Source organism: Chanodichthys erythropterus, chromosome 11 (assembly GCF_024489055.1).
Source record: "Chanodichthys erythropterus isolate Z2021 chromosome 11, ASM2448905v1, whole genome shotgun sequence".
Classification (NCBI taxonomy): domain Eukaryota; kingdom Metazoa; phylum Chordata; class Actinopteri; order Cypriniformes; family Xenocyprididae; genus Chanodichthys; species Chanodichthys erythropterus.
In genome coordinates, this window is record NC_090231.1 from 14,381,129 (window position 1) to 14,503,024 (window position 121,896).

Sequence of the window (121,896 nt, forward strand, 5' to 3'; positions counted from 1 at the left end):
AATAAAGTGTTACCCAACACTTTTTAAAAATGTCATGTTGAGGCAACCTAAAACACAAAAGATTTTAATAACATACATAAAGTTTCAGTTAAAAAACATGGTACCATGCCAAGGCTCACAAAGCCATGAGCCATGAGATTTAAACACCCTTGGGAAGGAGAGAAGGCTAACTAATGATTAATCTAGCAAATGCTCCTCCAAATAATTAGCCAAAGTGCTCTTTTAATGTCTTTCAGGAAACCTTTTAGGAAAGTCTCTTACATTTGAATCCCCATTTGAACCTCTTTTTGCTACACTATATTTAAAGTTTCCCAACCCAATAGCAAAATCTATTGTGATGTGATTTTTTTTTTTTTTTTTTTTTTTACCCCACTCTCTGAGTGGGCAGCATGCTCTCAAAATAGCTTTTGGCAGGAACAGATGAATCGACTCTGCAACTTGTGCTTAAAGATTAATAAGTGTTTTATTTGTGTGCAAAGGTTTCTGGAAACTTCACTTGCACCACTGATAAAACTTATGTAAATGATGCCTTGCTTTTGTTTTTTTAAATATGTTTTATTGATTTTCACTTTTTTCTTTTACACAAATGCAAAAAAAAAGATAATATAGCAATATAACAACAATTAGACAAAAAATGGGACAAAAAACGTTCAGCTCATAAAAGGGGAAAAAAAACAAAAAACATATTAGATTCCAATGTTTATGTTTATATATACAAGTCAGGAAAGAAAAGTGATAATAATGTACAAACATTAAATAATACAACTAAAAAAATCATCCAGGACACCCATAAGCCTTCCTTACATCAATCCTCTCATCAAGATGGATGCAATGTCACCATCAACATATGCCAGAAAAGATTCCCAAATTTTATGAAATACACCGCTCTATATCATGTAATATAGGTGACTTGCTTTTGAAAATAGCAAGAGAATAATAAAAAAAATCTTTAACAAGAACTACAACAAATGGATTGTTGGGACTATGACACACTTCTTCTGGATCTTGTGAAGTCACAATGTCACTCATTTAAATAATCCCCGCCCATGGAAAAAAAAGGGGGTGAGGCCTGGTTGAGCTGCGCTAGAGAAGATGAAGAAGACCTGCTTTAGTAGCATGTTGTTGCCATGTCGAAGAGATGCTGTTTTTCCCACCCCGGTTCCAAACCCTGTTGTTTGGCCTTCCTAAGGTGGACAAACTTAGAAAACAGTGGATAAAATTTATTTTTAACACTGTTCCTGAACATAATAACCCCAGACTTTATCTGTGTGCTGCACATTTTCGAAGGACAGCTTCCAGAACCTAAGAGAATACAATGCCGGGCTTGCCGGCTATGCACAAAAGCTTCTCCTGAAAGACAGAGCAGTTCCCACTTTGTTGGGACAATCAGTTGTTTATAGATCACATTAACATGTTTATGGTTTTATTATTAGCTCCAATTATGTTTTATTTTGTTGCTATGATGTAAACAAAGGGCAAAGTTGTTTGGCTCTTCTAGCTAACGTTACAGTGTTGATGTAGTGTTTAGCTAAGGGGCTATAGCTTTTGTAAGATCATAAAGAGAACAAATTTTCTGAAGAGACTTGATCGCTTTTCATGATGAACAGATTAAATTTAGACGTTTACTCACATTTAAACACTGATCAATGAACATAAGCAGAAGCTCAACTTAACCTGAATGACATATAAGAACAAACATCTAACATCTCCAGAAGCTCAAACATGCAGTGTGTTTGGACTCAACCTCTCGATTTTATGTGGATTCGTTTTCCGATCTCTTTATGAACTTTTTGAAGTGTCAAAGTGGTCGCTGCAAAGGCAGTCAATGGAGGAACAGACATCTCTCAGATTTCATCAAAAAGATCTTCATTTGTGTTCCGAAGATGAACAAAACACTTATGAGATTAGAACGACATTTAGATTTAAATGTTATGTAACCAGTATGTGTATATATATATATATATATATATATGTATATATATATGTATGTATATATATATATATGTATGTATATATATATATATATATATATATATATATATATATATATATATATATATATATATATATATATATATATATATATATATATATCCAACACATTTTATAGATCCAACACATTTTTTTCATTTAACATATATATATATATATAATATACATACGTTAAATGAAAAAAATGTGTTGGATCAGTAACAATAAATCATATCTTCCAATACAATTTCTTTGTTTTCTATGGTCAAACTGGGTTCACTATATATTTTTTGCCCAGCAAAAAGCCTTTATTGATGCAAACCAGTTCTGTTTTCACTCCGGTTCCTTTGTTCTCTGGATGAAAGGAGCTCCCCAACGACTTAAGCAAAGGTTGACTGTGCCATGGCCAGTGGCTCCCTGCAGTGGGCAAAACCATTCAGCCTGTAGGGGAGTTGATTTGAATGCAAAATGTTTGCTTCTAAACAATCTGACTACACTAAAGGTGCATAACATCAGATATAAGCTCTTATACAGTTTAGATAATGGAGTCATAACTGCTCAAGTTTATGTTTTAAGCTTTGACAGCCAATAAACACCTTAGTAAAATCTTTCTGAAGCACCAAAATGCCATTCAACAAGTTGACTTTTTTCTTAACTTCCTGTTATGTCGAAACCCTCCTGAAAATTTTGGCAATGACTTTTATGTGTGGAAATATGAATATATTTTGTTATATGATAAATTACTCAAATTGAAAACATTCTTTTATTTCCTATTCTCCCACGCTGTGTCTTCTGACCAATATTTTAAATTAACAATTAGGATTACATTTTAGAACAGTGCTTCTCAAACCTGTCCTGGAGAATCCCAGCACTGCACATTTTGTATGTCTCCCTTATCTGGGACACCCAGTTCAGGTCTTACAGTCTCTGCTGAAGAGTTGAATCAGGTGTGTTAGAGGAGGGAGACATACAAAATGTGCAGTGCTAGGGCTCCTCTAAGACAGGTTTAATAAGCATTATTCGTCATTTTCATTTCAAAATTTTTCTTCGTCCAAAAGTTTCTTGTCCACACTGAAACATCAGAAAATGCTTAAATCATCTTCCTGTGCATGTGTAAAAAACATAATAAAAGCTCACTGAGATTATACTGAGAGAAAAATAAAGTTCGCATGCTTTTCTTCTGGCACAAAATATCTCACCATGTACTGGTGCGTTCAGGTCACACACAGTCACCATTTCTTAGTCTAAAACACAATAGCCCTCATGTTTTTCTGCAGGAATGCAATTGAGGATACATTTTAAGTAATCTTTGCAGAAATGTAATATGAATTTTGTACAAAATAACATTTATCTTAAGCAGCATTGTGAAAGCGAATAGCACACACCGGTATAAACATGGATATCTATTGGTGTCACATGACTAAATATGTCATCATTTTCACCAAATACCTTCAGTCCACACTACAGTGTGAGCATCTTCAAAAATGTCAGTTTTTGCAGGACAAAAATGTGTCTCAGTGTGGAAGGCCAAAACAGAGAAAAAGATGCGTTTTCAAATGTATCTGTATTACTGTAGATGTAGCCTCTCTCAAACATACACACACACACACACACACACACGATCACTCTTGCAAACTCTAACCACAAACATGCTCTGTGCAAATCACTATTTTGATCCTGTGGGGATTAGTGCACATCTCATGACCATCCATCTGGTGGCAAACAGGAAGCAGTTCGACCAAGACTGAGCCTTGACAGCCTGGATGAAACTGCCATCCAGCAGCGACTTCAGGGTTTTTTGGGATAGAGCCTCAAACAAGAATACGCTGATCACATCAAAGGGCACTGGAATCTGCTCAAGTCTACCATCCTTACTACCTGCAAAACCATTCTTAGGTACAAGTCCAGAAAACCCCAGGACTGGATTGATGCGAATGACAGAAGAACTCATCTCCAAAAAAAGGAAAGCCTTTTGTGCCTGGCAAAATGATGAAACCGGCAAGGTCAAAAGGGTGGCTTACTCAAGAGCGAAGGCAGATTTCGAGAGATGGGTGAATGAGTTAAAGGACTCTTGGTGGACAGAAAAGGCTCTGGAAATCCAGAGACTGGCAGACTTTGGTAACACCAGGCTTTTCAGTGCTTCCAAGCCATCTATGGTCCAATATTCTATTCTATTCTATTGTCACAGAACTTACATTGCCCTATTGTTGGTTTGATTCATTCTATGGTTCTCATTTGTAAGTCAATTTGGATAAAAGTGTCTGCTAAATGATTAAATGTTAATGTAAAAACACTCTTTTGCACTTTTGAGATTATTTGTATTATGGCATTGTTCAACCTTATTTATAGGTGATTTGTCACTCATTGTTATAATCATACATTACACCTAATATTCTCACATGGAACTGATGTTGCTGGCATTGAAATTTTGCAGCAGCAGGCTGCAAAACTGACTCCTTGTTACAAATATGGCAGAACTATCACTTCTACTAAAGACTGCTTTACGAATTATCTTCATGATCACTTTAATCTCCTCAATGTTGCAAGAACTCAATGTTGCAAGAAACTATTGACTTTCTTTTCCAACACTTTAGACAGAGTTGCTCCTCTGCGCTTAAAGAAGATTAAGAAAAATAGACCAACGCCGTGATACAATGAGCACAATTTGGCCCTCAAGAGAGCAGTCCGAAAAATGGAGTGCAGCTGGAAGAAAACAAAACTTGCTTATTTTTCAACATTCTTAGAATAAAAACACAACTCCAGGTATTTATTTAATACAGTGGCTAAATTAATGACAAATAAACCTCAACTTCAGACATTTCCATACAGCACAGCAGTAATGACTTTATGAACTTCTTTACAAGATTGATAATATTAGAGAGAAAATATGCAACTGTGACAACAGTAACAGAAAATATGCAACAGTATCACGTCAGACAGTGCATTGTAATGTCCCTGAGGAAAAATTCCATTCATACTTCACTATAAGAGAGGAAGGATTGTCTTAACTCGTTTAATCATCAAAATCAACAACATGTATGTTAGACCCTATACCAATTCACAAAATTAAGGGAATGCATAGCTGATATAAAAAATTGGATGATGGTAATTTCCTTCAACTTAATTCTGAAAAAACAGAGGTTTTAATTATTAGAGCGAGCTGATCTCTGTTAAGTCTTCGTCATTAGTTAGGAACCTGGGTTTGCTTAGTGAATCAATCCTAATCAAACACACCTGAACAAGCTAATCAAGGACTTCTGGACAAACAGATGAGTTTGACCCTCAAGATCAATTTCCTGCAGAGTTTAGCTCCAATCTTGATCAGAGTTGCCGAGCTCTGTTTTAGACCAACTTTCGACAAGTGTGTGTGTGTGAGAGAGAGAATGCTCTTTTATCAATTTGCCCCATATTCTGTTTTTTGTATTTTTTCCCCAACAATATATCGCTTTAATGACTACAGATACTTTCCATACACTTTTGAACTTATTGCATAACTGTCTCATCCTCAGTAGTTGTGTGGGACTGTCTGGATAGGAAAGTGCTGTTTACTTTAAGCAATGTGGGATGTGTGACTGCGTTGAAGATAAGGCATCTTCACCAACCCCCCATACACACACTGTTCATCAGAAACAACAATATGTCCTGATCTTTTAAAGTAAATCATTTTAAAATAAGCATTTCAATAACTGCAATAGCTATCTCCTTTAATTAAATTGTTACAATGCTGACCTTATTGCATCACATCCAAGTCAACATTTCAGTGTCCACTTTTCAATACTAAGTTATTTTAATCCCCTGCCATATCAACAACAGACAATACCTCACAAGACTTAATGTTTCCATGACAACATGACTCACAGTAACTCTGAGCGTACCTGTGTGAGCTGGGAAAGCCTCATAACATTTATTTCACACTGTGTCTGTTGCCAAACAGCTCTCCATTTAGTATCTTTACTGTTTCAGTTTTCAATAACACCACCTGCATTGTGTCCTAATGCACGAATGGAAACAAAAGTGACTTTGTAGGGTTTTAAACACTTCTTGTAATACAGATTCTATCATTTCTGCCTAGAGATGAGTCTAAAATGCCTAAAGGCAGGGTAGGCAATGTTTTTCATAAACACTTTTAATTATCCTGATTAAAACTCTCTCCACATCCTGATAGTAATCAATAATAGAAGTGCTCTCTCTCTCTCTCTCTCTCTCTCTCTCTCTCTCTCTCTATATATATATATATATATACAGCGGGTACGGAAAGTATTCAGACCCCCTTAAATTTTTCACTCTTTGTTATATTGCAGCCATTTGCTAAAATCATTTAAGATAATTTTTTTCCTCATTAATGTACACACAGCACCCCATATTGACAGAAAAAAAAAAAAACAGAATTGTTAACATTTTTGCAGATTTATTAAAAAAGAAAAACTGAAATATCACATGGTCATAAGTATTCAGACCCTTTGCTCAGTATTTAGTAGAAACACCCTTTTGATCTAATACAGCCATGAGTCTTTTTTGGGAAAGATGCAACAAGTTTTTCACACCTGGATTTGGGGATCCTCTGCCATTCCTCCTTGCAGATCCTCTCCAGTTCTGTCAGATTGGATGGTAAACGTTGGTGGACAGCCATTTTTAGGTCTCTCTAGAGATGCTCAATTGGGTTTAAGTCAGGGCTCTGGCTGGGCCATTCAAGAACAGTCACGGAGTTGTTGTGAAGCCACTCCTTCGTTATTTTAGCTGTGCTTAGGGTCATTGTCTTGTTGGAAGGTAAACCTTCAGCCCAGTCTGAGGTCCTGAGCACTCTGGAGAAGGTTTTCGTCCAGGATATCCCTGTACTTGGCCGCATTCATCTTTCCCTCGATTGCAACCAGTCGTCCTGTCCCTGCAGCTGAAAAACACCCCCACAGCATGATGCTGCCACCACCATGCTTCACTGTTGGGACTGTATTGGACAGGTGATGAGCAGTGCCTGGTTTTCTCCACACATACCGCTTAGAATTAAGGCCAAAAAGTTCTATCTTGGTCTCATCAGACCAGAGAATCTTATTTCTCACCATCTTGGCAAACTCTATGCGGGCTTTCATGTGTCTTGCACTGAGGAGAGGCTTCCGTCATACAAACAGCAGCCACCTTTTACAGTTCCTCCTGAAGTTCTACTCATAGCGGTTCATGTCCTCAGACTCGGATTTATGTTTCTGTGGCAAAACTATCAACGCCGAAATGAATCTGCATCAGTCAGGTAGTACAAGTCAGTGCTCTTTAAGTTATTTGCATTCATTGTTATTGTAATGTTATGTGCTTTGAGGCATGAGGTAATTTCACGAGTTCACACTTCCATATTATTAGATAGAGTAAAGGTTATGTGTATTTGGCTTGCTGTTTGGGGTGGAATATTCCACCGGTCTCTCGTGAGGCTTTGCAGAATCTGCTCTGCCCTGCCTGTGCACGTTCATGTGTTTTAGAGGAGGAGTGGCTTTGGAGAGTGCTCTGAAAGGAGGGTGGGATCTTATGATTTCGAAGCTAGCTTCCTATTGCTTGCCTCTCTGAAATTGCCTACCCTACCTTTAATTATGGACTATCATGAAATGAGTGGCAGGGATTTGTAAATGTTGAGATGTAAGGTGAATCTAATACATCATATCATACACACATTCACTGCAGGGTCTGTTGGCATGTCACCCGTGGCTGTAGGTCATTTCAGAGAGAAAGATGTCAGTGATGAATTATCTCAGAGATGCAATGTTTTACTCATACTTACATCACACTGCAACCTTACATAGTTACTGGAGAATCTTTCTCAGTTGAATACTTAACTCATAATCTCCTACTACGTAATTCTTCAGAAGTGTTGTGTGTGTGTGTGTGTGTGTGTGTGTGTGTGTGTGTGTGTGTGTGTGTGTGTGTGTGTGTGTGTGTGTGTGTGTGTGTGTGTGTGTGTGTGTGTGTGTGTGTGTGTGTGTGTGTGTGTGTGTGTGTGTGTGTGTGTGTGTGTGTGTGTGTGTGTGATGAGACACTCTACCCGCACTCCAAGAAAGTTAGCTCACCAGTGTGGAAGTTTTTTGGATTCTGCAAAAATTACTCGCTTTTGAAGGAGCTTTCAAATTGGAACAGACTTTGCCATGGCGCTGTGATGGATTTGGCTTTTTAATGCAGCCTTAGAAGGATGCAGCCTCTGAATTGGGACGCAGCTATAGAGTGCAGCAGTTCCGGAAGTATAAACCCCATTAATTATCTCCATAGGGAAATTGATTCTTAATGATAACTTATAAACTTTTATAGATAGCCCTAGGTTTAACCATCTCATATTAATTAAAACACAAAACTAGTTGTATGATTTAAGTAATGGGTGATCAGGGCCTACACATTTCATAAACCATTTAAGAAAGAAGGATGCTAAAGTAAATAAGCAATATGATTTTTCACATGCACATAAACACATAAATGAATACACAAATAAATATGAGAAAATGAAATAAATAAATAACATAAAACAAAGCAATGTAGGGAATAGCCCTGTATATAAATTCTGCATCTGTGGTGCACAGTTTAGTAATGTGAGAGTTAAAGTGTGTGGGAGTTTTATCTGATGATATATAGTCTAATAATATCCAAACAATGTCTTAAGCTGAAGCTGTCTGTATTCAAACAAATAATCTGTTCACTTGCAGTGAATCCACTCCAAATGCTTATAGTTCATGATTGCCAGATTCCTTTGAATCAGGAGCAGCCTTAGGAAATCCAATAGCCATGAGTTTACATCAAACAGTGCTTTAAATCCAGACTTAATTCGAACAATGCTGCTGTGAACTCACAAATAAAGTGTCCTTTAAATAAACGGTATTAAACTCTTAGTATCAAACCAAACCTATGCCATTCCTCAGAATACAAAAAAACTCAATAACATCACATCAAAAACATTAGCAATGTACAAATTTTAATAATAGAAAAGAAAACAACATTTTTATGCTGTTAACTCAAATGTTCAAGTTTATTTTTTATCGTGATTTTATAGTAGCCTTTCTTTTCAAAAAAGTGACTTGGATATATCTACATATACTTTTTCATTACATAGTAATTCAGAAGCTTTATTCACAATAACAAGGCTTACAATAGTAACTGAAATGTTCCCTTTCTGTCGGTCTTTTTCGAAGTTCTGTTGAAATACCGACACTATACTAAACGTCACAACTTGTACTGTATCACGAGATATGGCCAGGGTAATGGAACACCACAGAGACCTCATCCTACCCGAAGAGGGAGGTTAATATGTGTATAATACATCCTATGGACTCGCCAGTAGGGGGTACTACATAGGGAAGAGTCCCTGTTCACAGCAAATGGTGATGCAGCTAGCTCCATCCAGAGAAAGACACTGGGTTTACCGAAAGGGAAACTGAACAGTGGAATAATACATCATATGGAGTCACCATTAGGGTGACCACTACATATGAAGCACTAACCAGATTACAAGGGCTCACCTGAAAAGGGGCATACCATGAGTAATGGGCCAGGTGAGTTCCTCCACCAAACTCATCTACTGCAAGAGTGCTACATGATGGAGAAGGCTGGCCAAGGGTTCACAATTCAAGGTAAATTCCATTTGGACCTAAAAAGCACACATTATCACCTCAGGGAGGGGAAAGGCGCTAATGCAAGCACTACACCCAACCAGTTGGTCAGATTTTTGCCAGTTGCTACCTAAGACGAAACTGTTGCCATGCTGGGATTATAAAATCTTGCAAGGGTGTTGGGTGTAGCCCAGCCCACAACTCTACATATGTCCACTAATTAAGCACCATTCGCCAGAGCTGACCCACCCCTAGTGGAGTGAGCTCTCATAATGAGAGCTGTTCAGATCATCTGAAGCTCTGTGTCCGGTCCAGATACATGCGCAGAAATCGCACTGGACACAGCAGGGACAGGGCTGGGTCTCCCTCATCAGGGGGGATTGCTTGCAAGTTCACCACTTGGTCCCTGAAGGGAGTTGTGGGAACTTTGGGCACATATCCAGGCTGGGGGCTCAGGACAACGTGAGAGGAGGTCTGTCTTCAAAGAGATAGCACTAAACTCAACTGACTGTAAGGGCTCAAATGGATCTTTCTGTAGGGGATGTAGGACCAGTGAAAGATCCCAAGAGGGGACGAAGTGAGGTCTTGGAGGATTTAACCTCTGTGCACCTCTCAGGAACCTAACTATCAGGCTGTGATTTCCCAAGGACCTGCCCCCCACCATGTCATGGTTAGCCGCTATACCGGCCACCTACACTTTCAGGGTCTCTACCTTGTGGTTCTCCACCTCGGGAAGCACACCATGTAGTAAAGAGGCACCACTTCAATTCATAGAGCCTGAGTTATCCTGTCTATCACCTCTGGTGATAGGCCTCTGAATTCCTCCTTGTCCTGTCCAGGGACCAGACATGGAGGTTCCAGACATCTAGTCACAGATGCCAGATTGTGCCTTGGTCCTTCCTCAGGGGAATCCACTAGGGAAGAGCCGACGTCATCAGCTTGATCTCTGAGAACCAAGTCTGGTTGTGCCAGTAGGGTGCAACCAGTAGGACTTCTTCTTCTTCCTCCCTGACTTTGCACAGAGTCTGTGTAATCAGGCTTACAGGGGGAAACGCATACTTGCACAGGCCCTGGGACCAGCTGTGGGTTAGTGCGTCCGTGCTGAAGGGAGCTACTGTCAGGGAATACCACAGTGGACAATGGGAGGATTCCCGGGAGGCAAAAAGGTCTACCTGTGCTACCCTGAATCGACTCTATATCAGCATAACCACCTGTGGCTGGAGGTCACCCAGAATGTGGATCACAGTGACTTCCGCTGCAGCAGAACCCGGAAGCACTGCAGCGTATGTAAACAGTGTAGGAGACTGACATTGAAGAGAAGAAATTTTTGAATAAAGTTGTTATTTTTGTTCACAGACAGTTTTCTCGTTGCTTCATAAAATTAAGGTTGAACCACTGTCACATGGACTATTTTAACAATGTCTTTTCTCGGCCTTGAAAGTGGTAATTAAATTGCTGTCTATGGAGGGGTCAGAGACCTCGAATTTGATCAAAATATCTTAATTTGTGTTAAGATACGAAGGTCTTATGGGTTTTTGAATGACATGAGGGTGAATAGCTTATGACAGAATTTTCATTTTTGGGTGAACTATCCCTTTAACAAAGCAGTAAATGTGTAAAAGCAGTAAATGTATATAGATTTCCACACAAAATAATAAGAAAATTATATTTTGGCCCCGTCAACACGGAGACGCATTTTTGTGAAAACGCACAAATTTTGTATCGGATAGGCATTTCGTCCACACGGATCCGGCGTTTTCGAAAGGTGAAACCGCTATTTTTGAAACCGGGTTCCAGAGTGGATAAATCTGAAAACGCCGTCTTTGCGTTTTCGTGTGGACGGCCTATCCGTATATTTTTTGAAACTATGATGTCATCACCCCACGTGTCAACCCTAATCAGACGGCGCTAACAGCACAAAACAGCAACAACAACAACAATAGCAGACTCTAGATGCTTGTGTTCATGCTGCAGACGATACTGAGCCAAAATAAAGCGTTATTTCTAAGCTTTACTATAGTCTGTATACAGCACGCAAGGTTTATGCGCATGCTTCATAAGTCTTGTTCGCTGCTTTAAGTCCATCTCTGTGTTAGAATTACAGCGCCACATAATGGTCTGGCATGTATACTACATAATTTTGAGTCATTTCAGTGGTTTCGTGTGGACACAGATATTTTTTGAGACAAGGAAAAAAAAAAGATCGGTTTAGGGTAAGCTCCAGCTTTGTGTGGACGTAGCTTTAGGTTGCTGTTAGATTAAAATCTCAAATCATAGGTAGAATATTTGTAGTCTCAGTCATCAGTTTAGAAACAGGTGCCTCCAAGCAGACACAGATACAAAGCATTCTCAGATGTATTCAGGAAGAAGGGTCATATTTATAGATATAGGTCAAACAACAATATCCAGGATGGCTTGAGCATCCAATCATACAACTTAAGAATCAAACCTTATAATAACAAATAAGAAATGTATGTGCGTAAATGTGTGTGGGTCTTCAACTTTTGATTGCACGTCAGAGTGTCAGTGTGTCCAAGGACCACTACTTCTTGTTTTGTCTAGGTAGGTACATGATGTGCACAACGGAAAAAATCCCAAGACACAAAGAAAGTCAAAAAGTGAAGCCCAAGACATAAGAAATTGCCTTTTATTAGATATCAAATTTAAAAAAGAAAAATAACTTTCATCAAGTAAATTATAAGTAGGCTATTTATACCGTTATGCAAAAAATATAGAAGATTGGTAGGTAGATTGACATTTCAGAACTTCGTGAATAGACAGCGACTCTTGAGAATCACTTAAAGCCCGTACACGTGTTCATGTTAAGTGAATTTTTGGGAAACAGAGAAGCTCTTAACACCTCAGGCGAATGCTGCAACGCGACTTCTGTTCGTCTGTGCGCTCTAACAAACAAACAAACAAACAAACAAACAAACAAACAAATAAAACGCTGTTGAAACGTATAATTGTATGTACAATTAATAGGCCTAGATACATTTGAGAAGGCCCTGCCAAAAGTCAGTTTGTACCTGGCGGGGAGATACTTTTGATTGGAGCATGATTGGTTTCCAGAAAACGTTTCGACATGTCTTTTGTTAAACGCAACCACAAGATTTAAAGCTTTTTTCCCCATGATGTGTACAAAACGGCCTCACACCGTCGCTGCCCTTGTGCTCATAAGCCAATATTTAAAGTTTTTTTTCTTTCAGTATTTGTACAAAACGGCCTCCCACCGTCGCGGCCAGTGTGCGCATGAGCCAAGCGTGAGAGTCCCTGAGCTTCACCAACACAAGCGTTAAAACGCACAGGACTGAACGCCTCTATCAAGATGGACAGTGAATGGCTTTTATTCCTCCATAAAAGTGCAATATGTGGACATTCGAAATGTTTTGTTCTTCTTCCTCTTCTTTTTTCTTGAAGAGGGAAATGTGCAGGTGCCTACGGTTCAGCACTCTGGACAGCGCGCGCGAGTTGAGCCTAATGTGACTTGTTAGGCTACTGTAATTATTTTATCTCAGAGGAAGAATCATGCAGCTGATAAAATTCAACACAAACTGGGGTAAATACACGGCAAGGGGACTTCTGAAGTGAGAAATGGACTTTGCGGAAATTCTATTTGCTTTGTTCATCGTTGTGGTTGCGATTGTTTCTTTGTTGTCGAACTTACTGGTGTTGCTATGTTTCATCCACAGCAGCGAAATACGCCGACAGGTGCCAGGGGTGTTCACCATGAACTTGTCGTTTTGCAACATACTGATTTCTGTCCTGAACATGCCGTCCACTTTCATGGGGATTGTAAAGCACCAGCAACCTTTTGGGGACTGCCTGTGTGCCACGCTCAGTTTTCTGGAAACCTTTCTGACAGCAAATAGCATGCTGAGCATGGCAGCCCTCAGTATAGACCGCTGGATCGCTGTGGTTTTCCCGCTGAGTTACTCTTGCAAAATGCGCTACCAGGACGCGTTGGTTATGGTGTGTTATTCGTGGCTTCACTCCTTCACTTTCTCTCTCATCCCGGTGTTTTTCTCATGGTTTGACTACAGTCCCATTTACGCATCCTGCACGTTGCATTTGAGCGAGGAGAGCGCGCGGATTAAGTTTACTGTGTTCACCATTGTCTTTCATGCCACCAGTTTCATGCTCTCGCTCCTGATTTTGTGCGTTACATACTTAAAGGTGTTAAAAGTTGCACGCTTTCACTGCAAGAGGATTGATATTATAACCATGCAGACCCTCTTCTTACTGGTAGATATTCATCCGAGGTATTTATGATCATTTATTCTTAGTAAGCATCATAGGGGATGTTTGGCAAGGTTTCCCACTGAATCGTGTGTCATTAATATTGTGTACAACTCTTTTGTAGTGTTAAGCAGCGCTGTCTTTCAGAACAAAAGAGGAGAAAACAACGCGCTACTAAGAAGATCAGCATTTTCATTGGCTCTTTCATCATCTGTTTCGCCCCTTATGTTATTACAAGGTATGTTGGTTAAAAGCTTAACATTTTACAAACCACTAGGTACAAACACTATCACTATGTAATAATCTGGGAGGGACTATCATACAGTATGATAGAGAGATCCGAAGATACTGAGGCTGATGATGAGGGACGCAACGAAGCGGTTCCAAGCGTTTACTGTGCATTATGAATTTAATTGTTTGGTTGTAGAAACGTTTTGCAATTGAAAAGTACAAAAGTGCCTCGAAATGGCGTCGTTTAATTGAGTCGTGAGATGACGCTAACAAGACAAGAAAAAAAAAAATGTTTCTAAGAATAGCTCTTGTGCGCCAGAGGTGACAGAACACAGTCTTTTCGTCTCGCGGGTGATTTGCTCAGGATCTTGTAAGAAAGCTCACCTGATCTGAAAACTATTTTTTTCTTTTCCTTATTTACTTCTCACTGATCCTATACTGCTATGTATGTAATACCTTCTATCCTTACTTCCATTCCCCTTAAATAAAATGGTCACATATTGTCATATCGTTGTTAACCACAGATCAGACGGCCAGCAGAACTGATTTTTAATTTTGTTTTCACCTTTAGACAGAGTAAAAACGAATTGATTACAACATTAAAAGCATTTTTATTATTGATTATTTTATATCGTTTAATATTTGTATATATAAGGGGTCTATTTATATTTCATATTTTCAAAGTTACAATTAATGTAACGTTAATCTATTATGCATTACGTTTATGGAACAGTGTTTTGCGATTTAAAAAACAAAAACAAAATTGTCCATTTCTAAGCTACACATTTCACACTTGAGAATGAATAGTTATTTATCCAAACACATTAACATGTTAGGCTACATTTAAGGACTGAGTAATTGTGCTGTTTATCAGTAGATTCTTTGAAAAATCCCTGTGGAAAAAGTCCCCCTGTGGTGAAAATCAAGTTTTTAATGTTGTTTATATATATCTATGTGGTGTTTTTAATATGCTTTAAGACAAACCATGTGCAAATTCATAGGTCAACACCATTGCTGAGTATTTTCTATTTAAATCTGCAGTGAAAGAAAGTTTTGAAATCGCTGGTGTTTCTGACGTCACAAACTACCTTGTGGTAACCAATCACGTCAACGTGCCAGCGTGATTTAGCATATCATTAACTGACCGCTCTGAAACAGGAGAGTCTCTAAAGGATATATTTTTCTGTTGATATTAAAAAAAATAGTGTAGATTTGTCAATATAGCAGGTGTGTGATGTAGATAACGATGTTATGATGAACTGTATGCCTTCCTCTTCTGAATTGTTCAAAGCGTTTCTAAGGATACTGATTGTTATAAGGCAGTTGTCTGATTTGCGAAAGGGAACAAGGTTTGTGTAACATTAGCAACACATTATTAGCTGTTTGATAATGTAGTCAAGCAAAAATCTAATCATATTAATTACCGTTATGTGTCTGGCTTTGTAAAAAGCGATACAATTGTGCAGCGTTTACCTCAGTAAGTTGACCGAGTGGATCTCTGAGCTCGTGCGAGTGGAGGCGGGGCTAATCAGCATATTCATATATCCGCGTAATAAATGAGGCAGGGGTGTAGTTACATTCAAGCTATAAAGATTTTTTTTTTTCACAGGAAAAAAAAAACTTTTAAATGTGTAATTTTAGTGATCAAAGATGAATTTTAAGGGATAAAATTGTTGACTACAGGGGCACTTTAAGTTAAATAATTTTTGCATGTGTTTAGCACACAAAGTCAGTCATGATAAATTAATATGGAGTTGTGTATTTGTGTGGTTCTCGTGTGGATGCTGTCAACTATGTTAATGGATTTGTGTCTTGTTTCCAAGGTTGACTGAACTGCTTCCCTTTGTGGATGTCAACCGACATTGGGGTATTGTCAGCAAGTGTTTAACATACAGCAAGGCAGCTTCAGATCCTTTCGCCTATTCCCTCCTGCGGCAGCAGTACAAGAAGGTCTTGATAACAGTGGCCAATCGCCTGTTGAAGCGTGATTTAAACCCTTCCTCTGGACACAGCAGCTCTATGGACACAGAGAATGACTACAGTCTTCAGAGAATCAGCTAATGGCACTTGCACAATCAGGAAAAGCCAAAAGCCTTGATAAAGGTGTATGTGTGTGTGTGTGTGTGTGTGTGTGTGTGTGTGTGTGAAAGAATAGGACTGCGTGGTCACAGTTGGCGGCTTTTGCAATTCAGCGGTCTGTTTCAAAGAAACAGTTGGAGCCCCAAAAAAGACATACAAAAGTATTGTATGCAATGTGACTGCAATAACTTTTGAATTATCTCTGTTATATTTAACAATGTTGACGCATATTTCATTTTTAATAGTCTATTTATAAATGCATTCTATCTACCACTATCCTCTATTCAAAAACAAAATCAACATTCAATCTCCGTCACTCTCTCAGCAAGCACCTTGGACAGTGTAATTAAAAGTCCTTGAGAGCAAAGAAATTAAATCTAGAGAACATGGATTAGATAAGTGATTTAATAGGAGTTAGTAATACAATATGTATACAAATAATCCACATCAAAGGAAAATATTTTACACTTAGATTACGTTTAGAACTTGGCTGCAAGTTTATCCTTATTATTCAGCGATCTCATAATGTTGTGTTGAATTGACATCTGGGCAAGTCTGATCTGTCTTGCAGCATGGTGGACCCTTTATCAGCAAAAAGGTGCAAGATATAAATATATACATATATGTAAAAAAAAAAAAAAAAAAAAAATGATATATGGGGGAAAAAATGAAATGAAACTAAAACTGCCAATAGGTTGCAGCAAATCATTGTCTTGATATCATTGAATCATTCAGTCAAATGAATTGTTCAAAACGGCTTATTCATTCAGGGACAGAGCATGTGACTTTGTGAGTGAGTAATTCTTTAAGGTGATGATACACATGGCAACCTTTAGAGCGATGTTGCTTGGCCACTTTCCCATTGAGAATGAGCAACAAATTTCTAGCTGGATACTTTAGATCAAAATTTGTTGCCCATTCTCAATGGGAAAGTGGCCAAGCAACATCGCTCGAAAACATTGCCCGGTAACATTGCTCAAAAAGTTGCCACATGTATCATCACCTTTAGATCAATTTGTTCAAAAACATGGAGTGATTCAGTAATGAAACATCACTGTGTTGCTCGGAGATGAGCAATGGCAATGTGGATTTGTTTGGAGCTATTTTTTGTTAGCGAAATGTTCTAAGTCTAAAATTAAAGTGATCTAATATTGATTTATTGAACTGTTGTATGAAATCAATAGGCTATATCTATCACATTTGCAATTGTGCTGATATTCCAGAAAACAGCACTCTATCCTGTTATAAATATTAAAAACAAGAACTCATACAGGGACATTTTTGCCCTATATGTCTTGGATTTTGGGGGCATTTTTATTCATTGTGGCGGTATTTTTGCCCTAAGCCAACGTTAATATCACACCACATCTTGTTAACTTTCTTGTTAAAAGACTTTTCACTCAAAAGCTGGTCACTGGACAGTGATGCATTTTGTTATATATTAGTAAATGACAGAACAGCCAAAGCTAAAAATCTCTATTATTGATTTTGGAGCTTTTATAGCTTTTAACATAAGTGAATGTATTAGATTCCTGTAACAGCTGTTAGTGCTCGTACATTGTTCTATTTGGTGGGATGTTGCGAGTTGTTTTTAAAAAGTGACTTTGTTAAACTCTTGATGTAGCTACTTTGCACAGTACAATAAAATTATAGTGTATTTATTTATTTATTTACAATGAGTTAAGCAGTTTACAGAGTACCAGAATTTAAACTAATGAAGTGCTTTATACAGCTGTATTCGTGCGAGATTTGTTAACATTTGTTCAATTAATTGTTTTGTGAATATGGTGCAATAAAAATGTCTATATGAATAATGAAATGAGTAAACCTCTAAATGGAAACATGTACAATATTTTACCAAATTAATAGGAAAATTGATTGATTCGATTTACTGTATTTAATCAATGCTGTGCATTTATATTATTATATTTATGTTCATATATTATATTATTTACATTGCTTTTTTCTACAAGTGCAATTTTAAAGATGGAACTAGTTACTGACTTTTTTTAGGACCTATGAACCTCCAACATGTACCTACATGTATTAGTAAGCTTAAATGTATTAACTAACATTAACTAACAATGAACAATACATTTGTTACAATATTTGTTAAAATCTTTGTTAACATTATAAGAAAAATACACCTGTTCATTGTTTGTTCATGTTAATTCACAGTGCATTAACTAACATTAAACTTTTGATTTTAGTACTGTATTAGTAAATGCTGAAATATAACAAAGATTATTAAATGCTGTATAAGTATTGTTCATTATTAGTCCATGTTAACTAATGTTAACAAATGAAACCTTATTGTAAAGTGTTACCAAAATAATCAATAATTAAAGGTCATTCAAAAATAAAGATGTTCGGGGGGTTGCATATTTCAAAATTAGGGATAATTACTTTTAATGTAATTCTGTACATATTTGAAAACATGAGAAGAGGGTATAGTCCAATTTTTTGTCCAAGTTGAGTGAAAAGCAAATACATTGTCAATATATAAACCCCCTATGGATATAATTCCTTTTTCTTTCCATGATAAAAAGGTTTTGTCTGTCTGTGAGGGAGAAATACATGATTGCAGGCTATTGGAGTAAGAGTGTGCGTTTGTGCACTTGTGTTAAAGATCTTTCTAATGGAGGAATCCTGAATATCCTGCTCAATGGCAAACCATGCAGGAGTGGAGGCAATCAACTCCCCAGGATATGCACTCTGTATTTTATGTTTATACACATATTTCTGTGATCACTCTAAAAAATGCTGGGTTAAATATGGACAAACTCAGGGATTGGGTTGTTTTCACTTCCAATTTTGGATTTATTTTTTTAGCCAGCAATATAGTAATATAGTAAACAGCATGTTTTTACTCACCCCCAAATAGGGGAAAATTTGTGGGGTATTTTAAGCTGAAACTTGACAAGACCAGACACTTATATTTACATCTTGTGAAAGAGCGCATAATAGGTGCACTTTAACCCAACCTGCTGGGTTTGTCCATATTTAACCCAGCATGGGTTGTTTTTAACCCAGGATTTTTTAGTGTTTGGGTAGGTTTCGGGGTAGAGTTAGTGTAAGGGGATAGAATATACAGTTTGTACAGAATATAAACCATTAAACAACATATGCAAACATGTATATGCATGTACATGTGTGTGTATTCAACAACATTTGTTTACCATTGTTCCAGACTCAGTTTAGGAGGGGAAAGTAAGAGAACGAACTCATTACTTAAAGGGATAGTTCATCCAAAAATGAAAATTCTGTCATCATTTACTCACCCTCAAGTTGTTTCAAACCTGTATGAATTTATTTTTTTCTGCTCAACACAAATGAAGATATTTTGAATAATATGGGTAATAAAAGAGTTGATGAGCCCCAGTGACTTCCATTTTTTCCAATCTATGGAAGTCAAAGGGCACCAGCAACTGTTTGGTTTCCGACATTCTTCAAAATATCTTCTGTGTTCAGCAGAAGAAAGAAATTCATAAAGGTTTGGAACAACTTGAGGGTGAGTAAATGATGACAGCATTTTCCTTTTTGGGTGAACTAAATTCTATTTTAAGATGAGCTCTTGATATAAGAAATGAAATTTAAATCTTCCTGCAGTCTACAAGGTATCACCTCAGATAGCTGGCTATATGATGGATTGCACAATGAAAAATTTATATATTAATCAGAGAGAGGAAAAAATAATACAGCAGTAGAACTTTAAGAGAAGTTACTAGGCTATGATAAACTATAATGATAAACTAAATTTACAGAAAGCATTAAGACATGTCTATACATTGTTTACACTTATTTGGCATTAAGATTAAGTCATATATCCCAGTTTAAGTCATAATTAAGTCATATATTTTTTAATAAAGTCATATATCACAGGCTCAACACATTAACCCACAATTAAATAATCAGGCACACCAGCATGCAATTAGAATTTTAAAACATATAGTGTACATAACTGCAGAGAGGATATTTTTGAAAATAAATAAATAAAACCATGTAAGGGGTGTAATGTGCACACATATATGCTCGATATTGGGTACGCACAGCTACTGGAGAGAGGCGGCAGCACATCAGGTAAGTGAACAATCCACACAGACTCTTGTATTCTGATTAAAATAAGATTTATAGGTCACACTTTAGATTAGGGTCCAATTCTCACTATTAACTAACTAATAACTGTGACTTTTGCGTCAATAAATTCCTAATTACTGCTTATTACAGTCTTTTCAGATGCTAACAAGTATCAGTCAATATGAAGCAACATTTTCTAAACTCTTCAAACATTGAGCAAAACAGCAGTCAATGACGACCAAACTGTGAATATTTTTTCATTGCTTTCACACAACATGCATTCAATGACCATTTTTTCTAAAATCCATGAATACTTTTGTCATTCATATTTCACCATCTGCAAAACACTATATATTTGCAGCACATTTTTCTAATGCTAACACGCTGCTTTCAAAACTGATAAAAGCACATTCAAATCAGAATGATGGCAACTCCCTATTTCTGCAAGCATTGTGTTGAAATATAAAATCTTAGCAGAATATTTACAATGAAATTAAATAATAATTATTCCAAACACAACTGCAATTTCAGCTGATAGCTGACCCAGGCATCCTATTTTAGTTTATTTCCTTAATGCATCGTATTTCCTTCTGGAGCATTAGTGAATGTTTGTAGCTTTTTGTGTTTGAGTCCCTCAATTGTCCTCATTGTGAAAAGATGGATCTCAAAATCATACAGTCATTGTTGGAAAGGGTTCAAATATACAGATGTTGGAAAATCAAAGAATTTGCAGGACCTGGAGGATTTTTTTGAAGAACGTTGGGCAGTTTAACTGCTCAGGACAAGCAAGGGACTCATGAACCACCCACACCCACAGAGCCATGGATCATCCAGATAACGACACAAGAGTAGGGTAAACCTTTGAGCGGAGTCATTTTTATAAATTGAGCTGTTTTTTGGCTTGTGGACTATATGTAAACATCTTTTATGAAAATATCTTATTCAAGACAGTACTACTGTAAATAAAAAAATAATATGCATTTTGTATGATTCCTCTTATTTTGTTAAAATAATTAACATTTTGAAGATTCTGCAAGGGATTCACAAACTTTTAAGCAGTACAGTATATGAAGAGTTCCGTTGAAAAAAAAAAAAAAAAAATTAAGTGCCACCTGAAATTTTCTTCTAAAATTATCATTTTTCAGTAAACATCTTTTATGTAAAATATCTTATTCAGTATCAGTATGATCTGTGCATTGTCTTAATAAAGCTTTTTAATGTTTTTTGAAACACTAAGACCTTTTCACTACTTTCAAATAGCAAAAATGCAATTGAATGTGAAGTTTCAGACAATTTTCCAAAAATAATTTATCTTAAAGGTGCCCTCGAATGAAAAATTGAATTTATCTTGGCATAGTTATAAATAACAGGAGTTCAGTACATGGAAATGACATACAGTGAGTCTCAAATTCCATTGTTTCCTCCTTCTTATATAAATCTCATTTGTTTAAATGACCTCCGAAGAACAGGCGAATCTCAACATTACACCAACTGTTACGTAACAGTCGGGGTGTACGCCCCCAATATTTGCATATGCCAGCCCATGTTCCCAACATTATGAAAGGCATTAGACAAGGGCAGAACGTCTGGAGCAGCACAGCCGAATCATCAGACTAGGTAAGCAAGCAAGAATAGTGAAAAATGGCAGATGGAGCAATAATAACTGACATGATCCATGATAACATATTTTTTGTGATATTTGTAAATTGTCTTTCTAAATGTTTCGTTAGCATGTTGCTAATGTACTGTTAAATGTGGTTAAAGTTACCATTGTTTCTAACTGTATTCACGGAGACAAGAGCCGTCATTATTTTCATTATTAAACACTTGCAGTCTGTATAATTCATGAACACAACTTCATTCTTTATAAATCTCTCCAACAGTGTAACATTAGCCGTTAGCCACGGAGCACAGCCTCAAATTCATTCAGAATCAATGTAAACAATATAACAGTATACAATACACACATAATCCGACGCATGCATGACGAACACTTTGTAAAGATCCATTTGAGGGTTTAAGGCAAGCGCGAGCTCTGTGGGCGGGGAGCGTCAGCATTTAAAGGGGCCGCACAGCATAAATCGGCTCATATTTAATGATGCCCCAAAATAGGCAGTTAAAAAAATTAATAAAAAAAAAATCTATGGGGTATTTTGAGCTGAAACTTCACAGACACATTCAGGGGACACCTTAGACTTATATTACATCTTGTAAAAAAACATTCGATAGCACCTTTAATAGGACAATCAGTTATAAATGATGAAATCCTTAAAAAAGGGTCAAAGGTCAGATGGAGAAAACTAATTTTGTAAAATGTAGCTTTAAATATATGTAAAATATATATATATATATATATATATATTTTTATCTAGCTGGGATTTGATAATTAGCTCTATTATAGACTGTTTACTTATCTTTAATATTGTTTGAAATTTATATTTTATATTACATTTATGTTGAATTTTTCATTTGCATTGTTCTTGAATTCCATGTAAAAAGTCTGGTGATTCAAGCTTCACTGTGTCCGTAGAGGGTTTAGAGTTTATGCAATTTAGAAGAACAGACAATTTTGTAATTTCATGAGGCTTAAAATAAATATATAATTGAATAGCATCTGCATAACAATAACAAACCCTTAAATGTACTTAATTGCCCAAGAGGCAGCAAATATAGTGCAAAAAGCCATGGGTCCCAAAACAGAACCCTGGGGAACACCATAGGACAGAGATGCTGTTGGTGAGGCATAATTTTGAACTCTGGCTGAAAAAGACCTGTCTGATAAGTAGGAAGAGAACCACTTTAAGGCTGTTCCAGAGATGCCAAGGGCCTCATTTATGAAACGCAGAAACCATCCTAAATTTGATCTTACGATCATTTTGCCGATTTACCTGTGATTCATAGAATGAATGTACACACAGAAAACAAGCGTACGCCTCTCTTTCAGATGTTAAATCTATAAACTGCAAATGATCTTGCGCGCAGCTGAATGGTTTCAGTTCTCCGCACTTTAAATGATACCTAATTAATGTAATTTACATATAAAATATAACCAAATCCTTGGTGAGCTGCAAGAATAGCTTAGATTTCCAAAAACCTGCAGTAATCTGAAAGTGAAATGACATTTCCTCTCTCAAGATCCATTACTAAAAACATATTTAAATCAGTTCATGTGAGTACAGTGGTTCAATATTAATATTATAAAGCGAAGAGAATATTTTTGGTGCGCCAAAAATACATAATAACAACTTACATAATGATGGCCGATTTCAAAACACTGCTTCAGGAAGCTTCGGAGCATTATGAATCAACGTATCGAATCATGATTCAGATCGCGTGTAAAACTGCTGAAATCACGTGACTTTGGCGCTCCGAACAGATGGTTCGACACACTGATTCATAACACTCCGAATCTTCCTGAAGCAGTGTTTTGATCACTAAATATGTCGTTTTGGTTTTTTTGCCGCACCAAAAATATTCTCGTCCCTTTATAATATTAATATTGAACCACTGTACTCACATGAACTGATTTAAATATATTTTTAGTACCTTTATGGATCTTGAGAGAGAAATGCCATTGCTCCTCACGGAGCTGTCGAATTTCAACTAAAATATCTCTGTGTTCCGAAGATTAATGAAGGTCTTATGGGTGTGGAATGGCATAAGAGTGAGTAAATAATGACAGAATTTTCATTTTTGGGTGAACTAACCCTTTAACTACAGTTATTAAGCATGTTTCCAGTTTCTCTGAACTTCTTTATTACTACATGGTGAAGGTGACCTGAAGAAAAAGATTAATAATTCCTGTGTTTGTTTTATCTTAATCATATTTTTCATCAAAGAAATCGATTTTATATTTTTGTATGTTATGAAAAATCTAGTGTTTTCATGAACTGTTTTTCAAAGCTATACTGTTGACTTTTGTTGACCTTTTGATCTTTCTGCAGACATGAGAATGGGTTTCTAAAAGTTTCTACTGGCATATATAAATAATAAAGTGTTAAAGTACATGATATTTTTGAGCCACGTACAGAGAAAACGTGTACATGGCCAAGGCAAAAGGCCAAGATTATCTTCTTATAGAAAATTAATTTTACAAGTACACTATGTTTCTGTAAATTGAGGAGCTGAACCTTTAATTTTCCATCATGTGATGTATAGTGCAATATGAAAAATTATATTTTGTATCTCAGGGACGCAGAGATGATATCTAATTTTTGCATAAGTGGCTTTTGCGGTCCACAGGTCCCAGTGTGATTGAAAGGGGAACTTGCTTACGGCCCATGGTTTTTATAATATATAAGGATGACAATTTCTCTGTTTAGTAAGTCTCTATCTTGACTCAACTTTTGCTCTTTTAACTTTCCGGACTCAAAGAGAGCTCTTGAAACTTTATTTTTCTTTAGGCAATAATCTTTTACTCAGACTTTACTCATATTTTACTTAGATTTTATTCAGATTTTTGACATATTTCAGATATATTAGAAGTTGATTTCTGTTTATTTTCATATTAATTTTCGAAATTAAATTTGAATTCTGATTCATTCCTATCAATGCCTATTGTTTATTATTTGATCATTTATTACTAAGCAATAAAAATCGATTTAATCTTCTGACCTGGATCTCCTAATTGCATCATTAACTTAGCACTTTGAATCAATAATGGTTTATTGAAACCTGCAGACTGACAAACATTACTAATACTAGGCATACTAAAAACTTCCAGGGGAGGTGTGTTGGGGCAAGTTGAAGCTAAACTCTGCAGGACAGCAGCCCTCCAGGACCAAGTTTGGACACTCCTGTTCTAATGTTATTGGAATTCTCTAGGGTTGTTCACCTGGAGATGCAAGGTGTTTGAAAGGAAGGAGAATGAATAATGTTATCTTGTATATCGTTTATCTTGGCCCCAAAATGGAAAATATACTGTTGCACTCATCAGCTGAAAAGATTTGAACAGCAGGTAATGGAAGAGAGACGTTACTAATGGTGTTAAAGAGAATTTTGGGATTGTATCTATTAGATGTGACTCCAACTTTGCATGTGTTTGGGGATCTGAAGAAAGCTGAGCCTAATTTGCCTAGTAATGTCTGTCAGTCGGCAGGTTTCAATAAACCATTATTGATTCAAAGTGCCAAGGTAATGAAGGTCTTCAGGTCAGAAGATAAAATCTATGCAGTCTAACAAATCAAAAGAAACTGGCAGCAATGCTGGTACAGCAAACCATAAAAGCATCAGCATATTAATTTTTAACATACATATACATATATATATATAAAAAAAAAAGATTTATTTTATAAAAAATATTTTTTCTGAATTATTATAAAAATGCTTCAGAAATTCCTTCTACACGTGCAGATAGATGCATCAGGGTTTAAAAAAAAAAAAAAAAAAGTTTATTTCAGATCTAATATACAATCACAAAAACACAACTTTAAACTTTTATTTATACAAACATATCCTTGCTGGTTTTACAAAAAATTACTGAAGTAAATATAAGTAGTAAAGCTTTGCATGTGTGAATAAACATGCAAAAACTGGTGACAATGGAATAAGGCAGTAAGGGTGTGCATCTACAGATGAAGGGAAACCCATTTAGACAACATTTATAAAAAAAAAAATAAAAAATAAAAAAAATAATCAATATTGGGCATGTAAAAAAAAATTATAAAATTGGCACCTAAATAAAAAAGCAACAATACAAAAAACAGGTTACACAGTACACACCCACCTTCAGAAAACTGATTTGTGCATAGAAAAATGTAACAACATTTTAAGGTCACTTATTCTGAATCTTTTAAGATTTTTTTGCCACTCTTCGGCTGCAGACTGGACTGATCATATTTTGAGGCACATCTAGAAGAGAGATTAAAGTAAGTCAAAAATAAAACTATTTGGCACGTTTTTAAAAAAAGGAGGAAATATTAACTACTGTTACATCAAGGAACAAAAAACAGACACCAACAAAATGGAAAATTCAGGAGTCGTACCGTTTTTGCCTGTACTTTTCTTGGTCAGCAACTGGCACCATGTGCATAAGCTCCAAACTAGCGTTTATAGTCTTCAACATTTCGAAACGCTTTCGTCCATGCACCTAGAAAGCAAGGAGAAACCTCAAGAAATTATTACCATTAAATGTCTCTTTATAAAAGTTAATTTTAAATATTTCCATGTTACACACGTGCAGAGTGTAGATCTCCTCATCGTCATTCTTGATCCTCTTGCTAAAATCAAGATCAGCCACAGGGACTGGCTCTTTTAATTGATCAGAAGTCTGACGCTCTGGAATTAGGTTCAGGTAATAAAGGTTTAAGAGAAAAGTTAGAAATAATGTCAAAAAAAGTTTAATGCACATATTACTGGGATGTGTTGGATATCTCCATTTTTCTCAATTGCTAAAAAGTCCTCAGGCCGGACCCAGCACAACGATGTGATGGTGAGGCAGAATTAATATCACTGACCTTGATTTTGCAGCTTTGCCATTTTTTTTTTTATTTTTTTTTTTTATTAAATATTATAGTGCACTATAATATGCTTTTGATTTAGTTTTATTTAAACTTTTGCAATTGGACTACTGCATTTTTCAATCCAATACTCTACAATATTATACTTTCAGGACACAATACATTCACCCAAATTGGCTCACCCTGTTAAAGGATTAGTTCACTTTCAAATGAAAATCACCCCAAGATTTACTTACCCTCAAGCCATCCTAGGTATATATATTATATATTATATAAATAATCATTTTTAACTGTTTTAAATGCACTTTATATCAATTTTTATGCATCCTCTTTTTATCATTTCATTCAATTTTTATTCAGTTGTTTTATTTTGTTAGAGCTGTCTGTGTGGAGGAAATGGAGAAAGGAGAGTGGCAGAGCTTCACTCAGACGTGAGCGAAGAGTACCGCAGAACTGGCAGGTGGGCAGGGAGGTACATTAATTATACTTGCTTTATGGTATTTATGATCATATAGTTTTGATAGTATAAGTCGCCGCTGGGAGCCGCTAACGGCAGGCAGCGCATTGAACACACTCCAATACAGGGACACGAAAAGTGCTGTAGGACACAAAAGTGACATCTGTGTAGAGATACGCCTACAGGGAGTGTAAAGCACTGGATAAGGTCAGATTCAGTGACATCGTGAACCGGACTCTGCCTGAATCACCAATTTCTGATGTGGAAGAGTCAATTAGGGCTCATATATTTGTTTCCTGTTCATTCCACTTTTATTCTTATGTATTTGTTTCCTATTCATGGAAAGCACTTTGAATTACCACTGTGTATGAAATGTGCTACATAAATAAACTTGCCTTGCCTATAATGCCTATATATATATATAGGCATTATATAATACGTGGCGTGCGGTCCATATAAGCTGCGAATGCTCTGCATACCCAAGCCATTCGTGGACTCGGCAACTAATTTTAACATTATAAATTACTATTAAATCCCTTGTTTGAGGTGTATCATAAAGCCTACATGATTGGTAACGCGTATGTAACTGTCTGTAATTTATTTATTTGCCAAACGACGGTAATTTTCACGCTTTTGTTATGGAACGTCATCATTGTCGCGCGTTCTCATTGGTTTGCTGGTCTATTGCAAATTACATGGGCAGGATAAGCTATGAGCGGACCGCTCGCCCAAGAGGAAAAAATAGCTACTGCCAGATCTCGATCACCGAAAATCACATTGTATTTGATACAAAACTAACTAGACTTAGCCAAATGGGGGGGGGGGGGGGGGGAATCATAACTAAAACTATTTTCATAGTATTTCATTTTCTCCATAGAGATTTTTTTATGAAAACTTAGAAATAGTTTAAGGATGTTCATCGATATAGTTTTTGTGTTTGCATAATTTCAACTTTTTTTTTAAAGAACTGATTTTTTTAAAGCCTACTGATATTTTTATTTATTATAGCCTACTATTATAATTATATTTTTATTTATAATAGGCAACCAATTGTTTTACTTATTTTTAATAATTAATTTAAAAGGTACTTTAGGCATACATTTAAATTGACGCCATGGTGTTTTTTTATTTGTCGTGTCTGATTTAGATCTGTGTCCTAAACTGATATGTTGAAGTATGTCGTTTCTGTGACAGTAGCAGCACCTAACGGATTACAAAAATACAGCATATTTTGCAAACACAGCTTTCACATGGTGCGCCTCCGTCGACTCAAACGTCACAAAAGCTCTTACAGATGCTTGTGAAGGCACGTCCCCACAGGTAAATATGGGCTACTCTCAATAAAAGTTCCAACATATTAGAAATACTTTTCACTGTGTTTCTATTTGTCATGCAAATGAGTAAACTAACAATGTCTAGAGAGAACGGGAGCGTCTCGCATATAAGCTATAAACCCATTCAATGTAACTCTATTGGCCACATTTATTTACATGACGCACCACACAGTATACCCGGTTAAAAAAAGTCACCGCTCGCCACTGATATATTATATTACTTTCTTCTTTCTGATGAACACAACCAGAGTTAAAAATAAATATCCTGACTTTCTTGAGCATCATACTTTTTGGTCCCATTCACTGCCATTATAAAAGCCTGGACGTGTCAGGACATTTATTAAAAAAAAAAAAAAAAACTCTGTGCATCAGAAAGAAGAAAGTCATATACACCTAGGGTGGCTTGAGGGTGAGTAAATCTTGGGGTAGATTTCCAACTTAAAGTTAAATAATCCTATAACAGGGCCTCTGTTAACAAATTTGATGGTTTGTATAAGGTACCAAAATGAGCAAAATTATGATATACCATTTTAAATAAAATATATACCAATATTTTCCCAGTACAGGTATAACACGCAACCCTGATTTACTGATGCGTGTATCATCTGAAAGCTTTGCTTGATTTTGTTTAAGGGCAATTGTCTCATTTTGCCAGAATCAGTGGTTTTGTGTTTGAAGTTGTGGAGAAAATGGTTTCAAGAAATGTCTTAGCAATTGTGAAAAGCTAAGTTTGGGCAGTTATCCATCTTATTTTCATTATATTTTAATATCTCATACTTCTCTTTGACCCAGTAACCACGTCCCCTTTAGTCTTTTTCAGGTTGTCTTCCTCCGTTTTGCGGTCACGGCCTGGACATGCACACACTCGAACTTCAAAACATTGGCGACCAAGAACCTGTCCTCTGTAAACATAGAACACCAAACATTCAACGTTGATCTGCAGTGCTGCCAGGACAGACAAAAGAATAGAAAAGAGGAGATAGGGACTCACTCAAATGTCTCCAGGGTTAGTATGGTGAGAATTGGCCTCCTATTCATCCCACCCATACAGCTGCTATTGCACATGAAGTTCAGTAATATGGTGGTTGCCACTGAACCCAGCTAGAGGGACAAAGCCAAAATACAAACAATGAGGAATTATGTTTTCCATGGAGTAGTAATTCAGCAACCACACACTGTAAACCCGAACAGTACTACTAACTTATAAAGATTGAGAACACTGCAATTAAATTCTGTTACATAGTTAATGCAACTTAAAACAATTACATTTGTGTGGCTCAACATTTGAGTAAATGCTTGAGAAAACACTTTTCACACAGCGCGGTAAAGTGTGGCATTTCCCCAGTGCTTTTGAATGCGCATTTCGAATGATATTTCAGTATGACTGCTCAGTGTAGTTTCAACGTCAAAGCAGGGCAGTGTGTTAACATTAGCTGATATTTTTTTTCAGTAACCGCAGTCCTAGGTTTTGAGCGTTGCTCTTGTTAAGTGCACTGTTGAGGGCTGCGTTTCCCAAAAGCACCGTGAGCTAAGTCGGTCGTTGAGACTATTGGCGACAAATGCTTCTATGATCAACTTAGACTTACGATGCTTTTGGGGAAACGCGACTCTGCTAAAATGTGATTTTATTTGGTCTACGTATTATTTCTACATGCAAAAATTAGCCGCTAACACAAACTTCATCCAAGATTAGCTCAAGGCTAATACACATACATGAATATAGTAATATATTGGAAATTAAGTTTACAAAAGAAATCTACAAACTTGTAGTAAAGTTACAAACATTCTTTAATTGCAGGCTGAACTGGATGCTGAATACTAAAGAGTGAGCCTTGACACTTCTAGGTAACTTCTGTTTTAAAATGCAAGTTGTGTGATATCTCCTCAAGATAACAGATTTCACCTTTTTTTTGTAAAGGGTGTTTGGCTTAGTCTTAGCACGTTCACTTTGTAGACACTGGATCGGTACTTCCGCCTACATCACGCATGACCTTTCCAACTTGATTACGTCATGCATGGCGCATCACAGAGCAGTGCAAGACGAGCATTTGTGGTTAAAGTATATACTTTTTTTTTTTTTTTTTTTTTTAGAAAATTAGATCATTTTGTTAGATAAGACCCTTATTCCTCATCTGGTATCGTTTAAAGCTGCACTGAAACTGACATTTGGACCTTCAACCCATTGAACCCCAGTGAAGTCCACTATATGGAGAAAAATCCTGGAATGCTTTCCTCAAAAACCTTCATTTCTTTTCAACTGAAGAAAGACAAACATCTTGGATGACATGGGGATGAGTAAATTATCAGGAAATTTTCATTCATAAGTGAACTAATCCTTTAAACTTACAGTTTTACCCTCTATGCTTATTCCAGGAAGAGATGGCTGATCCAGACAACAGAGCACTTAAACATTAAATAAAAATAAAAAAATTTTTTTAGTTTGACAATTATTTATAATTATTGTTTACTTAAAAAAAAAAAAAATATGAGTTGATTTACTTAAAAGTTGAGGTAATCCGTGTCTACAAAAATTGAGTACTCTGAACTAATTGGGTTTTACAGTGCATGTCTCCCTTTATTTTAAGTTCCCTCTCATGAGAGAGGTTTCAGTTCTTACTTTAACTGGGGACTCCTGAGCTTCTAGGCATCTACTAAAAGGTTTCATCAACATATGCATATTAAAATTAAAACTGTCCTGCCAGGAAATTTTTTATTAGTCTGTAAAATGCAAATTAGCTTTTTTTTACTTAAAATATTTTAGTTACAAGTGTGAGGAGTTATACAAGAGACATGAAAGTTTTACTGGTACGATGCCATGGGCTTCAGTAAAATATCCAGTGACCAATCAGAATAGTTCAAAGCCACGTAACTGTAAAAGTGCCTTGACACAATCTCTTACATCACTGTCCTATATATTAAAGTAGAGTTGCACAGTTCAGGGAAAAAAAAAAAAAAGCAAATTTTTTTTTTGTTTCAAATAGATTACAATTCTCCCATAATTACGAACAGACAACTTAACATTTTGTCAGAATCTCTAGTAAATTACATGTTTTTGTTAATTGCTGCAGTCCATTTAAAACTGTTTAATTTGAATGAATTAAAAAAAAAAAAAAAAATCAGTTTGAATGAAATATCAAAATAACTCAGACTTCACTTGTTTCATTACTTGAATGTTTTAAAGGCATACTTTTTTTTTGTCACTTTTCACCACCTAGTGGCGTAACGATATAATTGATACAATCATTTTTTGAAGCACCAAGTTACACTCAACAGGTGATTTTATATACATTTATATAAATGCTTGATTCATTAATGGAAGAATTTAAGCTGTGTGCTGAATTCTGATGTACCTGTGGGGACTCGTAAGGCAGCGTCACACTATGCCTCTTGGTGTTTGGATCTTCGTGGTACTGGATTTTTTGACTGCCCTCCACACGGATGAGATGACTACGGTGAGAAACACCTGAGAAGAGCAGCGGGCAATAAATATAGACAAAATGAATACTGACTGGCATTGCTGACATCTAACATCAACTTATATTATACAGTATAATATGGATTTGTTCTTACAAATTCATAAGACTTCTCATTTAAATTGCATAATTTTTAAATTCCTTTTTAAGCAAAGTAACAAGCATTAATGGGTGACAGGTACGCAGGGTAGATTCCTAAACTTTTAAAGTTGGTCCACCCTTATCTTCAGTATTTAGTTTAATCCCGGTACAGTAAAGCAAACATCAGCTCTTACATCATCTTTTCACATTATTTTAGTGTACCTTATTTGCAATACAGGACACACACATACCCATGCAACATTCAACATATTGTTAGATTAGGTCTCGTCTTACATAATTTTGTAATTTATTTTTACATCTTTTGGCTCTTCCTTAAAACTATTTTTAAGCCATTTGAGAAGCTTGATAAAACTACAAACATGTAAGTTTTAAAAGTTATGGTTATACTTCCCAAATAGCGTGACACATACTTTTAAACATTAATGATGCTGCTCTCTTGCCAACCTAAATTCCATTGCAGGTATACATGCATTTTCAAAATCTCACAAATTCAGCTGTATTTAAAACACACAAACCTTCGTTGTTCTCAGCGACACTCTGGTGGTGTGGACAGCGGATTACCACCTCAGAAACATGCTCCGATTTCTTATAAATTGCTGTGGCTCGCAGCATGGCACCCTGAGGTGGTTCTCTGCCCACAAGCACATCCACAGGACATGTTTTTGCAAGCTGACAGTACAGCTTATTCAGTATTTGAGAATACTGTGGGACAGACAGACAGAGGGTTACAGCACCTTGCAGATATTTTTCTTACACAAACGCATTGCTTCAGAAGGCCTTTATTAACCCCCCTGGAGCCATGTGGAGTATGTTTATGATGGATGGATGCACTTTCTTGAGCTTCATACTACATTGGTCCTGTGCACTGCCATTATAAAGCTTTGATACATAAGGATGTTTATTAATATAACTCTGTGTTCAACAGAAAGAAGAAAGTCATATACACCTAGGATGGTTTGAGGTGAGTAAATCTTGGGGTAATTTTCATTTTAAAGTGAACTAATCCTTTAAACTTTGCAATTAATTTGAGATTCATGTGTTTCGAACTGTGGTGCCTGACCTGACCGGATCAAAGCTGCAATCCCTATACTTTACACTGCATATCCTGTGATGTGAATATCGCGGATGTGCACATCTGCGATATCGATGCTAAAACGATATGCATTGTGCAGCCCTACTGGCTGATATCCAGAGGATATCTGTCTGGGACAACAAGAAAAGAGCTCAAGAACAAAGCACAAGGTAAGAGAAAGAAAGCTCCTAATAGAACATATACGTTTATTTTGTATTTTTTATATATTATATATATATATATATATATATATATATATATTATATATATATATATAGGGTGTGACGATATCTCGTGTCACGAGATCTCACGAGACTAAAATGTGACAAGATTTCTCATAGAGGCGAAAAGTAGTCTCGTGATGTTGCCATGACAGAGTGTTAGGATGATTAAGAAAGAATATGCCACCGCTACGTTTACATTACACCTCTCCTGTCGCTTTGCTTTGTATTTAAATAAAAAACATTTAATTCAGTTGGATAACGTTCGCCGCCGCTCCATATTTACAGAGTACACCAATCGTGAAAGTGAAAGTAAACGCGATTGAATACCCCGCATTTTGAAAGCGGCTCCCTGATGAATACAGATATATCTCAATATGAAAGCTATTTTAGGCTGGGCAGTGCAGTTGTAACCATCTCTTAGCTTTGTATCAAAGAAAAATTTGGTCTTACTTGCACTTTGAATATTGAGAGTGTGCGATTATGGTTGCACTTACTGTAAAGTGTTACCATAAAAATAAAGCACAAACAATAAGCACAAACAATAGGTTTCATTTGTTAACATTAGTTAATGCACTGTGAACTATCATGAACTAACAATGAATGAATATTTTTATTAACTAACATAAACAAAGATTAATAAATACTGTAGCACATATATTGCTCATTGTTAGTTGATGTTGGTTAATACATTAATGTTAAAAAATGAGACCTTATTGTAAAGTGTTATATTTATTTATACTGTTTTTATTTCTATGATCAGTTTGTGGAAAGGAGTTCATTTGGGAAGTCAAAAGTTGTAGAAGCTCATAAATCATGTACAGTAAGGTCTGAAGAGACTGAAATCATACAGAAGAGAAGTCAGCTGAGTTAGTGGCAAAACCTTTTACAGTACTTGAGTATTGTTGTCTTTTACTGCATATGATAATTCACACTCAGAAAGTAGAACTGAATGACATATATTACAAGATGATACACCTGCAGAATATTTTTTCTAATCATGTATTTCGCCATTGAGGATTTCTTAAAAATAGTGTGTAAAAATCTTGTTTCATGAACTCATAGGAACTTTCATATGAACTCATACCAGTCTCATCACACCCCTAATATTAATATTAATTATATATATATAAAAAAAATCTTTCGCTCATCACTCACTGTGGATGTTGCCGACTTTGTAGTGCTGGACTGATTAAAGCGTAACTGGAAATCATATTCCCCAGGATAGTCAGAGATGGAGGGCACTATAGTTGCAGGAGGTGGAAGGTTGTCCACAACTGGCGCCACATCAGGAGCAGGAACAGCAGTGTCAGTGGTCCCCGGGAGATCCAGGTCAAAGCCATCTGTGAAAGGTCCATCGGGCAATGCCTGCGGTAGTGAAGAGTCTGAATTGATGCTTCATTCGGTTCTTGAATTTAGAATTAGAAGCAATAAAATAAATGCAGCAGTTAAGTTTCAGTCAAAACAACTGTTGGACCTTTGGTAGCAGAAATCTGGCAAGTCATTTTTTAAAAAAAAAAAAAACATCCACTTTGAAGAGTAAATCAAAAAAGATAAAAGCACCAGCTTACAGCAGAAAGCCAAGCATCACTGTTTGTACGAGGCAGCTCCTTGATCAGCTCACCAACTCCTCTATGGAAGTGAAGAAATAACGTAAAACAGTTGTTTTATGAATGGGGATGCACTTGTAAGTTAATCATCTATAAAAAGAAAAGATTAAAGGACATACATTAAATGTAAAACTTAACATGGATGACTGAATACACATGCATGATGCATTTTTGTCACTAATGCATATTGTGCTGCTGTACATCTCATTTTATTGTTAGACTTGTAGGATTCATTTTTCTAGTGAAACAGACTTACAACTCCATCCAAATCTGCTCAAACTTGCCCTGGCTCATGGGCAGCTCAAACTGCTCGCCATCACTCATGACCTGTTTACACCAATCACATATTAGGAGAAAGTAAGTGTGCATAAATATTGTAAACAACAGATTGGAAACTAGAACCCTTACACATATCTACTGGAAACTGCCTCTCTGCACCAGAAACCAGTGATCAAGAACACAAAATTATTATATTCTTTTTTAAAATCTAAAACATGTCATCCAAACAATGTCAAAACATTGTGATGGTGTCATTACAGGTCCTGTTACTGATGGTTTAAACACACACACACACACACACACACACACACACACACACACACACACACACACAAGACTACTAAACTACCAATACCAAAAACTCTGTAACTTGACACCAAAACAAAGAAAGTTGGCACACTTGACTTCACTGTGGGATCGAAGACATCTCATGGAAAATACTGATAAACTAATAAGAGGCGTAAACGTATTGACGTCCACACAAAAGAAAATAAATAATTCACTTCTGCGTGTTTAAACACAAAAGTATCATGTCTTCACATCGACCACAAATCTGAACGAGGAAATCGAATAATAATGTCACAAACGCTGTTGAGATAACCCGTGAAAGAAAAGAAGAAAACATCAACCATATTTCGTCACTAGTTACCGTAGAGGAAATTCGCTGCAGCACGCGAAGATTTTCAAACGCGCGTGTTAATCAATCAGCTAATCAATACCTCGCCTCCCAGTGAACTTCCTTTTCCAAATCTCTACCTACTTACTCAAGTGTCAATGATATGGGGGAAAACACGTGCTGTTTTAGATAAATGCTATCTTCAAGTTTACAGTCTCTTCCTTTATTCATCAGTGAAAGAGCAGCGCAGTCACGTGGGAGCGGTCATGTGACCAACCAGAGGCGCGTATCATCAAATGGCATTATTTGAATTTGCAAGAAAATATGAAAGCTTTAAAATATAAAAAAGTAATTGCGAATTTAATTTTTTTTTCTCGAATTGCAAGAAATAAACTCACAATTGCTAGTTATAAAGTCAGAATTGTGTAATATTAGCGTGCTTTAGGGAGTTATAAAGTCAAAATTACGGGATATATAAATTAAACTTGCAATTGTGAGTTATAGTAAAAAAAAAAAGAAAAAAAAAAGTGATTTATAGTCAAAAACAATTGTGAGTTATAGTAAGAATCGCGAGATTAGTCTCGATTGCCTTTTGTTTTATTATTAAAGTGCGTTCACGCGGCCTCGTAATTCCTGTAGTTACAAGATTCTAGCTTGTAAAAAGCTTTCACGTCCTCGTAGAGCTCTTAGATCAAACAAGAAGAAGTAGAGCTCGTAATTAAACTGGGAGTTTTCTGAAAGCTCCCAGATGTACCACCTGACTGCTGTAGATTCATGGGCGTTAAAATGGTGCCATAGAAACGCATAATTCCCAGTCCAAAGACTTAACAGCTCCAAATACAACATCACGTGTTGTCATCTCAAGATTCCGGTAAATACGAAGTGGCGTGAACGCAGCATTATTCTGTGGCGGAAACAAGCTTTCACATCAAAACACAGCCAGCTGTACCAGCCACTGTGTCTGTGGACCATCAAGTGTTTTAATATGCAAATCCGTAGATCTAGAGCAATGATGAAAATGCCATTGTAATGCATTAAATAGTTACTTTAATGATAAATCAGGTGACGGCTCGCCACTGTTAGAAATGGAGGCAAGAAAAGAGATGTTTAATTGGGGAGAACTAGAAGGGGATGAACCCCCTCAAATCACTGAGGGTTCTGAAGAAGTGAGGTTACTCTAGTCAATAGCAGATGTTATGTGTAAGCAACAGCTCCACCGTAACAAGAATAGCAATGTACAGTGAGATTATTTACAAATAATTGAAATGTGTAGTATCCTGTAGTAACCACTAGGTGTCGTTTTTGTATTCCAAGTACCTGGGAAGGTAGGTAGGCTAGTTGAAGAATATGTCCCATGTGGGGGGAGGCTGTAACTGCTGCAAACAGAAAGTAAAGTGTCAACTTTTCAAGCATAAAATACAACTCTCCATGGCCTGTTTCCCAATGCCAAACCTGTCTGGCACATCTACAGTTAGTTTTAGAAGTGTTTTCTAGTCTCTCTAGGTTAGAGAGTCAGACTGTTACCCCAAAGTTTGCGGGATTGGTTCTCAATAATGATCGAGGTTCCCTTGAGCAAGGCACCTAACCCCCAGTCTCTCTCCGAGCAGCTGCCTACTGCTCTGGGAGTGTGTGTCCACAACTCAATGTGTGTCCACTAACTTGGATGGGTTAAATGCAAAGGACAAATTCTGAGTATGGGTTGCCATACCATACTTTCACATTCACATTTGAAGAACTGTGGTTTGGACATCAAAAACAAAGCAGGCAGCACTATTTTTCTGTTTCTGAACAGTAGGCTATTTAATTGTTTTAAACAGCCATTTGAAATGCCATTTGATCAGTCACACTACATCCAGTTATGCATGTTAGATTTGAACTTTTACTATTACTTTTAATATGTTACATGTTTACTATTTTTACATTTTTATTATGGAATTTATAATGAATTGAGTACTGTTTACATATTACATAGCCTACATATAATACACTGTATTTTGAGAATGGATACATTTGTTTATTATGTGTGTATGGTATTAATTTTAATTTCTTAAAAAGGTCTTAAAAAGTCTTAGATTAGAATTTTTTTTTTTATTAAAAGGTGGCAGAAAATTACCAGGACATTATCTAGTAATTTTACGTACATTTCTGTTAACCCTAAAACACTAGGTAATGAAGTTCAAAATTCAAAATACAGGTAAAAGACCTGTATCAAGTAAATTCTGAAAATTCCGTCAAATTAATACAGTATTATACCCTATTTTTACTGATTTTTTGTTTTGTTTGTTTTTAATGTGTACTGCACACATCCAGAGAACCTAATACTCATTGAATATGTACCATTGTGCATGGAGAATATATGGAAATATCAAATCAAAAACATCATGTGGTCTACTTTTTGCACTGGATCTGCATTAGCAGACCCTCTGTCTGTCTTTAAGGGATCTGGTTTCTCTGGGTTGAGTGAGAAAGGCACACATGACTCTGACTGGGGCCCTTCAGCTGACAGATATCAGATTCAACCACTCTTTCTTCGGGCAGGAGTATCAGAGGATCAAGGAAAGAGGGTGTTCGATGGAAACAAGACAAATAAGAGAGAGAACATGCAGGCACGAGGCATGTTAAACTATCAGGGGAGTGTGGTGGGTGGTAATAAGGGATCTTAAATTAAGTGAACGACATCAGACATTTTTCCATTACGTCGCTCAGAGATTCGGTGTCAGACTCTAACCCCCAGCCTCACAAATCTCGGCTTAAATAAAAAAGTCTGCACACCTCAAGATATAAGTGGTATAGTCCACAACTGAGGAGCACCTGTTGCCTGGGGAGGATTCTTTTCGTGTGACATGGGAAGTTTGTGGGGAGGGGCATATAGGCAGAGTTTGTGACCCCTTAGGCATGTGTTCCAAAATAGTAATGGGTTTATGAGCTAAGAAAAGCTGAACAATAGAGACTAGGTCAGCCCAATTAACCATTCTTGGCCAGTAATGTTGGTTTTTAAACCATCAAGGTGGGCATCTCGATATAATGATGTGGTGGAAGCCGAACTAAAGAAGTGAATCTTTAAAAATTCTCAAACCATATGCTCAGATAATACTTTAATTATTATCCAACAGATAAAAACGAGAATATCCATCAGATTATGAATGATTAAACCTTATAGTAATTATGTTATGTACAAAATGTAGTGTTTCCACCTTCTTTCTTTCTCTAAAACTTCATGTAGAACATGCTACTGTACCCCTTGCTCAGTTATGCAATGACACATAAGGTCAAGACAATTTGTATGGTGACAAACCTTGTTGGACTGAAGCTAATGGAAACCGTCTAGTCAGTGTAGCTACTCACATAGATCTAAACCCCTCCCCTCCTGCCTAAACTTCTAAAAACATGCGGGTGGAGAGTTTGTGAGCATGTGTCCCCGTGCCCTCTTCTTCAAACCTCACAGAGGAAATTATAGACGCACAAGCCTTGATCCATATTCCGGACTCTTTGTTTGTTTAGTTCTCGTCTTTGTGTGAGTGTGTGTGTACGTTTAAAAGGACAAATTAAATTCACATATCAGTGCTTTGGAATAAGACTGCTTGGAGAGGACTGTGAGACAGGACCAAAACTTTGAGTCTCACACACTCAGAGTCATGCCGGCTGGGTTTCAGCAGTTAGGAGGGGAGGTAATGAAAATGTCGATTATGTATAGTATATATAAGATAATGTGAACTGCAATACAGTGTGATGATGATAACTGTCTAATTTGGATCTTTAAAATATAAACATTTTAAACAATTTTAGATTGCGTGTTAAATAATTGTATGTTTATATTTAAAGTGAATGTTATGCTGTTATTAGTTGATTTAAATAGCTAAAATAATAAATTATGAGAATTTGTCCATGTACTGATTTAATATTACACTCACTCTCAAACATGCAGCCTCCGATGGTTATGGTAACATTGTCACTGGGTATTTGGATCCAGTGAGAGTGTGAGATTGCAATAAAGTCAACATTGCAGTTAGATGAAGTATGTAATGGTCACATGTTTCAAGGTCAAATCTTTGCTTTAAAATGACTCAGAGTTACTAAGTAAAAGCATTTCAGTCACACAGTGACTAAGTGAATACTGTATCTTAGTGCTTGTTGAGTGTCGTGCTTTGTGGTGTGCTGACAGTAATCACAACATGCAGATGCCACTATTGCCTATTGCCAAACTCAACAATATTATGCCAGCATATCTGAGGAACTCATTTTAATGTTTTGTTAAAAAAAATGCTGCTGTCCAAGTGTTCAGACATACCGTCTCTCTTGACATTGTTTTTGTGTATCGTTACAAAACACAACATAGCCAAATCTCAACACAGCTTGGTCATGCCAGGGAACAAACACACAACACAAGTTAGTGGAAAAATTTTAATTTTATATCATAGTTTCATTTAAACCTTTTCATTTTTTTACCATATACCATATAACATAAATATGAGCAAAATATGGTTTTAATTTAATTTAGATTGTATTATTCATATATGGTTAGATTTAAAAAAAAAAAAAAAAAAAAAAAACTTATATAAATATAGCTGCAAGCAGCAATTAAGGGGGCAAGCACAAAACAGGTATAATGATGAGTTATCAGAATGCAGTGATTAAAGAGTTTTGTTTTTGTTTTAGATGATTTTAGTCAAAACAGCAGAAAATCGTAAATACAATCAATAGTAATATGGTTTAATTGCTTATCACTTTTGACCAATCGATGGTGCTGTTACCAAATTGATGTCATGTGGTCACTGAGAGGTGAAAACGGTCTAGGAGGAGTTTAAAAAAGGAGGTTTTCAAAGAAATTCAAAATAACGGACAGCAATTTTAACTGATATGGCATAATTGTGCTCGGTATCACTCAAGGAAACTATTAAGACCAGTTTCATTAAAATTCATCGAAATCTATTTTGTAATTCCATTATAAAGTTAACTTTTTTTATTGAATTTTTAATTATTTAATTATATTTCATTATAAATTTTAACTATTTCAGCTTTTTGAGTATCTTCAGGGCATGGTTCTGATGACACATACTGAGTTTTGTACCAATATTGTCTTCATAAAATACAGTGTTTTACGTCAAAATGGTCAACGCCCAACATGGCCGATATGGGACAAAATTGGGTACCATTTGACTCGATATGTCATACCGAATCTAATGAGACCTGATGTGAATCTATAGTTTTGTGGTTTTGGGGCAAACCGTTCAGAAGTTATAAGCAAAAATAATGAATGATGAAAAAAAAAAATCATATCTCCGGACCAGTAGGTGGCAGTGTGCCAAAACGCTGCAAGTTGCCTTGGGTCATGTCATGTGATGACATGTACCAAAATTTGTCTCAGTATGCTAAAGCATTGCATTTTGATGTGCCTTTTGTTGAATTTTGTTTGCATGTTATTCTAGAAAAGGTTTATCAAAAAGCTTTTGATAACTTTTGCGAGCACGGTCTGCAGATCATCTGAGCCAACTTCACTGAAAATCAGACGAATTGTCTAGAACGAGTTTGAAAAATGCTAAGAAAGAAAGGCAGACTTTTTTGTGATGGAAAATAACATCATAATGTCAAATCGCCTTGAGCCAATGAATTTGTGCAAATAATTTTGTTTCTAGGCTTTATGGTTCAAAAGTTATTAGCATAAACATGAATACAAATTTGGTGGCAGTTGGTGGCACTATAGGGATTGAGCTTTGCTTAAAGTTCAGACTGTCCTCTATCTGTGTGCCAAATTTAATAACATTCTCACAAGCAGTACAATGGGATGCCATAGACAAAAGAGCATGCACCTTTGGTGCTTGGCCCCTAATAATACATTTTAATGCCAGTACGTGTTACACAGTGAACACAGCATTTGTTTTGAGAGATGTGTTGTACACTCCTATGGGTAGTGTCAGCAGATAAATAGAGAGGAGTCGGCTCTGTTCCCATGCTGCTGTCAGTCAGTGAAAAGACAGGTGTGTGGCCCATGCTGCTAATGCCAGATGAACCACAAAGACATGGGAACAGACTGAACCATTACACCTCAAACACGTGACAGACAGAACAGATCAAATCAGTATAGGGCTTCATTTTAAAGCACCAATCCTTAATTAAATATGAAGATACTAATGTAATCAGATAGATTTCTTGCTTTCAATCTCTCTAATGTTGAACGTATTTTTGTGAAGACATTCTGTGACATAATGGTTTTTATTATACAGATTGAGGCAATCATGTCCTCAGCCATCCAGTCAATAAGAGTCGCCATTGATATATCTCAGTTATTTATTTTAAATCAATCAACCTTTTTTTTTTAAAAATGTATTTATATTTAATCCCAATATATAAATATAGAATTACAATATTTAACAATATAGAAAACAGGTGAAGATGACAGTATTACTGTAGTAACTTCCTTTGACGTTTATATTTTAAAAAAAATTGATTTTACTTTAAACACCAATGTGTTGAGATTACATGAAAATATTCCTGCTTCAACAGACTTATGATACTGTGATTATAAACATTGTGTGTTTTGGTGTCTTGCAGAGAATAACTGGAACCCTCGCACTGTCAGTGTTCACCGCTGTACTGGGTTCCTTACAGTTTGGCTATAACATTGGAGTCATCAACGCTCCACAGAAGGTAATACTGCTTTCATATGATACTTTGGACATAATATCACTGTATTGTTAAAACTTCACTTTGAAACAGCTGGATATAATGTTGTCCAAAGAATATAAAGTTTCATTATATTTAACTTTAAAGTGCATCATAAGCTGCTGAAGTGTGAAAACATTTGTTCTCCTCTTATGATGTAAAGCAAAATTCTAATTCTAATTCTAGAGTGTGTTTTGACAGAACATGTAAGAGGAAAAATTTAGATGTGACATTTACACAAATGGGACCAGAATAACATGCAGCTAATGCTTGTGTTATTGTTTGGGAATCTCTTTGTTCTAGTGCCAGGACTTTATCTCCTGAGTTTGAGTTTGAATTTTAATCTCTACCATGGATCTTCATATCACTTCTTAAAGTTATTCAGGGTATTTTTTTCCAAAAGCTGTTTCAAAAGGCCATAATACTTCTTGTACGCACATTACACACACAAGTTTTGGGTCAGTAAGATTAAATTGGTCAAAAGTGACAGTAAAGACATTTATAATGTTAAGGAGCACAACTATTTTCAACATTAAGAAATGTTTCTTGAGCACCTAATCAGCATATTAGAATGATTTCTTCTTCTTCTTCCTCCTCCATATTTTTCTTCCCAAAAAGTGTATGAGTGGCAGAGACTGTAAACTGTAGAGACGCTAAACTCGGCAGGATGGTCCCAATCATGCAGCCTACTTTTTCGAACTCCTCCTAGGCTGTTTGTTCGATCTTCACCAAAATAGGCACACAGCAGCTAGTGACAGTGCTGGCAAAAAGTTATCAAAAGAATTTTGATTCGTCTAAGCATTGCAGAGATACAAGTTAATTAATTGGTCAGGCAATGCCTATTTTTAAGTGTTGACCTATAGCTGCTGAACGCAGTGTCCAGGCTTAACAAAACCTGACTCATATAGACAACAGGACATTCTTCGGACACACACCAAGTTTTGTAAAATTCCACTAATAGGTGGCACAACAGCTAAAAAAACAGTATAACTCCATTATTAGTTATAATATAAAAAAAGGCTGCCAGCAGACAGTCAAATTTCAGCAGCTAATAACATTACATTTGAATGTCTACCATTATATAAAAATATATTTTTATATGTAAAATATATATATAAAAAATATATATGTTAATCACAGCAAAACTGTGATTAACTTCTCGCCAGAGAGTCAATGTGATTTTCTGCTGACGATTGAAGAATATGAAGTACATAAATGCATTTACACATCGAGAAGAAATTATCCTGCTCCACTTTGCTCACAGCTGATTGGTCCAATTTCAGTTTGAGATTTCCCAGTTTCAGTTTTCCCTGAAGCAAGTTAGCCATGGAGCGCAAGTTATGGCGATGAACACCGCTAAAAGCAGCGCCACTTTCATGGTGCCTAAAACCCATGGTTGGCACAAACTATACTGAAACATACCTGTCGAGCCACCTAAACTGCCTTCGTGGTATAGGCCGCAGATCAGGGGAACAGGAAATCCCATGACATAATAACAGGAAACATGACTATGAGAAACTTCAAAAGAAAAGACATGAAAAGATGAACATAATCAAAACCTTGAACAGACGTGACAATAGTAAATAAAATGTTTATGATAATCTAAAAAAAAAAATTCTGGCATTCTAATTTATGAATTTAGAATTTAAAATTTGAGCCTCTGCCCATTTTCTTTTCTGTTGTACTGTGGTGTTTGTTAAACCCAAAATTCCCTGCTCCTATTCTTTTTGCCTATAAATGACAAGAAGTCATATATAAGTAATTGTACATCTCCAGGAATAACTCACAAATTGCAGGGGCCATGCCTCTGAATCAGTCCAGTGTCTTGCTCCAGAATACAAAACTAGGCATGTGCATATCACTAATCACTTTCAAATGTAATAAGAAAGATATTTGTGTTATCAGGGAGAAAAGTGATGCACACACAAAACATAAAATCAACTAATGCTTTAACATCATAATTTGAATGTGATAACAGACTATGTTCACTCTTGAAGGAGAGCAAGGTTTTTGTCCTGAGAGTACCAATGTCTCATCATGTCATCCTCCTCTTGTCTTCTCTCTTTTCTGTATCCTTCTGACCTCAGATCATTGAGCAGGAGTATAACTCAACATGGACGGAAAGGTACTCAGAACCAATCCCTCTGCAAACACTGACATCTCTGTGGTCACTCTCTGTGGCCATCTTCTCTATTGGGGGCATGGTCTCGTCCTTCTCTGTGGGAATCATCTCAGAGTTTTTTGGCAGGTAAGACAATTTCCACTTATTTTTTTATTTTTGAAACTGAATATAACAATGTTTGCACTACAGATTAAAATCTACAAAAACACACTCATTACTTAAAGGTGCCCAAGAATGTTTTTTTTCCCAAGATGTAATATAAGTCTAAGGTTTCCCCTGAACGTGTCTGCTCAAAATACCCCAAAGATTTTTTTTAATTAATTTTTTTAACTGCCTATTTTGGGGCATCATTAAATATGCGCCGATTCAGGCTGCGGCCCCTTTAAATCCTCGCACTCCCCGCCCCCGAGCTCGCGACTATAAAACAAAGTTCACACAGCTAATATAACCCTCAAATGGATCTTTACAAAATGTTCGTCATGCATGCTGCATGCATGCTTCGGTTCATGCGAGTATAGTATTTATTTGGATGTTTACATTTGATTCTGAACGAGTTTGATAGTGCTCCGTGCCTAAAGCTAACATTACACACTGTTGGAGAGATTTATAAAGAATGAAGTTGTGTTTATGAATTATACAGACTGCAAGAGTTTAATAATGAAAATAGCGATGGCTCGTCTCCGTGAATACAGTAAGAAACGATGGTAACTTTAACCACATTTAACAGTACATTAGCAACATGCTAACGAAACATTTAGAAAGACAATTTACAAATATCACTAAAAATATCATGTTATCATGAATCATGTCAGTTATTATTGCCCCATCTGCCATTTTTCACTATTGTTCTTGCTTGCTTACCTAGTCTGATGATTCAGCTGTGCACAGATCCAGACGTTACTGGTTGCCCTTGTGTAATGCCTTGAACATGAGCTGGCATATGCAAATATTGGGGGCGTACATATTAATGAGCCCGACTGTTACGTAACAGTCTGTGTTATGTTGAGATTCGCCTGTTCTTCGGAGGTCTTTTAAACAAATGAGATTTACATAAGAAGGAGGAAACAATGGTGTTTGAGACTCACTGTATGTCATTTCCATGTACTGAACTCTTGTTATTCAACTATGCCAAGGTAAATTCAATTTTCAATTCTAGGGCACCTTTAAATATTGTGGGCATTACAGCATTACAGTAGATCCCCCTACCTCGAATAAAAATGTCACTAGGCCATTAGTCAATACATAAATATTTCAGTTTGTGCTAATGTATGAATTCAACTGACATATCTTCAGAAATTCCTTGATTTTCTAGCTGAAAAGTCAGAAGTCAAAGTCAAAGTTCTTTTTGGAGAATGACACTCACAATAGACATTTTTATAATTATTATTATTAGTGGAAGACACTGACTGAGTCTGCAACCTTCTGTTGACATGCAGTTTAAAACCATACGGACCGGGCCTTTGTAACTTACCAAACCCACGTTCAGCAAAGATTGGCTCTCTCGCACTGTTGTCCAGTCCATTTCCATTCACACAGCAAGGCGTTCCCGAACATCCGGTTGCGTCCTGAAAAACGGGTGTGAGATTGGTTATAGAATGCTGTTGTCACTGCTGTAAACTCTCATATTTATTAATATTTAAAAAAACTATTTGTGCAGCCAGTAGGCCCCTCCCCAGTGCATGCCCCTGGGCTTCAGCCCACAGAAGCCTGTACGTTAATGCACCCCTGTGTGTGGGCCAGTCAACCATCAGTGTTTTATCGACTGTTTGTAAAACCAACAAGCTGTCATGCATGCAGAAAAAAAAAACTGTGACTAAAAGAGTGTGAAAGAAAAGAAAGAGGGGGTAAAGAAACCAGAAATTGGATGAGCAGATGCAAAACATATCATCAGATAGAATAGTTTAAGAAAGGACTGGGCCAAGTTTATTGTTTAAGATTTTTTTTTTAATCCAAAGTGATTTAAAGTAATCTTATACTAAAGGGCAACCTTGCTGAAGGGCACAGGCATTCAGATCTCAAGTTACAGGTTACAACAGCTGTGTAATGATGACCTGCCCTTTTTCATGGTCAGAGAAGGCCATGGTATTTTCCTGTGTTATTGATTTTAGCTGGGGTGCATAACATTAAGATGGCACAACTGTTATAACCTGTACAATGTAATTGAGAATATAATGTCAGCAGAAGGTGTGTGATAAAAAAATGTGAATCAATATGTGGAGAAAAACTGGGATTTTTGTTCTGTTTTAGAATAAAACGTAGAAATGTCAAAATCTAAATGTCCTAATTGTATTACATTATTTGATGTTCTTTGTTTATTATGGTAGGAGGAAAGCAATGCTTATCAATAATGTCCTTGCATTTATTGGTGGAGGCCTGATGGGGATGTCCAAAATCAGCCGGTCATTTGAAATGATGATTTTAGGACGCTTTACCATTGGGGCATATTGTGGTAAGCTTTCACTGTTTTTCTTACACTTTGCTGACAGGTTATCTAAGGTATATGAGTATATGAGTTTCTTTTCTTTACAGTAAATGTTTAATCTTAAAAATTCAGGCAGCTGAAATTTTACAATTTTAATTGAATTACAATGAACTCACTCCATAATCTAAGATGGTGAGCACATTGTATTATTAAACTCAAGGGAGACTAGTAACACTGGATGGGTTCAGTCAAGCTCTTAATACATAACATTATAAATAAATTACAATAACATTTACATATACTGTTGCATTATGGCCATGTATTTATATCAGAGCTATAATCATACAGGGCCTCATTTATAAAATGTGTGTATGCACAGATTTGAACTTAAGCTAATATCCACGCTAAAATCCAGTCCTTGATGGGAAAAGTGCTTAGCGCCACATCTATGACAGGCTGAATTGGCATATAAAACTATGGTTTGACTATACAAAAATATATTATGGATTGTTACAATTGTATTCGGCTAGTCATAATTATATTTTGACTAGTCAGATTGATAATTAGAGATACTGTATATGCAATTATAACTGCACTAGTAAGAAATTCAATTAGAGATATCTCTAAACACAGTGTCTTAATAATTACAGTAAATAAAGCTCCGTATATGGCAAGCCGTTTTAGCATTAAATGCCCCGGCTCTACTAGTTGTAATGTATTTTTGACTAGTCAAAATTCCAATTCCAGATATCTATTCTGTTATTTTGACTTGTCATAATTTACATGAATAGTTCACCCAAAAATGAAAATTCTGTTATCAATTACAAAAAGTTCATAAAGAGATTATAAAACTAATCCATACGAATTGATTTTCTGAAGAGACTCAATTGCTTTATATGATGAACAGACTGAATTTAGGCTTTTATTCACAGATAAACATTGATCAGTGAACATAAACTGAAGCTCACCCAAACCTGCTTGACGAGCGAGAACAAACCTCTCAGGGAACGCACAAGAATGAACCCTAATTGGTTCTCGCACATCATGTGAACATGCTTGAGCTTCACTTTACCACGAATTATGTGAGTTTATGTGAATAAAAAATAAAGCGATCGTTTCTCTTCATTTCTCATTCATGTGGAATATTCATTAGTTTTACGATCTCTTTATGAACTTTTTGAAGCGTCAACATTTCAGTTGCATAGCTGTCTATGGAAGGAAAGAAAGCTCTCAGATTTCATCAAAAACATCTTCATTTGTGTTCCAAAGATGAAAGAAAGAATGAAAGTCTTAAGGGTTTGGAACAATATGAAGCTGAGTAATTAATGACAGAATTTTCATTTTTGGGTGAACTAACCCAAAAATTGATATCTACATTGTTATTTGGACTATAGCATAATATGCACTGAAGATATCTACAATACTATTTTGACTAGTCATATTCTCCCATTGACTTCCATTTGAAAATATTTTCTGATATCTACAAATGAGTTCTGACTAGTACAGATTGTAATTAATGATATCTATAACTGATCTTGTACCAGCCATAATTCCAATTAGAGATATCTCAAATTACACATTTACTAGTGATTATTAAATGAGAGATATCTCTAACAGAATTATCACTAGTAAAAATCTGACATGTAGTGGAAATTTGCTTTGGGTGACTTGAGTTCAAATCCCGGCACGTGGTCCTTTCAACTTTGCTTCCTGTCCTCTCTAAAACTGAATTAAGGCAAAAATGCAAAAAAAATATTGTTTTTTATTATTACTTAATAAGGGCAAAATCTCCAGTGTACCCTATTTTATTTATAATCTAAGCATTTATAAATAAATCATTCCAAATAAAAAAATCAAGAAGGGCTGTAGTAGCAGGAGATTCAGGGAGATACTGTAGATTTTTACAGGTAAAGGTCTGTGCTGGCCTGGTGTTGTTACTGTGTTGTGGATACATTGCACAGCACTTCAAGATAATGGGTTCATCTTACATTGCACTGAGATGGAAATGTTTGGCAGCAGTATCAGGGTGCAGCTGACACCAGACGAGCACATCACATGGTGTCAGTCAGGCACACGTACACACTGCTAAAATACACGCTCCAATAGTACATACTATATATATGATTTCTGAAGGAAGTGGAACATGTGATACTGAAGACTAGTAGTAAAGGCTGCTGAAAATGTAATTGTCACATGACTTAATTACAACATTACTGTTTATATTCAGAGGACACTTGTTTTTCTTTTTCTTCATAAGGTTTGGCATCGGGATTAGTGCCAATGTATGTGGGTGAGATTGCCCCTACAAGTCTAAGAGGAGCTCTGGGCACCCTGCACCAGCTGGCCATCGTCACAGGCATTCTTATCGCCCAGGTAGAGTAAACTGAAGTCAATTCATACTATTTTTTCTTTTTCTTTTTTTGGTCTCCAGTCATTTATTATTTCATTTTCCATATTATTTTTTATTTTTCACTCATTTTTCATTATCCATTTCATGATCTTCTTTTCAGATCTTAGGACTAGAGTCTCTGTTGGGCAGTGAGCAGCTGTGGCCGGTGCTGCTGGGTGTTACAGTACTCCCTACAGTCCTGCAGATGACGCTGTTGCCTTTCTGTCCAGAGAGCCCGCGCTTCCTCTATATCATCCGCTGCCAAGAGCACCATGCAAAGAGCGGTGAGGATTGCCTGGAAAATCCAGCCTCACCACTGTACCAGCGGATGAGTCTGGTCGGCCATTGAATCAATTCGATTTCTAGGGCGGAGCAAATCCGAGCAAACAGGAAGCGGAGTAAACCAATCAGAGAAGGGCGGCTTTGACGTTAGCAAAGCGACAAGAGAGTCAACAGTGAAAAGTAAATGATTAATGTGTTTTTGGTCATTTAAAACTGAATTCACGGCTGAATGGAACAAACTCTCGGGTCTCCCGTGCACAATCTTTGTTGATATTGAAGGGACTTTCACCGCACTAGAGTGACGCTGTTTGCGTCACTGAAATAAATGAATCTGATTGCACGCTACGGTTTGGAGTTGACTCAAATCGCGACGGAGGGCGGACTGACTGACTACAAGATATATCAGTCTGGCCTTGCTAGGCAACATCTATGCATGAAAAACCATGTGGGATAAGTTGATTAACATTTAAAAAAAAAAAAAAGCAGTATTGTTTCATGGGGACATAAATGTGCCAACTAGAAATGGCTCCTCACCGTTGCCTGACAAGGCCAGACTGATATATCTCCTACAAGATATATCAGTCTGGTCAGTTCGCCCTCCATCACGATTCGAGGCAACTCCAAACCGTACCATGCAATCAGATTCGTTTATTTCAGTGATCACTCTAGTGCGGCGAAAGTCCCTTCAATATCAACAAAGATTGCGCACGGGAGACCCGAGAGTTTGTTCAATTCAGCCGTGAATTCAGTTTTAAATGACCAAAAACACATTAATCATTTACTTTTCGTTGTTGACTCTCTTGTTGCTTTGCTAACGTCATATCCGCCCTTCTCTGATTGATTTACTCCGCTTCCTGTTTGCTCTGATTTGCTCCGCCCTAGAAATCGAATTGATTCAATGGCCGACCAGACTCATCCGCTGGTACAGTGGTGAGGCTGGATTTTCTAGGCAAGCATCGATGTACTCCAATTAGTAAATATGAATACCAAACACTTGCTGAGAATGTGAGCAGTGCCATACAAAGCATTTGAGATCAGGCCCGGTTCTAGGATTGCGTGACTGCGGGGGCATTTCGAAAACTTGGTGGGGCAGCATAATATGATTTATGATTCATAGGTTTATGATCCCCCTAACTACTAAACAGTTTTCTCCATTTTTCTGATTTTTCCGATTAATAACAGCTTCAAATTTAATATTAGCTAATCACAAAAGTACTTTCTGTAATTCTGAAATTGAAACATTGTTTTTTGCCTGTTTAGTTAGTACAACTGTTTAATTGGACTGTTTAGAGACTTTTGGTCTAAGATACGAATGGCTTAAAATTACAATTAATTTGATTACTTTATTTTCTAAATATTACATAACTTTTGGTATAATAATGGAAGATGTACACATTCAATGTCTACTGAACAATATTTTAATTTTGGGAAAATGTTATATTCATGGATTTACTCCAAATCTTTAAGAATGGTCAAATTTAAAAGTGGAAGAAGACAACTTGGTTCATTGAAGAAATTTAAACCATTAGAAGACCTGGTGGCATGATTCTTTCCTTTTTCGTGTTTTATTATATATTGTGGACTATACGTAAACATCTCATAATAATACATTTTTGTTGCAGTGCCAAAAATAAAATAAATTGATCTCACTTATTTATTTTTTAAATTATTGATATTTTGCAGATTCTGAAAGGTGTTATCACATCAAATAATAGGCTACTATTCAACAAATAGCGCAATATGTTGATAGAATATTTTAGAGCTGAACATAACTGAGCAAAACTATTTTATATTTTACTAGTATAGTTACATCTATTCAATTTTAGTTTTTAATTTATTCATTTTCAAGATTTTTCATGACTTGGAAATCACATTTTTAAAATTCCAAGCTACATTTCGAAGTGTTCCATGATCGTGTAGCAATGTATTAACGGTGTGTGCGCGTTTAAATATTGACTAGAGTGCATTTATAAAGGAGCTGCATGTCATCTGCTCAAGTGATTGTCAATGGCCGTCTTGAGAAGTGATCAGATAAGGTGTGTCTTTGAAAACTGCTTAGAAAATGAATGTGGATGAGGACATGAATGCTTTTTACAAGTTGAAATCTTGTAATTATGGCAATTCTAGCATGGTGTGAGCAGGGCCGGATTAACATAAGGGCTAGGTGGGGCTGAAGCCCCAGGGCCCGCGGGTAGAGGGGGCCCGTGATTGGCTGGAGGAAATGAGATTGACAAGTCATAGGTGGTTGATTTGTGTCTAATAAAATAACAAGAAAAAATTATTGGAAAATGTGCCTGACTGATAAATCATCGTCCAATCAAAATCACTTTACAATTCGTGCCATGACATCGGGAAACGCCTCTTTGCGTTACGCTATGGCATGTAGACTAGAAAATTGGCCTTTTTTGCTTTTTCAGCCTCGCTGGTGTTCAAAAAATGATTAAAAAAAGTGATAGTGGTGCGCAAAAACGGACAAATAAGCTTGAAAGCGAGAAAAGGGATGCTAATCTTATAGCAAAAATACCAAAACTAATTTCTTCGGTTCACATAAAACATCCGTACCAGTGGAAGACTCCGCGTGCAGCGGCAGCTTACAATTATCTTCACCCACCGACACCGTCGCCGATCATGCTTTACACGTTGAAGAAGGTGAGATAGCAGCTGCATCAAGTTATTATTCTTATAACGAGTTAAGCCCTATTCGGATGGATGGTAATTGTTTCTCATGAAAACGTAAGGTGTTTTCAACATTTGCAGGGACGAGTCGATTGATTTTATTGCCGTTTGAATTCAGAATGTCAGTGTTTTTCTCTCATCATCATCACCCGTGTAAAAATCCAGAATTAACATTCCTACAGTTTTTTTGACGAACACCAATGTCGTGTGACTTGTCTCCACTATCTGCCTTTGAAGCACATTCTATCAGTTGCAGTTCTGGTGCCTCCATCCGTACAACTCGACCTCGACACATTCACATCACACGTTAACACAGCGGTAGAGTTACTCACGGGACACTGCACTTATTCGCAATCACAAAAGTTCTTTATTTGCATGTGCTTTAAAGCCCTGCCAGTTAAACATGTAATTCGTGCGCTGCGCTTTTTCTGACCCCATACACCCGAAGCGTGCACACACACTTAAGCCTGTCAAACAGCACCTGACTACTGGACTTCATCTTTCGCGTCTGATTGCGCCACAATACTGTCAAATACACAAAAGGTTTACATAAACACAGTTGGTTATGTCTGAAGTGAGTTGAGAAAATGGGACGCATGCAGGTCTTAAAGTGACAGCGTCCTAATAGTTAGCATGCGGACCGTTGTCCTTAAAGGGATAGTTCACCCCAAAAATTAAAATCCTGTCATCACATACTCACTTTCAAGCTGTTTTAAACCTGAATGAGTTTCTTTCTTCTGTTGAACACAAAATAAAATATTTTGAAGAATGTGGGTAACCAAACAGTTGCTGGTCCCCATTAATTTCCATAGTAGGAAAAAAATATATATAATGTGGAAATCACTGGGGACCATCAACTGTTTGGTTACCCACCTTCTTCAAAATAGTTTATTTTGTGTTAATAAGAGGAAAGAATTATTGTGTCAGCAATATATGCAATACAATTTTAAAATATGTTAAATATTTTATATGTTAAATATATTTTAAAATATGTTAAATAGCATGGAATATTTAGTGTGCTTGTGCTTATATAAAATGATTTGATAAAATGAACTTTGTAAAAATATAAAAATAATGACAATAAAAAAAAAAAAAAAATCTTGTGGTACAAGACACTGTGGCATGGCAATCATATGAAAGGGGGCCCTTGGTGTTGCTATAGCCCCAGGGCCCAATGTGTTCTTAATCCGGGCCTGGGTGTGAGTGAGCACCTGAAGTGCTGAGCATGTCTGTGAGGGAGAACTGTAAAAGGATGCGTGGCGCGCCAGAAAAATACAACCGCACAATGTTTCTAGTAATTCGCGTAATTTAGTGTTTATATATTTTTTTACATTTTGAGTGCTATCACAAAAAAATTAGTATCCTGGGGATGTTGGAGGGGCACAAGAGAAATCTGGGGGGGCATTGCCCCTCCTAGCCCCCCCCTAGACCCGGCCCTGTTTGAGATGTCTGAACATTTGTTTACACTTTGTCATTACATATCATAAAATAAAAGAGGTTTTATCTGCTCAGTGAGCCTAACAACAGTCGTTCAACATAAGTCATAAATCAATACTGCTTAATCATTGGCAGATGATTATAATTTCTAATATAATAATTCATAACTGTATACAAGTTACAACTTTAACTAAATGTTTAAAAAATAATATGATATGTAAATACTGTTCAAAATCTATAAAGTGAATGTCATATTATGCTCCACAACAGATCACAAAAATTGTAATTAGAATGTTATATTAATATAATTTAATAATTCTTAATGGTAAACCAAGGCTCGAAATTGCGACCATTTTAGTCGCATATGCTCCCTAAATTTAATACGTGCGACCTCAAAATATATTTGGGAGCATGTGTGCTAATGCAAATAATCCCTGAAGTGTGACCTGTTTTCATTTCTCTACAAAACGTTTGCTAATTACTGTGTGCCTGCGGTTAGCTGATACAGTTACCGGTCCATCGTTCTATCACACAACCAATTAAACTTCATCTGTATGTTCTTAAGTTTAAAGCAGACTTTAGGCTGGTTAATATAGCTGTCAATCTCCCTTTCACTGCGCCCCGGAGCTACCTAGCATGCAAAATGTAAAGAGCTGAAGAGAGAAGATGAAAAGAACTGTTACAGCAGGGCTCCACATTAACACTAGAATGCTTAAAAAAAACTAGTGAATCACCAAAACGCGAGAATGACTCTGATTTTAATACATTTAGTGTAAGTAGCGTTTGAAATAATAATATATCCTAATGTATATGGAAACAAGGATGCGCAGCCTCTCGAGGAGAAATGGAAACAAATGAGTGCAGCACATACAAAGAAACTCAGTTAACATATAGCCTACTGCGGTAAAAATTCAAAATGTGGAGTTTTTATATTTATAACATATGATACAGTTAAGCAACATCACACGACCACAAGAGTGTTGTCTTCTACTATCACGATTGAAAATGTGACATTGATTTCATTCAACAGTTGAATAAACAAGTAGTTTAAATTAGATCACTTACATTTTAGACACAATATTGGCTTTTTTGTTCTGTTTCAGCAGCGAAAATAGTTCCAAACAAAGATCACAGCAGAACCACCACGCATTTCGCACTAACCGTATTTTCATTAGTAAATGATTCAGCTTTTTGAACGAATCGGTTGAGTCAAAGACTCAATTACCCTTTCATAAAGAACTGCATCATTCTTGAATGAATCAGCCGTTTGAATCATTTGAATTAATGACTCAAAGACTCACTCAATAAGACGGTCACCTGCCGCCACCTACTGGCGGTTTAGTTTCATGATTGAAAGTATCATTCTTTCCAACATTTATTATTTGTATATTCATTTTTTTTAAACAATCTATAACATTATTTAATGCAGTTTTAATTTTTCAGTGTAAATTATTTAATTTAATTGGTAACATCCCCATAGTGGTCATTTATTTATTGGTCAAATTTAGGAATTTAAAATGAAAGATGAAGCATACATTTAATAAGATACAAAAAAGCCCTTAATAAAGGTTAAAAAAAAAAGTCCTCGGTGTAAATATCACAAATATGCAGATTTAAATATGTCAAAGCTGATAGAAAACTGGTGAGAAAATTGCTTCAGAATAAATTATATTTACAAACACAAAAATCTTTTTTTTTTTTCTGGGCAAGTAAATGACAAGACTAAATTACATTAATGCCATATATATATATATATATATATATATATATATATATATATATATATATATATATATATATATATATATATATATATATATATATATATATATATTAGTTGTGGTGCTCCTAACTTTTTGAAGTGCTACCAAGTAAAAGTTAATTTCAAGCCTTGTAAACTAAATACACACTAACCATTGAGCTTATTTCCTCTCTTCTTCAGCTTTGCGGCGCCTGACTGGCCGTATGGAGGTCAGTGAAGACTTGGCTGAGATGAAGGAGGAAAAGAGGAGGATGGAGATGGAGAGGAAAGTGTCCATTGCTGAGCTCTTTCGCTCTCCTCTGTACCGGCAGCCCATTATCATCGCTATCCTGCTGCAGCTCTCTCAGCAGCTGTCAGGAGTTAATGCTGTGAGTGCTGCAGATGTGCTCAGTTAACTAGGAAAGAAAGATGAACTGAGATTAATGACTTAAAGTTTAAAAAGTTGAATGCAGCTCCTCTACAGGGATTGCTTCATTAACTGAATTAGCTTTCTAAAATGTTTTAATAAAGTTAGATTTACTAAATGTAACTGACCCTTCATAATATGGTGGCACAAAAAATAAAGTGTTGGACTAAACAATTAATGTATAAATATAATCATTTATCACCATTAAAGGGTTAGTTCACCCAAAAAGGAAAATTCTGTCATTCATTACACACCCTCATGTCTTTTCACACCCGTAAGACTTTCAGTCATCTTCGGAACACATATGAAGATCTTTTTAATGAAATCAGAGTTTTCTTAGAGCTTTCACAACTACCACTTTCAAGACCTATAAAGGTAGTAAAACATCATTAAAGTAATCCATGTGACTCCAGTGGTTTAACCTCAATTTTATTTGCTTTATTTACAAAATATTAATCTCCAATGCTCTCGTGAATGTGTGTTGGAGATTAATAACCAAAAAAGTGGTAAATTATGTTTGTTTTTCGCAAACAAAGCACTCACGTTGCTTCATAAAACTGATGTTAAACCACTGGAGTCACATGGATTATTTTAATGATGTCTTAACCACTTTTCTGGGGTCTGAAAGTGGTAGTTGTGTAGGCTGTCTATGGAGGGATAGAAAGCTCTCAGATTTCATTAAAAAGATCTTAATTTGTGTTCTGAGGATGAACGAAAGTCTTATGGGTTTGGAACAACATGAGGATGAGTAATGGATGACAGAATTTTCACTTTTGGGTGAACTAAACATTTAACCCCTTAAGCCCGAAGTGTCCCGCCGGCGAGACACCACCCCCCGCGAAAAAATTCATAATCAAATTACTAAGCAACCACTGACAGAAATAGCACAAAATAGGTATAATTTTAAAGCTTAGAAACTCAGCTTTTAATGCATCTGTTTTGTTCAACTCTTAATGAGTGCTGAGTTATCACTCTAAAACGGAGTGTACCGCCCAAGGGCGCCACCTAGCTATAAAACAATTAATAACCATATTTTTCAAAACTCCTGCCTAGATAATCACAAAATAGGTGTCATTTGAAAGCTTAGAGTCTGAACTTTACAAGGAATTTAGCCAATTTGAATAACTCCTAAGTACTGCTGAATTATATGATAAAAAATTATAATAAAAAATTCATAATTTAGTAAACAAAAAATATTATGTACTCCAATGTGTCAAAAGCATCATACAGCTCAGATAATCATGTCATTTGAAAGGTCTCACGGAGAAAAATACAACGAGTATAATTGTTTTGGGCTTTGACTAAACTTGTGCGAGTTTTTGTACGTGAAGCGCCTCAAGACCCATATGTAAATAATATACAGATGCTGTATTTATCTGATTATTATTTACAGCAGATTCTCACGATTAAAATGAATCCAACATCATCATCATAATCCAACAAGCCGTTCACGATATTTTGATCAGGCTATTAAGCACAGATGCTAACTAAAACTAAAATGTAGCTATCACTTGACATGTCAGCTTATAACTTCATGAAACATGCATATGTAGAAAACGGCACTTCATTACTTACACTGGATTCTCCCAAATGAAATAAGTCCAAGATCAAAATAACCCGATGTGTTTGTCAAGAGATACTCCACGCCAAAGAACCGTTTTAAAAATGCCCATCAGGGGGCGCCAATTGATAAACAAAAAAGACTACCTTGATTCCAAACGCTGTAACTTTTGATCACATCGAAACTATGATTCAGATACAGCTCACATATAGGGGAACATGACCAAAAAAGAACTGACCTTATTTCCTCTTCGAGCTATTGCATGTCAGATATGAAATATATGTAGAGATTTGAAGTTATGAGTCATTATTTTTGTGCATGTCACTCAGAAAACAAAAAAATTAAAAATGCTTACATTTGTTCCAAATGCTATAACTCTTGATTTCATTTGATCCAGATACAGCTCACATATAGAGGAACATCAACAAAAAAGAATGAACCTGCTACCATATTTCCTTCATGATATTCCATTTTAAATTAGAAAGATATGTAAATGTTCTTATTTTCACTTTTTACCTTTTTTTTTTTTTTGCATTTTCTCAGCATGAGAATATCCAAATTTATTTATTTATTTATTTTAAATTAAAAAGATTTCTTTCAAACGATACCAACCTTTTGACTCTCCCTGCTATAGTTTTGGAGTTACGAGTCTTTACTTTTTTGTGTCACTCAGAAAAAAAAAAGAAAAAAAAACTCTGAAAATACCCTCAGGGCTTAAGGGGTTGAAGGAAAAGAAGACTTTTAATACATGTTTTGTTTATGGCAGTAAAGATGTTTTTTAGAACAGTAAACTGAAATAAATTGAATTTGTGTGTGACATGTTTTTGAACCCATATTTTTCTCACAACTGCTTGCTCTCCACTGCTCAGATCTTCTATTATTCTACTGACATCTTTAAGAAGGCTGGGGTGGAGAGTCCAGTGTACGCCACCATAGGTGCTGGAGTTGTCAATTGTGCTTTCACTATAGTCTCGGTATGTAAACAAACAAACAAACAAACAGATCTCATGACTCTTTAAAGAGTAACTAACAAGATGTGCAATTTAGCCTTAGTTGGCACTTAACTGTGTACCAAAAATAAGACAGACTTTGTAGGCCAGATATTGTTTTTATTAAGTGTGAACAGAGCAGTCATGAGAACATAATAAAATTCAATAATAACATTTAAAAAAAATCTAAGTCCTTTTTGGCTAAAATGTAGCATTCCAATAAATGTTTTTTTATCTTAAAAATTAGATATAATTATTTTCGTATAATTAAATGGGGAGAAAAAAAATCAAACAATATAAACTACATTATTAGCATAAACCAAGCCAAAGTACATGTTTATTATGTGCTGCCTATTACTTACATCGCTCACTGTCTGTTGCTCTTTTGTCCAATCTGCAGCTCTTCCTGATCGAGCGGATGGGTCGCCGGACACTCCACATGCTTGGACTTGCTGGAATGTGTGTCTGTGCCATCATCATGACAATTGCCCTCACATTACTGGTCAGCCCAAAATACTTTGAAATGGATGTTTCACTAATTTGTATTAAAAATAGTTACTGAAAAAGTACTTGATAAAGTACTTAAAGTCAGAGGGCAGAAGCTTATTGTAAAATGCTCAAAACATACCTTTTGTGGTTTCACTTTATTTTGATGGCTCCTTTCTGGGGCCAACATTCTCTTGACTATAAGTAACATTGCACCTACATATCTACTAACTCTTATTAGAGTGTTAGTAGAGTATTAGTAGACTGGTATGGTTAGGGTTAGAATAAGTTTACATGTACTTGCAGATTTACTTGTAGTCAGCAGAATGTCTGTTGGGGGAGCATCACAATAAAGAGTTAGCAGATATTAACTAATACTCTAATGAGTTAGTTGACTTGTAGTTGCAAAGTTACTTATAGTCAACAGAATGTTCAAAAGGCACCATCACATTTGCTTTGCATTTTTTCCTGCTCAGTAAATGCTGTCAAAATTTTGATTACTTTGTGATGTCTGGTTCAACTCTTGTTTTGAAGCACTAAGAAGATATAACTGTAAAAAGCAAAGGTGATGGAACGGTTCCTTGTCGTTAACTATTTTTCTTTGTTCACTGACAGGAGACTGTGCCATCAATGAGCTACATTAGCATGATGGCCATTTTTGGTTTTGTGGCCTTCTTCGAGGTGGGGCCAGGACCTATCCCTTGGTTCTTTGTGGCTGAACTCTTCTCACAAGGTCCTAGACCAGCAGCCATGGCAGTAGCTGGGTGCTCCAACTGGACTGCCAACTTCATCATTGGCATGGGCTTCCAGTATGTTGCTGTAAGTGCAGAGGAAACATTATCTTATTCTAGTTGCAATATTTCACTAACCTACCTATGTCAAAAGTGTCTTAAATCCATCCAACTCAATCTCTCCTTACAACAGAACCTATGCGGTCCATACGTTTTCCTCATCTTTGCTGCTCTCCTCCTTTTCTTCCTTATCTTCACATTCTTCCGAGTTCCTGAGACAAGAGGCAAGACTTTTGACCAGATCTCAGCCACCTTCCATGGTCATCCACAAAACATGATGGACATGGACCTGGGCCTGGATCAAGGGAAACATAGTACAGAGCTGGACTACCTAGGATCTGATGGGACAGAGAACTGAAGCCTGAGAGCGAGAGAGATTGTGGATGGGGGCCAGAATCACCACAACTTACTGTTCTTTGTGGCTTGGAGAGGAAAATAGGGTGTATACCAAAAAGACAACATTACTACTCAGAAGAGACTATGTGGTCTTTGGAAATGAAGTATTGTAAAGAAAGGATGTTGGACTTTGGGAGAAAGTGCAATGTTGTTTGAAAAGGAGACGAGACTTGAGATTTGGAATTCTGCACTTTAGCTGCACAAAGGTTTCCATACACCACTAAAAGCCAGCTATGCTTTTGCATACAATTATAGTAGATCATAGACTGTTCTTTTAATTTTAGCATTCTTTAAAGATAATGGACCTTTTTCACATTTTCAGGGTCTTCATAGTTGGGTAAACTTCTATAGCGGTGAATGGAAGATGACCGCAAATAGAAGTTATTTATTTCTATCTGCTCCAATTGCATAAGCATCTGTGATAGTGTTTCCACAAGTTTCCAAAAGAGGGAAAAATATAAAGAGATTGATTACAGCAGTCAGAAGAGAATAAGATGTAAAATTAGCCGCTACTCCTCAGCTGTTGTATTGGAAAGACCCTCGAAGCAGCATTGATTCATCAAACTGCCAACCAAGGTAATATAACATGAAGTATAGCATTATAAAAGTGTATTCAATTTTTTAAAAAAATAAAAAATGAAAAACTTTACTAGATTTGCGATGCTGATAATTGTGGAAAGACATCATTAGTCTGTGAAAAGGGTCCATGAAACATTCTAATACTGATTGGTAACAAACTGTCATGCTTTCAAAGAATAAAATGCTTCCAAAGTTTTTGCACAAAGCTAAAATTTTACCAGTAGATTTTAAAGCTTATATCATGCACTATATATTTAACACACATTAGAGAAGCTAGTTATTTCAAACAAGAGCCTTCGATATTTTTACAAATCGGTTTCAAAGACAGAATCAAACGTTATAACATGCACATTTTGTAATTTCAGACATATATAACTTCATATGAATTATATAGAAAATAGTTTGCTTATATTTATATATAGATAGCTTATTCACTAGAAATTTATAGAAATGAGTCCCACTGAGAAATTAAAGATGTGTGCCGTTTGATGAGTGAAAAAAAGCGGACATGTATTCCTTATATGTGGACTTCTATTGTCACTATATGCCACATTCTGAGGTGTAACTAACTTATTTATATGATGGAATAAAACATTTTTTGTTCTCTGACAAACCAACTATACATTTACAAGCACAGGAAGTGTGACCAGCTTCAAGGTTTGGTGCAACAGAACATGTATAAATTGACACATTAAGTTTGTGTCTGTCAAGCATGACCTGCTCAAACAAACAAACAAACCCTGGTTCAGTCCAAAAGACACAAAGAAGAGTCAGAAGGCTTTGCAAATAATCTATTTACTTTTTATTTACTTGACTGGCATTGCACAAATCCCCACCAAAGTAAAGTACATACCAAAAGAAAAGGACAATTTTTACACCAATTTGCATTTTGATTGGATGCATATTTTCCCCTTTTATCTAGTTACAAGTAAGAGAAGAGCCTGTGCTGCACTCATCACACTGGATGGCATTTCCTCTCTTTGATGAACTTAAAGTAGCCGAACTGGTCACGTTTTCTCTACTGCTCATTGCCCATAGTACAGAACAAAACTATTAAGGGGAAATATTGTAAATATAATGGGCTTTTTTAGAGCAGGTTTTTTTTTTGTTATTTACTTTTAAATGGCCAAGTATGCATCAACCCAACCCTCCCTTCCCCACCAGCCCCTTCCTTTCCATCCATCCCTCTCTTTCTCACACCCAGACAGATGAAGGGTCCAGACCACAAGCAGTGGATCAGGTTAGGGACGGGACAAGGATGTAGAAGCGAGGGGCAAGTTGTTTGAATGTTTGACGAGACAGGCGAGGTCCTACCCCCCAAACTAACCCATCTGGGAACCTACGCAGTGACACAGGTAAAAGAGAGAACAAGAAAGGTAACTTAAAAAGGTCAGTGGGAGATGACAACAGTTATAGTAACATTCAGACTCAGACATATGCAGAACTTGCATATAAAAGAGTTCAAAACTCAAATTAAAAGGAATGTGAAGTTAATCTGTGTATACGGGTTCATAAGCCCAGAACACACCAAGCCGACGAACTAGTGGCGACGAAAGCAGACTGCAGGGTTGGCTCACATCGGCAGTGTCTGGGTCCAAAGTTGCCCTGACACACCAAACTGATGCTCAACACCCGACAGCCAAGTAGCACGTCCATTCTGCGCCTGCGTAAGAAATGCCTTTCCGTTCCAGCAGGTGGCAGCAGCTGAACAGCCAATCAGAATGATCAGATGGCCTGACTGACCGACAAGCTCTGACACCGATCCAACATGTCGAATCGGCCGAAAAAAAGCAGACAAGGACCAACTTCAGCCGCTTGTGCGGAACACACTGAGAAAACTTCGTCAGCCGGTGAAGAAAAACTGCCCTACGGCCGACCATCGGTTTGGTATGTTCTGGGCTTTAAGCGTTTACTGCAACATTTCATCTCTTCCTCATGAAACGAGTAGGTGAATTTATGTCTATGCCTTGTCTAGGCTCTGCCCCGGTACAGTTTGTTTCGAGCCATTCGTTAGTCTTGTTGTTTGATGGGAAAGAGTTGTAATAAACTAAAAATTCATACAACTGTAGCAGTGGATGACTTATTCTGTTGAGCGTAACTGAGGAACAACTGATGATATGATTTGATCTTTGGTTGACCAATCAGCGGAAAGAGGAATTTCATTCCTGCCCACATATAGAGAATGAATATTCAAACGATTTATTAATTTTCTACCCCTGAATGTAAAAACGAAAAATCAAGCTTAAATATTAAATTAGAAAAGGGTCCGTGTACTTTCGCCTCCATTCGTTTTTCTTTTTTTAAACCAGAAATGAAATATGGAAAATGCGGTTTCTTTTTTTATTTTATTTTAACACTAATGAATAGAATTAGCAGATACAGGCTATTTTTCTTTATGCAAGATTATTATTTTTATATAAATGATATACAACTTTCTTAATATGTAAAAATGCTAAATTTAATTTCCAGTGTTTTGTGACATACACACAGACGCTAAAGCGCTCTCTAGTGCCTTTTCCTCTGGCATCAATAGAATGACTCTCTTCAAGAGCCAGCACGTATAAATGAATCAAGGACATCTAAATTACTGTGACTTTTTTGTCTGGCTCTGTTAGGTGATTTATAGCGTTTTATATTGAGAAACTGATTGGGATTAGGAGTCACTTACTTAGCTATGCTATGCTGTTCAAGTTGAAAATATATTTGTTATGACAAAATTATACCCCAATATGTGATTTTCATGAAGACAAAATTCCCATGCCCTTTGCCTCAGTGGAGGTTTGACATGAAATATTTCTCAATTCTCATTGAAAACAATACGTTACGGCCACGTTGCTGGACATTAATGCTTTACGTGGCTTAATCCTACAACAACCAGGGAAAAACGATTTTCTTGCAAATTTTCTTATCAGCATCTAAGGCTAAGACAATGGCAACGTAAACAAAGTGGAAGGACAATATTTTTATGTTAAGCGTTTATAAATGTAATATACCGTCCATACCGGCATGATGAATACGATCCTCAACTGGATGAAACTGCAATAAATACTTTGAATGTTGCGATCCTATCGGACTTATGATAGCAACCTGAATCGTGACAAAGCACTGTTCACTGTTCACTGAGAACTGGCCCCCCGACTAAGCCTGGTTTCTTTTTCTCTCCATTTTAACACCTATTTGCCACTTGTTTGCCACCTGATGTCACCTGTTGGAGTTTGGGTTCCTTGCCGCTGTCGCCTTTGGCTTGCTTAGTTGGGGATGCTTGACATTTGATATTCAGTAGTGCTTTGATCTGCCTGCATTGACACTATTCTTTAAGAGCTGCTGTGCAGCCAAAATTATATACCAGTTATCAATGTAAAGCTACTCTGACACAATCTACATTGTAAAAAGCACTATATAAATAAAGGTGACTTGACTTATAATGGTTTTCTATAAGTGGAAAACACTGAACGTTGAAAGCGCGTGGTCTTCATATTCGGCCTGACCTGCTTGTCTGCATATCTTTATTGATCATTTAATATCAGTGTATTAATGCATTAAGCGTTTTCTACATACCCGTGTTTTATTTTCAAGGAGAAAGCTTAACGCGTTTTAATTGTGTTCATAGTGGGCTGCTTACAAGGTGTAGTGAATTTGCTCCTCCAATATCACCTACATTAAGCATTTTTCACGTTAACCACTTAGAATGTCCCGCTTCACTGTACGCGTTTGCCACCAGTATAGCGTTCTCTGGACCCCTCATGAGTGAGAACGGGGTGGAAATAAAGTTAATCATGTTTCAGAGACATGGCTCTCGAAAGTATGGGAGAAACAACAATTTTACAAAAGAAAACTTGTAAATTGACATTTCTTCGACTTTAATCTGTCCATTTTTAATTTTGCTTTATAAAGATGCAAAACATAAAAAAAAAAAATCTGAAAAGTAGTCAATATTTATTTTGTGCACATTAAATTTGTGCATTCAGTTTTAATTTAAATTTTGGTATTCACAATAGCATTTAAAAATAAAACAACGGTTCGTTTTTTGTTTTTCTTGAAGTGGTTAAAAAACAAAAAAGAATGGAAGCAAAAGTACACGGACCGAAAAGGAATGAAGCACGGATCGTCTTTGCCAATTAAAACCAATTAATTTTCTTCAACTTTTCTTCATGATTTAAGAAGCAAAATTGAAGGATTAGTTCACTTTCAAAAAATTTTCCTGATAATTTACTGTCATCCAAGATGTTCATGTCCTTCGTTCTTCAGTCAAAAAGAAATTATGGTTTTTGACGAAAACATTCCAGGATTATTCTCCTTATAGTGGACTTCAATGGACTTCACTGTTGAAGGTCCTACGCCTTCCCTATTCTACTTACGGAAAAAACAGAACTGGTGCTGCGTTCATTCCGTAAGTAGAATAGGGAAGGCGTAGGACATACAACGTAAGCTTTTTGAAGAATACAGAAGTGCAGTTTTGGCGGATGCATGTGCAAGGCGATCATGTTTATATAAAACATATACATTTATTTATTTATTTATTTTCCTTAAAATGACCAATAGTTTCTCTAGATCAGACCCTTATTCCTTGTCTGGTATCGTTTAAAGTCCTTTGAAGCTGCACTGAAACTGTAATTTTAACCTTCAACCGTTTGGAGGCCATTGAAGTCCATTATAAGGAGAATAATCCTGGAATGTTTTCCTCAAAAACCTTCATTTCTTTTCAACTAAAGAAAGAAAGGCATGAACATCTTGGATGACATGGGGGTGAGTAAATTATCAGGAAAAATTTTTTGAAAGTGAACTAATCCTTTAAGAATGAAGCTTTTCAGAATATGGAGTAGCTGCTGCTTAATTTCACAAGCTGACAACATATGCAATAATGCATTTTAACAGCAGTTGTAGTTTGTTTTTACCACCGGTTTAGCTCAGGAAGTCCCACCTCTTGCCAGGGTCACAGGGTTTCTTCCAGGTCACAGAAATCATTCTGAGGGCTTGGAAGCTGTAAGGGCAGGTGCCTACACAGGGAGAAACAGTTGTTAGTGCACATTTATGTCATTGCAAAACAAACAAACAAAAACAAAACAAAAACAAAAAAAAACCTCATTTTTAGGGGATTGTTTTGGGGATGTTTCAGAAGAGGATTTGACATTAGCAGGCTTGGAGGCCTGGGCTGGGGACTCGGGGGCTTTTTCAGGTTCGTCTCCATCCTAAACAATGACAGTTGCGAGAGAACTATTAGCCCAAGATGCACTGTTTTAAAGTCAAAACATTTATTGATTATCTGATCATTTGCATGTCCAGCAGTGTCCAGAGAAAATGGCCATTCCATAATTGCGGCCGTAAACATTAATGTCACTTTAAAGTCAGGCAGCAAGAACCAAGCTAATATTGTCAAGTTCAACTACTTCACTTCAGTAGTGGAAATCACTTACTTTAGAGGTACCGGATTCAGATTTCCTCTGTCTGCGCCGACTAAAAGGTCTGCGGGGTTTCCGGGGCTGCCCTTCTGTTTGCTCCGCATTGGTCTGGCCCTCTTTAGGGGCCGACTCTTGCTCTTCTACAGGGGCAGCTGTCTGTTGAGCCTCTCCAGGGGGTGCCCGGGGACGGAACGGCCTGGGCATCACAGAAGAGAGACTTTTGCATTTGCATAAAATACAATAAACGAGCACAGGCCATCTTGAATATTTAAGGCAATGCAATGGAAGACCTCTGGAATACCTCTGAATGTATAATGGAAATGCATAGTCAAGTCACATTTATATAAAGCACTTTACACAATACAGATTGTTTCAAAACAGCTTCACGGTAATAAACAAGGAAATGACGCAAATAATGATGCAAACTTCATCAAATGAGACATTCTGCTGCAAGTGAGTTCAGTGGGTAAAGCTCCTCAATAATGAAATGAGTTCAATTCTGCTATAAGCAGCTCTACAGAAGACAATGTCATTATTCAGCTGGAATCAGGTCAGTTTTGATTCAATTCAGTTACCAAAAAGCAAGGTTTTACCTATGGAACCCCTACACGGTGAGGGAAAAAAAAAAAAAAAAAAAAGGATGAGGAAAAATTAATAAGTCAAAGCTTTCACGTTCCCTCGCAAAACCTTTGCGTTCCTCAGATAAACATTTGCGAGAGAACGTAAAAGTATTGACAAATATTTTTTCTTTCATTTTTTTTTCCATTCACCATGTCCCTCTAGTGGCTCCATATTTACCAGAACACATTCAAACTTAATAAACAGGCTTTTTAAATTAAATAAAATTATATAAAGTCTACATATTACTCAAGACTTTTTCCAGCCTTAAATACACTTTTTAGGCAAAAATTTAGGGCATCTTAATAAATACTTTCCATTTTTCCTTTCAACTGAACACCACTATGTGAATTTAACTCAAGACAACACCGTTTCCAGTCTCAAATAAGGTCTGTATATACAAGTGATGGTATGAACCTTCGAAATCGTGGTCTGAACCTGCGAGGTGGCGGCCTCTGCTGGGCACCATCTACTTCCTCGTTTTTCTCTCCTGCTTCTCCCTAGAACAGAGGCAAGAAAACTGCAAAACTCACTGACCAGCTGTGTGCAGTTTTAAAACAAAATGAGCTAAAGTTTAAAGGCTTAATATCACATTCAATATTGAAAGTTCACATTGAACAATTTAACTCATGTAATCTCTGAAATGTCACAAAGGCCTACACAATTCACAAACAAGGTTTATAAAAAAAACAAAAAAAAAACACGGTAGACCTTCGGATAAAACGGCAACCAAATGACCTCACCTCGCCTTGTGGCAGAACAGGTCTCCTGCGTGGACGCTGGCGCCGAGGACGTGGCTGAGGGGCTCCTTTCTCTTCACCATCCTCTCCCTCAGTTGTGGGACCAGTTGGAGCACCCTCAGCTTTCTCCTCTCCTTCAGTAGGACGTGCATTACGGGGGTAAAAGCGTCTACGAAATCTGCGTTTATTGGGGGCGTATCGGCTGCCCTTGACAGGTATACCCCCTGGACCGGTCACATTCGCTGCCTCTGAGCCCTAAAGCAAATGCCCAGTTTTAGAGAGAAAATTAAGCTATAAAACTCACAATATTCCTCAACACTATTTTGATTCATCCAGAACCACTTACTTTAGCTGCTTCGACAACATCAAACTCCACAACCTCACCATCCCCCACACTTCTGAGGAACTTTCTTGGATTATTCTTTTTTATTGCAGTCTGTTCAAAGGGAAAAGGCATATCCTTAGCATAACATTTATTTTCCATCAGTGATGAGCGGGTTAAGTTGCAAGACAAACCATTTATGAAATTAATGAGCACTTGAAATCTAGGATTTCTGTATAGGCGATACATCTTGGTAGAATTTCTTTTTTGTAAATGTCATTTAATCTTACGAGGCAAGAACGTCATGTTTATATGCTGCATTTAAAGGGTTGGTTCACCCAAAAATGAAATTTCTGTCATTAAGTACTCACCCTCATGTTGTCCCAAACCCACAAGACCTTTGTTCATCTTCGGATCACAAATTAAGATATTTTTGATGAAATACAAAGTTAGGCAGCAACGTCATTGCACCATTTGAGGTCCAGAAAGGTAGTTTAAGACATTGTTAAAATAGTCCACGTGACTACAGTGGTTCAACCTTAATGTTGAAAGCGACGAGAATACTTAGTGCACAAAAACAAAAAAAATTAAAACTGCAAGCAGCGATTAAAGGGCACTCGCACCTGGGCTTACTGCCACCTGTTGGCCTTAGGAAAACAGTAATGAATAGTGGGCGACATGCATGTAAGGGAGTAAATACAGGAGAACTATGATTTCAAAGTGCCATCAAAGGGCCGGAATTATGTCATTTCAAAGTGCCCCACTTCCTGCTGCCAACAGGTGGCGCTTTGACTGTAACTGAATATTGCCATGTAGACTTCTTCAGGCCAGGACTGATAATAAAACGTGAAGTTTGGGGTAAATCAGACATTGTATGCCTGAGTTACAACAACTTCCCGTTTCATGGCGAAACATCAAATTTTGTTAGCCCGCCACGGACACGTCCTTCAGCGAAAACTCTAGATCGTCACAATGTAATGTCTCAAAGGCCTTTAGATTAGACTGACCAAATATGATGTTGATCTGATTAAAGCTCTAGGAGGAGTTCGTTAAAGTACAACATCTGGAAATGGCAAAAACTGCAAGACATTTGCAGAGAACAGAAATATCTCACTTCCTGTTGGGTTTACAGATTTTGCACCCACTGACTTTTTTGTAGGTACTGGGCTGTTAGACGTGTCTACCGAATTTCATACCTGTATGTGAAACGTAGCATGAAGGGCGCTTAATTGAAATTTCGAAGGTGGCGCTATCAAGCCATTTTGCCACACCTAATTCTGAAACCCATATCAGATGCAAATTTCCACCATTTCTGATGAGTGTGCAAAGTTTCATGAGTTTTCAAACATGTTTAGGCCCTCAAAAATGCGATTCATTTTGGAGAAGAATAATTGATCGAGCAATTACAATAGGGACCTCACACCATCGGTGCTCTAATAATGACTTTATTTAACAACGGCCAATAAAGAGTCGGCATTCGGACGTTAACACGGAAGCCTGCGCTTCATTCATTACATCAACTATATATGACAGTTAAATTGTTAAATAAAGTTGTTATTTTTGTTTTCTTTTTATGCACAGAAAGTATTCTCGTCGCTTCGTAACATTTAAGATTGAAACACTGTAGTCACGAGGACTATTTTAACAATGTCTTTACTGCCTTTCTGGACCTTAAGATGTGCCATGATGTTGCTGCCTATGTGTGGTTCAGAAACATATCTTAATAAAATATCTTAATTTGTGTTCCGAAGATGAACGAAGGTCTTACAAGTTTGGGACGACATGAGGGCGAGTACATAATGACAGAAATTTCATTTTTGGGTGAACTAACCCTTCAGCATCTGTTTAGAAGAGAGTAGTGGTATTACTTCACCAGAAAATTATTTAAAATAGTTTAAATTAAAAGGTTGCAATGTATTTATAAAGTAAACACATTACCTGATGAACAAATACATCTTCCTTAGTATCGTTTCTGTAGAACAAAAAAGGGAATTCAATTAAAAGAGAATTCAAATGCTTGCTTAGCGATATGATTATACACAGATGGGGTCCAGAAGTCTGAGATCACTTTAAAAATCTGGGGCCGTATTCACAAACCATTTTATCTTACCACTAAGAGTTCCCCTAAATAGCAGTAAAAGTTCTTAGCTAAGAGTTCTCTCATAAAACCTATTCACAAAGCTGCTGAGACCAACTTTTACTAAGGAATAGAGAGAAGTCTTAAGCTAAGAGTAAGGGCGGGGTTGACCTCGTTGCTATGGAGTAAACACAGTGATTGGCTGATGGGGAGGAGTCAGCGATTTAATCATAGAAATATTGTGGAATGCGGTGTCATGTTACCATATTAAAATAAAGGTTTTAAAATACAAATGTTGCCCTATTCAAATAAATATTTTTATTAAAAATGTTGCCCAAGTCAAAATAAAATGTTGCCATAAAGGTTTTAAAATGTAGGCTAAGTGTCACTAATTAAACTAGTATATACAGTTAATTGTCCGCCTCTTGGATGTCTTCATCTCAAGGGAATGCATCCCTCCGCCACCCCGCTCTTCACTCTAGGCTGAGGATACGGAGACAACTTTGGGTTTGGGCTAAATTCCAAGCTCGGAGCCCTCCATCCCATTAGATAAATATTGTCTTGTTAAATTTTTTTTGTTTTGTTTTTTTTCACCTCATCATAGATTCAAATCTATAAATCAAAATGTATTGTATTTATAAAGAAAAAGTTGAGCACCCAAGGCTCTATTGCCATTGCCTCATGGTGTACAGTGTCTTTGGGTGGATTAGGACGGTTTGTGATTTGTCTTAGTGACTTAGGAGTCACTCTTGACCACTCCTAACATTTCACAGATTTATGAGCTAGTTTTAGCACTAAAATGCTTCGTGAAATACTCTTAGAGCAAAAATTTAGGACTCTTAAAATTAGGACTGACACGCCCATTATTTTTAAGAGTTTCTCCTAAATCGGCAAGTTAGGAGCTACTTTTAGCCTTAAGAGGTTTTGTGAATACGGCCCCTGGGCTTTTATCATTTAAACCTGAAAATAACGTTTTAGAATTTAAAATAATTTTCTAATCAAATGTGTTACATTGTAGCCTAATGAAAATAGTCGTTTTGAATTAAACACACTCTTACTTGGTGGTCTCAAACGTTTGGACCCCTATTTGACACCCGTCAGACTGTGTATCGGTGCACAGGAGTCCTTTCAACATTATGAACCTACCTATTGATAAAGCCGTATCCATTGCGCACATTGAACCATTTCACAGTTCCTTGCACACCGGTTGCTGCAACAGATCATAAAAATAATGCATCACCATCCATTAAGAAGATATTTGGGAGTTGTTGGCGTGATCTGACAAGATTCGTTTGCTGAAGCAAAGCCCGGTGAACGGACTCATTTGAACACTGTGGGCCATGTGTGTGAATTATTAACTATAAACTTTGAAACCTTTCAACCACTTAGGTCGTTCAGACGCTGGTCACAGATGCATCCAAGACATAAAGAAAGACGAAAACACGCGTTTTTGCATAAGATGAGGTTCTCTAATTGGATATATGCGACTCAAGGGTAAACATAGTAAATTATGGCTAATAATGTAAAGCTTTTACCTAACGACATGCAACACACCTGCAGTTAAATCCCTCCCACATAAAGCACATGGTGACAGCGCGCAGAAATGTGGGTCATCAACGCACTTTCACTGTGTAAATAACCAAACGCTGCTTCAAATATGAACAACCTCAGATCATACCAGACATGCTACTTCAATTTTCTCTTTATGCTGTCGTTACAGAAACAGAATAAATCCAAACAAGATATCGCCCAGTGAAGAGTAACTCGAGAATAAATGGTAAAAACAAGTCCCACAGGGGAAGGTAACCATGTGGTAAAAAGCATTTATCGACAACTTCATCGATAGTAGGCTAAAGTCGTAAGTGTGAATTAAACCATTTCAGCCCGCCTCAAAAATAAAACCATTTTCTGAAAAACGATCCGGTCGACTCTAAAGCCAGTCAGTCGCGTCTCACTCCATAAACCTGTTCATTACTATCGTAATGTGCCTTAAATAAATGTATCATTGTCACTAAACCCCTACCGATAACTTTTCTCTCGGGCTGAGGTTGCTCAGACGCCTCTGTGTCGCTCATCTTCTCTCTCTGGATTTAACCCCCTCCCTCCGACTCGCCAAACTTTTACTCGAGCGGCCACCTCAAACTTTTTATCCCGATTCCCTGTCAGGAAGGATCTACACAGCCTGGATTTAATTGGTGTTCAACCGACCAATCCGCGAGTTTTATCTTCATTCTCGCGTGATTAATTGGGAGTCAGCGTATGTCTCGCGCGAAAACCAACTTGTTCTTCACACTTCATTACGACTTTTGAAAGAATTATTGACAACAAGATGCTAATGTTTTCCAAATGTTAATAGTCATAATCCAGCTTCAGTCAGTATAATCAGTCAGTCACACATCTATCTATCTATCTATCTATCTATCTATCTATCTATCTATCTATCTATCTATCTATCTATCTATCTATCTATCTATCTATCTATCTATCTATCTATCTATCTATCTATCTATCTATCTATCTATCTATCTATCTATTCAAAATTGCTTTATTGGCATGACTGTAAATAATACAATATACATAAAACAATAATAAAAACTGTATAATAGAAGAAAATACACTCTAAAAAAATGCTGGGTTAAAAACAACCCAAGTTGGGTTGAAAATGGACAAACCCAGCAATTGGGTTGTTTTAACCCAGTGGTTGGATTAAATGTTTGCCCAACATGCTGGGTAGTTTTATTTAACTCAACTGTTGTATAAAAATCACTGTATTGCTTGCTTAAAATGAACCCAAAATATGCTGGAAAATAAAATGTATTAATATGTTTAATAAATTAGCATTTATTAATAAGATAATGAATAATAAACAATAAACATTTATTAAATTGCTTATTAATAAATGTACACCTTTTGATTATTATAGTTGCCTCTAGTAATTATGTGTCTGATTTTTAATTTCTCACTTATTTTGGATTCATTTTAAGACAGCCATATAGTCATTTTTAATCAATAGTTGGGTTAAATAAAACTACCCAGCAGGTTGGGCAAACATTTAACCCAACCACTGGGTTAAAACAACCCAATTGCTGGGTTTGTCCATTTTCAACCCAACTTGGGTTGTTTTTAACCAAATATTTTTTAGAGTGTATCAAATATTATACCACTATCAAATATTATAACATAACTTAAACATAAATTATCTATCTATCTATCTGATATTTTTATATGCCTCTTTCAAAACATTAACATGTACTTTGTGATGGTGACATGAAATACATCAGACGAGTAGACCTGTTTCTCTGTGAAGATATCCAGCCTAGCTGTTGATAGAAAATCGGACAAATCAAAAATAAGTTGGCCTGGTGATTTGATGGGATATAATAGTTTAATATCGTTGGGCCTGGTTATGGCCCTGCTTTTTTTACCCAATATGCCTTGCACAAGCCCTTCTACACATAGGTCACCAGATTCAAGTTTCACTTGACTATTTTTATCTAAACGACTTGACAAGACTGTGGGTGCCATGCATTTGGTCATTTCTTCCCACACATTATAATTTTATTGGACAATCATTATTTTATTCACTATAGTTTCCTCTATTTTTTTTCTTTTTAAATATGTGAAACACTGGTTGCAACCATGATAAAAGGTATGAAAATGCAATGTTTTTTATACATTTTTAAGGTCTCCATATTGGATTTTTACAAAACTTCTCAGTACAGAACTTAATGTATTTCTCTCTGATGTATAATGAGATGCATGTTGCATTTGGTAGCTGAGTGTGCGTAATGCTATGAAGAATCCCACTGTGTCTATCTTTATGCCTTAAAGAAAATGATGTTTACATCATGAGCGAGAGAAATCCAGACAAAACACTGTAAAAAATCATTTTCAAGATTTATCACAACATTTTTTCTTTTGTCAAATCAACTTCAATAAATAATGTGGTTCAGATTGCCTTCATTGTATTAACTCACATTTTTAATATCAATGAACTCAAAATTTTAAGGAAACCAGGTAAATTACTTTTTTAAGTAAAATCAACAATTCTTTTTGCAGTGGTCACACGCAGACATTCAACATTTGACCTATGCAGTAAACAAAAGATATATGAATAGAAAATATTTTTAGATCTTTATTTTTTAAATTCGCACTATTGACTCTTCCAGTCAGAGACGAGGTGTACTCTGCACGCTCACCAATGTTGCCTTATCACAAAACAGAAATCAGACAATAATCTTTGACAGTATAAAAATAAGTATAAACAAATTAGTTTATACAATTAGAGTGTTGTTTGAAAAGTATAGGCAAGAATATTTGACTGCTCAGAGTCGTACTTTATTGTGATAGGTAAACCAATCAAGGGGTCAAGGTTTTGCTGGACAGTATGACCCCATTAAGCGCTACTGTAACTTCACAATCTGACTGCAAATCTGACATCTTTACAATAGCATTCAACTGCTGAACCTCAGAACCATGTCAGGGCAGTTTCAAGACAGCTGTATTAGGCCAGCTGTCTCAGACCGGAAGTTAGGGTAAAGATTATAGCCTCATTAAAAGGATATTTACCCAAAAATGAAAATTGTCATCATTTACTCACTACCATATCGTTCCAAACCTGTAAGACTTTTGTTCATCTTCAGAACACAAATGAAGACATTTTTAATGAATTTCTGTCCCTTCACTGACAGCTATGCAAAAAACACTTAAATCCATATGAATCAAACAGTTTAGTCCAAATTTTCTGAAGAGACACAATGAGTTTATATGATGAACAGATTGAATTTCAAACATAAACAGAAGCTCAAACAAACCTCTTCCGGAAGCTCAAACATTCTGCGTAACACACGAGAATGAACCTCATTGGTTCTCACACGTCAAGCAAACATGCTGTCATTCCGTTTACCACAACTGATGTGTGAGTTGATGAATGTTTATATGTGAATAAAATCCTAAATTCAATCTGTTCATCATATAAAGCAACCTTGTCTCTTCAGTTTTACAATCTCTTTATGAACTTTTCGAAAAGTCAAAGTGGTAGTTGCATAGCTGTCAATGGAGGAATTAAAAATATCTTAATTTGTGTTACGTAGATGAACGAAAGTCTTATGGGTTTGGAATGACATAAGGGTGAGTAATTAATGACAGAATTTTCATTTTTGGGTGAACTAACCCTTTAATGTTAGGTTTAGTGGATTAGGTATTTGCTAAGTGTAGTGAATGTTATGGGGTTATGAGTGGGGGCAGGTTAGGCAATTGTCTCATGCAGCCAAACCTTCAGACTGACAGGGGAAGGTCTAGACTCCATAACAGTTTTCATTGGTCAAGGACCACCCAAAAGGCCATCTGACTGACATGTAAAGAAACAAATCACAGTTAATTTTTTTTAGAGTCATGTTTAGGGGACTGGAAATGTAATGTCAATAACAGACTTCCATGTAAAACTCTTGGACGTATTTTAAAGAGTCTATGCCGCAAACTTGACATACAATCCAGCATTTAGTTGATCCTGATAATTGCCACAGTTGTAAACACGACTGTTTTCTTCTTCTATGAGGGGGCTTGGCATCACTGCAGGATTGATTACAGGTGGATTGTTAGAATTCCTGTAGAAAATCTTGTAGAATTTAACCACAGATGATGACTTCTAAACTCTTGAAGTGTTTCCAATTTTGTGTGCCATATGCATCAGACACTCAACCAAAGGTCTGTGGGTGTGGCGTCTGACTTTATTTTTTATTTTTTGCAAGAAATAATATATCAGTTATTTCATTATATCGAAGTAATTGTTTTGCCAGTGACTGATTTTTTTTTTTTAGGGGGGGGGGGGGGGTGTAAAGTGGACCCTATTTTTTTCTCTGTCTGCTGCCTTTGATGTCACAGCTCAGGATAGTCACTACTAGTGAAGATTCTGCCACCTTTCTTTAAACAATGACAGAAAAATAGGCTACAGAAAAATAAATAAATAAATAAAAATAAAAGAAAATGTGTTTTTGGTAGCTATCATTATATTAAAAGTATATATTAAATAGTTGTATGGCCCTATTTTGCTCTGTATGCTGAGTGGGGAGAAACAAGTAAACAAGAGCAAACGCCCTATGGTTATTCCAGAAAGCAAGGTTATCTTAACATCAAACATAACATTGATTAAACTAAATAACAGTCTGTGCTTGCAAAGATAACATGGCTGTATAATTTTGTTTTTTTATGTTTAGACATTTTGCTTCCACATTGCTTGAAAGGTAAGCTATATCATATATGTTTTTAATATATATTTTACTACATAAATACACTAGCATAGAAAATGTCCTGTGCTTTCGGGAATACCCCCTGTTGATCTGCTCCACTCAAGCCCTGACAGAGTCCTGCACCAATAGGAATGCTAATTGATGGATTTTTATAGGTAGCCTATTACCAGAGCATGGGTAGTAACGGATTACATGTAATCTGGATTACTTAATCAGATTTCAAAAATCAAATACTTGTAATTAGAGTAAACTACCTTTTAAAATACTCATAATCAGTCTACAGTTACTTTTTTATGGATTACATGATTACATATTATTCACAATGAATTAATTTTTCTAATTTTTCATTTTTTTTTACATTTATTCATAATAAACTTGCAGCTTATATACGTTTGTGATTCTTTGAGTTTTTCCAGCGGCGAGGGGGAGGGCTGTGCAATCGTGCACAGAAATCAGCAACAACAAGAATATTTGTTTTTGTAATGTTGCTGTTTTCTAAATTTACTTAATTTTAAGTAAATATGTTTTAAAATCATAAGATGTGATTTTATTTTATTCAGTGTTACTATCAGCAAAAACTAACAGATACATTAGTGTTAGTATTTTGAAGTGTCCGTACCATAGAAAGAATCTGTTGAGGCTCTTGTTGGTGAATAGAATATATTTTTTCTTTGCAGCTGTCAAAGATTATCCTACAATATATGTCACATCAAATAAGGGTCTAAATGTAATCCAAAAGTAGTCAGATTACGTTACCAAAAATCTAAGAGATTACATTACTGATTACAAATTTTGTCATGTAATTTGTAATCAGTGACTGATTACAATTCATAAGTAATCTACCCAGCTCTGCCTCTTACATATTTGGGATTGAAAAGGAAATAAATTATGGCGATAATTAATTACATGAACATGCTCGAATAGGCAGGGATATTTGAAAACTGCGATCAGTCATACCTGGGCACCAAGCACCCATAAGACAATAATAATAATTAAAAAATTAAAAAAAATTTAAATTAACAAACAAACAAACAAACCACGCAGACATGGCAACATGGGCGCTCCCACCCGCCCTAGAATTTAAAGAGCGAGGGTGAACGCGCAGGCGCAGTTAAGAGGAAACGGTTGAGGTTCATTTCATGGTATATGAGGTTGACTTCGTACGGATTGGGAGTGAGTGAGCAAGAGAGAGAGAACGAGGGAGGGAGAGAGAGAGGGGGTAAGAAAAAGAGAGTTTAGGATTCACGCTTTGGGTCAACCAACTAAACGTGTTACTCAAACTGAGAGGGGGAACGAAACGCTTGTAATGACAGCAGCGTCAGGATAGCTGAATTGCGTGAGTAAACACAAGAGGCATCGTGCAGCTGATAGCAACAAATCAGGCAGACAGATCCGAGAGAGAAGACAGGAATAAGGGATATCCAGTTGGGTTGCCCCGAAAGCGTGGACAAGGCTGTAAACCGGGTAAGTAGATGCTTAACCAATTCAAACAACGGGCGTGATCCCGCGTAGCAACAACCTCCTCCCTCGAGATAACCTTTCATCTGTTTCACGCTTTTTACAGTCACCTAAACAAAGCAAACAATTAGCTTAACCTACAGCATCTCTTGTAAATGGCTAAGCGTCCACAGGACATGTGCACTCATTCTTCTGCGCGAGTAATTTTGAATGACGACAACATGTCTGTCTTGGGCGTTGGATGCACGAACTAAACTGAATTTGACGAGACAAATCCGCGTCAAAGTTTCGCCGCAAAGACAAAGATGGAAAGAAAACTTGATCATAACTCAAAACACATGAGACCACAGCGCCTCGCATCGTAGATTAGCCCAAGCTTACATCATAGGAAACCTCGTGTTAGCCGCACAGGGTTTCGTTCTGCATTAAAGTTAGTCAGTGGGTCCGGTTCGCGAGCTGTCATGTGCAGTTAAACGGTGACATACGTGCACCTGCTTGGCCGTGATTAGCGCGGCTGCTCGGCGGGCCTTTGGTTCTGATCAGTGCGCAGTGGCGGATCCAGCAGGCCTCAGATAGCAGCCAGCTCACTGCGGCTGGAGGACACGCGTGTCCTTATGAAAGCGGCCCAACTTTCATTGTTCAAACACATACGGCTCTTATTCCCTGTTAAATGTGTCACAATGCAAGAGCGCGATTGCGGAGAGTTGCGTGGATTACGTCCGCTACATGTGCAACTGACTAGACTTATGAAGCGCAGTGATTATTCAAATTATGTTATCTGTTTGAAAGTCGAAATCGGATGTTTTAGCATTTTGTATGTTTGATGAAATGGTTTTATGTATCGATTGTGCATGCTAGTGAGATATGGGCAGTGTCTCTCGCAGCATGACTTGACGTTTGGGCCCTTCCCACGTGAATACTTACAGACCACCATTGCACTGTAGCTACAGTGAATAAGTTACGCAAATGTTGTGTTTTCTAGCTGTTTAATGACAATTGTTAGTGTTGTTCTATTATTTAGGGGTAATTACATATTTACAATAGTTGGGCATGTCATTAGTTCAGTTAACAGGTGCCATGTTCTTGTTGCCTTATATAGCTTGCTTCTGCAAACCCAGTGATCCATGAGACTACAGTTAATTGATTTAAAAGAGATTTTCATTTGTTGAAAGATGATTAAAATTAATAATTAACAAATAAAGATAATATATATATATATATATTATATATATATAAAAATATATATATATGTGTATATATATATATATACACACATACATATATATACACATATATATATATGTGTATATATATATTATGTGTGTATATATATTATGTGTGTGTATATATATATATATATATATATAATGTGTATATATATATGTATATATAATGTATATGCCTTTATAAAGCTTGGTTGTATTTGTTGCACTGATTTTAATGTACACTTTTTTTTTTTTTTTTTTTTTTGTATATAGCAATTGTCATTTATTCTATTTTTAAATTTAATCTGTACATGTCTACATCCCAGGTGCCCTGACTAAACATTGTTCAGTTGTTCATTTAAGTTTATATTAAAGGTGCAATATGTAATATTTTTGCAGTAAAATATCCAAAAACCACTAGGCCAGTGTTATATATTTTGTTCACTTGAGTACTTACAATATCCAAAATGTTTCTAACTATTCATAAATTGTGAGAAAATTGTAATTTTAACCAAGGCTCTGGGACGTGTGAGGAGTCTCCTGTCAATTGCGTCATACCCACGTTACCCTCGGTTTCTGGCTTTATTTTGTAGAAACCATGGAAACACCAAAGACGCTTTAAAATATTAAACGTTTTAATAGACAACATCTGTTTTGATATATTTATAGACAGATAACAAATTGTTGTTATATAGCTCAATACATTTTAAATGTCATTTTCTTGATTGTGAGTACCATGCTTTACCATGCCTCAGAGAAAAACACTATTTTGTAAAGTAGCTAACATAGCATAATCAGATGCAGCTTTATTTTTAGTAACAGTAATACATAATTTTCTCCATGTTACAATACGTTTTAAAATTAATTGCATGCCATTTATCAACACAAGCCATCCAGCATTTAATATGATATTCTAAAATCGATCTATCTTACTGCAGTGTGCAACAGTGTCTCACAGCAGCCACCGAGTGAACGCACCGAGTAACGTTATAACTTAATTTTCAACACACTCAAATGTATCTAATATGATAAACAGAGCTGTGTTACCTCATACTCATGACCGGAAAAGTGGAAGCGGCGCCGGCGACTGTGTCATAATAAAAGTTCCGCTACCCGTGTGTTGCGCAATCGCTCCAGCGGCCTCGTTCAGCTCCCACAACACTCAGTCCTGCTCTGCTTCATACTTCAGTAACGTTAATAATCACATTCATGAACATGATTTCTTTCCGAGTCCTATCCCTATTCTTTTGCACCGTCCTTTGAGGTGGAGACCACATGTCCCAAGATTACGCTCTAAAACTTGGCGTCATCAAGCTATACCTTTGTTTTGAATGGGCTTCTAGCGACCTCTAGCAGACAAAATTATTACATATTGTACCTTTAATTACTTAAAATATACACTGGGGAGAATACTAAACTATAATAAGCCTTTAATATAGGTTTAATATAACCTATTCCGCAATCAAGCTCATGCATAAAGCTTACTGAAAAGCACTGGCAAAAGTTATGATTATGAAAGTGTCTGGGGAAAAAAAAATAGCAAGAAACATTTTAATTATTTATTAATTAAGAAACTTGTGTTTTCCGAGTCCGTGTCGGCTGCAAAGATGATGTTGACAATGCTGCCTCACCATCTCCGCAGTATAGTGAACACGCCTATAGAGAGAAATTCACCTTTCATATGGATTATGCATAATTGAAGAGTATTTGTTTTTTGAATTGGTTCGTTTAAAAGTAAACATTTCAAGTTTTCTATAGCTATATAGACCCATTACAGTTTCAAATTATGTATTACTCTTATCTGTACGGCCAAAAATTGCAGAGTATTTCAAGTTGTTTCTGCTGCTGTCAGGAAAAAATGCAAGCGATTTAGCTTCCACACTCCACACAAACACTTGGATATCTGCCTAATACAGCACATTTATCTAGGTTAACGTTTGAGCATGCGGCCAACTAAAGTTATTAGTTGCATGTTTCTAACGATAAGCAAAATTTGAGGTCAAACGATGATGGACAAATGTTTGAATTTCCTGCCTGACATACTGTAATTACCACAAGGACCCGCCGTTAATGATCTGGCCGCCAAGGACTGTGTGACTTCGCCACATCCTGCGTATTTTTTTTTCTGTGGCTAATCGACTTAAAAAAATTAGGTCAACTAAGCTTCGTCTTGTCGAATAACATTTAGTCGGCTATTAGGGGGCAGCCCATACTGTGGTTTGAGGGACAGATATCCTCATACAAGTTTGTCACCGATATTTAAATTCTGTGCGAACTGCTGTTTGCAATTAATTTTACTTCCATAATTTAGCATATTTCAGAGTAAAACACAATGGAGCCAGACTGAGTTTGCTAAAAGAAAAAAAAAAGAAACACCTAAATAGCTATTTGCCTATTATCAAAGACTATAGAATAACACTTAAAGGGACTTTGCTATTATGGCCCCAAGTGATGTCAGCGGAAAAAGGGAAAGTTGTTTCGGGGGATGAACAAGTTGATGAAAGATTTTTTTTATATTGGTCCATTTGGGATTTAATTCAAGAATAGCAAGATATGTCTTGCCTTTTGTACCAAACCATCTTTCATTAGCGTTTTTCTCAGATGTAACAAATCATCATTCTTTAAGTTAACTTATGCGGTTTAATATTAACCAATGTAATTCTGGCTCATTAATCTTTAGAAAAGACATGGCGGATGCTGACCTGGACTTCACAACAGGCGATGCCGGTGCTTCTGTTACCTACCCCATGCAGTGCTCTGCTCTGCGCAAAAATGGTTTTGTGGTTCTAAAGGGTCGACCATGCAAGATTGTGGAGATGTCCACATCTAAGACCGGTAAACATGGACACGCCAAGGTGAGTGATGGCCTTGTGACAAAGCAGAAAAAATGTAGCTAGTTCACAACTGAGCTAGACTAATTTAAAGAATTTTCATTTACATACTTTAAATCCAATAACATTGATTTTTAATTGAAAAGTACATCACACACACACAACTTTTTTAGCAGTCATAGTGTTGATGGATTGTGTGGGGATGAGTATGTTTGTTTTGCAAAATAATGGAATTACAGAAGTCCCTTTATCTGAGTCTTTATGAATAATGAATAAGGTACAGCTGAAAGGGAGGCCATTCATTCACAAAATATGTGGGGTACTATGAAGCAGATGAAATGCAATTTGATGATTTTGAATGGAAAATGGTGAAGTAAACCCCACACTTTATTTTGTTCAAAGGTTCACATGGTGGGCATTGACATCTTCTCTGGCAAAAAGTATGAGGATATCTGTCCCTCGACCCACAACATGGATGTCCCTAACATCAAAAGAATGGACTACCAGGTATGTGACTAGCGACAGTAGACAGTTATAATGTAGAAGTAAATAATACAGTTTCACAGATGTCTGTTTTTCCACTTTTTAGCTTATTGGCATACAGGATGGCTACCTGTCTCTGCTCCAGGACAGCGGTGAGGTCAGAGAAGACCTGAAAATGCCAGAGGGAGACCTAGGCAAAGAGATAGAAAGCAAGTTCGATGCTGGTGAGGAAATCCTGGTAAGTGTTGTTAAAGCAGCCACCCTTCAAATGTCACTGAGCATATCTTCCTATTTGAATGTTAATAGTTTACCGTGGAACCTCTTCATGTTTCTTTCCAGATCACTGTCCTGTCTGCTATGAATGAGGAGGCTGCTGTAGCCATCAAAGCCATGGCTAAATAAAACACAGCAGGTATATGGAGCTCTCGCTGCTGTGTGCGCATGCTTACCAGCTAACTAGGCCTGGAGCGACTGTGCCTCTCCAGTGTGCTTGCAGCAATGCACTTATTTAAATGTTTGTTAACTTGAAACCGTAAAACAAAGTTTCTAATTATGTCAACCATCAAACCATTACATGGATGCACGAATAAGCAAATGTGCCTGAAACTTGCAACACTGAGAAAAAAAAAGAGGCTGTAAACTGAATTTAAGCGAAAGACTTCCATGATGTACATTAAGTTAGTTTCATATCTCTTCCAGACACTGAATGCGGGATAATTATTCTGTAGTAGTCAGGCTTAAAAATGGACTGATCTTGTAATTTATTTATTTTTTTTGTCCTTGTCCAAAAAATAGATGCAATCAGTGTCCAGAAATTTATCCAGGATGTTTAATAACATATTTAAAAAAGTTTGACAATATAAGCTTTCTTTACATATAACACTTTGCTGTTTGCATACTGGCAAATGCATTTTTAAATAACACTGAGATGTAGAAGAAATGAAGATGTAAAAGAAATGACTGAGATGTAAATAGAATTTTTATGTTTTTGGAATTTCATTTTGTGTTTTACACTACAAGCTATTAATATTGTCTGATGTATAACCAAACATGATATATTGTAAAATAGCATTTTAAGAAGCTTCATAAATGACCATTATGTGTTAATATCACCCATATCTGCTGTTGTGGGTGTGAGTGATAAAGTGATTATTGTGCACTTTGGCCTTCAAAATGAACTGACTGATATCCAAGCAAGTATTTCAGAGTCTGTTCAGTAATGGAGCGCATATTTACTATTGTAGACACTCCATCTACATTTAAATTGAACACTTGTTTTGGACCGTTGTAAACCTTTTACGATTTGACTTGTACATACTTGTGTGAATATGGACTTTATCTTTCATGTTTTTCTTCTTCATTGCTTATTTTACTTTTATCACTCTCTTTCCTCACTCACTCCTGCTTGTACTTCTCTCTTTCTTTCTCTCAGGGGTTGACAAGATTCACTGGACCTGGATAGGAGAGAATTAGACCTCAGCAATGCTATCCTCCCTCCTTTTTTCATTCTTTCTTTATTTCTCCCTCTCTCTCTTTCTGTACTTTATAGCCCATCTGTAGGTTAAAAACTAGGAAATAAATTTAATAATCAAAATGTTCCAAACTAAATTTTAATTCTTGTGAACCAAAAAGTACATAAACAAAATGGAATTCATGGACAGTGGGCTAAAGCACCATAACGATGTATGGCAGGGCTTGGGATTTTATTTATTTTTTGAGAAGGGCACCTCATAACTGCCTTTAGTATGAGTGTGTCCTTGTTGATTTTGACACTTTTTTTTTTTTTTTTTTTTAATGAAAACTGCCCCTAATATGTTCTTTGCTATCTTAAACCACAGTAGCAAATAGCTATAAGAGGTCTGTTACGTGGTTAATTTTATTTATGAGCGATTACAGTGCAGAGGGGAAGTGAAAAACATTCAAGCGCAGAATCTCCTGTTAGGGACATATACAAAGACAATGATTTGTGTAATAGGATGCAGTTTTGTATCACAGGACCAAGTGTTCTGTTTAACTTCCAGTAGCTTTAAGCTAAAGACCCTTAGGCAGGGAGTGACAGTATCACACAAGTTGGTGAACGGATGGATGCAGGAAGACTTCGGATCACTTTTAGCACCACCCCTCTCCAAAAATATAAAAATACGCTAAGAATGAGACCGATAACACGCTGGAAACCAGAAACACCATTTTATCTAGATTTCCCAAGTATTATTTTTGCGACTGTTTGAGTATGCTGTGAGGTGGAGGGAGGTGCCATAAGCCTTAGATCTCTTGTTGAAATAAACAAAAACTTCTGCCTGTAATGTACTCAGTCTTGGCCTATAATGCTTTCTGTTCACACTTGACAGACAAACAAGTACCACAATTCCTTAAAGTTTGAGGGTTGGATGAGAGACTTAAGAAAAAAAAAAAAAAAGTTATTTGTCCCCTTTAAAATCAATTCTGTCCTATGTAGGCCAGATTGACTGTCATGTACATTACACTTGACTACAGTACGAGTAATGTTAAGTTTTTGTTTTGCGAGATTGTGATTCAAAAATGAAATGGAAATAAACAGAAATTTGTATTCTAGCAAGACAACCCAGCCAATATTAAAAAAAAAGAGCACATATAAATCTTGTTTTTATTTCAATTTGTGATGTGTTTTGGCTCGTTGGTGATGTAAAATAACCACAGTGGCATAGCTGCTGCTGGCAAACTTCAAGAAAAAGGTATTAAAAGACCAAACCATTATTTGACAAAGTATTCTTCATGTAATGTAGAACATATCTTACAGATCAAACATCTATTAAACTGCATTACTAACACATCAGACGTACTATAAAGTTAAAATACACAGACAAATCTTGTTAAATTTCAGTAAAAAAAAAAAAAAAAAGTTCACAAGGGTATTGTGGGGAAAGCATAGCTTATTCAACTGTTTGCTCTTTATTTTCAGTCGATTTCTGGACATCAATCCTCTGATGTAAAGTACCTCCTTGCTCTTTTAACATCATAACTTAGCCAACATCAACAAATCTTTTCATAGATTCATCGAGTGTAAAACCATTCCTTATTGTTTAATATCAATGAAGATTTAATCCAACTATATTTACTGCATGGGACATTTATTACAATGTTAAAAAAACAAATTCAAATTGACTGGGTTTCAAAAGAGTTTTCTGTAACCTGGCACATTGTCGTGGTCATACTTTTAGTAGTTAATGTGGTTTTCCATGGTGGAAGAATCTCTGTCCAGCCTGAGCGTGAGGGACGAAGGCGTGACGTGATGCTTGCTGAGGTGAACTCTGGAATGGAGCCTGAAACATCATAAATTAAAATAAAGTCGATCTATTTTGTATAAAACTGCTGCTAAGAGACTGTCAATAAAATGAAAATGAAACATGTTTATCCTTACCACATTTACCAATTTTTTTTTTTAATTAACCAAGAGTCTTAATGAGGATACAAAAGAAGAGGTGTGGATTGAAGGTTCAAGTTATGGAATGGTAATGAAATGGTAAAAATAAAATCAATAGTTTAAAAGTAGCAACTAACAATGTACAGGTGCTCACATATTTGACTATGAGATGTATCAATTTCAATTACAACTGTGCCTTTTTCCCCCATGTGTTTTTACAGACATGTTATTTTGTCTTCTCAGTATATCTGTATATATCGAGTACACAGTTGCTCAAAAGCGTGTGGTGAATGGTCGAACAACTATTGATAAAACAACTGACAGATATTTAAAAATAATATTACATTATATTATAACCTAAAAATATCCATGATAATGACCTTTTTATCTAATGATGGGCATTCAGAGGGGTTCAGTGCAGGTTAGTGAGCTCACCTTGGCAGTAGGGATCTGGACAGCTATGGATGGAGTGGACATTAAACCAGCTGCACTCACATGTAAAGCCTGTGGATGCATGGGTCTAAGAGCAGCCTAATAATGACAACACACACAAAATAACGATTATTTATTATAAGCACATGCATATAAACAAATTTTCTCATGGAAGATGATGCTTGCAACTGAGTCTCAGTAAGTACTTACAGAGTCAGTAAAGCCAGACTGCTGATTAGCATGTTCAAGCTGTTTCTGAAGCGGGATACTAGCACTAGGGATGAATCCTGTGAAGATCAATGGAGGAATGAAGGACCAAAACAAAACAAACAAAAAAGTAAATAAATAAATATATATATATATATATATATATATATATATATATATATATATATATATATATAATAAATAAATATATATATATATATATATATATATATATAAATAATGTTTTCATTGACACATTAATGAAGGAACTTTATCTTGTAAAAACAGCACAATACTAGTCTGCATGGCATATCTCGCCAAAAGAGAGAATAACTGATGTAAAGTGAAGCACAAATGTTTTTAAGGAAGAGCACAATTAAAGGGTTAGTTCACCCAAAAATAAAAATTCTGTCATTCATTACTCATGTCGTTCCAAACCTGTAAGACTTTCGTACATCTTTGAAACACAAATGAAGTTTTTTTTTTTTTTTTTTTGATGAAATCTGAGACAGCTACACAACAAACTTTGACACTTCAAAAAGTTCATAAAGAGATTGTAAAACTAATCCATATGAATTGAGTGGTTTAGTTAAAAATTTTATGATGAGAAACGATCGCTGTATATGATAAACAGATTGAATTTAGGCTTTTATTCAAAGAAACATTCATCTCAAACATCAGTTGTTGTAAACAACGGAAGCTCAAACATGTTTGCATGACGTGCAAGAACCAGAGGTTCATTCTCATGTGTTTCACTGCACGTTTGAGCTTCCAGAAGAGGTTTGTTCTCGCGTGTCAAGCAGGTTTGGTTGAACTTCTGTTTATTTGTGAATAAAAGCCTAAATTCAATCTGTTCATCATATAAAGCAATTGAGTCTCTTCAGAAAATATGGACAAAACCACTCGATTAATATGGATTTGTTTTGAATGAAAGTCTTACAGGTTTGGAACGTAATTGGAACGAGTTCTGGAGTAATTAATGACAGAATTTTCATTTTTTGGGTGAACTAACTCTTTCAAGATCAGTGCAATGAATGTTATGGAAAAAAAAAAATCATGCTTCTTACCTGGCTGGGCGGTGAAATGGCTGTGGACAGCATAACCCTGCGGCTGGTGGGACAGGAATGGCATGCTTTGGAAAGGTGATGCACCTACACAGATAGAAAATGTTAAGGGAGGGCAACTCACCAAGTCCAATTCTCTATAAGTGCACAAATATTATCTAAATAAAATATAGCAAAGATAAGGTTTTATTGTTACTTCTGATCTGGGTGGTGCCTGCAAAGCTGATGGGCACAGAAGCAGCATGTCCGTAAGAGGTGTGATGCTGGGCCTGGGTGACTGCAAATGGCTCATGGACAGCAGGGCTACTTGAGAACTGCCCATGCTCCGAGGATCCAGGGAGGAAACCTGGCTGACTGGAGAATTGATGACTCTAGACAAGAAAAAACTTTATGGATAAGTGTGTGCCAGATATGACCTATAAAACTGGCCATTGCGGCAAAAATAAAAAGAGAGAGATTCAGTATTTTAAAGATGTTATTGTTATTGACAAATTTAATGGTTGCTGGAACACCTCACTAAATACAACACAAATCTTACCAAGACACAATTTTCAATATTTTTTTCCATAATCTGCACCAGAAAGTCTCTCTGCACAAAACATAACTTCACTTTTACAGTTTTTGGCATTACTGTTTTTAAAAATAACAAACAGCGTTACATGTTCTTCAGATTTATTTACTTACAGGCATCAGAGGTGTCTGAAACAACTGTTTACTGCGCTCCCCTAACAAAGCACTTGCTCTATTGTGACTCACTGGACTTCCTTAAACACACAAAAATAGCATTTTAAGCACAGGATAGCGATCTGATTAAGAGAACAAAATTGTGTTTTGTTGTACTAATGTCTACTAATATTTCCTTTAAAATAATCCAAAGTCAATATGGTTTTGCAGCCTTTCAATACGTCACCTTGTATGCTGAGTAGATGCTGTCCTGAGTGCAGAGGTAAGCTGGACTGATAACTGGCTGAGGGCAGTGTTGTAATATCACTGAAAATAAATGAACAAATTTATATACACTTGACTTGATAATTACACTAATTAATTTATCTAGAAAAAAGAAACTCAGCAAAAAAGAAACATTCTCTCACTTTCAACTGCTTTTATTCCTAGTAAATGAACATAAAAAGATGCAACAATTGAGACACTGAACAAGTTTCACAGACAAATGATGTGAAAATGACGAGTCCCTGAACAAAGGGGAGGGTCAATGTAAAAAGTACAAGTGCATGATTGAGATAAAAAGGAACACAATAGCTAAATAGTCAGACATTTTTATTTATTTATTTATTTTTTTTTTAAAGAGAAAAGTCACTTACCTTTGCTCCTTTCTGCGACGCTTTTCCTCCTCATGAAGGACTTTTTTAAGCTGTAAGAAGAGCTGATGTTTCTCCTCTTGCAACACCTGCAATTTTTCACCCATTTTTTGAACCTAACAAACAATAAATACCTCAATAAACATACTGTAATCAGCAGATCCATGGGGAACACATAACACTTCAGTGCTTCTGCAGGCTTGTTCGTTTAAAGGGCTTGAAATTAATATTTTCAGTATAATGTACCCACTGCCTCACAGTGAGGAGATAGTTGCTGCACACACCTGTTCTTTAGTCTCTTCCAAAGACATTCGTTCCTCAATTTCTTTAGTTCGTTTCCTTTCCTCCTCCTCTTTCATTTTCTGTTCCATCATCTTATCCACTTCTTCCTCCTCTACAGTATGAATATACAAACCATCTTTTAAAAACATAATTAATAATGAACTGAATCTGTTGCCATTAATGTAATGAGGATCAAACTTCTGGCGTGCTATTCAAAACACTGTGTTTTCTTTTATTTACTCTTTTGCTCAAGATTGGAAACACACGTGTACCTTGTCTTTTTCTCTCTCTCTCTTTCATGATATGTTTATGCAGGGCTCTGGCCATCGCATTGGACAGCTTTGGTCTCTCCAGTAGAGCGGGCATCGTGACAGACAGTGGAGGAGCCAGCTGAAGACACACACGTCTTATTATATATACGTTTGAGTTTTGTTTACGTGACATAATTGGCGCTTCATCGAAAACTATAACAAATAGCAAACGTGCCTCTCTATAGAATTAACTTACCTTCGTATTGCTGCACGTTTTCCTTTGTGTTCTTTAGAAATCTCTCAGCGCTTGAGAAAAAAAAAAAACACAATAATATTTACGAGCGACGTGATTCGTGTTAAACCGCTATATTGTTTTTACTATTCAGTTCCGGTTTAAAATGTCACATGACCCGCTTCTTTTCCGGTTCAGTGTTTGAACGCAGCACTGGTCGCGTTGAAAACGAAAAGCCTTGTCCATATCATCAAAATAATATCACAAACAAAGAAAAATCACAAAACATTATTTTCGACGTATTTTTTTTTTTTTTTTTTTACATTTTTGTAAACATGGTGAGTAAAGAATGGAAAGAACATTACAAAACGTAAACAAAAGGTCATTCCAGAGATAAGTTAGATGACAATGAATAGCAAATTTTGCAAGTTTTTACTGATTTTCTGTTGACAAGTCCTGATATATATTTTTCATACGATAAGGGAATTTTAATTGGTATATTTGCATTTGTGGATTGAAGAATTTACAAAATTCAGTCATTAAATATATTTCACATAGTAATTGAAAATAATATACCTATAGCCTACAACAAATAAAGTCTGTAAAATATTTTGAACAAAGACATGAACAGCTTTCCAAAGATTTTGAGCAATTGTGAAGACCAAAATACTCGAAGTTATTGCAGGGAAGGATTCACAAACGTTTTAAATCACTAATATATGTGAAGAGTTTTCTTTTACGGTCTACCGTGGTTTTGACTTCGTAAAATGTATAAATCAGTGTAATTAAAATAGTATAGAGATTTTAAAACATCCCAAACATAATACTAGGAGTACTCGTTTGGATAAGGATTTGTATGCGTTTTAGTAAGCCCTTTCCTGCATTACATGTTTAATGTGCATATTTGCTTAAAAACAATTGTAATTCACTGAAATTACAAAACAGATCGTTCAAGATGTATCCATTAAATTTATGCGGTCATAATTATGTGTCAGGATCAAAATAGAGCGTGTATGTGATGCTGCCCTCTACTGTTGCTTGCAACTTGAACACGATAAGCACATCTGGATAAACATACTAAATGCATTGACTTCTGGGATGCATTTAAGGATTTAAAATGGCTTTATTTATACAAATGTCCATTAATATTTTTTTGAAGTGTTAGTACAGAGGAATTTTACATTGTAAATGAACTTAACTGCTTTTTAAAAATCAGAGTTGATACATTGACTGGCACTTTGAGCTTTATTGAAATAAAATCCTGAAACTTCACAAGTTCAAAAGCCAAGTTGCAAATTAAAAAGTGTACACAAGACTAGCCAAACATCAAAAGAAAAAAAAAAAAAGCTTCTCTGAAGCCATGTTTGAAAAAAATACCCCAGAAATGAGTAAATGCAAAGACAGACAATATAAAGTTTTAAAATTCTAGTCTACAGGGCAAACAAAACTTGTGAACACTTTCATGTCCTGAGACAACATTGTTTACACAGTCTTCTGTTGTCCCTTCTTCCCAATAAGAGACTTATGAATGTGGGGTATAACACCTGCAAGGTGGGGGGAGAGAGGTGCAGAAAAAAGGGATTAGAACACAAATGACAAATTTGATAAATACAAATTTAAATACTTGAAAGATGAATAAGAACTTACCACCGCCAGCAATAGTCGCTTTAATGAGGGAGTCCAACTCCTCGTCGCCTCTGATAGCCAGCTGCAAGTGGCGTGGGGTGATTCTCTTCACCTTCAGATCTTTAGACGCGTTTCCCGCCAGCTCCAGTACCTTAATATGAAAACAGGCACGTTAAGTAACAGATTTGATAAGTCTCGGCTCAATGCGGTCGCTCTTAAATGGCGCTCACCTCGGCAGTCAAATACTCTAGAATAGCTGCGCTGTACACCGCTGCAGTGGCTCCGACGCGCCCGTGACTGGTGGTCCTGGACTTCAGGTGCCTGTGAATACGACCCACTGGAAACTGAAGATGAAGAAGAGTGACGAAGGAGTCAAGGAAGACACAATAACAGACGCAGCGTATGTGAAGTTACGTAAAATAAAATGGTTTACCGCCCAAACAATAGTTATAAGCAAGACATATTGTGTTTTATGAATTCACTTCAATCAAGGCCCTTTGTTCATTACGGCGGGTCTGACCTGCAGTCCAGCCCTTTGTGAGCGCGAAACAGCCTTCGCTTTCGCCTTCCCGGAGTCTTTTCCTGCTTTACCTCCAGCCTGAAAACAAACAGCACCATAGTCACTCATCGCGTTATAAGCATTAACTGAAGTGCTTGAACCCTTTGCATTGCGAACATGACCATATTTAAAAAAAATCGGTAGTTTTCTGATTCACTTGCTTCGCGCTCGTGTTTACACGACGCCAGTTAGCACTTGAGCTAAGCTAACTAGCCACATAATGTTATTCAACAAAGACCGGGAAAATAATTCCAAACGTGCTTTAAACCTGTTACGCGGCTTTGCAAAAAGACGTGTGGCATAAAATAAATACGACACAGAAGAAAAATACTTACCATTTTATAATTTGCAAATGACGGTTACTACAGCCGAGCGGCGCGATCACACAGTTCCTCCTCACCCAATTCAAACTGAGTTACGCGCCTTCTCTGTGTTAAATATAGCTCTTGTCTACATCCGGGACTTTGGGCTTGTGAACTAGCCAATCACCTCTCGTATTCTGTTGTTTGGCACACGCATTGACCAGTTACATTGCGGATTTTGCAACTCTCACACAAAAGGGGCAATGCTATTTAATGCTTTGTTTTGCCGGGTACTGTAGTTCTCATCACAACGCGAGCAGTTTCATACGTTTTATTTTATTTTTCTGTTAATTGTTGCAACAGAAGGTATGCACTGTAAGTTACTGCCAACAATATGCTAAAGATAAACATTGAAAAGGAAACTCAGAAAGATGGGAGTGGAAGAATTAAATCTAAAGAATGCAATTAGGCTACTTATGGAATAGTCTACTGACTCTACTCCATTGAAAGAAACAGAGCTGATTAAGAAAATTTAGCCTTAAATAGTTTTGGTACATTTTTTGTTTTATGTAAAATTTAGAGGATTTAAAAAAATACATATAGGCCTATGGGTAAAACTCTGGTCCACACTACGTCATATATTTGTGTCAAATTTCTGAGTATTTCTACTAATTTTCCTGTAAATTATGCAATGGGTTAGGGTTAGGTAAAATCTACTTATTTAAATAATAATAAAGCAACATGCAGCAACGTCAGTGTTTCTTCGGCACAATGGTAACCTCAAAAAACTGACGTTGCTGCATGTTGCTTTATTTAAAAGCAGTAATTGTGTAGTTGCAGATGTAGTGATATTTACATCAATTCATGTGTGTGTACTGTTGCTAGCTAATTATTAACTGCAATAAATTTACATTTTACAGAGAATGTTTCACATTAATGATCCTGGAAATATCTGTCAAACAATGGTTGTAGAACACTCAAGGAAAATTTGGATATTTTACCTTAATTTTACGGGTTTTGTTTGGCAGACGCTTCTGCCAGTCATTGACCATTACTTTAACAATCTTTTTCATTTTTCATCATGTACTATATAGTAGGGAAGTATGTGATTTCAGATGCAGTCATGGGCTGTGTCTGAAATCACCCCTATATCCTTAAATAGGACAGTATTTGAGGTTACAGCCATGTGGTGTCAGAACCATAGTGGATGTTATCAAATGCACTCAATCAATCCCATAATGCACTGTAATAACGAGTGTGCAACCACTGTGCACTCAAGAATACACATAATGCATTGTGATGGTCGTGCAGAATGAATTCTTGCGTCAGTACGGGACAGATACAAATTTGATACTTTGCATAATGGTGGTTCCTGTCAAGTTTAAAAAAGGACAAAAAAGCACCACACAGGTTTAGTGCATTATATTGCAGCATAACGTCAGTGTTTCTTCAGCACAATGGTAACCTCAAAAAACTCAGACAACAGAAACATTAAACACTAACAGATCTCTCTAGATCTCATTAAGAATTAACTGATGTTTAGATGTTGATGTTTATTGAAAATAATAAAGTTTCAATCACTGTTATGGAGGTAAACATTTGCTTTAGTTGGGCTCTTGACTCTTGACTTTTTAATCTTATTTTTTTTCTTGTTGCTGTAACTGTGTATTTCTAAAGCACAAAATTTCAAGAAGGAAAAACTGATCAGATGCTTTTGGTTACGTACTGATGATTCAATCATGATGTAGTAGCCAGATTTAATGATCTCTCGAGTCTAATCTCGGAGGACATTGTTTAGGTTTATTAACTTCACATAATTGAAGCTCTAGAAAACTACTGCATAAATCCTGCTTTAATATTTTGAAGGTTTTTGAGGAATTATGCATTTGGACAGTATCATACTGACACACACAGACATAAAGAATCAAAGTATGAACCTCAATAATGGTGACAACATTTTCAGATAAACAGCCCAACAACATGAACATCACAAAACAAGCTTTGTTAATCTTCGTAATTCAAATGAAGATATTTTTGTTGAAATCCGATGGCATAGCCAGCAATGACATTTCCTCTCTCAATATCCATTCATGTACTAAAAACATAGTTAAATCAGTTCATGTGAGTACAGTGGTTCAATATTAATATTATGAAGCGACAAGAATATGTTTGGTGTGCCAAAAAAACAAAATAACAACTTATTTAGTGATGGCCGATTTCAAAACACTGCTTCAGGAAGCTTCGGAGCATTATGAATCTTGTGTCGAATCATGATTCAGATCGCGTGTCAAACTGCCAACTGCTGAAATCACGTGACTTTGGCGCTCCGAACAGCTGATTCGATACGCTGATTCAGTGTGCTCTGAAGCTTCCTGAAGCAGTGTTTTGAAATCGGCCATCACTATAAAAGTCGTTATTTTGTTTTTTTGGTGCACCAAAAATATTGACTTGGCTCAGGAAGATCAACTGTGACTTGACTTGGCTCATGAAGATCAACTGTGACTTGACTTGGCTCAGGAAGATCAACTGTGATTTGACTTGGCTCATGAAGATCAGCGGTGACTTGACTTGGCTCATGAAGATCAACTGACTTGACTTGGCGTTGTTGTGGCTGCCATTTTGCGAGTGCTTTCTAGTGCGGCAGCCAGTACTTGAATAGATGAAGTGTTGCATTCCTCTGTGACACCCACAGTAAATGGAGAGCCAACAGTCAAAAATGCATATTCCAAAAAGCAATTGAGTGATGAACGCGGTCCCTCTTGTCTAAGTTTAATCTGAAGAGGTTGGTTAACACCATCACAAAAAAAGTCTATCAGCACACAGTCCGGTAGATCTGAACAGTACGCAATGTCCAAATAATCTTTAATATAATCCTCCAATGATTGTGTACCCTGCTTCAGGCATAACAACAATTGTGCAATGTTCCTACCAGGCCAGGGTTCTCCAGAAAAGCTGCTGGATCCTTGTTTAGGTGAGGTCTTCTGTAATGAGGCGGGAGTGGGACTCAGGGTAGGATCCATATGCAAGCTTTTATTAACAGATGCGTAGTACAGACAGGCAGGGGTCATACAGGAGCAAACAGGAATGGCCGGGAACAGGCAGAATCGTAGTGGTTGAACAGGCAGGGAATCAGGGCAGGCAGATATAATTCACAATCCAGTAACACAATAAACAGTCAAAGGGCAGGCAGCAGAGAATCGTGTGTGAGGATGTGACTAGCTTATATAGTCCAGGTAATGCGTGGCAGCTGGGTGTGGTGATTAGTGTTAGCTGATTGGTGGAGTGACTGAGTGCAGGTGATTGGCAGGGAGGATTAAGGAAAGTGTAGTCTGGGAATGACTGGAACCGTGACAGGATGAGAGGACTGGAGTACAAGACTTTTTTTTTCCTTTTTTTTTTGTACAATGACATTGTTACAAATAACTGAATAACTTTTCAGGCTGAGTTACAGGCCCCTGTGGCCAACTAGGAGTTGGCTGCTAGTGACTTTGAGGTGCGGATACAGGAGTTGGAAACTGTACTCAGAGTTTCCAAAACGAAACAGTCAGCTCTGTACTAAAATTTTGGATCTAGAGGCTTAGTCTCAGAGGCACAATGTTAAGATTGTGGGGATACAAGAGGGCGAGAAGGAGGGTAAACCTTTTGGGATGTAAGGCAAAACCTGCACAAAAAAGAATTAAGTTTATACTGTAGTTCCTGGCCAGGCTGCAAATTCATCAGCATGGAGCAGTGGTGCTGCTCAACGCTGCTGCCTGCCAGCTGTCTGATCTACGCTCGGAGCTTCGTGGAGATTATCCTAAATCCTTCTCTTTATTCCTATTCACATAATATAACTTTCTTATTTTTCACTAGATTACTTAACCTATTGCATAGTATTACTAAACGGAACGATTTATTACTAGCAATCCACCAGCGTAATCACCTAGTGTTAGCCATAGCCTGCTAGCTACCGTCTACTTTCTTTTTTTTCCTCTAAACCAACCTTCCTTGTCGATTCAATGGCGGATTTATCCGATGTATGTTATTCTGATCTGTCCTCGCCAGATCGGGAAGCTGTGGAGACGTTGCTGCCCGGCATTCATCGATCCACCGCGAGGTACAGCGTCCCGCACATCACCCTCGCCCCAGGCACCGGCAAGCGACCGAGACATCCAGCCAGCGAGTCCCGTGTGCGTTGCAGTTTTTCGGACGGCGTTCATCAAACACACAGTCAGTCATGTCCGACGATTATCATGTGTAGTAAATGCAACATGTACAGCTTAGCTCTTTCTGTCAGCAGTGAGACTTACACATGTGATAAATGCAGGGATATTGTCAGGCTGACAGAGAGAATCTCAGAATTAGAGACACGCTTCCAAACTTTAATTGAGGATAGTGAGAATGAAAGGGCCTTAGATACTGCTTTGGATGCGACTAGCCTAGTAAACACTACACATTCGGTTCCGGTTGTAGAAGCCACGCAGCAGGCTAACTGGGTGACTGTGAGGCGGCATAATGGCAAGAACAAACACCACTCTTCCGTTCCGATTAGAACATCAAACAGGTTCTCCCCACTCAGTGACGCACCCACTGAGAATCCTGTTGAAAGTGCCCTAGTAATTGGCGATTCTATTACACGGAACGTGAAAATAGAGACACCAGCCACCATAGTCACATGTTTGCCGGGGGCCAGAGCACCTGACATCAAAGCAAATTTAAAAGTGCTGGCTAATGCTAAACGTAAATATTCTAAAATCATTATCCACGTCGGCACAAATGATGTTCGACTTCGCCAGTCGGAGATCACTAAAATTAACATTAAAGAGGTGTGTGAACTCGCAAATTCAATGTCAGCAAAAGTAATTTGTTCTGGCCCTCTTCCTGTTCGTCGGAGTGATGAGATAGTTAGCAGGTTATCATCACTCAATGGCTGGCTGTCTAAGTGGTGTGCGCAGAATAATATAGGTTTCATAGACAATTGGAAAAGCTTTTGGGGCAGACCTGATCTGTTGAAAAGAGATGGTATTCATCCCTCCCGGGATGGTGCTGCTCTTCTCTCTAGAAATTTGGCAAATAGTCTTAGAGCTGAAACATGACAAACCAGGGCCCAGATCAGGACGCAGACAAACTGGCTAAACCGACCGTCTGCTAGCCGCCTCACGTCACAGAACTCAGATAATTCACAGCACATAGAAACACTTTCACCTAGATATTATCACATAGAGACTGTGTCTGTACCTCGAACTAGTAAATACAAAAAACTTCCAAAACCTTTTAAGGGTAAAAATTTAATTGATGTTCAAAAAATGAAAATCACAGATAAATCAGATAAACAAATGATAAAGCTTGGGTTACTGAATATTAGATCTATTTCTTCAAAAGCACTTATTGTAAATGAAATTATCACAGACAATAAACTAGACTTGCTGTGTTTGACAGAAACCTGGCTAAAACCAGACGATTACATTACTTTAAATGAATCTAGTCCTCAAGGTTATGATTATCGACACAATCCTAGACAGAAAGGCAAAGGGGGAGGTGTTGCTGTAATTTATAGTAATATATTCAGAATCATTCAAAAGAATTTCAAATATAATTCCTTTGAAGTGATGGTGCTTTATGTAACATTATGTAAGTTGACATTTGTGCTGGCTACTGTATACAGGCCACCAGGGCACCATACTGACTTTATCAAAGAATTTGCTGAGTTTCTATCAGAGTTAGTACTGGCTGCGGATAAAGTCCTTGTTGTTGGTGATTTTAATATCCATGTAGATAATAATAAAGACGCATTTGGATTGGCATTTGCAGATATTTTAAACTCTATTGGAGTTAGACAACACGTGTCAGGACCCACTCATTGTCGTAATCATACCCTAGATCTAATACTGTCGCATGGAATAGATATTGATGCTGTTGAAATTCTACAGCAGAGCGATGATATATCAGATCATTATTTAGTCTCGTGTATAATACAATTAGCCAAGGCTACAAAACCACCACCCAGCCATAAATATTGTAGAACAATCACGTCTACCACTAAAGATTGCTTTATAAATAATCTCCCCGAGCAGTTTCATCGCCTTAGTATACCTGACAACTTAGAAGAACTCGATGCTGCAACAGAAACTATTGGCTCTCTCTTTTACAGCACATTAGATGCAGTCGCTCCTTTACGTCTAAAGAAGATTAAGGAAAGTAATCCAACGCCGTGGTATGATGAGCACACTCGGGCTCTAAAACGAGCTGTTAGAAAAGCTGAACGTAGTTGGAAGAAAACAAAACTAGAAGTTTTTCGCCTTTCGTGGAAAGAAAAAATGATTGAGTACAGAACAGCCATAAGAAATGCTAGATCTATTTATTTTTCAAATCTCTTAATAGAAAACAAACATAATCCTAGGTATTTATTTGACACAGTGGCTAAATTAACTAGAAACAGAGATTCAACTGCTGACGTTTCCATAGAGCACAGCAGTAATGACTTTATGAACTTCTTTACTTGCAAGATTGATAATATTAGAGAGAAAATTATAAACATGCAACCGTCTACAGTTTCTCTTCAGACAGTGCACTGTAGTGTCCCTGAGGTAAAACTAGAATCATTCGCCGCTATAGGAGAGGAAGAATTATCTAAACTTATCAAATCATCAAAATCAACGACATGTATGTTAGACCCAATGCCGACTAAACTACTGAAAGAAATGCTTCCAGAGGTCGTAGGTCCACTTCTTGATATAATTAATTCATCATTAACACTAGGACACGTGCCAAAAACCTTTAAGCAGGCTATTATCAAACCTTTTATTAAAAAACCTCAACTAGATCCGAGAGATTTAGTAAATTACAGGCCAATCTCGAATCTACCTTTTCTGTCAAAGATACTAGAAAAGGCAGTTTCAACACAACTGTGTTCCTTTTTAGAAAGAAATGGAATCTGTGAGGATTTCCAGTCAGGATTTAGACCATACCATAGTACTGAGACTGCTCTCGTTAGAGTTACAAACGATCTACTCCTATCATCCGATCGTGGCTGTATTTCTCTATTAGTGTTATTAGATCTCAGTGCTGCTTTTGACACTATCGATCATAACATTCTTTTAAAAAGACTTGAAAACTATATTGGCATTAGTGGAATTGCTTTGGCATGGTTCAAATCATACTTATCTGACCGTTATCATTCTGTGGTAGTTAATGAAGAGATGTCGTATCGATCACAGGTTAAATATGGGGTACCACAAGGCTCAGTATTAGGACCGTTGCTTTTCACTCTGTACATGCTGCCCTTAGGAGAGATAATTAGGAAGCATGGTGTTAGTTTTCACTGCTACGCTGACGATACTCAGCTCTATATTTCCTCGCGCCCTGACGAAACCTACAAATTCACAAAACTAACAGAATGCATAGCTGACATTAAAAACTGGATGACAAGAAATTTCTTATTATTATTAAATTCAGAAAAAACTGATTTCCTAATCTTTGGACCAAAAACTTCCTCACGAAAAAACCTTGAATACTCTCTAAGACTTGACGGGTGCTCCATTAAACCTTCGTCCTCAGTTAGGAACCTGGGTGTGCTCTTTGATACCAATCTTTCATTTGAAAGTCATGTTTCTAGTATCTGTAAAACCGCCTTCTTCCATCTAAAAAATATATCTAAATTACGACATATGCTCTCAATGACAAATGCGGAACAGTTGGTTCATGCATTCATGACCTCAAGACTAGATTATTGTAACGCTCTACTGGGTGGTTGTTCTGCTCGGCTTTTAAACAAACTACAGTTGGTTCAAAATGCGGCAGCTAGAGTTCTTACTAGAACCAGAAAGTATGACCATATTAGCCCAGTTCTGTCAACATTACATTGGCTCCCTATTAAACATCGTATAGATTTTAAAATCTTGCTACTTACTTATAAAGCTCTAAATGGTTTAGCTCCCCAGTACCTAAGTGAGCTCTTAATGCATTATAGTCCTTCACGTTTATTGCGATCTCAGAATTTAGGCCAGTTGATAATACCCAGAATATCAAAATCAACTGAAGGCGGCAGATCCTTTTCCTATTTAGCACCTAAACTCTGGAACAATCTTCCTAGCATTGTTCGGGAAGCAGACACACTCTGTCAGTTTAAATCTAGACTAAAAACACATCTCTTTGCTCTTGCATACACATAACACATTATCAATACATTAACATTTTTCAAATCCGTTAAAGGATTGTTACGCTGCAATAATTAGGTCGGCCGGAACCGAGAACATTTCCTATAACACTAGATATACCTGTACATCAGAATAAGAATGGCATCTACGCTAATATCTGTCTCTCTGCTTATCCTGAGGTTTGCCAGGTGCTGGATCCAGGCCGTATCCAGGTCAGATGGAGAACCTGCGTCTGGACCAGACTACAACGTAGCCCAGGATCCCCGTATCCGCTTACATATATTTATATATAATCGATTTTTAATCTCTATAATAAAAATGTACAATTCAGATTTTGATCTCCATATACATTTACATATATATATCTTCCAAGGGGTTTTTTCCCTCCTAGGACTTTTTTCCCAGTGCTAGCACGCTGGGTTTTTCTCCTAGGGGGTTTTTTCCACCCCTGGAAGTCAGCCGACATTGGCTTAATGTAGCACCATCTTGTATATGTTACATATTACCACGCTTGTTTGTACAGTTTTAACCACTTCCCTTTTTTTCTGTGCTTCTAATATGTAAAGCTGCTTTGAAACAATTACCAATTGTAAAAGCGCTATATAAATAAATTTGACTTGACTTGACTTGACTTATAGTCTTTGATGATCTGGCGGAGGCAGCAGCGCGATTCGTGCGGTGAGAACTCAGGAGAGTTCTTGCATGGGCCCAAAGGTACAAAAGTTGCTCTGGGCTTAATGTGGGCAGTCTGCTAGTGTGGGCTGCTTACAGAGAGCCTGCAGTGAGTCCAAAGCTGTGGGCCTCGCCTGGGCAAGCCCGCACTCGCTGGGCCTGTTTAGGTTTGGTGTGGGCTGGCCCTATCCACTGTGCCCACAAAAACCCAGCTCCGCAGGGGGATGTTTGCAGGTTTAGTACATGCAGGTTAGCTTGTGCTATTGTTAACTAAATGTATAAAACATATATAATGATAAAATTCATAACTTATAAAAGGTATAGTGCCTAATATATTGCCGTGTGTGTATGTACTGCTTATGTCAGTGTACTCAAACTCAATTTCTAGAGAGCCACAGCTGTGCACATTTTTGTTCCAACCCTAATCAAACATACCTGATCCAGCTAATCAAGGTCTTCAGGACTACTAGAAACTTCCAAGCAGGTGTGAGTTGGAGCTGGTAGGAGATAAACTTTGCAGGGCTGTGGCCCTCCAGGAGCTGAGTTTGAGACCACTGGCTTATGTTCAATAAATGTATAAATATTCAGTACCAAATCTTACCACATTAAGTAAATCTTTCAAGATCTCAGCAGAGGAGAATTTAACTCCACAAACAGCTTTACCAGCTTCACTTTTGACTAAATAGATTGACTTAATTTCACCATTAAATAATCTTGTTTCTGTTTGGGACAAAATCAAGAAACAAGATTATTTTTCTTACCCCATTGGCAGATAATTTTGCTTGTTTTAAGCAAAACCTCACTTCATTTTTTTTTTCTTCCAGAAAATAAGAAAAAAAAGATAATGTTATCTAGCAAAAGATAACATTAAAAGATGCTTTGTTATTTAATAAAAAATATATATTAATATATTCATTAAGAAGAAGTGAGTGCGGATCTTTTGTTTTTCATTTGAAAGTATTGCAATTTATTGATTTGTGCGCATTAAACAGGTGAATAATGCTAAAGGCACCACACACTTGACAATGTTGAAGACAAACACAGATTTGTATATTTACAGGGACCCTGATCAGGAGAATCAGATGATGAAGTTGAATCAGATGAAGAACGATGAGGACAGCAAAATAAGAGACTTAAAGGGAGACAAATGCAGAAGATAATGTGGAGCTGGTTAAGTACCAAAAGGTAAGTAGTGTACACATGTGAATGGCCAGTCACTGAAATAAGGTTTTATATATATATATATATATATATATACAGTGGGTACGGAAAGTATTCAAACCCCCTTAAATTTTTCACTCTTTGTTATATTGCAGCCATTTGCTAAAATCATTTAAGTTCATTTATTTTCTTCATTAATGTACACACATTACCCCATATTGACAGAAAAACACAGAATAGGAAAGCCACACACCTGTCTATATAAGACCTTACAGCTCACAGTGAATGTCAGAGCAAATGAGAATCATGAGGTCAAATTAACTGCCTGAAGAGCTCAGAGACAGAATTGTGGCAAGCACAGATCTGGCCAAGGTTACAAAAAAAAAATTCTGCTGCACTTAAGGTTCCTAAGAGCACAGTGGCCTCCATAATCCTTAAATGAAAGACGTTTGGGACGACCAGAACCCTTCCTAGAGCTGGCCGTCCGGCCAAACTGAGCTATCGGGGGAGAAGAGTCTTGGTGAGAGAGGTAAAGACGAACCCAGAGATCACTGTGGCTGAGCTCCAGAGATGCAGTCGGGAGATGGGAGAAAGTCAACCATCACTGCAGCCCTCCACCAGTCGGGGCTTTATGGCAGAGTGGCCCAACGGAAGCCTCTCCTCAGTGCAAGACACATGAAAGCCCGCATGGATTTTGCCAAGATGGTGAGAAATAAGATTCTCTGGTCTGATGAGACCAAGATAAAACTTTTTGGCCTTAATTCTAATCGGTATGTGTGAAGAAAACCAGGCACTGCTCATCACCTGTCCAATACAGTCCCAACAGTGAAGCATGGTGGTGGCAGCGTCATGCTGTGGGGGTGTTTTTCAGCTGCAGGGACAGGACGACTGGTTGCAATCGAGGGAAAGATGAATGCGGCCAAGTACTGGGATATCCTGGACGAAAACCTTCTCCAGAGTGCTCAGGACCTCAGACTGGGCTGAAAGTTTACCTTCCAACAAGACAATGACCCTAAGCACACAGCTAAAATAACGAAGGAGTGGCTTCACAACAACTCCGTGACTGTTCTTGAATGGCCCAGCCAGAGCCCTGACTTAAACCCAATTGAGCATCTCTAGAGAGACCTAAAAATGGCTGTCCACCAACGTTTACCATCCAACCTGACACAAATGGAGAGGATCTGCAAGGAGGAATGGCAGAGGATCCCCAAATCCAGGTGTGAAAAACTTGCTGCATCTTTCCCAAAAATACTCATGGCTGTATTAGATCAAAAGGGTGCTTCTACTAAATACTGAGCAAAGGGACCATGTGATATTTCAGTTTTTCTTTTTTAATAAATCTGCAAAAATGTCAACAATTCTGTGTTTTTCTGTCAATATGGGGTGCTGTGTGTACATGAAAAAAAATGAACTTAAATGATTTTAGCAAATGGCTGCAATATAACAAAGAGTGAAAAATTTAAGGGGGTCTGAATACTTTCCGTACCCACTGTATATATATATATATATATATATATATATATATATATATATATATATATATATATATATATAAAACCTTATTTCAGTGACTGGCCAAATTGTGAATAAAACCAGAATGCAATGATGTGGAAGTTTCAAATGTCAATATTTTATTCAGAATACAACATAGATGACATATCAAATGTTTAAACTGAGAAAATTTATCATTTTAAGGGAAAAATAAGTTGATTTTAAATTTCATGGCATCAACACATCTCAAAAAAGTTGGGACAAGGCCATGTTTACCACTGTGTGGCATCCCCTCTTCTTTTTATAACAGTCTGCAAACGTCTGGGGACTGAGGAGACAAGTTGCTCAAGTTTAGTCCAAGTTTGTCCCATTCTTGTCTAATACAGGCTTCTAGTTGCTCAACTATCTTAGGTCTTTGGCCTCTTTATGATGCACCAAATGTTTTCTATGGGTGAAAGATCTGGACTGCAGGCTGGCCATTTCAATACCCGAATTCTTCTACGCAGCCATGATGTTGTAATTGATGCAGTATGTGGTCTGGCAATGTCATGTTGGAAAATACAAGGTCTTCCCTGAAAGAGACAACATCTGGATGGGAGCACATGTTGTTCTAAAACTTGGATATACCTTTCAGCATTGATGGTGCCTTTCCAGATGTGTAAGCTGCCCATACCACACACACTCATGCAACCCCACACCATCAGAGATGCAGGCTTCTGAACTGAGCACTGATAACAACTTGGGTTGTCCTTGTCCTCTTGAGTCGGGATGACATGGCATCCCAGTTTTCCAAAAAGATCTTCAAATTTTGATTGGTCTGACCACAGAACAGTTTTCCACTTTGCCACAGTCCATTTTAAATGAGCCTTGGCCCAGAGAAAACGTCTGCGCTTCTGGATCATGTTTAGATATGGCTTTTTTTTTGACCTATGGAGTTTTAGCCGGCAACGGCACGGTGGATTGTGTTCACTGACAATGTTTTCTGGAAGTATTCCTGAGCCCATGTTGTGATTTCCATTACATTAGCATTACTGTATGTGATGCAGTGCCATCTAAGGGCCCGAAGATCACGGCATCCAGTATGGTTTTCCAGCCTTGACCCTTACGCACAGAGATTGTTCCAGATTCTCTGAATCTTTGGATGATATTATGCACTGTACATGATGATAACTTCAAACTCTTTGCAATTTTTCTCTGAGAAACTCCTTTCTGATATTGCTCCACTATTTTCACCGCAGCATTGGGGGAATTGGTGATCCTCTGCCCATCTTGACTTCTGAGAGACACTGCCACTCTGAGAGGCTCTTTTTATACATGATCATGTTGCCAATTGGTCCTACAGCTGTTCCTTATATGTACATTTAAACTTCTCTGGCTTCTTATTGCTACCTGTCCCAACTTTTTTGGAATGTGTAGCTCTCATGAAATCCAAAACGAGCCAATATTTGGCATGACATTTCAAAATGTCTCACTTTCAACATTTGATATGTTATCTATATTCTATTGTGAATAAAATATAGGTTTATGAAATTTGTAAATTATTGCATTCCTTTTTTATTCACAATTTGTACAGTGTCCCAACTTTTTTGGAATCGGGTTTGTATATTGTGGCAAGACCGCTGAGGTCTGTGGATGGCCCGGGGGCGGGGCGGGAATAACCAGGTTCCCTATTCAGCTCCACGAGTCCCGCCCAGGGGTTTGAACCCGCTCCTGTTTCTCCACTCTCTCCACGTTACCCGCTTAACCCTCTCTCTGCCAGTGGAGCGGTGGGGAGGTCTGGGCCGGCCTGCTGCCGTCGCGGGGACCTGGAGCATTTTGTAGACAGGTGCCCAGTTATGGAGGTGGGGACAATGGTCCGGGTCCGGGCCCCGGATGTCCCGCAGGCTGCCCCCGGTCAAGCTGGGTGGTACCAAATACCTGTGAGTATCAAGGGGGGTACCCATAGTGTTGAGGTGGCAGTTAACCCGCACCTCCGGCATCCATTAATTTTGGGAACCAATTGGCCGGCGTTTGCAGAATTATTGGGGGCTTTATGTACAGATGCCTCTTGGGAAACACTGGAGGGAAACGCGAGTGTGCAGGCGGGAGAGACTGAACCGGGATCACTGAGTACTGCCTCAGTGGAACAGAGCAAAATCGAGAGACTCATTCTCTCGGAGTGCGATGATTTTCCCCTGGAGCAGTCTCAGGATGAGACGCTGAAACGTACCTTTGAACAGGTCAGTACCATCGATGGTCAGCCTCTCCATCCTGGACAACTGCTTACTTATCCATATTTTGCAATTATAAAAAATTAACCTAAAGAATTAGCGTCTGGACCTATCAGACACAATTATTCATTATATTTAATGAATAATCCAGAAAACTCTCCCTCACAAGTTCTGTGAACCCATCCCCCCAAAACTGCAACCCACAGGCAGAACCAGGGCCCGTTTTTATCAAGGCTCTGAGAATTACTCACAAGAACACTGCTAAGAATTGACTTAAGAGTAAAAAAAATTCTTGGCTCAAAGCTGCGCTTAGTTATCAAGCATCTCAGTCATAATTTAAGTGAAGTGTAGGACTAAATCTTAAGTGTCAGTCTTAGAGATGATTCACGACACTTTGCTGTGCCACAAACTGGATTTTGGATGACGACATAGGCATGGAACAATCATAGATTTCCTTATTTAAGAATATTTTCTGATAAATTCACATTGAATGGTGAAATTCCTAAGAGGAGTTTACATTCAACACACATTTGACAATAAAGAATTTTCAAGAGAATACATTATGATATACACATTGGAAATAAAAGATAAACACATTTTCCACCATGTTTTAATTGCAAATTTTAAACCAGTGGGCTGTTAACTTACCTTTCTATATATAGCCTAGATTTTGTGATATAATCAGTCACCATAGATTCCAAAAGAAAACCGAACTGGCGCGAGGAAGAAGCGTTACTGCTTGCTGAATGGGGCCGTTCACATATCGTCTAAAAATGCGTGGAAAACTTTCTCCTCCATTCTACAAGCGCTTGTGCTCCTGTGGCGTCTGTCGTTGCTGTGCAACCATGAACTGCGCTCTCCACGATGATGAGGAAGTATCAAAGGATTAATTGATTTCAAGCCCTTGCATTAGCTTTACTACTTAAGGCCACTTAAAAATCACAGAGCGGGGTTAGCGCATGCTGAATAGAAAGTTGCCATCTTTCCGCAGAGTCAATAGCTACAGACCTCCAACTTTTTCATTCATAACAATGAATAAAAAACAAATAATATAGTTCTGATGTGCAGCAAAAGATCGTCGAGCTTTACAAAATAGAAAATGGGTCTAAGAAAAAAGCTAACGCATTGAAAATCCCCATTTCCACCATCAGGGAAATAATTAAGAAGTTTCAATCAACTAAAGATGTTACAAATCTGCCTGGAAGAGGACGTGTGTTTAAGTCGTCCTAATGTGCGGTGAGGAGGAAAGTTTGAGTGGCCAAAGACTCTTCAAGGATCACAGCTGGAGAATTGCAGAAATTAGTTGAGTCTTGAGTCTCAGAAAGCCTAAAAAAATATCAAACAGCACCTACATCCCCACTGTCACGGCACACACGAAGACAAACAGGGTAGGTCCAATTGCAGGTATTTATTGGGGTAATCCAAAGTGTAAATCCAGAAACAGGCAAGGGTCAAAATCCATGATAACAGTCCGTACACAAAACAAGAAAAACACAACGAAAACCAAAACAGAGAAACCAGGAACGTTCGTGAAGACACCATCACAAAGGCAGAGACAAACCAGGTATAAATAGACAGACACTAATGAATAAACACAAAACAGCTGTGTGCAATGAGTGGGATAATGAGTCCAGGAGTGAGTATGGGTAATGTAGTCCAAGGGGTGAAAACAAGAGTCCGGAATGGAGTGCCCTCTAGTGGCTGACTAGGGCACTCTCACTAGTGATCATGACATTACCCCTCCTCAAAGGAGCGGCTACCAGACGCTCCACCAGACAACAAAAACAAAAAACACAAAGACTCAGGAGGGAGGTGGACAGGAGGAGGATCAGGGGGAGGGATGGTGGGCCAGGACCAGAGCCCCCAACCGAAGGCCAGGGGGGAGCCGGTGGAACAGACCACGGGGGCTCTAAGAGGGTCGGGGTCCTGGCTGAATGCCAGGGCGGCACTGGAGGAACTGACCAGGCGGGTTCCCTGGGGTCTGGAGTCCTGGCTGGTTGCCAGGGCGGCGCTGGAGGAACTGACCAGGCGGGTTCCAGCGGTTCCAACGGCCGGGGCAGTGGCAGCAGGGCAGGAAGCCTAGAGGACGGCGGCAGGGCAGATAACCTGGACGGCGGTGGCGGCGGCAGGGCTGGCGGCCTGGGCGGCGGCAGGGCTGGCGGCCTGGGCGGCGGCGGCGGCAGCAGGGCTGGCGGCAGGGCTGGCGGCCTGGGCGGCGGCGGCGGCGGCGGCGGGGCTGACCAAGGTTGCTCTGTGGCCGTGTCAGGGAGAGCGGGCAGCTCGGGGACGACCTCCGTGGTCGTATCAGGAAGAGCGGACAGCTCGGTGATGGCAGCAGGCTCGGGCTGCTCAGGCGGCAGGGCAAGGCGCTTCGGTGGCGCCGGCAGGGCAAGGCGCTTCGGTAACCCACGAACAACCAACAAAGTGGTCTCCAGGCCTTGTAGGACGGAGGAAGCCCTTTTCCTCCTTCTCCTCCGCTTATGAGGGTGAGGCGGTGGCTCACCCAAAGTGGACTCACTGGCTGGAGCGGGCTCTGGAGTGGACTCACTGGCTGGAGCGGGCTCTGGAGTGGACCCACTGGCTGGAGCGGACTCACTGGCTGGAGCGGACTCACTGGCTGGAGCGGACTCACTGGCTGGAGCGGGCTCTGGAGTGAACTCACTGGCTGGAGCGGACTCACTAGCTGGAGCAGACTCTGGAGTGGACTCACTGACTGAAGCGGGCTCTGGAGTGGATTCACTGACTGGAGCGGGCTCTGGAGTGGACTCACTGACTGGAGCGGACTCTGGAGCGGACTCACTGACTGGAGTGGACTCACTGACTGGAACGGACTCACTGACTGGAACGGACTCACTGACTGGAACGGACTCTGGAGTGGACTCACTGACTAGAGTGGGCTCTGGAGTGGACTCACTGACTGGAGCGGACTCTGGAGTGGACTCACTGACTGGAGCGGACTCTGGAGTGGACTCACTGACTGGAGTGGACTCACTGACTGGAACGGGCTCTGGAGTGGACTCACTGACTGGAGTGGACTCTGTAGTGGACTCACTGGCTGGAGCGGACTCCGGGAAGGCCTCCAGGCCTTGAGGGATGACGGAAGCCTTCCTCCTCCTCTTCCTCCTCTTACGTGAGTGCAGCACTGAACCTGTGCCCACCTCCTCTGTAGACTCTGGAGCGAACTCACGGGCTAGAGCAGGCTCTGGGGCGGGCTCACGGGCAAGAGCGGCCTCTGGCTGAGCATGAGTTGGCCCACGGTTTCTGCGGGAGAGATAATGGGTAAAACCCCAGAAATCCAGGGTCTGGAGCCCCTCCAACTCACACTGGGGCAGAGGGTCATCAAGGCATACATTAAAAACCCCTTTTAACGCCTCATCATTATACCGCAGCCCTCTTGAAAATGTCCAGAAAAACTGGGCAAAACACCCTATCTCTCTCCCCTCCTGTCGCAGAGCCAGCACCGCCCGAACAAGAGCCATCCGTTCCCTCACCGTGGCTGGAGGAGTGATCCAAATCCCCATCCTGCTGGATCCTAAATTGATGGTGTCTTCTGTCACGGCACACACGAAGACAAACAGGGTAGGTCCAATTGCAGGTATTTATTGGGGTAATCCAAAGCGTAAATCCAGAAACAGGCAAGGGTCAAAATCCATGATAACAGTCCGTACACAAAACAAGAAAAACACAACGAAAACCAAAACAGAGAAACCAGGAACGTTCGTGAAGACACCATCACAAAGGCAGAGACAAACCAGGTATAAATAGACAGACACTAATGAATAAACACAAAACAGCTGTGTGCAATGAGTGGGATAATGAGTCCAGGAGTGAGTATGGGTAATGTAGTCCAAGGGGTGAAAACAAGAGTCCGGAATGGAGTGCCCTCTAGTGGCTGACTAGGGCACTCTCACTAGTGATCATGACACCCACAAGTTGTTCGAGAGGGTTTTAAGAAAAATCCTCTGCTCTCATCCAGAAACAATCTCCAGCATAATCAGTTGTCAGACAAGACTGGAACTTCAAATTGGACCGGCTTCTGTGGTAAGACGAAACTAAAAAAACTGCTTTTTGGCAGCAAACCCACCAGATGGGTTTGGTGCACACATGGATAAAAAGTAACCCATGCCCACCGTTAAATATGCTGGATCTTTAATGCTGTGAGCCTATTTTTCTGCTGGAGGTCCTGGACATCTTGTTCAGATACATGGCATCATGGATTCTATCAAATACTAACAGATAAAAAATCAAAACCTGACCACTTCTGCTAGAAATCCAATAATGGGCAGTGGTTGGATCGTCCATCAGGACAATGATCCAAAACAAACATCAAAACCAACACAAAAATGTGTGACTGAGCACAAAATGACGCTTCTGCCAGGGCCGTCCCAGTTCCCTGAACTGAAACCTAAAGAAAATGAGTGGAGTGAACTGAAGAGAAGAAGCACCAACAAGATTCTGTATGGAGGAATGGTCTCTGATCTCTCCTCAGGTGTTCTCCAAACTCATCAGGCATTATAGAAGAAGACTCAGAGCTGTTATCTTGGGAAAAGGACATTGCAATAAAATTGGGTGCCAATAATTGTGGCCAACATGAACTAGAGAAAAACATTTATTTCATAATGAGCTTTTCCACCAATTTTCAATTGTTTTACTTAAATGAAAGGTTAGAATTTTGTGAATTTTTTTAATGAAAGATCAAAAAGATAAACAATGCAGATTTATTTTCACAGCCGGCTTTGCTCATATTTACTAAGGGTGCCAATATTTGTGGAGGACACTGTATATGTATATATATATATATATATATATATATATATATATATATATATATATATATATATATATATATATATATTGCTTAGCTTTGCTATTAAACAAGAGCATAGAAAAAAGAACGGACTGCAACAGTTCAACAGTACAGCTGATATTGTGGAATGGCCAGTATGCCTCACTGGTTAGGTGCAATTAGGACATGAACACACAGGATGAATTCAACCAGACTTTGAGGCTAGATTTAGTGCCAGCAAGGATTAACTAATTCCAGACAAAATCTCTGGGGGTAGTATGTAGTACAGGATAGTATTATGCTAAGAAAGCTTCTAGAGAAAACAGTACAGCAAAATTTGAACTAATGCATACCTAAAAATTCAAGAAAGAAGCTTTCCAGAATTGCATATAGTTTCTGTGAAAAACAGTGGAAATTCCTTAAACATGATGTGGAGTTAGGCTTTTGTTCAATGCTACTTTTCTAGCTGTTGGCCTGCAACTCATATCTATGAATAAACTGCAGCTGAAACTGGAGAAAGCTTTGTTGTCTTCCAACATTATTTCATCACTCTGTGACAACTGTGGTTTGATATTTTTGGACAATCAGCTGTTCATCAGGGTGATGATGTATGCAGGAGTGACTCTTACAAACACACCTGATAGGTCAAACAGAAAGTGCCCACTCCAACACTGCCAGGAAAATATGGCCATAGCCAAGTATTTTCATTCCGGATAGGACAGTGTATGAGAACCATGTAACCTGAAGGTCAAATGAGGTAACTGACAGATGTTTGGAAACTCAAAGAATGTGTTCATCATGCTTTTGGCTATACTGCACATGTATTTATTATTTGTTTATAAATGTTAAAAGCATTAGTACAGAACACTTGTTTGTAAATGTGTCTAGTCTAACATTTATCATTTGAACGTAAATATTATGCTGTTAGCATATGGGAATTTTTTTTGTGTGTGTTTTAGCATATTTTGTTATTTAATAGAACACATTCTTTTCTGTAACTAATTTCAATTATACACTTTTAGAATTTCTCTTCAAAATGTCTAGGGTCTTACATGATCAATATAATCTGGTGTTCAGTGTTTATAAAATATTTACACAGAAAATAAATCTACATAAAATCATGTCAGATCTTTTTCTACCTTTGATGTAATATTGAAACCCATAAAACATCAAACAAACAAAAACTTTTAATAGAGAGAGAGAGAGAGAGAGAGACTTAACCTGGTTGCATAAATGTGCACACTCTTTTATAATAGGGCACATTACTCTGTAATGAACTAATCACCAATCTCTTCAGCTGGGAATAGGGCAGACACCAAATACCAAACAATTTTGTCACAAAACTTGCAGGTCTTCATAAAAAAGAAAAAGAAAGATGAAGAAGAATTTTATATTTCACACTTGTGCAACTAGGAAGTCTTTTATTTTTCTACTTTTTTATTTATTTTGTCCTAAAAAAGCAGGGATGTGCAGAGAGTTCCTCAATTCCTCACATCCGATTGTTAAACAATGCAATTCAACTGTAAAATGAGACAAACCACAGATCCAGATCTCTCCACAAATGCAAATTCTTCTGTCCATTTGGACTGTAAAGAACGATACTATTCTTTTCTGTTAACCTTTGTTAAAAACTTCACAATGTCCATTTGATCTTGTTGTGCCACATAACGATTTATTGGTCTAGTGACAAGATTGGAAGAGGAAAGACTTTTTGTGAAATCTGTTGGCCAAGGTCAACAAGGCCAGGCCAATACTAAGGAAGTTGGCAGAATGCACGGAAAGAGCAAGGGCAATGGCAAACAAGAGGCCCCAAGCCTTAAGAGTCAGCCTGTCTAATTTGTGAGAGTAGGAGAGTTAGTACAGAAAGGTTTAGCACAAGGTATCAATCCTGGCCAGTGGCTGGGACTGGTCATTTTGAGCAGACCTGGGCCCTCATTTATCAACAGTGCATAGAAAAGGTTCTATATTTTGTCCTACGAATGAAATTTAGAATGTGCCTAAGTACAAGAAAATCCATATTTATCAAACATACGCACACAGTTCTTACGCACATGAGTAAGCAATCATTGTTGATAAATCCCACATGTGCGTAAGTACCATGCTCGTTCACGGTCATTAGCATTCGGAAACACCTCCAATAAACCATATATGGTGACAACAATTCCCTTTAAAATCACATGATTGTGTTTTTTTCCTCACCGCAATAATGGCAAAGAGAGCACTCTATGCTCTCGCCAAGCAGATCAGCACAATCTTGAAAAATGCGCTCTCTGTGGAGCGCATTGTTTGCCAAGTCTTCCAATAACGCAAAATAGCGCTGAGACAAACATTTTTCACAGCTGTCTTTTTTAGGGTTTGACAACAATTACGCATCGTGTTTAAAACTAGACAAATGATAAATTGAGTGTTTTATAATTAAAGGAAACACAGGACATATATGGACTGCTTAAAGGAACACTCCACTTTTTTGAAAATAGGCTAATTTTCCAACTCCCCTAGAGTTAAACAGTTGAGTTTTACCGTTTTCGAATCCATTCAGCCAATCTCCGGTTCTGGCGGTACCACTTTTAGCATAGCTTAGCATAGTTCATTGAATCTGATTAGACCGTTAGCACCGCGCTTAAAAATGACCAAAGAGTTTTTATAATTTTCCTATTTAAAACTTGACTCTTCTGTAGTTAAATCGTGTACTAAGACCGACAGAAAATAAAAAGTTGTGATTTTCTAGGCTGATATGGCTAGGAACTATACTCTCATTCAGGCGTAATAATCAAGGAACTTTGCTGCCGTATCATGGCTGCAGCAGTGCAATGATATTACGCAGCGTCTCTCACAAACGTCTCCATGGTTGCAAGGCACGTTCCCTGTGCAAGCAGGGGCTCACGGGCGCTGCGTAATATCATTGCACTGCTGCAGCCATGGAACGGCAGCAAAGTTCCTTGATTATTACGCCTGAATGAGAGTATAGTTCCTAGCCATATCAGCCTAGAAAATCGCAACTTTTCATTTTCTGTCGGTCTTAGTACACGATTTAACTACAGGAGAGTCAAGTTTTAAATAGGAAAAATATCAAAACTCTTTGGTCATTTTTAAGCGCGATGCTAACGGTCTAATCAGATTCAATGAACTATGCTAAGCTATGTTAAAAGTGGTACCGCCAGAACCGGAGATCGGCTGAATGGATTCGAAAACGGTAAAACTCAACTGTTTAACTCTAGGGGAGTTGGAAAATGAGCCTATTTTCAAAAAAAGTGGAGTGTTCCTTTAAATGTTTTTATGCGTAGTGTCGCTATTCTACCACTAGATTCTCTGCATAAACATGCTCAGAGGTGTGCTTATATTTACAGACATTTCTACGTATAAGTACAAGTTGGTGAATCCCACACTTTGCGTGAAACTGTTCTTACGCACTCATTACGCACAAATCTGTCTGTACACACCGTTGATAAATGAGGGCCCGGGACAGGTGGCTACAGTTCCCGCTTCTATTGCGCAAACCACATTGAGACCGTACCTTGTTTTGTGGTGTGAGACGAGTAAGCAGGTGGTGCTAGTTGAACTGACTGTGCTGGGAGCGCAGGGAGTGGCAGGGAGACGTACCTGTCTGCTGCTGCCCCACCACCCTGAGATGTTCTGGGACTAAAGGGGCGAAACATCGGTGAAGGGTGGCTCCCAGCTGATGACCCTGTGGCTGATAATTTGGCACAGACAGAGGTTCGTCAGGCAGTAATGCCCAGCCGGTTTTTACCATCAACCTGTTTCTAATCATACTGACAGTCCTGCAGTCCTCAAAGTGAGGTCATTGGCTAAATATTTTAAACTCTTACATGTATAATTTTCTTTACATTGTTTGACTGTGCATTCATAGAGTATTTATATCCATGGTAAGAGGAGCTGTGTTATAATGATGGTAATTTATGACATTTAACATAAAAGATAATACACCGTGGGAAGTTTCTGCTTATTACCACGGAGGTCATATTTTGAGGTGAGTTCAAGGAATGTTGATTTGATAAAGATAGATGCATTAAGCATTTTTTTTTTTTCTATTTCATTACTACAATAGCACATTGCGTAACTGAGGCTTTATGTATTTTAACAGTAGGCCTACACAAAATACAAACAAAATTGTACATTTAAAATTAAAACTTTAAAGCTTACCAAATTGAGTACAAATTTTTCAAGCATTAAAGCAGAACTAAGTAACTTTTTTACCCTCATAAATATTTTTCTAAGTCCTTATTATGGTTAATTGACTTGTAGTGATGTGTTTGAGGTGAGCACTAACCCCTCTGGCACGTCTACGCCAGAAAACAGCACTTGCAAGTTGAGCTGCGCCGACCCGACACGATCTCGCCTCATGTTCACGTTCACGTGAGAGTGACAAAATGCTTTACAGTAATTCAAAAACAATGTATATATTATGACTTTATAAGAAAATTTCGAAAATTTCCAACCTCCATCGAGATTTCTTGTACTGTATTTGCTGGTGAGCGTTGTAGTCGTTGTAGTCCAGAGCTGCGCTTGGAGTATTTAGGACAGTGTGATTCAACCTGTAGGGGGAGCTTCGCAAATCTTACTGAGTTACGCTTTAATATTTCAATTAATTTATTTATTTAGTAAGTATTAGTTTTATGTGTTTTAAATGCCCTAACAACCACTCAGAGACATTTAGCAGTTACTAATACTAACATTTGATTTGAGGTTTACATATCATATTATGCCTGCAGGCTGTATGATTTACCAACCAAAAATCAAAATTTTATTGTAATTGGTACAAAATAGCTTCTAAATAAGATTATCAGAGTATCAGAATGTGTTGCACTGTGAACAGATGATGAGAATAGCACATGGGTACTGGGACACCATGGCCATATTGGAGGAACATAAATTTCAGGGGTCAATGTTTGTGGGATATTTAGTTTCATGGGTTTTATTCACAAGTCACAAGTGGTAACATAAGCTAAGAGATGCCCAGAACTGAATGACTTGTGCCTATACTGGGTCAATCAATGTCAAATTAACCACATTTTAGAAACTTTTCTGGCTAAAATTTCTGATTTTGTTAATATATTTAAGCAGCATTTTATTTTTACATAGAGATTGGTAGAATTATTAGTAAATATAGTTGACTTTAGCAATTCTTGTTACATTATATGCCAATGGTGACAGTTAGAATTTGGGAAAATTCACTTTTCACAATTTCCCCCCAAAGTTTGTTGAATTTTATCCAATTTTATTGGTTGAAAACGAAATGTAGCATATACAGCTAATACATATTCCCCTGGTTTCACAAACACGGCTTAAGCTAGTCACAGACTAAAATGCATGTTTAAGCTGTTTTTAACTGAATGCAACTTGCACTACATATCTTAAAATCTGTCAATGCCATTGCTTTGTCTCAAGATGCACACCAGTAATGTGTACGTTTATAAAAGCTACTTAATATTCTAATTGAACTAAGGCCTAATCCTGGTTTAGGCTAAGCCCTGTCTGTGAAACAGGGCCATTGTGTTTTAAGAGTTTAAACTAGTTATTTCACTCTATCAAAACAATTGCATAACATACAGTAACTGTCCGAGTTCCAAAAATGATAACATTAGGACAAAATAAACACACAGATTTAAAAAGGTATGAAGGCCACACATATTATAGAAATAAATGATAAAAATTAAAAGGGCTGTAAGATAAAGTTTTGAGCTGCAAATGATTTCTTTGCATTCATTTGAAATTGTCCTATGACATACGACTCATCTTAAACATCTTTAAATATTTAATATGAGTCCTCACACATACAACATATATTATGATCACATAGTAAACATTTTTACAGAGGGTTTTTTAGACTTCTCTTTAACAGTAAGAGGAAGTTTTGTTCTTTTTGGAAAGTCAGTTGCTCAGTTGAAAATTCGAGATAAACATTTCTGTAAAAACCACATAATAGATATATTTATGATTTGGAGGGGGGAGAGTGTTAAAGGTGTGTGTGTGTGTGTGAGAGAGAGAGAGAGAGAGAGAGAGAGAGAGAGAGAAGCAGCTTCCTTATTCCTTTTTGTGCCGTGTGGTTCTGCTGAATTAGCACCTAACATCACTTGCAGCTTCCAACAAACACAAGCCTTGTGTACAGGTTTGACTATGCTAACATAGTGAAATATCATGACAACCTTGTGTGAACATTTCTAGGATTATGTTTACAGGTGTTTGGGATAGGACATCTCATTAACCTAAAAATAATGGAAGTCTATGAGATGTCTTCACTAACATTGTGAAACAACCCTTTCACAGACAGTGTTTAGATTAAGCCAGGATTAGCCATCTAGTTCAATTATAGGACATTTAAAGAGCTTTTGTAAATGTGCCTTAGAAAAAAAACATTATGTGTGCATCTTTAAACAAAACAATGGCACTGATATATTTTAAGACATGTCAGTGCAAGTTGCATTCAGTTCAAACAGCTCAAACATTTAGTCTGGGACTATGCTTAAGCCTTGTCTGTGAAACCAGGGGTGTCTTTAGAAGAGACTTTTCATAAACTCAAGTTCTCTTCACTCACATCTGAGGTCAACAGGTCACCCTCAGAAATTATTTACTGTCAGAGCCGATGACCTTTAACTAGAGAAGCAACTAGAGAAGGCAACAAAATATGGCGCTTAAAGCCTCAACCATGTTATTTCAAATTGTGTGTGTAGAAACTTGGACAGCAAACAACAGAAAAGCATTAATGTGTTTGAGGGCCTCTGGATCTCAGCTGGTTTTACATTCATGCAGTCCTGCACTGAATATACATGTAGCCTGTCTAACAGTTAATAAAAATTAATGAGGAAGTCTTTGTTGCTTTTCCTTATAAAACATCTTCCATGCCAGCTCCCACAAAATATATTACATAACTGATTGGTTGTCATATTTCTTGGAAGCCTTTTTACGGGTTACAATTCTTTCTGGCCAAGACCGTTTAAACAGCCAGTCATATGACTAACCAGAGAATCGCTGAGCCTGGGAATTCACAGCACACAGCTCTGCTCAAATGCGTTCTGAGACTTAACTCATTTGTTGTATGACTATGAGAAAGTTCCTGCCAACTCACAGTTATTTACTTAGTTACTTAAACATTTCACGTCAAACAAAGTAACAGATTAACAATTAGGATCTCGGTCCCTCTGTAGCATACCAATTCTGCAACTATTAGGGTTCAAGTATAATAAAAAAATAAAAAGTAAAAAAAAAAAAATTACCTCATTTTCAATGTTTTTCTTACAGTGGCTGCATTTTTTTTTATGTTAGTTAAAACGAGTCATTTACAAATATCTCAGGTTGTCAATAGTTCAAAGATGCAGGGTAAGAAATTAAAGGACTTTCTATTTACACCAACATGCAGGAAATTTATTTAACAGTAGAGGTGAAATATAACAAGTGCTGAAGATATTTCCTGCACGTTAATATGCATATGCTCGCTTGTTTTGTGACCTCTTATTTTTAGGCAGCTTTCAGGATGCCAAAAAACCCTAAAAGGGCAACTTTTAGCACTTTAAATTAAACTGGGCTTTGGGCCAAGTGAAGTTTGTCTGCGGGTAAGACCAGTTGTGTTCAGTGACATCTTAAGTGATAAGATACAAAAAAAAAAAAAAAAAAAAAAAAAAAAATTATCTGGAAGGTTTAACACATGCAAGACATTAGTCAACTATTTTAGATATTTAAAAATGAGAAAAACATTTTCTACAAAAAGAAAAAAAAAAGGACCTGCAACATTTTTAGAAAATATAGTTTATTGTCAAAATAGACAAGGCTCTCAACTTCTTATAAAAGGAACTTTATAAAGAAAAATGTTCAGTTGCTGTACCAGCAGTTCAAGCAAAATATAGAAGTGTATTCAGTTGGGTAGATAAGTTAAACAAAGCTCAAGTGTAGAAGGATAAAGACAAGAACATTTGTGCAGTGAACATTACCAGGTGAACACTCACAGGGGTGTAAAAAAAAAAAAAAAAAAACAAATCATACAGTATCCAGTCTTTTTTTAAAAACCGTGACAAGTTGGAAATCTTGACATTTATATTTGAAAGACTTCGAACAGCATGTTCATGAAGCTGTTCACGTCTGTACGCAATACATTCAGAAATACTGTATGGCCCCCTTTAGTGTGATGCTTTCCTGTACTTAATTTACAACTTCAACAGTCAAATAACTCAACTTCAAAAACATCTAATAATGAATTTGTGTGAAATATAAGGAGGAAACACTTTGTGTACTGTTCATTTGAGCATAATTATGACCATTTCGGATAAGGGCTGGCACAAGTTCAAGGCCACTATTAAAAACTATCCTCAATGCTTACAAAAACTACAGCAAATACCCATCAGCAATCAACTCTCCATTTTGTTCCAATTTCATTTTGTGCCAAAAAACAAAAAATAATAATTCTATTATTGATTAAAAAAAAAAAATATTACAAAAACATGAGTTTGCTTCTCCAGCAGACTCTTACATTCATGAGAAAGTGAGTGCATTCAAATGTACCCTTAAACTTCAGCCCTTCCCACCACCTTCATCTCCATCTCAGCACTCCTCAACTATAGTTCCAGCTGCAGAGTACAGTTTTTTCTTAATGAGCCTAAACCCAGGGCGGAGCTTAAGTGCACTGCGGGTGCCAGGTGGGAAACACGTACCAATGCGCAAAAAATCCCGCAGGCTCGGCCAGCCACCGCCATCCTGTTTGAAAACCAATGTCAATTCAAAAGTTGGCACCACACTTGAGTCGCAAGCGAGTCTCTCGAGTCTCTCACAGCGGTGCTGCTGCTCTTCCAGCTCGAGATGCACATCCAGCACACAGCCCCGCAACCCACACGGCTCCCCTGCTGCCAGCCTGAGCATATCCCGTGCCACCCGCCGGGTGAGAGTCTCTGGCACCAGCAAATGGGCACATTGCAGCTTGCTGGCTTTGGCCCTCGACAGACAGCCCTCAAGCAGCCGGGCGAGCTGCTGACATGTCTGTTCCTCACACACTTCTGCACCCAGGTAAGGCTCTGCCAAACACCGTTCCCAAAAGTCCATTTCTGAAGAGAGAGAAGAGAGGTGAGATTAGACTGAGGGATGCATGATATACCAGATTATTCATTTACTGGTTTTGATCAACATGAATATTTGGTATTTAATCGTGGATTCTTGGTTCCATCTATTTTCAGATCATATTTACCAACATCTAGCACCAACTTAAAGAGAAAGTGATTACAACCAAGATTATACCCCCTAAAGAGCACTTTTTTTTAAAAAGCATTTAACACTCCTCTATAGACTAATAGAAGACCAACCTCATCCCACATTTCAAAGGCTTTATTTAAATAGATATCAATATTTTATATTGTTCATTATAATATTGGCTCCTAAATTAATTTATCACAATTTGACAGTGCCAAACTATTGTTTTTTTTTGTTTGACGATATTAACTTTTGTGCCAGTTATCAGTAGTGGTCATAAATTGATCAATTTTAGTGCACCTTTAAATTCGAGCTCAAAAATCTCTGAAAACATCAAGTGGTACGGGACAATGGTTTTATTAATAAATGCATTTAATAATTAAAATCGTCTATGGTGGTAGTAAGTAATTATCCTGCTATTTATCTAATTTCCAATAACTAATTTACGCAGTAACAATTGAGAAAATACTGCTGTAACCTAAAGTCGTGTTCACAAAGAAGATGATCTGGGTTACAGAATGACTTCATCGGTGTTGACATCACTGCTGCAGCTCTGCACCAATAGCGCAGTAAACAAGCCCAGCACTCAAGTCCACTGGTATTGTTTGAGAACCACATTAGCCTCCACAAATCACACATACTGAACATTATACATGAAAATAATCTTATATCTTACCATAATTGATGCAAGTCTGGTCATATCCTCTATCAGCAAATTCAGAGAGGCATTCCGAGTTTCTGTTTAGTGTGCTTGTTGCAACCATTGTGAAAATCCTTTGAGTTTATATAAAGTGCTGAAAGAGAAAGACTCGGCATTAAATGCTGCATGTATATGCACACAACAGTAAGAACGATGCAAAACGTATTCCGTATAAGCAAACGTATTAAAGCTCACTTTTCATTGTCTCGTTGATTAAAGCGTACACAGGTCGAGATGTACAACAAAAACACATACATATAATATTGCATAGGTGCAATCTCTAGCAAATGCAAACCTTTTTTTTATTTAGTTGTAGTCATTCAAACAGATGCTTAACCAGAGGTACATCACTAACCATGGACATAAAAAACGTAACGGTAAATATACGATACTTACCCTTGTAAAACGAATATAATTTAAAAATAAATTATTCACACAAAATTTTCTTTCAATAGCACAAAGACCCACACACACACACCACCCTCAACATTCACGCTTACACACAAATGAGAAGAAGCCGCTAGCTCAAGCAGTATTTATAGCTTTTCTATACCCACGTGCTTAGCAAACATCGCCGACCAATCAGCGCACGTTTTACATTCTAGAACTTACTAAATTCTACCAGGCAACCAGTTCGCGCTGTAGGCTCGTGAGATCCACGACTGTTTGTTTCGAGGACTCTGATTTGCTGAATGTACCGGCGCTTCACCCAATTGCTAAATGGCGTTAATTGTTGAGACCCTTTCTTTCTTTCTTTCTTTCTTTCTTTCTTTCTTTCTTTCTTTCTTTCTTTCTTTCTTTCTTTCTTTCTTTCTTTCTTTCTTTCTTTCTTTCTTTCAAAAATGTATTTATTTTGAAATTTACCAAACAGTAGGCTGTGTGTTGCTAACGTTACCTGTTATTAGTAACACACCCTTTGACAGCCGTTTGGGACAAGGAAATGAATGCCATACATATGATGCTCACAGGATTTAGTTATAATTCTGAAATATAAGATTTGGAAAACTATTGAAAACAAATTAACAAAATCCCATCATATTTGGCTATAGACCGCCCCTTACAACAAAATATGTCAATGAACTCCAGTTGCAGTCAGCACTGCTAAAATTAGTGCATTGTGTAAATACCTTTGGATACTGAGGAAGTGTGATTTACAGGTATGTAAAAGTTTATATATATATATATATATATATATATATATATATATATATATATATATATATATATATATATATATATATATAATTTTTTTTTGAAAAAAAAAGCAACAATAGACACAGTTACAGTAAAGAGCTCTGTAGCACACAGTCTACACATTACAATACAGTTAAATACTATGTGAAGGAAAGAAAAAAAAAAGAAAGAAAATAAGCAGCAGCTCTTTGTGAATGCAATGTCTGTTAAATGATTTAAAAAAAAAACATTATCCAGGAAACATGCAAAACATGGTGGAAAAGTAAATAAAATGTATTGGTCAAAAAGAGTGGTATCCCTTCATGTGGAAAAGAGAGGTGGATTGTACATGTGCACAAGTGAGCTGGAAACAGTTTATTTGGCTCCATGCATTGGATACATTTTACCCAGCTTATTGATTCCCAGTTATTTTGACATTGATTTAAAAATTGTTTTTATTCATTTTTTTAATGCAATTTTATATGTTCAGTGTGTCCTTTAAGATATAGATTAAAATCGGTATGATTACTTGAGATTATGGCCTTCTTGGCAAGCTGTTGTTGTGCATGCCTGCCTACATGT

The 121,896-nt window shown here is 37.3% G+C and overlaps 8 protein-coding genes across 14 annotated transcripts; 3 read left to right on the forward strand and 5 right to left on the reverse strand.

The window, feature by feature from the left end:
- The first annotated feature begins 13,133 nt into the window (after window positions 1-13,133).
- Window positions 13,134-16,070, forward strand: gpr78b (G protein-coupled receptor 78b). Its single transcript, XM_067401159.1, has 3 exons — window positions 13,134-13,801; window positions 13,903-14,016; window positions 15,833-16,070. Exons 1-3 carry the CDS (start codon window positions 13,134-13,136, stop codon window positions 16,068-16,070), a joined length of 1,020 nt encoding a protein of 339 aa, XP_067257260.1.
- An 8,876-nt stretch (window positions 16,071-24,946) lies between these two features.
- Window positions 24,947-36,047, reverse strand: LOC137030267 (cellular tumor antigen p53-like). Of its 5 annotated transcripts, none has more exons than XM_067400477.1 (12): window positions 35,936-36,042; window positions 35,301-35,324; window positions 35,149-35,219; window positions 34,854-34,914; window positions 34,441-34,650; window positions 32,505-32,691; window positions 31,765-31,877; window positions 29,406-29,515; window positions 29,192-29,316; window positions 26,341-26,441; window positions 26,150-26,253; window positions 24,947-26,015 (listed from the first exon to the last, which is right to left on the reverse strand). In XM_067400477.1, exons 3-12 carry the CDS (start codon window positions 35,214-35,216, stop codon window positions 25,943-25,945), a joined length of 1,152 nt encoding a protein of 383 aa, XP_067256578.1. In that variant the 5' UTR covers window positions 35,217-35,219; window positions 35,301-35,324; window positions 35,936-36,042; the 3' UTR covers window positions 24,947-25,942. The 5 variants fall into 5 exon arrangements, with proteins under 5 accessions (XP_067256578.1, XP_067256579.1, XP_067256574.1 ...); XM_067400478.1 differs by having other exon boundaries at window positions 35,821-36,036; XM_067400473.1 differs by lacking the exon at window positions 35,301-35,324 and having other exon boundaries at window positions 35,936-36,047.
- A 3,146-nt stretch (window positions 36,048-39,193) lies between these two features.
- On the forward strand, window positions 39,194-61,346 carry LOC137031135 (solute carrier family 2, facilitated glucose transporter member 4-like). The gene is made up of 11 exons (XM_067401807.1): window positions 39,194-39,455; window positions 42,337-42,432; window positions 44,535-44,695; window positions 46,894-47,018; window positions 49,249-49,364; window positions 49,502-49,664; window positions 55,718-55,905; window positions 58,374-58,478; window positions 58,894-58,995; window positions 59,595-59,798; window positions 59,904-61,346. Exons 1-11 carry the CDS (start codon window positions 39,423-39,425, stop codon window positions 60,126-60,128), a joined length of 1,518 nt encoding a protein of 505 aa, XP_067257908.1. The 5' UTR covers window positions 39,194-39,422; the 3' UTR covers window positions 60,129-61,346.
- A 17-nt stretch (window positions 61,347-61,363) lies between these two features.
- LOC137031136 (Y-box-binding protein 2-A-like) lies at window positions 61,364-72,048 on the reverse strand. Of its 2 annotated transcripts, none has more exons than XR_010896497.1 (10): window positions 71,925-72,048; window positions 71,048-71,111; window positions 69,763-69,796; window positions 67,849-67,938; window positions 67,506-67,757; window positions 67,180-67,262; window positions 66,160-66,340; window positions 65,827-65,934; window positions 65,641-65,742; window positions 61,364-62,084 (listed from the first exon to the last, which is right to left on the reverse strand). XR_010896497.1 is itself a non-coding variant. In XM_067401808.1 (10 exons), exons 1-9 carry the CDS (start codon window positions 71,974-71,976, stop codon window positions 65,707-65,709), a joined length of 900 nt encoding a protein of 299 aa, XP_067257909.1. In that variant the 5' UTR covers window positions 71,977-72,048; the 3' UTR covers window positions 61,366-62,084; window positions 65,667-65,706. The 2 variants fall into 2 exon arrangements, 1 of the variants encoding a protein (XP_067257909.1); XM_067401808.1 differs by having other exon boundaries at window positions 61,366-62,084; window positions 65,667-65,742.
- Window positions 72,049-77,272: 5,224 nt separating this feature from the next.
- LOC137031139 (eukaryotic translation initiation factor 5A-1) lies at window positions 77,273-84,731 on the forward strand. Its single transcript, XM_067401810.1, has 6 exons — window positions 77,273-77,613; window positions 81,493-81,667; window positions 82,046-82,150; window positions 82,233-82,364; window positions 82,466-82,538; window positions 83,559-84,731. Exons 2-5 carry the CDS (start codon window positions 81,500-81,502, stop codon window positions 82,526-82,528), a joined length of 468 nt encoding a protein of 155 aa, XP_067257911.1. The 5' UTR covers window positions 77,273-77,613; window positions 81,493-81,499; the 3' UTR covers window positions 82,529-82,538; window positions 83,559-84,731.
- Window positions 83,876-89,464, reverse strand: LOC137031138 (G protein pathway suppressor 2-like). Its single transcript, XM_067401809.1, has 11 exons — window positions 89,335-89,464; window positions 89,100-89,217; window positions 88,830-88,939; window positions 88,549-88,661; window positions 88,140-88,219; window positions 87,914-87,993; window positions 87,426-87,600; window positions 87,233-87,316; window positions 86,169-86,245; window positions 85,962-86,057; window positions 83,876-85,425 (listed from the first exon to the last, which is right to left on the reverse strand). The coding sequence occupies exons 2-11, from the start codon at window positions 89,191-89,193 to the stop codon at window positions 85,327-85,329; spliced, it is 1,008 nt and encodes a 335-aa protein (XP_067257910.1). The 5' UTR covers window positions 89,194-89,217; window positions 89,335-89,464; the 3' UTR covers window positions 83,876-85,326.
- A 949-nt stretch (window positions 89,465-90,413) lies between these two features.
- On the reverse strand, window positions 90,414-91,897 carry LOC137030291 (histone H2A.Z). Its single transcript, XM_067400509.1, has 5 exons — window positions 91,831-91,897; window positions 91,457-91,534; window positions 91,167-91,280; window positions 90,958-91,087; window positions 90,414-90,854 (listed from the first exon to the last, which is right to left on the reverse strand). Exons 1-5 carry the CDS (start codon window positions 91,831-91,833, stop codon window positions 90,793-90,795), a joined length of 387 nt encoding a protein of 128 aa, XP_067256610.1. The 5' UTR covers window positions 91,834-91,897; the 3' UTR covers window positions 90,414-90,792.
- A 26,142-nt stretch (window positions 91,898-118,039) lies between these two features.
- Window positions 118,040-120,676, reverse strand: LOC137030505 (DNA damage-inducible transcript 4-like protein). Of its 2 annotated transcripts, none has more exons than XM_067400853.1 (3): window positions 120,538-120,676; window positions 120,118-120,235; window positions 118,040-119,299 (listed from the first exon to the last, which is right to left on the reverse strand). In XM_067400853.1, the coding sequence occupies exons 2-3, from the start codon at window positions 120,203-120,205 to the stop codon at window positions 118,803-118,805; spliced, it is 585 nt and encodes a 194-aa protein (XP_067256954.1). In that variant the 5' UTR covers window positions 120,206-120,235; window positions 120,538-120,676; the 3' UTR covers window positions 118,040-118,802. The 2 variants fall into 2 exon arrangements, with proteins under 2 accessions (XP_067256954.1, XP_067256955.1); XM_067400854.1 differs by lacking the exon at window positions 120,538-120,676 and adding an exon at window positions 120,437-120,536.
- Between the last annotated feature and the right edge of the window lie 1,220 nt (window positions 120,677-121,896).

Excerpts from the sequence above, each read along its gene's own strand:
- gpr78b (XM_067401159.1), top strand. The coding sequence starts at position 13,134 with ATGGACTTTGCGGAAATTCTATTTGCTTTGTTCATCGTTGTGGTTGCG. Across the intron at positions 13,802-13,902 it reads CTGGTAGATATTCATCCGAG|TGTTAAGCAGCGCTGTCTTT; the intron begins GTATTTATGATC and ends ACTCTTTTGTAG. Across the intron at positions 14,017-15,832 it reads GCCCCTTATGTTATTACAAG|GTTGACTGAACTGCTTCCCT; the intron begins GTATGTTGGTTA and ends CTTGTTTCCAAG.
- LOC137030267 (XM_067400473.1), bottom strand. The coding sequence starts at position 35,216 with ATGAGTGATGGCGAGCAGTTTGAGCTGCCCATGAGCCAGGGCAAGTTT. Across the intron at positions 34,651-34,853 it reads GTGATGCTTGGCTTTCTGCT|GCATTGCCCGATGGACCTTT; the intron begins GTAAGCTGGTGC and ends TCACTACCGCAG. Across the intron at positions 29,516-31,764 it reads TGCCTTACGAGTCCCCACAG|CTGGGTTCAGTGGCAACCAC; the intron begins GTACATCAGAAT and ends TTGTCCCTCTAG.
- LOC137031135 (XM_067401807.1), top strand. The coding sequence starts at position 39,423 with ATGCCGGCTGGGTTTCAGCAGTTAGGAGGGGAG. Across the intron at positions 42,433-44,534 it reads TCATCAACGCTCCACAGAAG|ATCATTGAGCAGGAGTATAA; the intron begins GTAATACTGCTT and ends TTCTGACCTCAG. Across the intron at positions 58,479-58,893 it reads GTGCTTTCACTATAGTCTCG|CTCTTCCTGATCGAGCGGAT; the intron begins GTATGTAAACAA and ends TCCAATCTGCAG.
- LOC137031136 (XM_067401808.1), bottom strand. The coding sequence starts at position 71,976 with ATGAGCGACACAGAGGCGTCTGAGCAACCTCAGCCCGAGAGAAAAGTT. Across the intron at positions 67,939-69,762 it reads AAGATGTATTTGTTCATCAG|ACTGCAATAAAAAAGAATAA; the intron begins GTAATGTGTTTA and ends CCCTTTGAACAG. Across the intron at positions 67,758-67,848 it reads ATGTTGTCGAAGCAGCTAAA|GGCTCAGAGGCAGCGAATGT; the intron begins GTAAGTGGTTCT and ends CATTTGCTTTAG.
- LOC137031139 (XM_067401810.1), top strand. The coding sequence starts at position 81,500 with ATGGCGGATGCTGACCTGGACTTCACAACAGGCGATGCCGGTGCTTCT. Across the intron at positions 82,151-82,232 it reads TCAAAAGAATGGACTACCAG|CTTATTGGCATACAGGATGG; the intron begins GTATGTGACTAG and ends TCCACTTTTTAG. Across the intron at positions 82,365-82,465 it reads ATGCTGGTGAGGAAATCCTG|ATCACTGTCCTGTCTGCTAT; the intron begins GTAAGTGTTGTT and ends GTTTCTTTCCAG.
- LOC137031138 (XM_067401809.1), bottom strand. The coding sequence starts at position 89,193 with ATGCCCGCTCTACTGGAGAGACCAAAGCTGTCCAATGCGATGGCCAGA. Across the intron at positions 87,994-88,139 it reads GCATCTACTCAGCATACAAG|GAAGTCCAGTGAGTCACAAT; the intron begins GTGACGTATTGA and ends TGTGTGTTTAAG. Across the intron at positions 85,426-85,961 it reads TCCAGATCCCTACTGCCAAG|GCTCCATTCCAGAGTTCACC; the intron begins GTGAGCTCACTA and ends ATGATGTTTCAG.
- LOC137030291 (XM_067400509.1), bottom strand. Across the intron at positions 91,281-91,456 it reads CACAAAGGGCTGGACTGCAG|TTTCCAGTGGGTCGTATTCA; the intron begins GTCAGACCCGCC and ends CTTCATCTTCAG. Across the intron at positions 91,088-91,166 it reads TAGAGTATTTGACTGCCGAG|GTACTGGAGCTGGCGGGAAA; the intron begins GTGAGCGCCATT and ends TTTCATATTAAG.
- LOC137030505 (XM_067400853.1), bottom strand. The coding sequence starts at position 120,205 with ATGGTTGCAACAAGCACACTAAACAGAAACTCGGAATGCCTCTCTGAA. Across the intron at positions 119,300-120,117 it reads CCAGACTTGCATCAATTATG|AAATGGACTTTTGGGAACGG; the intron begins GTAAGATATAAG and ends CTCTCTCTTCAG.